The sequence below is a fragment of the Primulina tabacum genome, chromosome 16, assembly GCF_025594145.1.
Source record: "Primulina tabacum isolate GXHZ01 chromosome 16, ASM2559414v2, whole genome shotgun sequence".
NCBI lineage: Eukaryota > Viridiplantae > Streptophyta > Magnoliopsida > Lamiales > Gesneriaceae > Primulina > Primulina tabacum.
This window is the reverse complement of record NC_134565.1, coordinates 26,269,228-26,413,406: the sequence shown is the minus strand read 5'-3', so window position 1 is coordinate 26,413,406 and position 144,179 is coordinate 26,269,228. Positions and strand designations below refer to the sequence as shown.

The window sequence follows — 144,179 nt, the reverse complement described above, 5'->3', positions numbered from 1 at the left end:
ATCTGATAATCAAATGAATTAGTACCACAATCCAATAAACCTATTTCATTTCAGTTCCCTCCTCCGATCATCTTACTGCTGATCGAGAATCGGTTCAAATTCGTTCCCAATAATACATATTACACAATCAAATCAGATAAGTCAAGTAACATGTATTATATAAAGTAGTAAAGCATGCTAGCAATCACAAGCAAAGAAGGAAAACTCAATCCACCCCGCTCACTAGCTTCTATCTAAGTCTAAAGGATCCATCGCTCTGATACCACCTGTTGTGGGGACCCGAACTTAATTCAGTTCTTAATCACTTTCTGGGAATAATTAATCAATTAAAATAAACAGGGTCTAAATTTTTTTTTTTAAATACGAGAGTACGCAGCATATGAAATAAGTCCTATCTCATTTACAAGATCACTATTCAGATCTAAGTACAAGTCCTGTACAATCATAAATCATAATAACTACTGTTTCTTCACTACATCTCAGGTGATATAACAGATATACTCCTAAGTCCGGATCTCCACGCTAACTGTCTTCTCTCATCCTCTTCTTGACCCTGATCCAGCCCCACCTGTTGTCATGCACACATACAAAACAAGACAACAGCCGGATAACTCCGGTGAGAATAAATCTCAGTATAAACAATGTAAACATGTAATTATATAAAAACATATATAAACGCATAAATAATATATAATTAACATGTAGCAACTCAACAAACATGAATGATATAAAACTGTAAATCAACTAGTCATCACAGACTCGACTCAAACAATGCGTCGTCTCAGACTCGACTCAACTCTAACCTAGGGATCCCAATGTCTGGATATTGATAATTATATCGAATCTCAGTCGATAGGAATGAATCAACCCTAAACGGCATCGATATAATTCATATATCCAGTGTCTGGGCGAAACAGCCGCAGAATTGACGAATCAGTCAAGAATTAAGCGAATCAGCCAATAACTAGACGAATCAGCCAGTAATTAAGCGAATCAGCCAAAGTTTAGATGAATAAGTCGATAACTAGACGAATCAACCAATAACCAGACGAATCAGCCGGTGACTAGGCGAATCAGCCAATGACTAAACGAATCAGTAGTCAATGCATGCAGTGGCTATAAATCAATAGACTATAAACATCAATCTCATCAATTACAAATATCAATGTAATAAACTAAGTATGTGATTTAGGGAGACTCTAGTCAAACCTCACTCGAGTTGTGCAATCCCAACTCAACATTAATTTATACCTTTCTTTCTGATACTCTGACTCTGTCGAAGTCTCGAACTCAAAGCCTGTCAATACTCAATGTCCAGTTGAAGCCTGCGTCGATACGAACACAGTACCGAAGTCGGATTCAAAATCAGACGGACGGATCGAAATATAAAGGCGTAAGAATTTCTGGAGGCTTCTCGATTTCTCTCATCCTTTTCTACTGAATTCTGAAGGTTTGTATACATATATATATTCACACGTTGCATGTCCAAGCAACGTGTTAGCTTTTCCTCAATTCTGGTTGGCGCTCGGGCGGTTATAAATTCCCGCCCGGGCGCTTGCTCGGCGCTCGGGCGGTTAATCTTTACCGCTCGGGCGCGGAAGTTTCTGTCGAGATACTCGGCTGAACATCTCCTGGCGCTCGGGCGGTAATATTCTACTGCTCGGGCGCCAAACATTCTGTCCAAACTCATGGTGCATTGGCGCTCGGGCGGTTCTTTTCTACCGCTAGGGCGCAAGATGTTCGGTCCAACATCTTGGCTTATATGTAACGATGCCCTGCTTCTTCATTTGAGTTTCTATAACCTCAATTCTGTCAATTAATCAACGTCTGATTACAGCAATTAAATCTCGGGCGTTACATGGGTTTTGGTTGGTGGATTTGAGGTTGATGGTGTCATGTGTTGAATTGAGCTTTGAATACTTTTTCTGAATTTTGCTGGAAGACGATCAAAAACTAAAATGTGGGAGGCTAGATAAGCATAAAAAGTATTGTCATTTTGTAGTTTTTACGTCGTTTTGCGCTTATTTGGCGTATTTGCATCCTAGTTTTGCAGTTATTAATTGAATTACTTTTATATCATGTGGTGTTGAAAAAAATGCAAAAATACGGAGAGAACTGGTAGAAAAGCCAACAAAATGATGCCACACAGCCCTCGAGAAGTGCCCGAAAAGTTAGAGAAAGGATGAAAGAGAAACTCACATGGACATGCATTGACATTGGATTGAAGAAATTGCATGGTGCACTAGTGAAAGAATATTAAATTCATATTGTTCTTGTACTCTTCTTTTAGGTAGCATGACATGTTTTTCGTTGAATTTCATAACTTACCTTGATGGTCTAAAAATAAATGTAAATAAATTCTTATTTATTCGCAACTTGTGAGATTATCTTACCCTTATGTATTGCTTTCTTGCACTCAATAAGCAGCTGAAATTTAAAATTTAAAATGAAATTTAATTTGACAATCAAATATTTATTGGACTTCGTTTGATTCAAATCTATCCATAAGGTATTTAGAGTTTTTTTCTATAAGATATTTAGAGTTTAATTATCTTGGTATTCAAAAACAATTGCACCAAACTAGTCCGAGATTAACGGATATAGTTCTTTATGTAAATATTTTCGAACAATCAACTGGATTGTCCTACGTTCTTCAATATTCTGATATGGTCCACGATCAAAGTCTGCACTCCTCTTATAGATCACACTAGAGATCTTAAAGAAATTCTGCGTTGAGAACAGATCGCCAGAAAAAGGGGGGTTGCGGTGGCGGCGACTGGGCAGCAGCGATGCACCCGCGATGAAAAGGTGGCTCTGTCGAGACTCGGTTCTCCAAGAAAAAGGCAGCAGAAATTATGTTTGTTAGGGGAGAGAATTTTTTTTCTTGTATTGTATATTTATCAACTCATGATAAATAATATTTATTATATTTCAAACCTTGAATCGTATTTCTATTAGGATTCCACACAATCTAGTGTTTTATCTCTTTTCAAAGTCTCTACTTATATCTTTTCAATTTTTTTATTAAAATATTACACGATATGATATTAATTAATTATTAACTCGAGTATCTAGACTGTGTAGAATATTCCTTGACAATTTTGACTTAGTAGTCAAATACTAGTAATTATTATTTAATAAGAAAATTTTAAATTCACTAATTAATTAATTGTGGCTTCATCACAATCACGATCGACGACCAATCATCGACAATGTGACAAGGGTACAAGTCTCTCTGTTATGGTGAAAAGTGAAAATTACGAAAATCAAATTTTTCATTAATTCTGTTTTGAAAGCTGCCTATTTTGGAACTTCTTTCACTAAATTCGGGAGTTGCGCTTTCATCACTTAATTAGCAGCCATGCTAACTTATACAACTTTCAAATATAAAAATTACTTATAAACTTCTTTATAAGCAACTAGTTTGATCTTCATCAAACTAAAGTTATCAAATCCAACTTCTTGAATTTAACTATCTCAACAGAAACACATAATCTGATACTTGTGTGACCTTCAATAGTTCAGAGATACAGTTAGCCATGAATTCACAACTTCATATGATTCAGGACAACATTTGTCCTTATTCAGGATTACTCTAATTAGTTTCATTCTTTTCATCAATCCCTTTATGAAGGTATCAGAACTCAAGTGTGATTGCACCCATCGGATCATGGGGCGATCGGATCATGGTAAGAGTGTCTAGTAGCATCGTCCCATGATCCCTAAGGCCAAAATGCTTTAAATCCAACAATCCCCCACATGAATTGAAATTGAAAGATATTCGACGATTTTCGTGATAAATTCAACAGTTGAATCTTGCATAGGATAGGTAGGTATTACCCTTTGAATATTCCCTTGTGAAACCATAATAATTCACTGGTTGACAGTAGAAGTGATGTCTTTGAACTGTACAGCCGTTTGTGTGAATTAAGATATACTTTACATAGGACTCTTCCTGATACTATTCAGTTATCACTATCAGAAACCGTTGTCTTTTTCCTTTTAACAATGGTCTAACGAAAACTGTTATCTTTGTGAATTTTTTTATTGTCAAAGACAACAGTTATTTAAAAACCGTTGTCTTTTATGGGTCAACGACAACGGTTTTAGCAAAACGTTGTCTATGGGCGTGCTTTTTGGTTACTAAGACAACGGTTTTCAAAATCGTTGTCTTTGTGCTGGTTTTTTATTTAGCTAAGACAACGGTTTTTATTAAAATCGTTGTCTTTTATGGGTTACAACAATGGTTTTTATACCGCTGTCTATTAGCGGATTTTTTTAGTAGCTACGACAACGGTTATTAATACCGTTGTCTATGAGCGCGTTTTTATGTAGCTAAGACAACGGTTTTAAAAACCGTTTTCTATTAACGCCAGTGAAATACAACGGTTTTTTTAGTAGCTACGACAACGGTTTATATTCTTAGGGCATAAGACAACGGTTTTTTTTAAAACCGTTGTCGTATTACTAAAAAAAATAGCTTTCATAGCAACACTCTAAATCCTTTAACAACAATGTTTAAAAAACTGTTGTTAAAAAAACCAATATTCCAACTTATCCCCACACACTTCTCGCATAACACACACTTTACAACTAATAGAAGTCGCGACACACACACACACCAAACCGTCTCCCGTCGCCCTCCTTTTTCGCAGCCGAATCAAAGCCACAGCCCGTCCGTTTGCCGTCGCCGAGGACCGACGAAGGTAGCTCAGGTCCGGTCGACCTTGATTGCAATAGTAATCGGGAGTTTTGAGCAAAGCAAGGTCGTGAATTTTAGTCCTATTCTTCGTGCAATTTGTCATCTGTTTGGGTAACAATTTCACTCGATTATTTGGGTCATTTGAGGTTGTTTGAGATGTATTATAGTAGTTTTAAGTATTGTGGTTGTGTTGCTCGAATTTGCAGAAATAATCAGAAACGTTGGCATATTTTGATGGTGTTCATGAGTTGTTTGGAAATATATATCTATGCCTTTGAACTTTGCTTTTGGAGTATATTTGGATCTTTTTTTATTTCCCAAGGAAAGCTTTCACTTGCGAGCCCAAGTTGCTTTACTGTGAAATGATACGATTTTCTGTTTAGGTCCTTGTCTGACAACTTTTTTTTGTTTTTTCTTAAAATCTATATATGTTGTGCTGGAGATGAGATGACAAGGGTGATTTGGAAAATAATCAAGGAAAAGGTATGAAATCAGTTTTTCAGCTGAATCATATTACCAAGTGACCTTTCAATAACCCTTGTTCGATTAAGCTTCAATCCTTGAGGTATTGAGCTCGAAATTCCAGAATTTAAGTCAGATTATAGGCTGTCCGGTTTCGGATTTTCATCCGAGTCGATTTAAGTTGCTTTAGTTGTTTGAGATGCATTATATTGACGGTATATGGGGTCTTTATTGTAGTTTCGAGTGTTGGATCTTATTTGAGGAAATTTCAGGAAATTGTGTAGCTGTCTACATTTGGTAAGTCTTCGATTAACTTAAAGTTTGTTTGTTATTTTCTTTTATTAATATATAAGATGCATATAATTTGTTAGTTTAGTATGTAGTATACTTTTGATTTTATTTTACTTGAAATGAAATGCATCTTTATAAAAAGATGGTGAAAGAAAACAAGATTGACAAATTCAGCTTCGTAAATCCACACAACATCCCAAATTTGCAAAAATACACACACGACAAAACAGGTAAAACTAAAAGGTTGAACAAGAGGGCGAGTTCTTTAGCGGATAGGCTAAGTGGTGCATCAATGGATCAATTGGTTTTGGTTCCAAGTTGTTGTGGGTAAGTAAGATCCTAATATAATTTTCAATTGTTTTTTAGTGAATTGCATACACTTATTATGTTTGTATGTAGTTTTCATTAGACTCTCACTGTCATCGAGCCTTATAAGGAGATTGTTTATTTGGTGGATTCCCTAAGTCATCGCATTCTCGATGAGGATTGGAAATATGTTGTGGAATTGTGAGTTCATATTCCATTTTAATGATGCATTTCATTTAATGAAAAAACACTCATATGTCAACTATGTTCAATGTTAATGAAAGGAGTTGAGATTGTTTAACTCAACTAAGGGAAGGAAAGGAAGAAAGCGTGTACAATGGGAAGTCGTAAATGTAGGTGTATTTCTCATTCGAGCTAATTTTTTAATGTGTATATTTGTCATTAACAATTTGACATTTTTTAACATAGGCTCTTGGGCAACCAGATGATAAACAATGTGGTTATTACGTGATGGGATTCATGAGGCAGATTACTGAAGAAGTTGCGGCTCTTAAGGGGGATTCACTACGATCGATTGTAATATTATTTTGCTTATCTAAAATAATTACAAGTTATCTAGCTACTTATCATTTTGAAAATTCATTAAGTTGTGTTTTTTTACTAATATTTTTTTTTGTGTTCATAGTTCACAAAAACGGAGTATTCTATGGAAGAAATTGATGAGATACGCACCGAGCTGGCCGAATGCATATAGGATCATATTTATGAATATGTAGGACATGAGTTCATCTTATTTGAAAAAATACAGCTCATATTGAACGGATTTGGACATTATTGTTATACTTTTTAACATGTTTACGAGCTGTTTCAGAAATAGTCATTTTGCACATTATTTAGCTTCTAAGTTGGGTGAAATTCTTGTTTCTACTTTAAGATTTTTATAACATCTTTTCTGTGTATTTCAAAAGTGATATTATTTTGGTTTCTTGCATTTTTCTTTTTAGTTTCTGGATCAAGAATACAAATGATACTGGATTGATATGTGATTTTTTTTGTTGCACTTTGTTGGTTCATGACATGTGGATCTCTTCATTGCTTTCGGGATATGTTGAAAGAATGTGGTAATTATTTTGACTGCTACAAAGGTAATAGCTAACAGCTGCCATTTTTATTATTTTTTCTTTTCTTTTACTGGTTTTTGGGCTTCGAATGTATTGGAAAAAAAGATAAGTTGGAACTTGAGGTGGGATTGAAGATGTGGAGAAAAGGAATTACATTTGAAAATGATAATATTTATGTTGAAATGCTGCTAAAAATCTGAATTTTTTGTTGATTCATGGAATGGTTTGAGATTCATTGTATCAATGTTATATATGAACATATATTGTGTATTGTGTTGTTTGGGAGTGAACTTGGAGATGATTTTGGAGCGGTTTTGAGAATATTTTGGAGGCTCTTTTGTGGTGAATTTGGAGCAGTTGGGCTATTTTGGAGTGGTTTTGGGACGGTTTTGGGGTCTGTATTCTGAGCTGTCATGGGAGCTGTTTTCGGGCTTCTTTAAATGGTGTTAAGAGGTTTATGGGCTGTTTTGTGGTGTTGTTTTCATGTTGCTTTCAAGTGCTGTTTCGGTGTTGTTTTGAGGTGTTTATGGGATGTTTTGGGGATGGTCTTGGTTGTCAGTGTTGGAGTCCCCCGTTAATCTATTTATATGTGTAATAGAGTCTTGTCAGTCTTTTATCATAGTTTATTCTCCGGGGAGATGCCCCGAGTATTTGTTTGTGTTGTACATGATGGTTGTATAGGTGATAGGTGTGATTTATCGTCTGGCTGTGTAGGTGATAGGTGTGGTTTATGGTAGTATTTAAATTTATTTCGAATATATATTGTTGTTTTGTATTTTTTAATTTTTTGGTATGTCCTACTTGCGGGGAGGTTATGCCAAAAATTTTTTAAGCTCTGAGGTCCGTTTTAAAGTATTTTAAACCATTTTTTGTTGCAGATTTTAATCCAACAATTATTTTTTATAATTAATTGTCTTTAGGGACTGTTTTGGATCTTCATAACAGTTAAGTAGTTGTAGTGATTTTTTTACAAACTTATCGATTGCATATTGTTCTCAATTCATGGCTTAATATTGTCTTCTAACAAGACTTTTTGCTTTTTTAAACATGACTTGTTCTATATGTTAATTGTTTTAGTGCTAAGTTGTGCATGTGTTAAAAATGAACAATGATTAAAATTATGTGGTTTTTATTTTCACAGGCACTGTAATGATGTTTTGGAAGATGCACCAGCAGAGAAATTCATTTCAACAAGCTACAGAAGATATTTTGGAGTTGATATGTGCAAGTCTTGGTTGTAGGGTATTTTTATTTTTGTGAACTTGACTAAAAGTTTTTGGAATATGGTTACATACTTTTTTAAATTGTTGGTTTGGTAAATTGCAAGTCTATGAATGACATATTTCTGTTTTAATTCATGCATGTAGTTCTTGATCAAGTATGTTGATGTTTGAATTGATTTTATATAAGGGTTAATTGATATATATATATATATATATATATATATATATATATATATATTTTACATCCAATTTTTTTAATTAATTAAACAATTTATGGTTTAAATATAATATACAACGATTTGGTAAAATGATTATATATATAAGACAACAGTTTAAAATGATGTAAATCAAATCCAAAGACAACAGATTTAAAATGTTGTAAAACTGTTGTATATTGCAGCGAAAGACATCGGTTTAAAAACATTAACCAACTGTTGTCGAATGCGATAAAAGACAACGGTTAAAATAACGGTTTTTAAGAGCTACCGTTTTCGTAATACATCTACGACAACGGTTTTTCAATATTGTCTTTGAGCGAACCATTTAACCATAGGACCTTTAATAACGGTTTTTCAGTGCTACGACAACGGTTTTTCCCCATCGTCTTTAGACGTCTACGACAACGGTTTTTCACCGTTGTCTTCGAGCGCACTCTTTAACCACAGGGTCTTTAACAATGGTTTTACAAGACCTACGACAACGATTTTTCACCGTTGTCTTTGAGCGCACCCTTTAACCACAGGGCCTTTAACAATGATTTATAAGACCTACAACAACGGTTTTTTACCGTTGTCTTTAACCTTTTTTGTAGTGTATCATGATTGTGTACGTTTTGGCCATAAACACATTCCTGGTTCTGCAAGAGGATATAGAATTGAGCATTGAAATTCCTTTGAAGCTGCCCTACTTCTCTCTCACATAGGTGATTTTATATTGTTACTCATTACAATCATTAAAATCCGTATGCTTATCATCTACATTCACCGTTTCATAATAGGAATGGACTAGGGATAACTCCCATAGTGAATATCCAAATTAGTGTGATTAGTTTGTTCTATTGAACCTAGTTATTGGGATCTCCATTCAGTGTAGGTTGGGTTTTCCGTCGCACTAATTTATTCTATAGGCTTGAGCCCCATTCCCTTTGACAATTTCGCAATTAACTCTCTGTTTAATCTCTTGGTTAACGGATCCGCTATATTATCCTTTGACTTTACATAGTCAACAGAAATAACTCCAGTAAAGAGTAGTTGTGTTGGAACATTTCATATTCGCAATATTTATTTTGATATTAACAAATCTTACTATTTTGTTTCTAATGATTTACCGTAGTGCGCAAGAAGCTGGAACTGATCAGGCTTCGAACTTATCAGTTAAACGAGCCAAAACTGAAGCTATCGAGATGCTAATTGAAAACACCAACTGATCGACCAAACTGAATCAGTTCAACTGATATCTCAAAGAATGATTCAACTGATTATCCAGTTGATAGGTGGTTCAGCAGAAGATCTTCAGAAGCTCGGCCAGCTATGAAGAGTTCAACTGATGAAGAACCCAGCTGACCAGTTCAACTGAAAGAGTGAAATCAGTTCAACTGACGAGTCAACTGATTTCACCAGCTCAACTGAAGATCAGATGAACAGTTGGGAACATCAGTTTGGAATCAATCAGTTGCAGATCAAGACAAGTTATCTTAATGGATTCCAGCTACGCACAAGGGTACAAAAGCATCTGTACTATCAAAGGTACAATAATGGGCGTTGCAACAAATATTAAATCCGGGAGATTCCTGGAGGCATGTGAGTAAAGTCAAGACACATATACCAAGGAACACATTCAAGCTGCAACGACGCATGTGATGAGTCTTGAAGTACGGTCTCAATGCCTCTATAAATACGAGCGCAAGACCATCAGCAGAGATAGTGAACATAAGTGTGAAAAAAAAATAGGACACGCATATTGCATAAATAGCTTACAAGAAGCATTCAGCCCAGAGAGAACACTTAATCGTGTTATCAGCTTAGATTAGAAGCACAATTTCCTCAGTGTGTGAGAACACTTTCGGGTAGTTTTCAGAGATTAGTTCTCACACACACACACACCATCAATCAAATACAGTCTTGCACAAAGAGAATAAACTTGTGTATGTAGTCTTTGACACACAGACTTTAAACAAGTGTTGGCTGAAAGGTGCTGCCTTCAGTCTAGACTAGGAGTTCAGTTAGGCAGTGGGTAAGTCCTAAGCTGCGTGGGTTGTTACACTTGTTGTACTTAATCAAAGTCTTCTTGTGTATCCTACCCGAGGAGGTAGAAGGGGTGACTTAGGAGCAGTTGAAGTTTCCGAACATCCATAAACATATCTTGTGTTATTTCTGTTTAACTACTTGTTTTTTATCTTAACTGATTTGATCAATTCAGCTGATAACAGTTCAGTTCTATCTATAACCAAACTGATATAAGCCAGAACTGATCCCATGTATTTTTCAGTTATTCAGATGCACATGATATATAAGACATATCAGTGTTTCTTAATGAATGATTACTTCAAATGTTTTCCGTTTGGTTTAAAAACCAAACTTGATTTATTAATCGGTGTACACATTCTTAGAACACGAGCTATTGCAGCTCTTGGAAAATATTTTGTTTGAAGCACCTCACGGTGCCCAGCAAGCGATCCTTCAAGTTGTCTAATGATATTGTGTCTACGACGTATATGCCTAGACTTACCATTATTTATATTATTTTGTGCCCTTCCAATCGCAGATTGGATATCACAATGTATGTATATAGTCGGCACGGGTTTTTTCCATCCTGGAACATCTTTTAAGAATCGACGCAACCATTCAGCCTCTTCAGCACACTTGTCAAGAGCTATAAATTCAGATTCCTTTGTGGATCTGGATATTACAGTCAATTTAATATATTTCCATGCAATTGCTGCACCTCATAAAATGAATACAAATCCACTTGTAGATTTTGAGTCTTTCATATCAGATATCCAGTTTGCACTATTGTATCTTAAGTATGTTAGCAATCTGATAATTGCTTTCCAGTGTTCAACTCCCGGATTACTTGTGAATCTACTCAATTTTCTTACTGCATAGGCTATGTCTGGTCTTGTACAACTCATTAAGTACATCAGACTTCCAATGATTCGAGAGTATTCTAATTGAGACATACTCTCACCTCGATTCTTTGATAGATGTTGACTGGTATCTATCGGGGTTCTAGCCAATGCATAGTCATCCTTATTGAATTTCTCAAGGATTTTGTCCACATAATGTGGCTGACTTAGAACTAGTCCTTCTGATGTTCTATGAATTTTAATTTCAAGGATCACATCGGCTAAACTCAAATCTTTCATGTCAAATCTTGAGTTCAATAACTTCTTGGTGGATTTAATCATCATATCATTACTACCTATGATAATTATGTCATAACACATAAAATGACATATCCATTTTCCGTGTTCTTTATGTATACACATTTGTCTTATTCACTGAATTTAAATCAACTTTCTATAACGGCTTTATCAAATTTTTTGTGACATTGCTTTGGTGCCTATTTTAAGCCATATAGAGGCTTCACCAGTTTACAAACCTTATTTTCTTGCTCAGTCATAGAAAATCCCTCAGATTGTTCTATGTAAATTTTTTCTTCTAAATCTCCATTTAGATAAGCTATCTTTACGTCCATTTGGTGTACTTCGAGATTTCACAAGGCGACAATCGCAAGTATCACATGAATAGAGGTTATTCTTGATACAGGAGAATATGTGTCAAAGTAATCAAGCTTTTCACGTTGATGGTAACCTTTGATTACCGATCTGGCTTTATACTTATTTATGGTTCCGTCTGATTTCATTTTCCGTTTGAAAATCTATTTACAGCCTAGGGGTTTGCTTCCCAGAGGAAGAATCAATAATTCTCAAGTATGGTTATGTAAAATGAAATCCATTTCGAAATTGATAGCCTCTTTCCATAGAGGTCTCTCGGATGAACTCACTGCTTCCTTGAAGCTTTGAGGTTCACTTTCCATCATGAAAGTGATGAAATCCGGACCAAAGGATTTCTCATTCCTAGCTCTCTTGCAACGTCTATGTTCAATATCTTGGTTAAGCTCTTGTTGTTTTTCAATTGTCTCATATAATCTTTTGGATGAACTTGGTTCTTCCTTAGATTTGCATGGAAACATGTGTTCAAATAACGAAGCATTTCTTGATTTCATTATTGTATTCTTGTGAGTATCAGGTATTTGAAATTCGTGTACAAGAAAATGATAAGCGTCACTGTTTTGAGCATATCCAATGAAAATGCAATAAACAGTTTTCGGTCCTATCTTTACTTAGAGTGGGTACTGCTACCTTGTCAAGACACCCCCACACTCGCAAGTATTGGTAGGAAGAACTTCTACGTTTCCACAACTGGTATGGACTTTTACCTTAGTTCTTTCGGGGCACCTTATTTAAATAATTTGCTGTGAGAACAGCTTCCCCCCACATGTTCTGTGGTAAACTAGAACTTAATAATAATGCATTCATCATTTCTTTCAAAGTGTGATTCTTTCTATCTGCAATGCCATTTTGCTGAGGAGAATAAGGTGAAGTTCTTTCGTGTTTGACACCGTGTTGAGCACAAAACTCAGCAAATGATGATTCATATTCACTTCCACGATCACTTCTTAGACCTTAATTTTCTTGTTATATTGGTTTTCAATTTCACTTTTGTAGTAGAAACATTTTTCAATTGCTTCATCTTTACTTTTAATAAGATAGACATAATAAAATTTTGTGTTATCGTCAACAAAAGTAATAAAGTATTAATTTCCACCACGTGTTTGCACAGCTTTTATATCACATACATAACTGGAATTAGATCATGTGGTTCATTATTTCTGTCAATTGTTCGAAAAGATGATCTCGTTAGTTTTGTCTCAACACAAGTTTCACATTTGTGTCATCATCAATTTGGAATGCAGGAATGCTTTTCATGTTAATTAGTCTACGAATTATATCATAATTAACATGTCCAAGTCTACCAAGCCACAAACAAGAAGACTTAAGCAAGTAAGCAAAAGTATTAACTTTATTAATCACAGGCTTAATAGCCATTACATTTAGTTTAAACAAACCATTGCTAACATAGCCTTTGCCAATAAACATTCCACTTTTTGAAAAAACAATCTTATCTAACTCAAAGTCAGTAAGAAAACCATGCTTGTTAAGAAGCGACCCGGACACCATTGTTAAAAGTCAGCTCTTTTCCGGAAGTCATCTTTAAAACAATCTTTCCTGGACCCTTGATATCAGAAGTAGCGGAGTTTCCCATGAAATTTTTTTTCCATTCTCGGATTCCTCAAGATTTGCAAACATTTCTTTGTTAGAGAAAACATGGCGAGTGTCACCAGTGTCAATCCACCACTCCCTTGGGTTTGAACCCACTAGATTAACTTATGATATTACAGCACATAGATTCATGTTCTAAACCTCCTGAGAAATGTTCTCTACCACATCTGCCTCTCGGTTTCTCTTCGGCTTCTTGCTCTAAGAGGCCTTGTGACCCATACCATCACAGTTGTAGCATTTTCCAGATAACTTTCTCTTTGAAATGCCTCCTTTGGGTCCCAGGTTCAACCTTTCGTTGGAGGAGGAAAATGTTCTCCTTTTCGAGCTTTGATCATGCTCGAAAACATTTGCTTTGACAGCAACTGGAGAAAACAATCGTCTTTCAGAACTCTTGTTATCTTCCTCGATGCGAGGTCGAACAATGAGCTCTTCAACATTCATCTCCTTGCGCTTGGGTTTCAAATAATTTTTGAAATCCTTCCAAGCTGGTGGTAGCTTCTCAACAATAACCGTCACTTGGAAAAATTCGGTCAAAGTCATCCCCTCACCGTGAATCTCGAGAAAAATCACTTGGAGCTCTTGAACTTGGCTGATAACAGTCTTTAAATCCACCATTCTAAAATTCAGAAAGTGGCCTACAAGAAACTTCTTGGCCCAGGAATCCTCGGTTTTGTACTTTCTGTCAAGGGATTTTCATAGCTCTTTAGTCGTTTTATTTCGCAAAAGACATTGTAGAGTGAATCGGCCAATCCATTCATTACATAGTTTCGGCATAAGAAATCAGAATGATTCCACGCCTCCACAACACTGACATATTCAACATCTTCCTCACCCTCTTTGAGTTTAGGAGCATCCTCAGACAGGAATCTGGCCAGGTTAAGCATCGTCAAGTAGAACAACATCTTTTGCTGCCACTTTTTGTAGTCCACATCAGTTAACTTATCAGGTTTTTCGCCGTGACTAGCTGGCACAGCAACAACAGCAGCACATGGGGCAAGTTGAGGTGTCACAGTGGCATGAGGGACAATAAAACCAATTTCCTTCAACACGTTTTTTTCAGAAGCCATATCTGAAAGTAAGCACATAATGAGTATATGTTTTAAGATTGTTGCACAATATATCCAACGATAAAGTACATAAAACTTTCGTAAGAAACTAGTGAACAATATGTTGAAGAAAATACAGTAGACAAAAGCCTAAAATAAACCAAACGTCTGTACGAAGTACAGTTTCCTTAAAACAGGTATGTGCTTCGGGAATGAACTGGAACGTCTATTTCCCAAGCAACAATGGAACAACCAGCAGTAACCTAGCATGATGCACTACTACGGTGAACTGAAATGTACCTGAACTATATTACTAGGAAGAGCAGAGAAACAACAACATAAACAAAGAAGAGAGCTGAACGAAAATATAGGAGAGTGTGTTGTGTGTTCTTGAAAGACTTGAGGCTGCCTCTATATATAGGCACTCGGGTTCCATACAGTAAGGCTTGAGATTTATTAGTCTTCATTGACGTGATATTCGAAGACATGAGTATGCATGACATGTAATTAGAGGCATTAAGTGAGATGTGATTATGAAATGTGGCAAGAAATGAAGACCGCACCCGCGCCTAAAGAAGGATTGCACCCGCAGTGCATGGACAGAGAGTTGAATAGAATTACAGTAGCAACACCGCACCCGCGGTCCCAGAGGCAGCGCACCCGCTATGCTGCTACAGTAGGGTGAGCGCACCCGCGGTGTAAACCAGAGCGCCACCGCGGTCGATGGCTCTGCATTTTGGATAGGGCTGCCGAGAGCAGACCGCACCTGCAGTCAAGAAGCCACCGCACCCGCGGTGCAACGTGTTTATTGAAAAATAATAACACTTGTCCTGGCCATGCATATAAGGTGTATGTGTCTTCATTTCCTTCTTTGCTAGCCTAAGAACCGAGAGAAAGGGAGAGCAAGTTCAGCAAATTCCCTCAAGCTTCATTCCATCTTTGAATTGTGATTACTCAAGATTTAACCATCCCAACTTCAATCCAAACATAGATTATTGCTCATCTCATCAAGTGCTACAAGGGGATGTAAGTATTGTTCATTTCCAGCATGTTTTGAAATCTATATGTTGGAGGAATGATGATTTGATTAGAGATATATGTTCTTGAGATTTTGTACATCGTAGAATAAACGGATTGAAGAAATGATATCGTATATGATTGTTCTCAATTTCCAGCATATACATATTCTGATTTCTGCAGATTCTGAGATGCTAACGAGTATATTATGTTGGTTATGAATTGAGGATTATGGTTTGTTGATATATGTTGAGATTCTTATTGTTTGAGTTGATCGGTATCGAAAGATTACGCCGTTATACCGTCAAGATTGATCATTGATTCGTAGATATGTTGAATTGAATAGAGATTGATAGAATGCATCTCAACATTGCCATTTCAGATTTGATATTGACAGATTCGACATCGAGACTTCAATCACGATAAAGACTGAACGACAAGAAGGTATAATTCATGCTTTGTTAGGGGAAGACACAACTCAAATGAGATTCAATTTGAGTTTTCCAACAAAATCACATACTTGTTCGGTTTTTACTTTATATTGATTTATATATATGTACTGAGATAGGAGTGTCATTGGTAGATACGCCAATTTTCTAAACGTTCGGTGATATCGATGCTTCGGATCAGATTCACTCCGATTGTAGATTTCGATACAGACCAGACCGAAGTTTAGGAATAAGATGTAACGCCATCCCGATTGGGAGAGTAGGTGGGAGACCTGTTACATCTTATTCACACCGGGATCCCTAGACTTAGATACGAGTCAAGTTAAAGAGTAAAAATCAGATTGTTTTATCTGTATTCACTGATGTGTCATAATTACTGATTATGTGTTATGATTTGTATTTAACAGCATGACATGCATGTATACATGTTTTATACTGGGATTTATTCTCACAGGAGTATCCGGCTGTTGTCTTGTTTTGTATGTGTGCATGACAACAGGTGGGGCAGGATCGGGGTCAAGAAGATGATGAGAGAAGACGAGTTTAGAGTGGTGATTCCGGACTTATTGTAGACTAGTTTGAATAATCGTTGTACATTATTGTACTTTTATACTGAGATGTATATTAGTTAAATTTCATTACGATCCGCACTTACATTTTTAAAAAGAAAAATTTTTAGACCCTGTTTATCTTAATTGATAATTAAATCCCAAAGATGACTAAGAAGATGATTAGCGTCCGGGTCCCCACAACAGGTGGTATCAGAGCGATAGATCCTTTAGACTGAGATAGAAGAGAATGAGCGGGGTAGATTGAGTTTTCTTTCCTTGCATGTGATTGCTAGCATGAGATTTATTTTAATGTTGATTTACATTATGTATGCTAGCATGATATTATGATTTACTGCTTTGAAATACATGTTTACCTGATTATCCGATTTGAGTTGGTATTATGTATTATTGAGTATGAATCAGATCTGATTCATGATCAGCAGTAAGATGATCCGAGAAAGAATGGAACATGTTTGTAGTATTTGGGTTACTAATTGTTTTGGTAATCAGATATACCTCCTAGAAGAATTCTAGAACGGGACAGTACTTCGGTTGAACAAATAGATATATCAGAAATTCCGATGGAAATACAGTTGAAGAAATTTCAGTCGTTTCAACCGCCGATTTTGAGGGGTACTGAGATGTCTGAAGAGTGTCAGAATTGGTTAGATGACATAGAACTATTGTTTGATTTGCTTAAGTATTCAGATGAACAGAGAATTAAACTGGTATTCCACCAGTTACGATAGGTCGCCAGGAGTTGGTGGATTACAATAAAGGGAGTATTAGAACAACGTGGTACTGTGATCACGTGGGAAGTCTTTAAAGCCGAATTATATCGAAGATTTTTTTTCAGTTTCGTACCGGGAAGATAAAAGAGCAGAGTTTGAGAATTTGAGACAAGGCCAACTGAATATTGAAGAATATGTTGCTAAATTCTCTACTCTACTGCGTTTTGTTCCTCAGATAGCTGGAAATGATGAAGCTGTAGCTGAGTAGTTCATCAAAGGATTGAATTCAGAGATAGTTGCATTGATAAATATGAAGCGACCTTACCATTTTGCTGATACTGTGAGTAGGGCAAAGAGAGCTGAGGTGAGTCTGATTCGACAACGAGAAAGGTTAGATGTGATTCAACTCCCAACACAACAACTCCCTCTTAGATTTGATAAAGACAGTACGAGTGGAAAGCAAGATTTGCTGAAAGCTCGAAAGAAACAGTTTAAGAAGTTAGGGAGCGGACTGAGTGGTTCGTCTAGTTTCAGTGGTTCCAACCCAAGTTATACTGGAGTATATTGTAGAACTTGCGGAGGGAGAGATCCCACAGAGCAATGCCAGGGAGTGACTGGTAGTTGCCATATTTGTAGACAGCCGGGACACTTTGCTAGAGTTTGTCCCCGGAGAAGTTCCCGAAGATTTTAGGGAGCAGAAGACCGAGGAACAGACACAGGACACACCTGATGATATAGTGGCAGGTACTGTTCTTTTATGATTATATTGCAAAGGTATTGATATATACTAATGCATTCCCTACGATTATCTTTGACTGAGTTGCATTGAGATATGCTGTATCTGTTGAGTCTGTTTGTACTGTAGTATTGATTCCCTTACTTTTGGGAAAGAAAGATTGATATCAGAGATTTCTATGAAATATTGTATACTACAGTAAGATGAGAATGAGATTGAGTTAGATTATGATGTACTTGTGTTTCTGATTTGACCGCATTATTGATATTAATATGGTGAACAAGTACAGAACTATTGTAGATTCCTTCCAGAAAAATATAAGATTCAGACCAGATAGGGCTGATGAGTAGAAATTCCACGGTAAGGATTCTAGATCTAGAATTCCTTTGATATCTGTATTATTTATGACTCGATTGATACAGAAAGGAGTAGATGGTATCCTTATGTATTCAGTAGACATGCTGAAATCGAGCCTAGTATTGGCAGATTTGCCAAGTGATGTACGAGTTGGCTGACGTCTTCCTAGATAAGATTTTGGATTTGCTTTATATCAGGAAGATAGATTTCAGAATTGAATTGATATCAGGTACTGTTTGTGTTTTAGAATTCAGTACAGAATGTCACTGAAAGAATTGAAAGATCAGTAGAAGAGTACCGGCCAGGAGTTACATTTGATTTAGTGTTTCTCTGTGGCATATTTAAGTATGTTCAGAGATATTCTGATGATTTCATGCTCGTTGTATCTATGATATTTTGATATATTTGCAGTATCTGATTGATTGAATTGAATATCTGAAGATTGTATTGAATACTCTGAGAACTGTGATTATTGTATACAGAAATTATTTAGATAAGAATCTTGCTTGAAACAGATTGTATTCAGAATAAGCGATAATTAAAGTTAATATACCGATTGATTTTGACACAGTTGAGATTATGATCAGTGACTGAGAACGATACCGATATAAAAAAGATCAGAAATTTAAGAAGTTTCAGAAATTTAATTTTGGTCTGAGTTGACATATTATCTTATACGATTGTTGTTTTGGATCTGCTTGAGTATTGTTATTGTTCTAAAACAATATTTGAGACAGCTTATATTGTTTGAGGGCATATTATATTTGCAGATGGTATACAGCAGTCGATCAGAACGACATGAAGACGTGATTGATTAGTCAGAATTGACGATATTGCCAGAAATTTCCGTTTTATGAGTTTACTGAACTCACTAGATCAGTATAGATTAGTGATATTGTGAATCTGATTTGATAGTATTGTTATTCTGAGTCAGTGTTTGATACAGATTATTCAAACCGAATCAGAGCTGAATTCGAGAATTTCGGCAGTTCAGAGATTTAACCAGAATGTTCAAAACTTAAATTCGATAACCAGAGCAGAACATCGATCAGAGTGGCAGATATGTGATTTTTACTGTATGAGAATGATTATCGTATGATGTCAAATGTGTCAGATTTTCACAACAGAATTTGATATCGATAGTCAGAACCGAATATCAGATAAGTATTTTTTTAATTTATATTAATAACTGATTTGTTTGTACCAAATAGTTCGAATCTGAAATGACAGGTAGTGTCCGAAACGCACCGTAGTAGATTCGGTTTCATTTTGGTGAATGAGAATGTATGATATTCGAACAGATAGTTTTGACATAGACAGATTAAATCAGTTGTGACAGAATTTGTACTGAAATGTTGGCAGAATTTGTACTGAAATGTCTGAATCGCCAATAAATGAAGATAGAAAGATAGAAATCAGAAGAGTTATTACGGAATTTGTATAATTCTGACTAGACATGGGAAGTATATTTCGATGAATTTCGTAATGAGACCACTACAATACTTTCCAGATTGTGATATGATATAATTGTGATTGACAGATTGTTCAATCTATATCTAGTAGTGGTACAAGATGACGTACACACATGACCAGATGACAAAGATCGATGTCAAAGAAATAGTCAGATTGACCAGAATGTGAAATAGATTATATCAGATTGTGAATTTTGATTGAGTTTGTAATTGTGGCAGAACATACCATAAACTCATTCATATATTATCCACTGACTGATAGATAGCCAGAGCGTACTATCCAGATATTAAAAGATATTTATGGAGTTGTAGTGCTGGATGTTAGCACTGGTTGATATGACATATTGTCGCTGTGTGAATTATTGTACGATAATATTTATCAGATAACCAGATGGATAATGAAATAGTTACAGACGATATATTGTACAGTGAGTACTGCAGATTTCTTTGGTATAAGAATTATATCTCGGAGATACCTGAGATAGGATCTGATACGGTCAAAGATATGATAAAGAAAATGAAGCTGATTCAGGAAAGAATGAAAACCAGCTTCGAATGAACAGAATTAATATGCCGACGTCGGATGGTGACGATTGGTAATTGAAGCCGAAGATTTAATATATCCTTGACTGAGATAAACAGATTTGATAACAGCTGATGATATTGATTTGGTATGAGCTGTTGATTGGTATATACGGATGTTGTATAGCCAGTATTGTGAGATTGATTCTGTCAGAGTTATTTCGAAGGGTATTATGATATTATGCTCTTGAATTATTATTCCAATTTAGAATAACAGATCCGTACAAGAAAGATATTTCAGAATAAAGACTATTCTATTATTGAAAATACAGTAAGTTGACAGGGCATCAAAGAGACTATCTGAAAGACAGAATTTGTCATGAGATTTAGATTTCAGAATGGATTCATTGAGATGAGTTTCTGATTTAAACTCTGTATACATTCCTTCTGATATGTTTGAATTGATTACTTACGAGTTCGAGGACGAACTCAGATCTAAGAGGGGGAGAAAAGTAAGGCTTGAGATTTATTAGTCTTCATTGACGTGATATTCGAAGACATGAGTATGCATGACATGTAATTAGAGGCATTAAGTGAGATGAGATTATGAAATGTGGCAAGAAATGAAGACCGCACCCGCGCCTAAAGAAGGACTGCACTCGCAGTGAATGGACAGAGAGTTGAATAGAATTACAGTAGCAACACCGCACCCGCGGTCCCAGAGGCAGCGCACCCGCTGTGCTGCTACAGTAGGGTGAGCGCACTCGCGGTGTAAACCAGAGCGCCCCCGCGGTCGATGGCTCTGCATTTTGGATAGGGCTGCCGAGAGCAGACCGCACCTGCAGTCAAGAAGCCACCGCACCCGCGGTGCAACGTGTTTATTGAAAAATAATAACACTTGTCCTGGCCATGCATATAAGGTGTATGTGTCTTCATTTCCTTCTTTGCTAGCCTAAGAACCGAGAGAAAGGGAGAGCAAGTTCAGCAAATTCCCTCAAGCTTCATTCCATTTTTGAATTGTGATTACTCAAGATTTAACCATCCCAACTTCAATCCAAACATAGATTATTGCTCATCTCATCAAGTGCTACAAGGGGATGTAAGTATTGTTCATTTCCAGCATGTTTTGAAATCTATATGTTGGAGGAATGATGATTTGATTAGAGATATATGTTCTTGAGATTTTGTACATCGTAGAATAAACGGATTGAAGAAATGATATCGTATATGATTGTTCTCAATTTCCAGCATATACATATTCGGATTTCTGCAGATTCTGAGATGCTAACGAGTATATTATGTTGGTTATGAATTGAGGATTATGGTTTGTTGATATATGTTGAGATTCTTATTGTTTGAGTTGATCGGTATCGAAAGATTACGCCGTTATACCGTCAAGATTGATCATTGATTCGTAGATGTGTTGAATTGAATAGAGATTGATAGAATGCATCTCAACATTGCCATTTCAGATTTGATATTGACAGATTCGACATCGAGACTTCGATCACGATAAAGATTGAACGACAAGAAGGTATAATTCATGCTTTGTTTGGGGAAGACACAACTCAAATGAGATTCAATTTGAGTTTCCCAACAAAATCACATACTTGTTCTGTTTTTACTTTATATTGATTTATATATATGTACTGAGATAGGAGTGTCATTGGTAGATACGCCAATTTTCTAAACGTTCGGTGATATCGATGCTTCGGATCAGATTCACTCCGATTGTAGATTTCGATACAGACCAGACCGAAGTTTAGGAATAAGATGTAACGCCATCCCGATTGGGAGAGTAGGTGGGAGACCTGTTACATCTTATTCACACCGGGATCCCTAGACTTAGATACGAGTCAAGTTAAAGAGTAAGAATCAGATTGTTTTATCTGTATTCACTGATGTGTCATAATTACTGATTATGTGTTATGATTTGTATTTAACAGCATGACATGCATGGATACATGTTTTATACTGGGATTTATTCTCACCGGAATATCCGGCTGTTGTCTTGTTTTGTATGTGTGCATGACAACAGGTGGGGCAGGATCGGGGTCAAGAAGATGATGAGAGAAGACGAGTTTAGAGTGGTGATTCCGGACTTATTGTAGACTAGTTTGAATAATCGTTGTACATTATTGTACTTTTATACTGAGATGTATATTAGTTAAATTCCATTACGTTCCGCACTTACATTTTTAAAAAGAAAAATTTTTAGACCCTGTTTTATCTTAATTGATAATTAAATCTCAAAGATGACTAAGAAGAAGATTAGCGTCCGGGTCCCCACACATACGGACAGTCACAGATTGTCCATCCGAAAGGCCAAGAGCTTGTCAGCTGGAACACCAACAGTTGGCCATCCGAAAGGCCAAAGGTTGGTCAGCTAGAGCACCAACAGTCAATTTAGCAGGAGCACCAACAAGCAGGCCACATGGTGAGTCAGACAGATGGAAGGTCATCCAAAATTGAATTTTTGAAAATAAAAATTGCAAAAGCCAGGTGAACATTGGTGGGAAATTTTGCTTTGATCGATCTGACATTCGACGCATTCAGGTTGCGCTCGTATGCTTATACACAAGTCAAGTCGTTTTTAGTGCAAATCGAGCCCATGATTTGCACCCCCCGCGCCGACGTGCTCTAGAGAGAGCCTCTTGACCAATATTCTTACAGACGTGCTCCAGAGAGAGTCTCTTGACCAATAATTCTCACACCTTCACAAAGTATATATAACTCAATATAAGCTCATTCATGCTATTATTATTTTCCTATGTGGGACATTCCCATCAACTTATCAAAACCTTACTTGTCCAATATTCCGTTCAAATGAAGAAGCCCAATATGCCAAAATGCTTTAAGTCCAATAATAACCACTTGGAAAGTTCGAGGGAGAGTTATCCAGTATCTCATCAAATAAGCACTCATTTGTATGAATGAAAATCTTCATGCTCTTATCAATGAAACATAACGTTTACATCATAGATGTCAGTCTAGAGCTCGAGCTATCTTTATATTTATTTAGACGGCTGAATCGACTTGGAACTACTTTGGAATATACAGCACACTTCCTAATAAATTTCATGATCTACGTTGAGAGGCAGACCTCGTGGTACTTATTTTACATTAAGGGTTTTATATATCCTGCTTGAATGAGTATACAGATAAAGTAGATGTCATTAAAATAAAGACCGTTATTACATAAAAGTCAATAAAGCCCAAACTACAAATTGACTTGCTGTGCACTTATTCTAACCATTACGGTGAAGAGAAATTGGAAGCCCATTGACTGGGGTGGGAATTGGATCATATATGATCTTTTCACCAGGAATCACTAAATCCCACCTGTATATTTTTATCAAATTATGTAGAAATATCAATATCTCGAGTCGAGCAAACTCTTTCCCCAGACACATCCTAGGTCCTCCGCCAAATGCAACATAGGAATAAGGAATAGGACCACCACCATCATATCTTGATGGATTTAATCTCTCTTTCTCTGGAAACAAGCTAGGATCCATATGTGTCATCGGTGCATTCCAATAGAACTGTCAACAAAAGAGGCGTCGTTATGCACCAAACACTAGTGTCATATATCAAAATTTATGTTTTCCTGAATACCTTCCATCCTTTGGGTATGTCATAGCCACCATATTTCAAATCCTCATAACTTCTCTAAAAGCACCTACCACGGGAGACGATAATCGTAAAACTTCAGATGCTACATTCCAGGAGTACTTCATCTTCTGTATATCCTCCCACTGCAGAAACTCTCCTTCTTTCGATGCTGAAATTTCTTTTTGCTCTGCTTGCAAAAATAATCAAATCAATAAGTAAACTTGAAAAAAACAACAAAGCCATGTGTACATATGGATGATGATGCAGAGTACTTGACCTTGCAAGACTTGTTCATGTATTTCAGGAATCTCGGCAAGATACTTAATAAGCATCATTATAGCAGAACTTGAAGTATCATGACCGGCAAAGAGTAGGAGAAGCGTGTTATTTATGATAACTGATTCGGGCATAAAGTCGCCATTTTCATCAGGGTTTGCAAGCAAATGCGAGAGAAGATCTTGAGAAGGTAACACGGTTTTTTGTTCCAACTCCACTCTCCTCCTCCTGACTATCATCTGTAGTTCTCTCCTAATAGCATTGGTTGCTCTATTTGCCTTAAAGAATCTTGTTCCTGGAAAGTTGAGAGAGATAGAGATGACTCCTTTTATGAAAATACTAAAGAGGGAAGATAATTTTGCTATCTGTTCAGGCTCTTCAATGCTCATGAACAATCTACATGCCACCTCAAAAGTGTATGATCTGGTAGCTGGAAACACCTTCACCTCCTCTTTACCTAATGTGAAATAACGAGGCATGAGTAGAGTAATCGCTTAGTTCTTGCGAACCTTCAAAAATAAAGAGTTTGATAGTCAGTTTGTATAAAAAGGTAAAAGTTTGCGGTGATGCAACCAACTTTAGTATTGAAAAAGAATTCATTCTACCATATTTATCTGGAAAAGGGTCGATTGTCTTGTTCAAAATTAAGAGACAGGAAACCAGTAAAATAATTTTAGCCTCTCGGCCTTGATCTCATCTTGTTGTCACTAATCGACATAGCACCCACGTTAAATGAGTGCTGATAAATCAAAACTGATTATACAGAATGCTAAGACAAATCATAATACTTGCCTTGTTTGAAATACTATGCAAGTAAAAAATAATATTTAAAAAAAAATGCTTACATAGGAACATTTATTTCAGTCAAATTTAAAGCCGGACACCAAAAAAATCATTCATACAATATATAAAATATAAACTTAGATATGAAAAAGGACACACATAAAGTGTGGAAAATAGATATGTTTGTGGGAAAAAAACAAATCCACAATCACCACCGACGATATATACATAAAGCAACAGTATCAGTATCATGATGGATGACTCTTGTACCTTGCCAGCGAGTGTTTATGTGCTGTTGGGCAACCAAATCCATAGTTCTGATATAAAGCTTTGTGAAGGCGTGTGGGCTAAAAAATTGAGATACCATCTTCCTCATTTGCATTCCTTCAACTCCAGAAGTAGTAGACAGACACCTCCCGAGTAGCCTCCTCACCGAAGCGGGCCACCAAATCCTGACTAATTTATTCTCATTACTGAACAAAAACTTGTACCCACTTGGGCCATCGCATATCACAGCTACAGATTCCCCCATAAGGGAAGTCTTGAACACCTCAGACTTGTACTTCTCCTTTCTTTCTTCCACGAACCTCCCGGGAGTTCCGGCCCTGCTACGGCCAAGAAACTCCAGTGATTCCCCAAGAACTGGCCAGCCATAGCTTCCCGGAGGAAGATTTAAGTGATTCCTTTTTGCTGATTTGTTTCTGATCAAAATATTGAATATGATTAATGAAAACAAAGAGGCTACGAAAGCTTTCAAAACTAATGAGAGATCATATGAAAAATTTCCAGTCATCTTCACACCCTAAGAAGTTCATGGAAATGAGAAGAGAGACTGATTTTTTCGTTTTAATAGGGAATGTCGTTTTAATTGAACAGTCAATTAATTCTATAATGCGACTCAGGCACAAAAGTCAAACCTCTTTTTCCCAAGACTGAAATGTGAGGTGTGAAATGTATAATGCTACGAAGATAATATAAATAATTATATATAAGAAAATAGTTTTAGAATAAACCTAAATTTTCAAAAAAATAAGATTATTTTTATTTTAATTTATAAAATTGATATTCTTTGGAAAAAATTTAAAATAATATTTAATATCTAATGGCGGATAGCATGGCCGAGATTTATGAAAATACGTGATGATATTTTAGAGAGGTAAAATATTAAACTAAGATTTTTTAAAAAAGGTAAGATAACCGAATTAATGCCGAACGGATTTGAACAGCTTATAAGCTCCAAAACAATATATAAGCGGTTTTGAAGCTTATAAGCTTAGCCAAACATCGTCTTGAGATTGTGTTTGGATTGAAAGATTTGAATTTTAGAGAGTATTCGAACAAAGAATTTGAAATATTTTTCATATTGAGATGAATTTGAAATTTACCACAATGTGTCAAAAATAACCTAACAGGGAAAAAAACTTCTATGAGACCATATCAAATGTCAATTTTGTGAGACAGATCTCCAACTAACCTGACCCAAGCAAATATATTTTGACAGGTTATAAGTTGTTTGACCAAATTAAAGTCAAAAGAATTTGAAAAACTTATAAGCTGCAAAACAACTTATAAGATGTTTTGAAGATTATAAGCTTAATCAAACATCTTTTTAAAATTGTGTTTGGATTGAAAGATTTGGATTTAAGAGAGTATTTGAAAGATGATTCGAGATATTTTCATATTGAGATAAATTTGAAATTCACCACAATGGGTCAAAAAATAACATACTAGGGACAAAAACTTCTATGAAATCATATCACATGTTAATTTTATGAGATAGATTTCCATCCCGACCCGACCCATGAAAAAATATATTTTTTTGTAAGAAATATTACTTTTCATTATAGATAATGTAACACCTCTGACCGATTTTATAAAATAACACAGTGAAAAACTAAAAATTTACTTAGAGGTTGATAAGTGCAAGATTTGCACTTATTTTATATTAAATTCCATTTTTTGAATTATGCTTGTTTCGAACAGAATTATGCGTTTTGGTTTGTTTTGATTGTCTTTTCAGGAATGGAGAAAATAGCGACACGAAGTCAAGTGGACCAAGAAAACGACATACCGCGCAACCGAGAGCACACCAACGGACAGTGGTGCGCGCGCGATCGCGCCACATCACGCGCAGCCACGCGCGCAAAGATGAGTCACCCGAGCAGAACATCGCGCGCCATCGCGCCAACTCTCGCGCACCCACGCGCACCCATACAAGCGAATGACCAGACGCCTACGCGCCACTGCGCCATTTCCACCGCCACCGCGCGCGCGCCGCGTCTCAGAATAATATATAAGGTGCGAGTAGGTCAATCTGAGGTGACATGCCGTTTTGGACGAAAATACAGGGAGAAGACTCGGAGCGAAGGCGAGATGGAGGCAAGACACGCGAAGATCGATTACAAAGACGAAGAGCGACGAATCTGGGGATAGAGACGACACTTCGGATTTGTTATCTGTCTTTGCATTTCTATTTTCTCATATGTCAATGTCTAAAACTTTGAATATGCGTCGTTTTTATTTCGATTTCGTGATGAACTAATCTCCCATTCTAGAGAATGATGTAGCTTAGTGTACACGATGATTTGACGTGGTTATTTTTATAAGATTGAATTCCATTTCATGTTTACTTGTGTTTCTCTGTGTTTATTGCACTGCAATTTACTGGCCATAAATTGTTTGTTGTTTGATTAATTCTACAACTCGGGAGAGGGACTAGGATTATAGATCATTAGAACACATCGTTAAATGTTTATAGCGTTCGGAAGGCGTATAACTTTAGCGAGGCTTAGTAAGAACATTGTTTGCATTTATCTATGAAACTTGGATTCTAATTAGGAATAATTGAATCGAAGTTGATAGATACAGTTATTCGTCACTTGGGAAAGGGGGAATAACATAACCTAAGTGTTCTTGGCCATTAAATAATTAGAATTCAGGAATATAAATTCAACTGTGAATATTTATCGTGGAAACTTTGTGAAATAATTTCTCTAGATATTTTCTCTCATTATTATTTCTCAATTCGGTGATTTAATTAATTCATAGTTTTCAATTAATTCGTTCAAACAACCCAACATTTTATTTGATTTTTCTAAATAAAGGTGAGACTATTTTAATTACGAGAACTGATATACATTTTTTATACACACTCCTCGTGGGATCGATATCTGTACTCTAACCAGTACTAAAACTTGACACCGTACACTTGCGGTAGTGAAAATTCGCAACAAGTTTTTGGCGCCGTTGCCGGGGAGTGTCTAATTTGAATTTATATCAGTATTGTTACCAATTAGTCTAGATTTTAATTTAGAGCTTTTATTTTTTTTATTTTATTTTATATTGATTGAGTTTCTCATTTTTTTTGCTTGACAGTGTATGCTAAGATCGCAAAACTCTGACTTGCTTATTTTTGATCCGGAGATCGAAAGAACTGCGAGAAGATTAAGAAAAGCAAGAAGAGAAGAGATCCAATCAATGGCTGAGAACAGAGAGAATGACAGACACGTCCAGCCAGAGGCGATTCCTATAAGAGATCACTTCCGACCAGTGATCAACAATCATTACTCTGGTATTGCAAGAGGGACAATCAACGCCAATAATTTTGAACTGAAGCCTGCTCTAATCAATATGGTTCAGCAAAACCAGTTTGCTAGGACAACCACCTCTGATCCTCACGTTCACCTGAGAACCTTCTTGGAGATAACGGATACGGTAAAGATTAATAATGTGCCTGATGATACTATTAGACTGCGTTTGTTTCCGTTTTCTCTCAGGGATCAAGCACGAGAATGGCTTCAATCGCTTCCCTTTGGAAGTATCACTACTTGGCAAGAGCTGGCGACGAAATTTCTGGCAAAATACTTTCCCCCTGCAAAGTCTGCACAGTTGAAGATTGAGATCAGCACTTTTAGACTGACTGACTTCGAGCAATTGTATGAAGCTTGGGAAAGGTATAAGGAGTTGTTGAGGAGGTGCCCAAATCATGGTTTTGAAGACTGGGTACAAATCGAACTTTTCTATAATGGATTGAATGGTCAAACGCGTACAACTGTGGATGCAGCGGCAGGTGGCACGATCTTTGCCAAATCTCCTGCTCAAGCCTATGACTTGCTTGAGCAGATGACTATTAATAGCTACCAATGGCCGTCTGAGAGGTCAGGAATAAAGAGGACGTCTGGAGTTTATGCCGTGGATCCTATCACATCACTCACTGCGCAAGTATCAGCATTAACTACACAGTTAGCAACCATGAATAAAGTGAGTACATCAAACACTTAGGGACAATCGTTTGTTGTTGAAGAATTGCAAGTTCCTGAAGAGGTGCAGTACGTCACCAACAAGAACTTTGGAGGCTATGGAGGATATAGAGGTAACCCTCCCCCTAATACTTATCATCCTGGTTTGAGAAACCATGAAAATTTTTCTTACGCAAATAACAAGAATGTATTGAATCCTCCACCGGGGTTCAATACATCAAATGGGGAAGGGAAGCCATCATTTGAGGACTTGGTTGGGACATTCGTTTCTGAATCTGGTAAGAGGATGTCTAGGACTGAGTCTAGGCTTGACAACCTTGAGACACACATGGCGAGTATTGGTGCTACCTTGAAAATCCTTGAATCGCAAGTGGGGCAGATAACGAAGCAACTCACATCTCAACCATCAGGCGCAGTGCAAAAGACCGCAGAACCAAATCTGAGAGAGGTGAATGCCATTTTTATACAGCATGAAGAGATTGGAGTAGTAAGCAGAGAAGAGAAAGTTGATCAGCCGACTCCAAGCAAAGGGAGTCGAGGTAAGAAAGGTAAGAGTTATGATTTTGATCAATGCATTGATATTTCGTTACTTCCCTACCCACAAAGATTTTTACAATTGAAAGCTGAGTTTCAAAAGAAAAAAAGGTCTTGAAGATCTCAAGAACCTACAATCTAACATTCAGTCTGTAGAGCAGGAAGAGGTGGCTTTTACTGAAGAAGATGATAAGGGGAGGCAAGGAGGTTTTCCTCAGAAGCTACAAGACCCTGGGGAATTCGTCGTACCATGTGAAATAGGGGGTCAGTTAGTGGAAAAAGCCATCTGTGATTCAGGAGCAAGTGTGAACATAATGCCAAGTTTCCTTTACGAGAAACTTGGATTGAGTAGGATAAAGCCCACAGGACTAAGCTTGCAGATGGCGGATAAATCGGTTAGGACACCGCTGGGTATTGTGGAAGATGTTGAACTTAAGATTGATAAAATAAGGCTCTTAGCAGATTTTGTGGTGCTTGACATGGGGAAAAGTCAGAATGTTCGTGCTATTTTAGGACGACCATTTTTGGCTACTGCTGGAGCCGTCATTGATTTGAGACAAGGAAAACTGACCATGGCGGTTGATGGTCAAAACATAGAACTCAAGGCTTCCAAGATATCATACGATCCACCATGAACAAGATTGGTATAGTCGGGCTGATGACGTTAAACCAAGCGCTGTGTGGGAGGCAACCCACAATTTATTTTCTTTAGCATTCATTTTGTTTTTATTATTTTATTTTATTTTATTTTATGTCCTTAGTTGTTAATTTTACCCACCACCAGATCTATCACCGCCGCAGCCCATGGACATGGATGACACAGATGCTGCGGACAACAACTCGAGCGCCCGAGTTTTGACACTCGTGCGCGAGGTATGTGTTGTCGTGTTCTTTATTTCTATACATTGAGGACAATGCATACTTTAAGTTTGGGGGAGGGTAAAATTGCGTTGCTTGTTAGAATTTTTAGAATTTTTCTGCAAATTTTTTGTTTTATCACTCAGTAGTTAGTTTGATTTTTTTTATTTATTGCATGCTAGATTTGTTAGGTAGAGTCATGGATAAGAAAAATGTGTGGTCGATGATGAAAAGTGAATTGTGGTCCTGAAGTTTATATGTGTTCATGATAACTTAGAAGTCACAAATATTTTGCACTGTCGTGTTTATTGATACTATTGTTGCTCAGAGACAAGTTGTATGCCTATGATGCTAAATAGACGACGGATATCTGATTCTTGGTAATTCTTGCATGACATTGATTGACACTTTCACAAACATAGAAATGATCTAGGCAGTTTTTCACAATATCTTTGGGCATTTGTTCTTTGTTTACTGTCAATTGTAGCCCTTTGAGCCTCGAAGTTTTTGAGATGCTTAAGAGTTCTTTTGTAATGCCCTAGATGGTCATATTTAAAATGCAAAGATGAAATGTTGCTTGAAGGGAGACCGTCCCCGCGCCTAGAGAAGCACCGCACCCGCGGTGCATGGACAGAAAGATGGCCATTTTTACCATAGGGTCACCGCACCCGCGGTCCAGAGAGAGTGCACCCACGGTTGATGTCCAGTAGGGTAGGAAATTTTATTCGAAGCAAGACCGCACCCGCGGTCAAGGAGGGACCGCACCCGCGGTCGTCGAATTTCAGAAAATGAAAGGCATGTCGTGGGCACAGCGCACCCGCGGTGAAGAGTGACCGCACCCGCGGTGCTGCATGCGAGAAATCCACCTTTGTTCCTTGTTGTGACACATGGCATATATATATATATATATATATATATATATATATAGATATTGGACTGATTTAGTCTTTCTCATTTTCAGAACTCAGAACCGAGAGTTATTCCAAAGAGGTGAAAGGCTTCTTTCATTTTAGAATTGAGCTTGTGCAAGATTTAACCATCCCAACTTCAATCCAAACATAGATTATTGCTCCTCTCATCAAGTGCTACAAGGGGATGTAAGTATTGTTCATTTCTAGCATGTTTTGAAATCTATATGTTGGAGGAATGATGATTTGAGTAGAGATATATGTTCTTGAGATTTTGTATATCATAGAAACGTAAACAGATTGAAGAAATGATATCGTATATGATTGTTCTCAATTTCCAGCATATACATATTCCGATTTCTGCAGATTCTGAGATGCTAACGAGTATATTATGTTGGTTATAAATTGAGGATTATGGTTTGTTGATATATGTTGAAATTCTTATTGTTTGAGTTGATCGGTATATCGAGAATCCGCCGTTATGCCGTCGAAATGCATTGAAATGAAATATTGATTCCTATGTGTATTGAGGTGTACTAGAGCTTGATAGAATGTACATTGATGATGCCATTTCAGATTTGTATTGGCGACTTTGACATCGAGACTTCGACATCGACAGAGATTGTGCGATGAAAGGTATAATTCATGTGAATTCGGGAGATACGACTCGAATCAGACTTGGTTGGAGTTTCCCTAAATCAAATACTAGATTTATTATTTATAGTTGATCATGATTATGCCTGGTTTATAGATTTATATTCCAGCATTGAGATAGGAATCATTTGCAGACTTGCCAAACTAGACGTTCGGTGGTATCGACGCTTCGGATCAGATTCAATCCGATTGTAGACATTCGATGCAGACAGGGCCGAAGTCTAGGAATAATACGTACAATTACCCCGATTGGGAGGGTAGGTGACAGACAGTGACGTCTTATTCACACCGGGATCCCTAGAGTTAGAGTCGAGTCGAGTCGAGTCAAGATATGAATTGAATTGAGTTGCATGCTTATTTTATTTAGATTTCAGAGATTACGGAATCTATTGTTACTGCATGCTTATTTTGATTGGTTTCCTAGACTATGAAACCTATTGTTATGAATTTTATGCATGATAATATGCTTTATGATTTATATTGTGTATATGCATGTATACATGTTTTATACTGGGATTTATTCTCACCGGAGTATCCGGCTGTTATCTTGTTTTGTATGTGTGCATGACAACAGGTGGGACAAGATCGGGGTCAAGAAGATGATGAGAGATCGAGATTAGAGTGGTGATTCCGGACTTGGATGTAGACTTTGTTTAATACTTGAACTTTAGTAATTAAACCTTAGACTAGTTTGAATTAGAAGCATGTTGTATAAGATTTGTATTATTATACTGGTTTGTATAATAGATTGATTCCATTACCTTCCGCATTTTAAAAGAAAAATTTTTAGACCCTGTTTATCTTAATTGATAATTAAATCCCAAAGATGATTAAGAAGATGATTAGCGTCCGGGTCCCCACATCTTTTGTGCATGCCTTGTATATCAATTTTTGTCAAACAAATGCATGTGATTAGTTGGTATGAGATGATTAATGGATTGACGGTAATCTAGAACTTGTTTGAGCACTTTTCGAGGCGAAATACGGATAATATGTGACATAGGAATGATTTAGGCGATCTTTGAAACCGTTGAGCCTTCGAGCCTACCAAATGAACATGAAATATCCCTAGTGTCCCATTTTGAGCCTACTGAAAAATCAAGTGGTGTGTGTCAATGACATACAATTAGCCCCCACTTGTATCTATTCTATATCCCACAGCAACTACCAAATGAAGCTTATACACTTATTTTCCTACCTGATTTTTGAGAGAAATACATTCATTGGTGTTGTAGTGATTCAAATGCTCCTTGAAAAAAAAAAAAAGAAATAGTTAAAGTGTGCAAAAAGGAGTTCAAAAAGAAGAAAAACAATGAAAAGAATGAATCAAAAGTGGTGAGAAAGAAAGCATTTGGGAAATGAAAGATATGAATGAAAAGAAAACAATAAAGTGGGTGGTAGTTGAAAAGAAAATGAAAATGAGTGAAGTTGATGAAGTTCAAATATTTCTCTCAAATTTTCATTTCCATACCTTTATTGTAGTCGTGAGCCGTGGCCTAACGTTACAAGCCTACAAGCCCTATTAACCGTGTCACATTTATCCAATATACTAGTGGAGAAAAGTTGTTCAAGTCAAGCCTATGGATACCTGAAAAACATAATCATCAAGTATAAACTTTAATCACTTGCTTGCAAGCATCTCGTTGCGTGATTTCATCTTTGGTATAATTCCGTTGAATATTCATCGAGCCAATTAATCACCAATAAAGTCCTATGTGATCTATGAATGTGAATTTGTATTTTGATGAAGTGTGAGTTGAACTAAACTGAGGATTTCTTGATTCTGTAAGGCGAATGGGCATTATGACTCTATTTGAGCACTCGATGGGGTAATCGAACATTGACATATCACACACACACGTGACTCTTGGGAAATCATGAATTACATTAAAATAGATAAGTCTGAGGCCAATATCACTTTTTGCGAATCCATGACTGTTAAGAGTTTCATTACTTGTTAATTGACTTCCTGTTTTTATTCTATTTTGCTCGGGACTAGCAAAAGTTCAAGTTTGGGGGGTTTGATAAGTGCAAGATTTGCACTTATTTTATATTAAATTCCATTTTTTGAATTATGCTTGTTTCGAACAGAATTATGCGTTTTGGTTTGTTTTGATTGTCTTTTCAGGAATGGAGAAAATAGCGACACGAAGTCAAGTGGACCAAGAAAACGACATACCGCGCAACCGAGAACACACCAACGGATAGTGGTGCGCGCGATCGCGCCACATCACGCGCAGCCGCGCGCGCAAAGATGAGTCACCCGAGCAGAACATCGCGCGCCATCGCGCCAACTCTCGCGCACCCGCGCGCACCCATACAAGCGAATGACCAGACGCCTACACGCCATCGCGCCATTTCCACCGCCACCACGTGCGCGCTGCGTCTCAGAATAATATATAAGGTGCGAGTAGGTCAATCTGAGGTGACATGCCGTTTTGGACGAAAATACAGGGAGAAGACTCGGAGCGAAGGCGAGATGGAGGCAAGACACGCGAAGATCGATTACAAAGACGAAGAGCGACGAATCTGGGGATAGAGACGACACTTCGGATTTGTTATCTGTCTTTGCATTTCTATTTTCTCATATGTCAATGTCTAAAACTTTGAATATGCGTCGTTTTTATTTCGATTTCGTGATGAACTAATCTCCCATTCTAGAGAATGATGTAGCTTAGTGTACACGATGATTTGACGTGGTTATTTTTATAAGATTGAATTCCATTTCATGTTTACTTGTGTTTCTCTGTGTTTATTGCACTGCAATTTACTGGCCATAAATTGTTTGTTGTTTGATTAATTCTACAACTCGGGAGAGGGACTAGGATTATAGATCATTAGAACACATCGTTAAATGTTTATAGCGTTCGAAAGGCGTATAACTTTAGCGAGGCTTAGTAAGAACATTTTTTGCATTTATCTATGAAACTTAGATTCTAATTAGGAATAATTGAATCGAAGTTGATAGATACAATTATTCGTCACTTGGGAAAGGGGGAATAACATAACCTAAGTGTTCTTGGCCATTAAATAATTGGAATTCAGGAATATAAATTCAACTGTGAATATTTATCGTGGAAACTTTGTGAAATCATTTCTCTAGATATTTTCTCTCATTATTATTTCTCAATTAGGTGATTTAATTAATTCATTGTTTTCAATTAATTCGTTCAAACAACCCAACCTTTTATTTGATTTTTCTAAATAAAGTTGAGACTATTTTAATTACGAGCACTGATATACATTTTTTATACACACTCCTCGTGAGATCGATATCTGTACTCTAACCAGTACTAAAACTTGACACCGTACACTTGCGGTAGTGAAAATTCGCAACAGAGGTGTTACATTTAGTGGTATCTGAGCAACGTTATTCGGACCAATGCATATGACTTCGTCTACTTTCAACAGTCCGGGTATGTCTTCTTCTTCATCTATTTATTGTTATGGTTGATATGTATTATGTGAGCACATTGTGGGAGTTATGCCTCCTAAGAGAAAAGCTACAGAGGGTGAGGATAGCTCCTCATCGAGAGTTGTCGGCGAGTTCGGTATGTTACTGAAAAAGCAAGCCAAGGTTCACAGTGAACAGATTCAACAGTTGCTACGTATGCAAGCATCAGGACAAGGTAGAGGCCAAGTGAGAGGCCAAGTGGTTCAAGCAGTTGGAACCGATGGGATCTTTACTGCTTTCAAGTGGATGGATCCACCTGAGTTTGCAGGAAGCACTGATCCATTGATGGCTGTAGAGTGGATTAAAGCACTTGAGGCGATATTTGATCATCTCAAGTATGAAGACAATGATAGAATTGGTTGTGCAGTGTTCATGTTAGTCAAAGCTGCACGCATTTGGTGGAATGCTACCAAGGTTAGTGTGGATGTTCCGGCATTGAAGTGGCAAGAGTTCACTGATCTTTTCTATGACAAGTACTTCCCAGATGCACTTCGAGCTCGGAAGGTGACTGAGTTTTTAGAGCTTCTTCAAGGAGGTATGAATGTTGACGATTATATTTTAAAGTTCGAGTAGGGTTGTCTGTTTGCCTCATACATTGCCTCCAATGACAAAGACAAGGGTGCTCATTTTATTAGAGGACTTCGAGCAGAGATCAGGAGGGACATCAATATGTCTAAGGCGGTGACATTTAAAGAGATTGTGGCTAAAGCATTGTTAGCCGAGCAAGATGAGAAGGATATTGCTAGAGAGAGACAGGCGAGGCACCAGGCTATTGCTCAAAGAGGTCAAGGTTCGAGCCAAAGAGGACAAGGCAGTTACAAGGTGAAAGGCAAGATAGAGCTGAGTTCTAAAGTATTGACAGTCCCGTTTGATCCTGAGAAGCCGTTGTGTCCCAAGTGCAATAGGCATCATGGGGGAGAGTGCAGATTTGGTACTCACACATGCTACCGATGTGGTACTGCAGGCCATATCGCCAAGTATTGTCCGAGAGGATCGAGTAAAGAAAAGGTGCAAGGTCGCATCTTTACCATGACGAGGAAGACTGTGAAGTTTGAGTGGTCCAAAGAATGCCAAAGTGGATTCCAAGAGTTGAAAGATAGGTCGACGATAGCTCCGGTACTTGCATTGCCCAGTGGTTCAGAAGACTTTGTTTTTTATACCGATGCGTCGAAGAAGGGTCTTGGTGCAGTGCTGATGCAACGTGGAAAGGTTATAGCCTATGCTTCTCGTCAATTGAAAGACTACGAGAAAAATTATCCTACGCATGATCTGGAGCTGGCAGCTGTGGTTTTCGCTCTGAAAATCTGGAGACATTATTTATATGGCGAAAAGTGTGAAATTTTCACGGACCACAAGAGTTTGAAGTATTTTTTTTTTCTCAGAAAGAACTCAATATGCGTCAGAGACGGTGGTTAGAGCTTGTCAAAGATTATGATGTGACGATTAGTTATCACCCAGGGAAGGCGAATGTTGTAGCAGATGCATTGAGCCGTAAGTCAAGTTCCTCTTTGAGTTCTATGATTCAGAAACCATTGTTGTTAGATTTGCAACGAGAAGAGATAATTTTGGTAGTACTAGGAACTATTGCTTGCTTTTCAGCGTTGATCATTCGGCCTACATTGACGGACATGATCTGTAGAGATCAGGCCAATGATGCACAGTTGATAGAGATGAGAGCCAGAGCAGAAGAGAGAGGTAATTCAGAGTTTGGGATGAATAGAGATGGTTTAATGACATTCAGAGGCCGTATATGTATTCCTACTGGTGATGATATTCGGCGAGTCGTCTTGACAGAGACACATACCGCGCCATACTCGATACATCCAGGTAGTACCAAGATGTATCAGGATCTTCGTAGACTTTATTGGTGGCCAGGTATGAAGAAGGATATTGCCATGTTTATTTCTCAATGCCTAACTTGTCAGCAGGTGAAAATCGAGCACCAAAAACCTGATGGGACATTGCTATCATTGCCGATTCCTCAATGGAAATGGGAGCATATTACGATGGACTTCGTGACTGGTCTTTCTAGAACGCAGAAAGGCTATAACTCTATTTGGGTTATTGTTGATCGATTGACCAAGTCAGCGCATTTTCTCCCAGTCAAGACAACGTATTCCATGAACCAGTATGCCGAAGAGTACATGGCAGAGATTGTTAGACTTCATGGTGTTCCTGTGTCGATTGTGTCTGATCGTGACCCTAGATTTACTTCAGAGTTTTGGAAGAGTTTGCACAGAGCCTTGGGTACACGGTTAGCATTCAGTACAGCATATCACCCACAGAGTGACGGTCAATCAGAAAGAGTTATTCAGATTTTAGAGGATATGCTCAGAGCTTGTACTATAGACTATCCTGGTAGTTGGGATTCCAAATTGCCTCTTGTTGAGTTCACATACAATAATAGCTACCAGGCGACGATTGGCATGGCACCGTATGAAGCACTTTATGGCAGAAAGTGTAGATCTCCCTTGTATTGGGACGAGATTGGTGAGAGAAAGATGTTGGGTCCAGAATTGATCCAACAGACAGCTGATGTTGTTGCTGTTATTCGAGAGAGAATGAAGACTGCACAGTCAAGACAGAAGAGTTATGCTGATGTACAACGTAGGCCGTTGCAATTTGAGGTCGGCGACCACGTGTTCTTGAAGATAGCACCTCTTAAAGGTGTGATGCGGTTTGGCAAGAAGGAAAAGTTGAGTCCGAGATTTATTGGCCCATTTGAGATCTTGGACAGAGTCGGTGATCGAGCTTACAGGTTAGCCTTACCGCTAGATCTTAACAGAGTTCATAATGTTTTTCATGTCTCCATGCTCAGGAAGTATATTGCAAATCCTTCCCATGTTCTTCGTCACGAGCCATTGGACTTGACGCCGAATTTAACGTACCAAGAGATTCCGGTCCAGATTCTGGATCGCAAAGTTAAAGTATTGAGAAATGAAGAGATCGGCATTGTTAAAGTCCTTTGGAGGAATCATTTGATTGAAGAAGCCACGTGGGAACCAGAGGATGAGATGAAAGAGAAGTATCCTGAGTTGTTTGCGCAGTGACGTCAATTTCGAGGACGAAATTCCTTTAAGGGGGGGAGATTGTAATATACAAGCCTGGTGAACAGTACGGTTTAAGATTTCATACGTTTATTGACTACTTGGTCAAGTTTAAGTATAGTTTAGATGTTAAGAGTTTCGATTTATGATTTATAGTATCGTTGGTTATACTTGATATGTGGTTTTATGGTAACGTCGTTGCGATTTAATTCATGGTAATTTGTATGTTGAGCCAATTGGTATGAGGCCAATTGGGGTGGTTAGACTATATATAGAGGTGCAAATTTCTTGTTGGGAGTGTTGCCGAATTATGAGGAGAAGCGACGTTGCGATTCGATTTTTGTTGCAAAGAGTATATTGTTGGCTACAGAGGGGAGTGCACCCGCACTCCATTTTTCAGTGCACCCGCGGTGATTGGACAGAAGGGTCAATGCACCCGCACTGCAAAAGACACCGCACCCGCGGTCGGCTAGTGCACCCGCGGTACAAAAGTTAGTGCACCCGCGGTGTGTGAATAGTAAAAGCGTGTTTTCGGTTTTAAGTGATATAAGACATGAGTTGGTTCACTTTTTCCCCATTTCTACCCATTCTTCTCGGTTTCTTCAGAGCAAGGGAGCTAGGGTTCCATTTTCTTTCTTTCCTTTCTTTGATTCTAGCATCTTGTGGGATTATTGAAGTGAGAACAAGGTCATTGTTGGTTCAAGGAGCTAAGGTAAGCTTGTGGTATAGTTTATTCTTGGATTTTGATGTTGGGAGATTATGGGTTTGTTGATGGTGTTGGTTATATGGATTTATTGGTATGGGTTTGTGATTATTGAGATGTTGATGGTTCATTTCATGGTTTATTGTTGTAGGTTGTGTATCAAGAGATTAGTTTCAAGGTTTCAATTGGTTGTAAGTGGAATTAATTCACTTGTGCTCACATGATAATATATGTATTGTGTTTCAATGGTTTTACTATGTTATTCCCTTCCATTTGATTCATATTATGTATAGATATACCATGTTGTATATGAGAGGCTTTATATGTCTCAATTGTGTAAAAAAGGAATACAAAAGAAAAGAGTATTCAAAGTGTTTGGTTTAATGCCAAAGAGAGAGTTCAAATGATTTATTCGATTGATAGAGAGATAGTCAGATATTGCATGCAATGAGTTGATCAACGACCATAGGCTTATATCCCAACAGAGTAATCGATTTATATCGATGGATATAGGTACAGAGACAGAGATACTATTAAAATATCAATCCACCAGAGAAAAGAGAAATACCATCGTTATTGTTATTCATGCTATGATATTTATGTTTCAGAGTTGATGGTATTTAATGATTTCAAAGCCATGTTTTACAGATTATGATATGTACAGATTGTTATGTAAGAGTTCCACTTGCTGAGTTTTATACTCATTCCAGTTATTCATGTGATGCAGATAAGAGGGACGGGCCAGGACGTTGATTGGAGCCGAGGTCATATGTATAGAAGATGGAAGGAAGAAGATATTTTGCTAGCATTTTGACATGATCAAAAATAATATTTTGTATTTTGATAAAACACTTGATTGATCATGTATATGTTTTTTATTATAAATGTTGTATGTCAAGAGAATTTTAAATCCTCCTTCCCTCTAAGTAAATTTTTAATTTTCCGCTGTTATTTTACGAAATCGGTCAGAGGTGTTACATTTAGTGGTATCAGCCTTTTATTGTAACGACCCATTACAGGCCCAGTGGACCGCCCATACGGCCCACTGCCCCGATCGACCCAAGGCTATCCCGATCTTGGGCTCTGCTCTATGGGCCTTGGCCCATCTATGGAACTCTTCCCTCACGGGCTTTCCATAGGCGTCGTACGGGTTACTCATAGAACTCTTCCAGCCCATGAACTGGAGTCTGTGCCTTCCCAGGATCGAACCTAAGACCACATGGATATATAGATACTTAGCACAATCCTGGTACCAATAGCTCAATTGGTACCAGGATTGTGCTAAGTACCTATATATTCATGTGGTCTTAGGTTCGATCCTGGGAAGGCACAGACTCCAGTTCATGGGCTGGAGGAGTTCTATGAGTAACCCGTACGACGCCTATGGAAAGCCCGTGAGGGAAGAGTTCCATAGATGGGCCAAGGCCCATAGAGCAGAGCCCAAGATCGGGATAGCCTTGGGTCGATCGGGGCAGTGGGCCGTATGAGCAGTCCACTGGGCCTGTAATGGGTCGTTACAGATAAGGACCGCGTTGATCCGTCTCACATATAAAGATCCGTTAGACCGTCTCAAATGAGACATATTCTTAATTAAAATTTAAAATTCATTATCATGTGGATTTACCCAAAAAAAAAACTATTGAATTTTTTTTATTATGGATCTGAAATATATAACGTCAAATTCATTCATTCAAATACATAAATTTGATGAAGAGAACATATGAGAATTCCATCAACTCTGCCCATATTGAGAGTTGGAGTTTAGTTATCTTAGTTTTAACTGATGAGTATTTTTCCCGCCAATTTTAATTTTTTTCGATTTTGTGAGTAAAATATCTCAAATTCATTTGAATCTTCGATTCTAAAAATATTAACTTCTTATTAACCAAAATTAAAATTTTATATCTTAGAAATTCTAATTTGAGTGTTATTTGATATCAAAATGTAAAAAAGAGCGAATGAAATGCATTGAAAATAAAGATTTTTGAAAGAAATATGGAATGATTCAGAAAGATGCATCAACTCAATAACTAAATATCGGTGTGGTTGAGAGATAACACATGCCAAAAAATTTCGTGTCACCTTTACGATATCAAAAGATGACATTCATTGAATAAAAATAATAACATTTATCTTCACATACAAGGTCCATTTAAGAAAATATGGAACTCTCTCATCACCTTAATAAATAACATTTCGTTAATCCTCATTGTCAAGTAATTGGATAAAACTTAATAAAAATAATTATTTATCTATTTCTACTTATAAAAAGGATGATTGGGATTTGCATTATGAAATTTCATTATTGCCCAAATTTTGTTCTTTAGTGTAAAAGTGATGGGTATTTTGAGAAGTTACATAAAAAAAGAGAAGGGGAAGTAAAATTATTTGGATGTAATTGTGCTATCAAATGTCATTAATCAACCTAAATGCATTGTATGGAGAATCAATAATGCGAAGAAAATTATATATATAAAGCATTTCTACCATCTTTTTTCTTTTATAAATTACTGCTGAATCTTCTAAGCGGATATATAATTCTCATTTTTACTTATTATGAGCATTATTGGTGATAATTTTCGGTCTTGAAAAATTAAGAGGCATAAAAAACTCCTGTGATTACGATAATATAAAATTAAGATACTAATTAAGAAAAACAAAATAATTTAATTAAAAAATACAATTTTTTTTAGTATGAATTGATCATATTAAAATACATAATTAGTTTTATGTAAATAATTATAATAAATGTGGCCATGGAAAGAACTTTCGCACTATCACAACAAAAATAACTAATTGCGTAATTTTTTTTTATCTATATTTGGACTTCAATAAAGACGTGTTTGATAATATATTGTAAATTTGTGACTGATTTTTAAAAGTTGGGTCCCAAAATATTTATTGACATTCAAATTTTCAAATTCAATTTCAGCCACAGATTGTTGTGTTGTTTCTGATTGTGTAAATGAGTGATAAACTGGGAACGTAAATAGCAAGAAAATTCATAAGGTAAGAGTAGCTTTTCCATAAATGATAAACTTCATGTCTTGTCAAATGTGTCCTTAAAATGGTACTCATCCAAGAATAGTAGTTCAGTCAAGGCACATGATTGTCAGTCTAGGATCACATAATTCATGAACATTACTCTGTTCTTCGACGAAACCATGCAAGATTTAGAGGAGTTTAGTCCATAGTAACATCAGAATTCATTTCCACAGGCATATCTTGAGAACTTATGCTTTGCTGAGCAGAGGAAAATGGAGTGGTAAGCTCTCCATGCGATGCGCTTGCACAATTCTGATCAGTTCCACAACCCCATTGTTCTGTATGCCTCATGGTTGGTACACTCATCTTATCCTTTCCGTTAATTTGGTATCGACATTTAGAATCAGAGATCTAATATGTAAGGAAACAAAAAGTTTGTGGAATATAACTAACATGGCTATGCAACTATGAACATGATTACCAAAATTCATATGAGTAGCAAACTTTCAGAAAAACGCTGACTTTAAGACAATAAGAAGTGATTCCGACAAGTTTTTCCGTTACCACAGTAGTGATTCCGACAATAACTTTTTTTTTTCATGAAGCTGTATTTACTGCATAAAGAACTCGGCTACATATTGTTACATCCAACAAGGAGCTGAAATGTATTTTGAGATTATACATACTTGAAAATTACGAACCATTTATCACAAGTTTGAGAAAAAAAGCTATTTCACAGACTATATGTCATTATTAAATAATGATCTGATACATGCATATATAATCATATATCCGAAAATAACAATAATAAGTATATTTTGATAAAGTTGGTTTGATTGACAGAAAGGAAGTTAGAACCACCTAAAGGTCTCTAGGTTTGAAATGCATGTTACAATTTAACTTCGTCGATGTCTTGAAGAATTATTCAAATCAAGCATAGAAACTGATAAAGAGGACATCGGACAAAATAAAAGTAAACAAAAGATTTTAGAAGAACCTGCAAATAGCCAAGAATATCAGGCAGGGTTAACAGTTTCCCTTCTTCCAGCTTTGCTGCAATCCATTCATGCATTTTCACCTTAGAAATGATATGAAGATAATATTAGGCAACCATTTAAAGAATTTTTCAAAAACATTCACATACTCATGGCCAAGTTCTATGATATTATGCCAATCCCCGACGCTATTAAGAATTTTTCCGATGAAGAAGAGCGAAAGATCAACAAGTCAATGTACTAGGCCTGATGCAAAGGCTTGAACTCAGTAATCACTACAAAAGATTTTCATCAATTTGTAGATATATCTTTATGTTTCAATCTTATGCCTCAGGGAATCAACAAACATAAATCAAAACACTTTCAAACTGAGGAATTCCGACGCTCTAGATTACAGGAATCTCAATTATCTATGATCCTTACTGTAGGATCTGCACCAGTACAATATCCATGTTTAACCATTTTTCTTCAACGGCAAAACGGTATTTCGATCATAGATAGAGGATACCTTCAAAATCATTCAATCTCGATGGAATTATGCAAGAAAGTACATAGGTATCTCCGGTGAACAAACAATCTTAAGATGGATGAAAGACTCACCTCTGGAATTGTTTGATCTTAACAGAAATTGTACAAGAGAGTATACAGAAATATCTGGTCACAACCTCCAACAGAAAATTTGAACTACTTTTCGTGATTGGTGCAACACTACTGCTTTTAAATTTATAATTTCACTTTCTTTGAACCGCATATTAACGTTTTGAAAAAGCCGTAGCTTGTCGTGTTCGGAAAGTGACACTTGTAGTTAGTCATCTTCGCAAAATATTCACTTTAGCTTCTTGATAAGTTCTGCTGTCTTGATTGGTTTTTTAAAACGTTTAAGTAAATGCAAATCATTTAAAATCCAAACTTAATACAGGCGACAAAATAAAAAGCCGCCAAAAACAGAGATTTCATAACCGTCATCGAGCCCATAAGGTAAGTTAGACTAAGAAATAACAACCGCCTTTTCCAGTTTACCCGGATCACATGGTTTTAATAGCACAAACTTCTTAGCTAAAACAAGATACTGGTATAAATTCTACGTGGTTGTCAAAAAACAAACTCTGATAAGATAAAATATCTACACATAAATGTAATGTCAGCTTCAATCAATAGCTGAAACATGACTAAAACATCAATGACCAATTCAATTTCCTATAAAAAATCATATGATCACTCACAAATTCAGACATGCATTGAAAAAACATTATCTCGAATTGGATGTGAAGCATGCAAATACAGAAAATGAAGCCTTACATAAAAACCATAAAAGGAACTTCAAAATTTTCAAATAAGTGGCATGCATGTACCCATTTCTACAATCCAACAACCAACAAAAAAAACCGAGAAAAGCAAAAACTAGGAGTCTCAATATAAAAAACCCTTCAAGAATCTCAGATCACAATAAAAATCAATCAAGCTCAGGAAAAAAAATCATGATTAGAAACAAATCAAGAAAAATGATGGGGGGAAACCAAAATCTCACGCCACATCAAAACAATCAGCAAAATCAATTATTTTCTCACCTGTTCACATAGAATCAAAACTGAAATTCTGAAAAATTCAATCAGAATATTAACAAACATAAATTCCGTGAAAAGGGTCAATCTCTTACATAGGAATAGTGCTGTCCAGCCTCAAAAGCCTGCTTTTGGTTAGCAGAAGCCTGTGCATATAATTGGCAAAGATGGTTAGCAACATTCTGGAAAGTAGAGAATAAAACCCTTTCATTCTCATCCACAACAGTGATTTCCATCTTTCTCTTGGATGCCATGAAATTCTTGCCCTCTCTCGATTTTTTTTTTTCAATTTCCCAATATAAATTGCTTCTCCTTCTCCGATCCCACACTCAGGGTTTGCTTTTAAACTTGAATTGTATAGAAAAAGGCAGAGTAAAGAAAACCAACCTGGAATCTTTAGCACAAACGTAATCAGATGCAGATTAAAGGAACCCGCTGCTTTAATTACAGCCCAGCCAAGTGAGGAAGCAAACACACATACTCTAACAGCCCCGGTCTCACTCTCTCTCTCCATGTATATATATATAAATACAATTCTACGTATTATCAAATCTTAATTGCAAAGCTGAAATGGGTTTTAGAGACGAAGATGAGTTCTCTATTCCACTATTTGTAAATTAGCAATGACTGTATATCAGTGCAATGGCTGCATGCACACGCAAAATCTTGAGGAAATTTAAAATATGTAGTAATTTCTATTTGTTTGAGTGCATGTTTGATATATTGTTAATTTGCAAAACAAATATAAAAAGAAAAAAATGTATATATTCTACTGTATTTATATATAAAACTATCCTGAAATTTTTTATTACCATAAATTGTTTTAGAATCTCCACCAATAGTTTCGGGTGATTGTCCTCCACCGGCAAGCTTATTTATTGGCGATTTTGGTCGACGAGGAACGCATTCTTGGCAGTAATGTGTTTTTATTTTTGTGATTTAAGCTTATTTATGTGTATATTTAAGCTTCATTTTGTATATTCTGAAGGAGCACAGCGGAATAAAATTTTGAAGTAGCAATTCAAGTGATGCAATACACTTGATTATATTTTTGGATTAAAAAATATGAAGATTACATAAGTAATTTATAGACCTAGTCTCACATTTTTCAAGACTTATTTACTCCACACATTAACTAGCTATTTAAACTTCCTAGATGGCTTTCAAAGTACTAGTAAATATTCAAGAAAATGACTCTAGAAATTACAAATTATTTTAACACTCCCCTTAATTTGTAATTTTCAATTGCTGCTTGAACTTCTCGAATTTCTCCACGGTAACTGCTTTGGTTAGGAAATCTGCAACTTGATCATCTGTGTTAATGAACTCCATTTGAATATGCTCTTTGCTTACCAATTCTCGAACAAAGTGATGTCGAAGTTCAATATGCTTTGAACGAGCATGAAACACTGGATTCTTTGTCATTGCCACAGCTGCACATGTTATCACAATAAATTTTTGTTGGCTGACTTTCAACTTGCTGCAAGTCACCAAGAATTCTCCTTAACCAAGTTGCTTCACATGCTGCTTCTGTTGTTGCAATATATTCAGCTTCAGCTGAAGATAGAGCAACTGTCTTTTGCTTCTTTGAGCTCCAAGCAATCACTTTTGAGCCAAGACAGAATATGTATCCAGAAGTGCTCTTCCTGTCATCTTGACATCCTGCCCAGTCGGTCTCAGTAAACCCAACCAATTTGTTGTCTTGATCTTTGACATAATGCAATCCCAGCTTCTTTGTTCCTTGCAAATACCTCAGGATTCTTTTAGCTACAGTGAAATGAACTTTGGAAGGATCATGCACAAATCTTGAAACAATACCAACTGCAAATGAAATATCAGGTCTCGTATGAATAACATAAATAAGTGATCCAACCAAACTTCGATAGATTTTTGGATCCACTTTTCCAGACCCGTCATTGAGCTGCAACTTCTCACTCGGAGTCATTGGAGTGCTAACATGTTTGCAATTTGCCATGCGGAATTTTTTGAGCAAATCCTCTACGTACTTTTCTTGTGAAAGAAAAATTTCTCCATTAACTTGTCTTATTTGAATACCAAGGAAATACTTCATCATTCCAAGATCAGTCATTTCGAAATATGCCATCATTTTCTCCTTGAACTCCTTCAAAAAAATCGTATTATTTCCAAAGTAAATCAAATCATCAACATACCACCATGAAATCATTCCCATCCTTTTTCACATATAGAGCTGGTTCATTCTTACTTCTTTCAAAACCATTCTTGAGAAAATACCCATCAATTTTGCAATTCCAATCTCTAGGGGCTTGCTTCAAACCATACAAGACCTTTCGTAGTCTGTAAACCTTATCTTCTTTTCCTTCAATCATGAAACCCTGTGGCTGGATAACATAAACTTCCTCTTCAAGTTCTCCATTCAAAAAAGCTGATTTAACATCTAACTGAAACACATTGAGCTCTAATTGAGCTGCAATTGCAAGAGCTGATCTTATTGTCTCCATTCGAACCACAGGAGCAAAAGTTTCATTGAAATCCACTCCAGGCTGTTGAGCATAACCCTTGGCTACGAGACGAGCCTTGTGCTTTCTTATTGACCCATCTTCACCATATTTGGTCTTGTAAATCCACTTTAAACCAATCACATCTTTTCCTTTAGGCAAATCCACTAAATCCCACGTTCTATTTTTCTCAATAACTGCAATATCTTCTTTCATTGCTTGAATCCAAACATCATTATGTTTTCCTTCATCATAGAACTGCGGTTCACTAGAGAATAACGCAAGATTGCAAGAAGCATAAATTTTCTACAAGGATCGTACCTTCCTTACTGGAGAATCTGGATCCGAGATTTCAGAATCTAACTCCACCGTAGTAGGTTTTGGACTTTGCTGAGAAGTGCTTGGATGTGACTAACGATTGTGAAAAAATGGTGGTTCTACGAAATCGTGAATTGGTGGACTTTGACAAACATCTTCATTCCATTGCCATGCAGCCATCTCATCAAACACAACATCTCTTGACACAACAAGCTAATTCTTTATTGGATTCCACAATCGATAACCTTTTGATTCATCACTATAACCAATGAAAATCATTTTTTCACCTTTCTTATCAAACTTATCTTTGCTAGGGGACTGAATTTAATGCATAAGAAATGCACCCAAAAATTTTCAAGTGATCGACTTGTGGTTTTCTCTTACTCCATGCCTCAATTGGTGTTTTATTCAAAACCGCCTTCGTAGGTGAACGATTAAGAATATACACTGCTGTATTAACAGCTTCTGCCCAGAATTTTTTTGGCAAACCTTTTTGTTCAAGCATGCTTCGAGTCCATTTCAGCAATTGTTCGATTTTTCCTTTCTGCGACGCCGTTCTGCTGTGGAGTGTATTTCACTGTGAGCTGCCTTTGAATTCCATTCTCCTTACAGTGATTCATGAATGCATTGTATATAAATTCTCCACCACGATCTGTCCTTAGAGTCTTTATTAAATAACCACTCTTACGTTCAACAAGAGCCTTAAACTGAAGGAAAATTGAGAATGCCTCTGATTTTTCACACAAGAAATATATCCACATCATCCGAGTAAAATCATCGACAAACAATAAGAAATACCTCTTGTTGCTTACTGAACTAGTCCGAGTAGGACCAAAAATATCGGCTGTACCAATTCTAATGGAGCTTTTGCACACCATGCAGATTTGGGAAATGGAAACCTGTGCAATTTCCCATATATACACCCTTCATAGATTTTATTGTCTTTCTCAACACTCGGAATTCCAACAACCATATTTTTTGACTTTAGCAAATGTAGTCCCTTATAACTCAAGTGTCCATATCTCAAATGCCACAAATAAGAATCATGACATGTTTCATGCTTAAGTGCAAAACTCTTATCAAAAGGCATGATGAGACGAAAAACTTTGTTGCTAGCCATGTCAATCTTAGCAACAGTCAAATTTTGTTTCTTATCAATAATCATGCATGCATCGTCACCAAAATGAACCAAATAACCCTTTTGAATAAGTTGACCAACACTTAGCAGATTCTGAGCTAGATTTGGCACATAAAGAACATCTGAGATGTGTTTTTTGTTACCTTGCTTGGAGTAAACCTCGATGGTGCGTTTCCCTTCCACCTTTTGTATCTTGCCATCTCCAAGCTATACCTCAGAAGAAAAATTTCTGTCAAGTTCCACAAAGCTGTCAAGCTTACTCGTCATGTGGTTACTACAACCACTGTCAATATACCAAACATTTTGATCTTCAGTTTCAGCGCTCATGCAAGTGTAGAACATGAGATCTTCTTTTTCTTCCTTTGAAATGTTGGCATGCTCTTTTCCTTGTTTCTTTTGATGTCAACAATATCTTTGAGAATGATTACGAATCCGGCATCTTGTACACTTGAAACGACAATCTTTCGAATTGTGATTATCCTTCTTACATATGATGCAATAAGGACCATCATGATAATTTTTTCGCACCTCACTTCTTTGTTCATCTTTTCCTCGATCATTTCTCTCCCACTTTCCTTTGCCACTTGGATTTTTATTCTGCCATGAATTCTTTGAAGTTCCAAAATTACTTGGTTTCTTATCAGAAAATCCGACTTTGGATTGAAATGCCTGCTCCAAAGGTTGTTTTGATGACCGATTAATTCTTCCTTCATGTGCTTGAAGAGAGCTCATTAATTCAAACATAGACAAGTTGGAAAGATCTTTCGATTCTTCGATTGCTGCAACACAATGATCGAACTTTGGTGGTAAACTTCGCAAGATTTTCTCGACCACTCGTTTGTCTTGAATATTATCTCCAAGGCTTTGAATATTATTCACAATTTCTGCAACTCTGGAGAAAAAACTTATGATATTTTCTCTTTCCTTCATCAAGAGATTATCTAAATCTCTCCATAGAGATTGAAGCTTGATAGACACAACTTTATCATTTCCATGAAATTCTTGTTGCAAGACTTCCCATGCTTCCTTTGTTTTTCTTTTGTTGAATATTCTAGGGTAGATAGATTTACTAACCCCTTGCTTTAAATACCGAAGTGCAGTAGCATCTTTCTTCTGATCTTGTTTGTATTTATTTTGTTGATCTTGACTCCAATCTGCACCATCTTCGGTAGGTGGTTCTGGATAATCATTTTCAATGATATCCCATAAATATTCGGAGATTAAGAAATCCATCATTTCGGTGCTCCAATAATCATAATGCTCTCCTTCAAATATGGGTACCTCTGTTGAAGATTATTTAAACATTGTGATCTACAAATTTCCAGCCATTGCAATATGTATTGCTAGTGTAACAAATGAAAACAAAGTGGACTTAGTAATTTCTTCTTTGTGGGACCCGTGTAAGGAGGCAACCAATTGCAAGCAAATTGTTGGAATTTGCTTACGTGAGCAGAAACAAGTAGTTTGAAGAAATAGGTAACTTCTGAAAAATTGTTGCCACTTATTACGGCAAAAGAAATACTAACAAGGCTTACTTTCAAAAGCTCTGATACCAAATTTGAAGGAGCACAGCGGAATAAAATTTTGAAGTAGCAATTCAAGTGATGCAATACACTTGATTATATTTTTGGATTAAAAAATATGAAGATTACATAAGCAATTTATAGACCCAGTCTCACATTTTTCAAGACTTATTTACTCCACACATTAACTAGCTATTTAAACTTCCTAGATGGCTTTCAAAGTACTAGTAAATATTCAAGAAAGTGACTCTAGAAATTACAAATTATTTTAACATATTCGAGGTCGCTTGAGCTTATTTTTTCAAGATTATCTGTTTTCTTGGGCCAATTTATTGTAAGGCAAATATGATAAAAAAAATTCCTTTTAGAAGGTTGCACCCTAAACCCATTGATTTATTTCGAAAGTTTGGTTTTCAGGATTTGATAGTTGTTTGATTTTTGTGTGTGGTGTTGATGTATATTTTTCCAAAACTTTTTTTCCAGATTTTAACTCAATATTAATGTTTGTGCAAGGGTCGGTTTATCTTTCACATTAGTTCTATTTATATATTACTCGATGTTTGTAATTTTCTTTTCATCAAACCTTACATATTGATTAGCACATATTAGTTTACATTGAATGATTTTGCTTATTTAATTATATGATTTTGTGTTTAAAGTTGTATTGAACCAAAAAGATTAGTGAATGATAGGTGTTGTTTTTACGTGTTTTATTACATTAATTTTGTGTGTGTTTGCATTGTGTGTGCATGCATTTCATATATATTTTTTTCGTTTTAGAATTAACATATGCATATGATCGTGTCTAACTTGTACGTGATGAATTTGCAGGTGAAATGATCGGAGAACTGAAATCGGGACAGAAATATGCAAGCCACAAGAAATTGGCAGAAAAGCTGACGCCCGAGCGGTATAATCTTACCGCTCAAGCGCGAGGATGGATCTCTGGAAGTGCTGACAGAAGAGTTGGCGCCTGAGCTGTAGGATCTTACCGGTCGCTCCTACCGCTCAAGCGCGAGTGGTGCATGTGCCAAGTGAAGATTACAAAAGACTCGGCGCTCGGGCGGTAGAATCTTACCGCCCTAGCGGAACTAATTTTGGAAAAAATTCTTGAGGATGATTTCTTGCTTTTTGTGAGATGCTTACCAAGGGAGGCTGTACAAAAGACCTTAGGGCACAAAAATTCACATTATTCAGTAGCCACCAAGGTTTGGAAGAGAGAAAAGGCTTGGAGGAAGCTTGGAGTTGAAGATTTCATGATTTCGGGGCAACATTCTTCGCATTTTCATCGCGTCTAGTATTTCAAGTTTATTTTCTCTTATTTAAATATTGTTTTGCTTAGTTTGATCATGAATTCAAATAGTTAATTTTCATTATTTGTTGGGATTTAAGGGGATCCTACCCCGAAATCGAGTTTAGTTGATTCATCTATCGACTTTTGATTCATTTTTTTTTTGTGCTATTATTTTTATTGCGCTGTTGAAGCGTAGCTAACTTTAATAAAGATATCATATTGCGAGTGATTTCGAGAGAATAGCCCGTGATAGGAACGAGTTGCATAATCCGTGGATTTACAATTTACATAGAAATATGAAGTCGGCTACACGTTGATAGTCTTAGTGCAGTAGGTCGAAAGCTAGGAGATTTCATAGAACGACATGCAATTCACCTTTGATAAATAATTAAAGTGATTTAATTACTTCATTGAGTCGAATAGTTTGGCATAGCTCGAGATGACGTGTTCAATTGGATAGGAAATCTCGTCGAAAGAATATATCATTTGTCGAACAAATTAAGTAGATTAGCGAGGGATAGGTGAACCGAGATTCCCAACAAATTCATTTCTCATTGAACTTTAATCGATCATTTTAGCTTATTTACTTCATCATTTAATCCTTGAACCATTTCATTGAGTTTTTATTTAATCATTATAGTAGTAAACAATCATCCAAATTATCGTTGCTAAAGATTTTAATAACTGAGAATAACAACTGTGAAATATAGTCTCTAGAGGAACGATACTCGTACTCTCGTACACTATATTATTACTTGACATCGTGCACTTGCGATTATTTCGAGCTTGAATTTTATAAATTTTTACTAAGGATTTTACAGTGCAAGTTTTGCTCGATCAAGTTTTTTGCGTCGTTGCCGGGGACTGTTAATCCACAATTTTATTTTTAATTATTTACTTTAGCATTCTTTATTTTGGTTTGTTTGACACCTTCAATTTCTTTGCTTATATCTCTTTTGGTGCATGCAAAAGTCTTTTGAATCTAAACTTGAGGTATTCGATCCTGAGATTGAAAGAACCCTTCGCAGGCGAAGATAACAACAGGGGCTTAAAGACATGATGAACAGGTACGAGCGTGAAGAAGAGCATCATGAAGACCTACAGGTCGAGGAGCCAAGGCGTATACCCATGCTGGAGTACGCACAACCAAGCATAGTGCGACCAACCATTAGGGCAAACCAGTTTGAGATCAAGCCGGAAATTATTCAGATGATTCAGAATACTGTCCAATTTGGGGGAACTGCGCCAAATGTCCCAAATACTCACATCGCAGACTTTCTTGAGATTTGCGATACTTTTAAATTCAATTGAGTTTCTGATGATGCTGTTAGATTGTGTTTGTTTCCTTTCTCTTTACATGAAAAAGCTAAAGCAAGGTTAAACTGCTTGCCTGTAGGTTCCATCACTGCTTGGGAGGACATGGCAAGAAAATTTCTCATCAAATACTTCATTCCCTCTAAGACCATGAAGTTGCGGGCATATATAACTACCTTCGCCCAATTCGAGCCAGATTCCTTATATGAGGCATGAGAGCGCTACAAAGATTTACTGCGGAGATGCCCACATCACGAACTGCCTCTTGGGTTAGTAATTCAAACTTTTTATTATGACTTGCTCACTGCCAATCGTACTATGATGCTGCCTATGGGAATTTGTTGAGAAAAACCGCTGAAGAAGGATATGAATTGTTATAGGAGATGGCTGCCAACAGTTATCATCCTCAATCTGAGAAGAACAATCAGAGAAGGAGTACATGAGTTCACCAGGTAAGTGATTTTTCTGCGGTTGCTGCTCAATTAGAGGCTTTGAGTAGGAAAATAGATAATATGAATGTTGGTTGTACGGCCATGAGAGTGCAAGAGATCTTCTGTGATGGTTGTGGAGGTGAGCACTTCACAAAGGATTTCCAGACAAGAAATACTAATTATGTGCAAATGAGGCACCAGTGAACCATGTGGGGACTCAAAACCGTCCTATGAATGATCCATATTCGAATACGTACAATCCTGGATGGAGACATCACCCAAATTTCTCATGGGGTAGTCAAAACAATCAGGGCCGCCCACAAGGAGTCCAACAATATGGGGAGCGACCGATGTATAGATCTGAGCCTCGAGAGGAGAAATCTAATTTAGAGTAGATGATGACTCAATTTATGTCTGCAACGGAAACTAGACTACAAAATCAAGATGCAGCTCTCAAAAGCTTGAAAACTCAGATAGGACAGCTGGTCAAGATAATTTCACGCAGAGATCCGGGCACCTTGCCAAGCAACCCGAGACTAATCCTAAAGAGCAAGTGAATGCCATTGAGTTAAGGAGTGGGAAAAATTTAGAGTCAGAGGATGGCGCATAAAGCCACTCACAAGAGGAACTAGTCGAAACATCCAAGGGTAAGTCTTCTAACTCTACACCTGCACCCACTACACAATCTAAAATCTTTATTCCTCCGCCTTTTCCAGCAGCATTGAAAAAAGCTAAAATTGATGTGCAATTCTGTAAGTTCCTTGAAGTATTTAAGAAATTGCACATTAATATTCTTTTTGTTGATGCTTTGATGCAAACGCATAGTTATGCTAAATTTTTTTAAGGACATCTTAGCAAATAAGAGGAAGTTCAAAGACCATATGACGGTAAACTTAACTGCAAACTACTCTGAAATGGTGCAAAACAAGATCCCACCAAAACTAAAAGATCCAGGGAGTTTTTCTATTCCTTGCGTGATTGGTGATATTGTTTTTCATAAAACTTTGTGTGATCTTGGTGCAAGTCACTACAAGAAAAAAGACATACGACAACGGTGAAAAACCGTTGTCATATGCCCTGAAAAACCGTTGTTAAAATCCCTGTGGTTAAAGGGTTCACTCAAAGACAATAGTTTTTCACCGTTGTTGTAGCTACAATTTGCTACAGTTTTTCAACAGTCGCAAGGGAAAAAAACCTTCGGAAAAAAAATAGCGACGGATTTAGTGACGGTTTTTTCATGATTTCCGTCGCTAATATTTTCAGTAGAATAAAAAAAATTACTTTTAATAATTTAACAAATAAAAAAAAATTACAATTTGACTATGTTAACAATATTAATGAACTTAACTAACACTTAAAAATTTACTAAAAATTAAAGCGAATACCCTAAATCGAAACTAAAATTGTGTAAGAGAGAAAAATTTTAAGTGTTGTGAAGTGGTGTGGAGGAAAATGAGCCGAAAGTGCGGATACTTATAGATAATTTGCGACGATTTTTGCTTAAATTGTCGCTAATAGCAACGGTAATTGCAAAATCGTCTCAAATTTTAATTAGCGACGGTTTTGTCGCTAATTTAAAACATGCGACGGTTTTATTTAAAACTGTCGCTACATTTAGTAACGGTTTTATGCAAAATCGTCGCTATTTTTAAATTAGCGACGGATTTGCTGAAACCGTCGCTAATTTTAGCGATGGTTTCAGCAAAAACCGTTGTCTTTTTCTTAAAAAACGCACATACGACAATGGTTTTCACAAAAACCGTTGTTAAAAAGCATACGACAACAGTTTTAGCAAAAACCATTGTCGTATGTGCATTGTTATTTTGGTTTTTTCTTGTAGTGAGTGTTAACCTTATGTCTTTGTCTGTACGTAGGAAACTTGGATTGGGAGAGCCTAAGATAACAAGGATGTCTTTGCAGTTAGCACACAGATCTGTCAAATATCCATGAGGAGTCATAGATGATGTATTAGTGAAAGTGGGAAAGTTTATCTTTCCAACAGATTTTGTGGTGCTTTATATGGAAGATGATAGGGAGATGCCTTTGATTTTAGGAAGATCGTTCCTTGCAACTGACAAGGCCGTGATTGATGTACAAGAAGGGAAGTTGAGATTGAGAGTGGGAGAGGAGAAAATCAATTTTAATGTTTTTAACTCTATTAAGCACACACTGCACACTAATGATTGTTTTATAGTTGATTCTTTAGATCCATTTGTGTGTCATTTTGTGCAGGATGCTATGAAGGACCCATCGGAAGCCAGTCTCACGACTGAATTGAAGGAGAATGAACTTGATGAAGAAAAATCTGAAAGAGTGGCATACTATAATGTCAACTATCCATGGAAGAAGCCAATAAGGATGAAATTGGATGATTCGGGGGTTCGAAGAGACTTGACCCCTCAGAAGTTAAGCATTGAGGAACCGTCAACACGTGAGCTCAAACCATTGCCTCCACACCTGAAGTACGTGTAATTAGTGCATACAAAGCTAGCACCTGACAAGTGCATCACGCAGAGAGAATTCAAAGAAGGTGAAGTGGTGCTGCTGTACAACCCCAAGTTGCGCCTGTTTCCTGGAAAACTAAAATCAAGGTGGACTGGCCCCTACATGATTGCCAAGGTATTCCCATAGGGAGCCATAACTATGAGAGATGGGAAAAATGAGTCATTCACAGTCAATGCTCAAAGACTGAAGCAATATTTAGGTGGCACAGTGGAGCCACAAATTGGAGTCACTCGATTCCACAACAATCAAAGCTGAGAGAGACTTACAATCTAGCTCTAGACTATAAATTGAAAATTAATTTCTTTCCCTTCCCACTAATTTTTTATTTAGTTGCGTTTTTAAATTAGATCTTGATTGTTTTTATTTATTAATAAAAAAAAGAAAAAGTAAACAGCAGGGGGATGCACTAGAGTACCACTGTCGGAACATGACGAGGACGGGCATTGATCAGGAGAGTTCACTGTTTCCATTTCTTTTCGTTGTTATTTTCGGCTGCATTATGTTTTTTTAGTTATCATCATTGTTTCATTATGTCATTTACATTGCATTTGTTTCTGTGTTAGGCATCTGCGTGTCGTTTATATGTTTCAGTCTTTTGTGTAATGGGGACATTGCACACGCTTAGTATGAGGGGGTTGGCTGGGTTGTGCATTGCATGTGTTGTTAATTGATGGAGAAGCAAATACGTTGTTAGCCGATGATGATTTTGGGCTTGATGAATTACATGTTTCGCAGTCTTGTCACTTGTATTTTAATACCCATTCATCATGAACTATGAATTTTTATATGCATATATTGTGGGTTTTGGTAGTTGTGTGAATGATAGTCGAGTTTAAAAATTGGTGGGAGAAACTAAAGAGACATGAGATGCGAGTAGAATTTGAATGAATGTCTGTTGAAATGAGTGACTGACCAGTAGCATGAACTTGAGTAGAAAACTGAAATAAACCTGGAATAACCTTCTTCCCAATCGTGCATAGAACCTGAAAATTCATCCCTATGCCAAATAAATGAACATGCCTTATATTCAGAGCCTAGGGAGTACACATGAGAATACCTATTCCAAAAAAAGTGAAAAAAAGGGAATGCAAGGTGTGGGGGAGCCAAAAAGGGATGAAATCCTATCCCTAGGTTGAAAATATGGAGATTTAAGGCGCTGATGAATGTCGGATGAAAATTCTGGCAAGTGCATAATGAAAATGATCGATGTACTCCCAAATTTTTTGGACCATTTGAGCACATGTTGACGTTACCCACCTTAATATCGTTGTACAACCATGAAATTCTACTACATTGTGTTTATTGGTTGGTCACAAATAGAAACGGAACTAAGGAGAGTGAAAACTTGTGTTGAATTGTTGATTTGGTGACTCACGTGATTTACGAACAAAGCTATATGAAGTACGAGATAGTAGAACCCACGACACACACACGAACACATTTCTGTCCAAATAAAAACATGTGGTGCTTTAAAAGGGGTGGTAATGGGTGTTGTGATTTGACTAATGAGATGTAGTTCAAAAACCTACAGAGGCATGAGACGCCAGTTGCTGTTTTTCCATCGATTTAGTTGGTTTAGTACGTTTATTTGGTGTCTTACTTTGTGTCATAGTTGTGTTCTATGATCTATTTTGCTTGAGGGCAAGAAAAAGGTCAGTATGAGGGGATTGATAGGTGTTGTTTTTACGTGTTTTATTGCATTAGTTTTGTGTGTGTTTGCATTGTGTCTGCGTGCATTTCATATACATTTTGTTCGTTTTAAAATTAGCGATTTTAGTTTTTTTTTATCTATATCTATCAAAACTTGTTCACCGAACATACTCTAGATCGAAATTGTGGGGACACAAATTGGGAGAATTTGTACCTACTTTAAACATATGATCGTGTCTAACTTGTACATGATGAATTTGCAGGTGAAATGACCGGAGAACTGAAATTGGGACCGAAATATGCAAGCTTCAAGAAATTGGCAGAAAAGCTAGCGCCCGAGCGGTAAAATCTTACCGCTCGAGACCGCTCCAGCGCGAGGATGGATCTCCGGAAGTGCTGACAGAAGAGTTGGCGGCCGAGCGATAGGATCTTACCGCTTGAGCGGGAATGGTGCCTGTGCCAAGTGAAGATTACAGAAGACTCGGCGCTCGGGCGGTAGATTGTTACCGCTCGAGCGCTAGTACCGCAAATTGGGATCGAAGTTACAGAGGACTCGACGCTCGGGCGGTAGAATCTTACCGTCCGAGCGAAACTAATTTTGGAAAAAATTCTTGAGGATGATTTCTTGCCTTCCGTGAGATGCTTACCAAGGGAGGCTCCACAAAAGACCTTTGGGCACAAAAATTGTGGGAACCCGGACGCTAATTCATGTCTTAATCATTATTAATGTCAAATATAACAATTAAGAAAAGTGGGACTAATTTTTTTTTCCTTTTTAAATTATAAATGCGGAAACGTAACAGTAATCTATCTGATATACATGTCAAAGTCAAAGTACAATCATGTACTGCATGTCTCTATCTCAACTAGGTTCAACGACTATATATTCAGTGCTGAATCCTATTCTGCTTCTGGGCCCAGATCTCCACGCTAACTAAAATCTCTCATCTTTTTCCTGATTCTGATCCTGTCCCACCTGTTTTCATGCACACATACAAACAAGACAACAGCCGGATAACTCCGGTGAGAATTACATTCCCAGTATAAATCATGTATACATGCATTTCATATAAACAGATATAACAGCATGAAACAAATATTCATAACATGTATCAAAATCAGAAACATGAATCAATACAAACTCTTAATCACACTCTGTGACTCTTAGACTCTGACTCGACTCATCCTAATCTAGGGATCCCGATCTGAATAAGAACGCAACGTTCTCCCATCTACTTTACCCCAGCTAGATGGTGGTACGTTCTTAGTCCCAGACTTTGGCTGTCTATATTGAAGATCTGCAATAGGAGTCGGTCTTCTCCTCAGTCTATCGATATATATCCAAAAGTCCAGTGACTTGGCGGTTCTGCCATGGCGGTTCTGCCAAAGGCTAGGCGGATCTGTCCAACTCTAACTCATGCTTTGCTATAGACCAATAGACTAAGCATATCAATATTAAGCATTGCAAATATCAAATGCAATAATCATTCAGTATGTGATTTTGGAAAACTCAAGTCAAATCTAACTCGAGTTGTGCAATCCCGCATCAACATTTATACCTTTCGTTTCATTCTATCGATCTGGCTCTGTCGAAGTCTCGAACTCACTGCCTGTCAAATCAATCTGGCAATAACAATATCGAATACACTGTATCAATGTATAACTCAATTCAAGACCTGTTCTGATAAATACTCAAATCAAACATAATCTGATCCATATCAATGATATCATGATACAATCTCAATCAATACTGAATCTGATCAAAATCAATCTATTGATGTTTCGACGGCATAACAATACAGTCTCGGTAATCCCGTCAATCTCAACATCAAAGATATAATACCACAACTCATAATCGATATTAATACGAATCATAATCTTCAATAATCACAGATAACAATCGCAAATTTGTATAATCTTGATCATACCAACTCTAAAAATCATAATAATTATATAATCAGTCCGTTTTTCGATCTGACTTCAATTATATACTGATCAGTATACCCAGAACACAATATATCAGTCAAATCATAATTCCCCCAATATCATAATTTCAAACGATATCAGAATTCAATAAAACTTACGTCCTGTTGTAGCTGTCGTCGCTAGGAACTCGGTACTGTACTCGGATTCAAATTCGGACGGCCGGATCGTTCATAATTCAAAATCTAAAATCAAAAGCTTACGAATTCCTCAGATTTTCAATTCTTTCTCCTTTTCTGGTTGTTGAGAAAATGAACGATTGTATATATATATTGCATGAAATGGTACAAGTGGCTCGTTGCATGTTCTGCACGTCTCGCGCATATGCGCGAGACCTACTGGTCTCGACGCTTGGCTTATTTGCTATGCGCGACTTATCTCCGCGCATATGCGCCGAGCTTTCTGTCCTAGCCCTTGTGGTATCTACCACCTCGCGCATATGCGCGCCTTATCTCGCGCATAGGCGCGAGGTCTTCTGCCTCGGCATCAAGCTTCTTGCGCATATGCGCGCCTTTCTCCGCGCATGTGCGCGCAAATTTCTGTCCTCCACATCTAACCCAAGTCTTCTCACGTCATTTCAATTAATATCTCATCAATTGCACTTTAGTCCCTAAAATCTTCATTAATTGTAATTCTGTCTATTAATTCATATATAATTACAGTGCTCAAATCTCACAATTATGTCTCGGAATATTCCGTCATAATCATCTCAAATCAATATCAATAATCGCGGCTTAACAGAAATAAAATCTCGGGCCTTACAAAAATTCACATTATTCAGCAGCCACAAAGGTTTGTAAGAGAGAAGAGGCTTGGAGGAAGATTGGAGTTGAAGATTTCAAGATTTCCGGGCAACATTCTTCCCATTTTCGTCCCATCTAGTATTTCGAGTTTATTTTCTCTTATTTAAATATTGTTTTGCTTAGTGCAAATTGATCGCTTAGTGGACCACCCCACCATTTCAGGGAAGTGTTTTGTGTTTATGTTTTTCTCTTATTTAGTTATTTTGCATTACACTAAGGACAATGTAAATTTTAAAGTGTGGGAGGGGGTGTCTGTCTTTTGGCGAAAAAGCACTTTGCATTTCCAGTATCCTTCATCTTGCATCATGAATTTTTTTTAATACATGAGTGCAAGAAACCCCGAATTGTTGACTAAGATTTGGATTACAAGAAAGATTTAAATGTGTCTAGGATTTAAAGGAAATACCACAATTGCAAGTCGTAGAAACGAGGAATTAATAGTTTTGTATCAAGACTTTGAAACAAATTACATGCACTTATGTCAATGCATTTGAATCAAATGTGAATGAAGTAAAGGTATACACCATACACGAGAGATGTGAGCTTGTCTGAAATTATGAGAGATACATGAAACAATGTAGAACTTGCCTAATTACCCTTCAAGGTGAAAATACGGATGACGATGGCTTAGGAATGATTTAGGCGATCTTTTGACTATTTGAGCCTTTCGAGCTAACCAAATACATCATTTTTTCTCTAGAGTCCTCTTTGAGAGTAATTTGAAAATCGAGTGGAATGTGCCAAATGCGCACAAATTAACCACAATCGTAATTTCTTCGAAATTTCACATTAACTACACTAATTAACCAACTCATACACTATTCCTACTTAATTTTGAGAGAAATATTTTTTTTTTGCGCTTATAAATCTGAAAAACTCCAATGTTTGAAGATAAAGCTCTAATGACCATGGAGTTTGTGAAAAAAATAAGAAAAATAGTGTGATATGTACATAATTTTGAAAAAAAAGTATTGATCCAGAAGGGAGATAAGAAATTTCATGGGAAGTTAGAATATGGAAAAGACAATGAAATTCAATAAAGGAAGAGATTTGGATATGGAATGCGCTTTATCGAAGAATTATGTACTTCTCTTATTTTTGAGTCACTTAACTTTTATTGTATCCGTGAGCCATGAACTAAATTTATATGATTATAAAGACCTTTTAACCAAGCCAAAATTGTCAAACATTAAGTGGAGAAGAGTATGAATGGCAATCCTATGGAACGTTTCATGAGAGATTGAGTGAAAAAGAGATGAGTGATACAATTGAGAGCAACTTTTAATTGAACACAATTGAGAATTATTATGTTTGACCGACACAAAAATCACATTTCATTTTTTTATCCATCCTAGTTAACGTCTTGAGTCTTGAAGTTCTTGTGAAGGTAAAATTCTTTAATTTCTGAAGCACTTTTCTTTCAATCGAGTTTGATGGGTTGTGGGGACCCGAACTTAATTCAGTTCTTAATCACTTTCTGGGAATAATTAATCAATTAAAATAAACAGGATCTAAATTTTTTTTTTTAAATACGAGAGTACGCAGCATATGAAATAAGTCATATCTCATTTACAAGATCACTATTCAGATCTAAGTACAAGTCCTGTACAATCATAAATCATAATAACTACTGTTTCTTCACTACATCTCAGGTGATATAACAGATATACTCCTAAGTCCGGATCTCCACGCTAACTGTCTTCTCTCATCCTCTTCTTGACCCTGATCCAGCCCCACCTGTTGTCATGCACACATACAAAACAAGACAACAGCCGGATAACTCCGGTGAGAATAAATCTCAGTATAAACAATGTAAACATATAATTATATAAAAACATATATAAACGCATAAATAATATATCATTAACATGTAGCAACTCAACAAACATGAATGATATAAAACTGTAAATCAACTAGTCATCACAGACTCGACTCAAACAATGCGTCGTCTCAGACTCGACTCAACTCTAACCTAGGGATCCCAATGTCTGGATATTGATAATTATATCGAATCTCAGTCGATAGGAATGAATCAACCCTAAACGGCATCGATATAATTCATATATCCAGTGTCTGGGCGAAACAGCCGCAGAATTGACGAATCAGTCAAGAATTAAGCGAATCAGCCAATAACTAGACGAATCAGCCAGTAATTAAGCGAATCAGCCAAAGTTTAGATGAATAAGTCGATAACTAGACGAATCAACCAATAACCAGACGAATCAGCCGGTGACTAGGCGAATCAGCCAATGACTAAACGAATCAGTAGTCAATGCATGCAGTGGCTATAAATCAATAGACTATAAACATCAATCTCATCAATTACAAATATCAATGTAATAAACTAAGTATGTGATTTAGGGAGACTCGAGTCAAACCTCACTCGAGTTGTGCAATCCCAACTCAACATTAATTTATACCTTTCTTTCTGATACTCTGACTCTGTCGAAGTCTCGAACTCAAAGCCTGTCAATACTCAATGTCCAGTTGAAGCCTGCGTCGATACGAACACAGTACCGAAGTCGGATTCAAAATCAGACGGACGGATCGAAATATAAAGGCGTAATAATTTCTGGAGGCTTCTCGATTTCTCTCCTCCTTTTCTACTGAATTCTGAAGGTTTGTATACATATATATATTCACACGTTGCATGTCCAAGCAACGTGTTAGCTTTTCCTCAATTCTGGTTGGCGCTCGGGCGGTTATAAATTCCCGCCCGGGCGCTTGCTCGGCGCTCGGGCGGTTAATCTTTACCGCTCGGGCGCGGAAGTTTCTGTCGAGATACTCGGCTGAACATCTCCTGGCGCTCGGGCGGTAATATTCTACCGCTCGGGCGCCAAACATTCTGTCCAAACTCATGGTGCATTGGCGCTCGGGCGGTTCTTTTCTACCGCTAGGGCGCAAGATGTTCGGTCCAACATCTTGGCTTATATGTAACGATGCCCTGCTTCTTCATTTGAGTTTCTATAACCTCAATTATGTCAATTAATCAACGTCTGATTACAACAATTAAATCTCGGGCATTACATGGGTTTTGGTTGGTGGATTTGAGGTTGATGGTGTCATGTGTTGAATTGAGCTTTGAATACTTTTTCTGAATTTTGCTGGAAGACGATCAAAAACTAAAATGTGGGAGGCTAGATAAGCATAAAAAGTATTGTCATTTTGTAGTTTTTACGTCGTTTTGCGCTTATTTGGCGTATTTGCATCCTAGTTTTGTAGTTATTAATTGAATTACTTTTATATCATGTGGTGTTGAAAAAAATGCAAAAATACGGAGAGAACTGGTAGAAAAGCCAACAAAATGATGCCACACAGCCCTCGAGAAGTGCCCGAAAAGTTAGAGAAAGGATGAAAGAGAAACCCACATGGACATGCATTGACATTGGATTAAAGAAATTGCATGGTGCACTAGTGAAAGAATATTAAATTCATATTGTTCTTGTACTCTTCTTTTAGGTAGCATGACATGTTTTTCGTTGAATTTCATAACTTACCTTGATGGTCTAAAAATAAATGTAAATAAATTCTTATTTATTGCAACTTGTGAGATTATCTTACCCTTATGTATTGCTTTCTTGCACTTAATAAGCAGCTGAAATTTAAAATTTAAAATGAAATTTAATTTGACAATCAAATATTTATTGGACTTCGTTTGATTCAAATCTATCCATAAGGTGTTTAGAGTTTTTTTCTATAAGATATTTTGAGTTTAATTATCTTGGTATTCAAAAACAATTGCACCAAACTAGTACGAGATTAACGGATATAGTTCTTTATGTAAATATTTTCGAACAATCAACTGGATTGTCCTACGTTCTTCAATATTCTGATATGGTCCACGATCAAAGTCTGCACTCCTCTTATAGATCACACTAGAGATCTTAAAGAAATTCTGCGTTGAGAACAGATCGCCAGAAAAAGGGGGGTTGCGGTGGCGGCGACTGGGCAGCAGCGATGCACCCGCGATGGAAGGGTGGCTCTGTCGAGACTCGGTTCTCCAAGAAAAAGGCAGCAGAAATTATGTTTGTTAGGGGAGAGAATTTTTTTTCTTGTATTGTATATTTATCGACTCATGATAAATAATATTTATTATATTTCAAACCTTGAATCGTATTTCTATTAGGATTCCACACAATCTAGTGTTTTATCTCTTTTCAAAGTCTCTACTTATATCTTTTCAATTTTTTTATTAAAATATTACACGATATGATATTAATTAATTATTAACTCGAGTATCTAGACAGTGTAGAATATTCCTTGACAATTTTGACTTAGTAGTCAAATACTAGTAATTATTATTTAATAAGAAAATTTTAAATTCACTAATTAATTAATTGTGGCTTCATCACAATCACGATCGACGACCAATCATCGACAATGTGACAAGGGTACAAGTCTCTCTGTTATGGTGAAAAGTGAAAATTACGAAAATCAAATTTTTCATTAATTCTGTTTTGAAAGCTGCCTATTTTGGAACTTCTTTCACTAAATTCGGGAGTTGCGCTTTCATCACTTAATTAGCAGCCATGCTAACTTATACAACTTTCAAATATAAAAATTACTTATAAACTTCTTTATAAGCAACTAGTTTGATCTTCATCAAACTAAAGTTATCAAATCCAACTTCTTGAATTTAACTATCTCAACAGAAACACATAATCTGATACTTGTGTGACCTTCAATAGTTCAGAGATACAGTTAGCCATGAATTCACAACTTCATATGATTCAGGACAACATTTGTCCTTATTCAGGATTACTCTAATTAGTTTCATTCTTTTCATCAATCCCTTTATGAAGATATCAGAACTCAAGTGTGATTGCACCCATCGGATCATGGGGCGATCGGATCATGGTAAGAGTGTCTAGTAGCATCGCCCCATGATCCCTAAGGCCAAAATGCTTTAAATCCAACAATCCCCCACATGAATTGAAATTGAAAGATATTCGACGATTTTCGTGATAAATTCAACAGTTGAATCTTGCATAGGATAGGTAGGTATTACCCTTTGAATATTCCCTTGTGAAACCATAATAATTCACTGGTTGACAGTAGACGTGATGTCTTTGAACTGTACAGCCGTTTGTGTGAATTAAGATATACTTTACATAGGACTCTTCCTGATACTATTCAGTTATTACTATCAGAAACCGTTGTCTTTTTCCTTTTAACAATGGTCTAACGAAAACTGTTATCTTTGTGAATTTTTTTATTGTCAAAGACAACAGTTATTTAAAAACCGTTGTCTTTTATGGGTCAACGACAACGGTTTTAGCAAAACGTTGTCTATGGGCGTGCTTTTTGGTTACTAAGACAACGGTTTTCAAAATCGTTGTCTTTGTGCTGGTTTTTTATTTAGCTAAGACAACGGTTTTTATTAAAATCGTTGTCTTTTATGGGTTACAACAATGGTTTTTATACCGCTGTCTATTAGCGGATTTTTTTAGTAGCTACGACAACGGTTATTAATACCGTTGTCTATGAGCGCGTTTTTATGTAGCTAAGACAACGGTTTTAAAAACCGTTGTCTATTAACGCCAGTGAAATACAACGGTTTTTTAGTAGCTACGACAACGGTTTATATTCTTAGGGCATAAGACAACGGTTTTAAAAAAACCGTTGTCGTATTACTAAAAAAAATAGCTTTCATAGCAACACTCTAAATCCTTTAACAACAATGTTTAAAAAACTGTTGTTAAAAAAACCAATATTCCAACTTATCCCCACACACTTCTCGCATAACACACACTTTACAACTAATAGAAGTCGCGACACACACACACACCAAACCCTCTCCCGTCGCCCTCCTTTTTCGCAGCCGAATCAAAGCCACAGCCCGTTCGTTTGCCGTCGCCGAGGACCGACGAAGGTAGCTCAGGTCCGGTCGACCTTGATTGCAATAGTAATCGGGAGTTTTGAGCAAAGCAAGGTCGTGAATTTTAGTCCTATTCTTCGTGCAATTTGTCATCTGTTTGGGTAACAATTTCACTCGATTATTTGGGTCATTTGAGGTTGTTTGAGATGTATTATAGTAGTTTTAAGTATTGTGGTTGTGTTGCTCGAATTTGCAGAAATAATCAGAAACGTTGGCATATTTTGATGGTGTTCATGAGTTGTTTGGAAATATATATCTATGCCTTTGAACTTTGCTTTTGGAGTATATTTGGATCTTTTTTAATTTCCCAAGGAAAGCTTTCACTTGCGAGCCCAAGTTGCTTTACTGTGAAATGATACGATTTTCTTTTTAGGTCCTTGTCTGACAACTTTTTTTTGTTTTTTCTTAAAATCTATATATGTCGTGCAGGAGATGAGATGACAAGGGTGATTTGGAAAATAATCAAGGAAAAGGTATGAAATCAGTTTTTCAGCTGAATCATATTACCAAGTGACCTTTCAATAACCCTTGTTCGATTAAGCTTCAATCCTTGAGGTATTGAGCTCGAAATTCCAGAATTTAAGTCAGATTATAGGCTGTCCGGTTTCGGATTTTCATCCGAGTCGATTTAAGTTGCTTTAGTTGTTTGAGATGCATTATATTGACGGTATATGGGGTCTTTATTGTAGTTTCGAGTGTTGGATCTTATTTGAGGAAATTTCAGGAAATTGTGTAGCTGTCTACATTTGGTAAGTCTTCGATTAACTTAAAGTTTGTTTGTTATTTTCTTTTATTAATATATAAGATGCATATAATTTGTTAGTTTAGTATGTAGTATACTTTTGATTTTATTTTACTTGAAATGAAATGCATCTTTATAAAAAGATGGTGAAAGAAAACAAGATTGACAAATTCAGCTTCGTAAATCCACACAACATCCCAAATTTGCAAAAATACACACACGACAAAACAGGTAAAACTAAAAGGTTGAACAAGAGGGCGAGTTCTTTAGCGGATAGGCTAAGTGGTGCATCAATGGATCAATTGGTTTTGGTTCCAAGTTGTTGTGGGTAAGTAAGATCCTAATATAATTTTCAATTGTTTTTTAGTGAATTGCATACACTTATTATGTTTGTATGTAGTTTTCATTAGACTCTCACTGTCATCGAGCCTTATAAGGAGATTGTTTATTTGGTGGATTCCCTAAGTCATCGCATTCTCGATGAGGATTGGAAATATGTTGTGGAATTGTGAGTTCATATTCCATTTTAATGATGCATTTCATTTAATGAAAAAACACTCATATATCAACTATGTTCAATGTTAATGAAAGGAGTTGAGATTGTTTAACTCAACTAAGGGAAGGAAAGGAAGAAAGCGTGTACAATGGGAAGTCGTAAATGTAAGTGTATTTCTCATTCGAGCTAATTTTTTAATGTGTATATTTGTCATTAACAATTTGACATTTTTTAACATAGGCTCTTGGGCAACCAGATGAGAAACAATGTGGTTATTACGTGATGGGATTCATGAGGCAGATTACTGAAGAAGTTGCGGCTCTTAAGGGGGATTCACTACGATCGATTGTAATATTATTTTGCTTATCTAAAATAATTACAAGTTATCTAGCTACTTATCATTTTGAAAATTCATTAAGTTGTGTTTTTTTACTAATATTTTTTTTTGTGTTCATAGTTCACAAAAACGGAGTATTCTATGGAAGAAATTGATGAGATACGCACCGAGCTGGCCGAATGCATATAGGATCATATTTATGAATATGTAGGACATGAGTTCATCTTATTTGAAAAAATACAGCTCATATTGAACGGATTTGGACATTATTGTTATACTTTTTAACATGTTTACGAGCTGTTTCAGAAATAGTCATTTTGCACATTATTTAGCTTCTAAGTTGGGTGAAATTCTTGTTTCTACTTTAAGATTTTTATAACATCTTTTCTGTGTATTTCAAAAGTGATATTATTTTGGTTTCTTGCATTTTTCTTTTTAGTTTCTGGATCAAGAATACAAATGATACTGGATTGATATGTGATTTTTTTTGTTGCACTTTGTTGGTTCATGACATGTGGATCTCTTCATTGCTTTCGGGATATGTTGAAAGGATGTGGTAATTATTTTGACTGCTACAAAGGTAATAGCTAACAGCTGCCATTTTTATTATTTTTTCTTTTCTTTTACTGGTTTTTGGGCTTCGAATGTATTGGAAAAAAAGATAAGTTGGAACTTGAGGTGGGATTGAAGATGTGGAGAAAAGGAATTACATTTGAAAATGATAATATTTATGTTGAAATGCTGCTAAAAATCTGAATTTTTTGTTGATTCACGGAATGGTTTGAGATTCATTGTATCAATGTTATATATGAACATATATTGTGTATTGTGTTGTTTGGGAGTGAACTTGGAGATGATTTTGGAGCGGTTTTGAGAATATTTTGGAGGCTCTTTTGTGGTGAATTTGGAGCAGTTGGGCTATTTTGGAGGCTGTTTTGGAGTGGTTTTGGGACGGTTTTGGGGTCTGTATTCTAAGCTGTCATGGGAGCTGTTTTCGGGCTTCTTTAAATGGTGTTAAGAGGTTTATGGGCTGTTTTGTGGTGTTGTTTTCATGTTGCTTTCAAGTGATGTTTCGGTGTTGTTTTGAGGTGTTTATGGGATGTTTTGGGGATGGTCTTGGTTGTCAGTGTTGGAGTCCCCCGTTAATCTATTTATATGTGTAATAGAGTCTTGTCAGTCTTTTATCATAGTTTATTCTCCGGGGAGATGCCCCGAGTATTTGTTTGTGTTGTACATGATGGTTGTATAGGTGATAGGTGTGATTTATCGTCTGGCTGTGTAGGTGATAGGTGTGGTTTATGGTAGTATTTAAATTTATTTCGAATATATATTGTTGTTTTGTGTTTTTTAATTTTTTGGTATGTCCTACTTGCGGGGAGGTTATGCCAAAATTTTTTTAAGCTCTGAGGTCCGTTTTAAAGTATTTTAAACCATTTTTTGTTGCATATTTTAATCCAACAATTATTTTTTATAATTAATTGTCATTAGGGACTGTTTTGGATCTTCATAACAGTTAAGTAGTTGTAGTGATTTTTTTACAAACTTATCGATTGCATATTGTTCTCAATTCATGGCTTAATATTGTCTTCTAACAAGACTTTTTGCTTTTTTAAACATGACTTGTTCTATATGTTAATTGTTTTAGTGCTAAGTTGTGCATGTGTTAAAAATGAACAATGATTAAAATTATGTGGTTTTTATTTTCACAGGCACTGTAATGATGTTTTGGAAGATGCACCAGCAGAGAAATTCATTTCAACAAGCTACAGAAGATATTTTGGAGTTGATATGTGCAAGTCTTGGTTGTAGGGTATTTTTATTTTTGTGAACTTGACTAAAAGTTTTTGGAATATGGTTACATACTTTTTTAAATTGTTGGTTTGGTAAATTGCAAGTCTATGAATGACATATTTCTGTTTTAATTCATGCATGTAGTTCTTGATCAAGTATGTTGATGTTTGAATTGATTTTATATAAGGGTTAATTGATATATATATATATATATATATATATATATATATATATATATATTTCACATCCAATTTTTTTAATTAATTAAACAATTTATGGTTTAAATATAATATACAACGATTTGGTAAAATGATTATATATATAAGACAACAGTTTTAAAATGATGTAAATCAAATCCAAAGACAACAGATTTAAAATGTTGTAAAACTGTTGTATATTGCAGCGAAAGACATCGGTTTAAAAACATTAACCAACTGTTGTCGAATGCGATAAAAGACAACGGTTAAAATAACGGTTTTTAAGAGCTACCGTTTTCGTAATACATCTACGACAACGGTTTTTCAATATTGTCTTTGAGCGAACCATTTAACCATAGGACCTTTAATAACGGTTTTTCAGTGCTACGACAACGGTTTTTCCCCATCGTCTTTAGACGTCTACGACAACGGTTTTTCACCGTTGTCTTCGAGCGCACTCTTTAACCATAGGGCCTTTAAAAATGGTTTTACAAGACCTACGACAACGATTTTTCACCGTTGTCTTTGAGCGCACCCTTTAACCACAGGGCCTTTAACAATGATTTTACAAGACCTACAACAACGGTTTTTTACCGTTGTCTTTAACCTTTTTTGTAGTGTATCATGATTGTGTACGTTTTGGCCATAAACACATTCCTGGTTCTGCAAGAGGATATAGAATTGAGCATTGAAATTCCTTTGAAGCTGCCCTACTTCTCTCTCACATAGGTGATTTTATATTGTTACTCATTACAATCATTAAAATCCGTATGCTTATCATCTACATTCACCGTTTCATAATAGGAATGGACTAGGGATAACTCCCATAGTGAATATCCAAATTAGTGTGATTAGTTTGTTCTATTGAACCTAGTTATTGGGATCCCCATTCAGTGTAGGTTGGGTTTTCCGTCGCACTAATTTATTCTATAGGCTTGAGCCCCATTCCCTTTGACAATTTCGCAATTGACTATCTGTTTAATCTCTTGGTTAACGGATCCGCTATATTATCCTTTGACTTTACATAGTCAACAGAAATAACTCCAGTAAAGAGTAGTTGTGTTGGAACATTTCATATTCGCAATATTTATTTTGATATTAACAAATCTTACTATTTTGTTTCTAATGATTTACCGTAGTGCGCAAGAAGCTGGAACTGATCAGGCTTCGAACTTATCAGTTAAACGAGCCAAAACTGAAGCTATCGAGATGCTAATTGAAAACACCAACTGATCGACCAAACTGAATCAGTTCAACTGATATCTCAAAGAATGGTTCAACTGATTATCCAGTTGATAGGTGGTTCAGCAGAAGATCTTCAGAAGCTCGGCCAGCTATGAAGAGTTCAACTGATGAAGAACCCAGCTGACCAGTTCAACTGAAAGAGTGAAATCAGTTCAACTGACGAGTCAACTGATTTCACCAGCTCAACTGAAGATCAGATGAACAGTTGGGAACATCAGTTTGGAATCAATCAGTTGCAGATCAAGACAAGTTATTTTAATGGATTCCAGCTACGCACAAGGGTACAAAAGCATCTGTACTATCAAAGGTACAATAATGGGCGTTGCAACAAATATTAAATCCGGGAGATTCCTGGAGGCATGTGAGTAAAGTCAAGACACATATACCAAGGAACACATTCAAGCTGCAACGACGCATGTGATGAGTCTTGAAGTACGGTCTCAATGCCTCTATAAATACGAGCGCAAGACCATCAGCAGAGATAGTGAACATAAGTGTGAAAAACAAATAGGACACGCATATTGCATAAACAGCTTACAAGAAGCATTCAGCCCAGAGAGAACACTTAATCGTGTTATCAGCTTAGATTAGAAGCACAATTTCCTCAGTGTGTGAGAACACTTTCGGGTAGTTTTCAGAGATTAGTTCTCACACACACACACACCATCAATCAAATACAGTCTTGCACAAAGAGAATAAACATGTGTATGTAGTCTTTGACACACAGACTTTAAACAAGTGTTGGCTGAAAGGTGCTGCCTTCAGTCTAGACTAGGAGTTCAGTTAGGCAGTGGGTAAGTCCTAAGCTGCGTGGGTTGTTACACTTGTTGTACTTAATCAAAGTCTTCTTGTGTATCCTACCCGAGGAGGTAGAAGGGGTGACGTAGGAGCAGTTGAAGTTTTCGAACATCCATAAACATATCTTGTGTTATTTCTGTTTAACTACTTGTTTTTTATCTTAACAGATTTGATCAATTCAGCTGATAACAGTTCAGTTCTATCTATAACCAAACTGATATAAGCCAGAACTGATCCCATATATTTTTCAGTTATTCAGATGCACATGATATATAAGACATATCACTGTTTCTTAATGAATGATTACTTCAAATGTTTTCCGTTTGGTTTGAAAACCAAACTTGATTTATTCATCGGTGTACACATTCTTAGAACACGAGCTATTGCAGCTCTTGGAAAATATTTTGTTTGAAGCACCTCACGGTGCCCAGCAAGCGATCCTTCAAGTTGTCTAATGATATTGTGTCTACGATGTATATGCCTAGACTTACCATTATACATATTATTTTGTGCCCTTCCAATCGCAGATTGGATATCACAATGTATGTATATAGCCGGCACGGGTTTTTTCCATCCTGGAACATCTTCTAAGAATCGACGCAACCATTCAGCCTCTTCAGCACACTTGTCAAGAGCTATAAATTCATATTCCTTTGTGGATCTGGATATTACAGTCAGTTTAATATATTTCCATGCAATTGCTGCACCTCATAAAATGAATACAAATCCACTTGTAGATTTTGAGTCTTTCATATCAGATATCCAGTTTGCACTATTGTATCTTAAGTATGTTAGCAATCTGATAATTGCTTTCCAGTGTTCAACTCCCGGATTACTTGTGAATCTACTCAATTTTCTTACTGCGTAGGCTATGTCTGGTCTTGTACAACTCATTAAGTACATCAGACTTCCAATGATTCGAGAGTATTCTAATTGAGACATACTCTCACCTCGATTCTTTGATAGATGTTGACTGGTATCTATCGGGGTTCTAGCCAATGCATAGTCATCCTTATTGAATTTCTCAAGGATTTTGTCCACATAATGTGGCTGACTTAGAACTAGTCCTTCTGATGTTCTATGAATTTTAATTTCAAGGATCACATCGGCTAAACTCAAATCTTTCATGTCAAATCTTGAGTTCAATAACTTCTTGGTGGATTTAATCATCATATCATTACTACCTATGATAATTATGTCATAACACATAAAATGACATATCCATTTTCCGTGTTCTTTATGTATACACATTTGTCTTATTCACTGAATTTAAATCAACTTTCTATAACGGCTTTATCAAATTTTTTGTGACATTGCTTTGGTGCCTATTTTAAGCCATATAGAGGCTTCACCAGTTTACAAACCTTATTTTCTTGCTCAGTCATAGAAAATCCCTCAGATTGTTCTATGTAAATTTTTTCTTCTAAATCTCCATTTAGATAAGCTATCTTTACGTCCATTTGGTGTACTTCGAGATTTCACAAGGCGACAATCGCAAGTATCACATGAATAGAGGTTATTCTTGATACAGGAGAATATGTGTTAAAGTAATCAAGCCTTTCACGTTGATGGTAACCTTTGATTACCGATCTGGCTTTATACTTATTTATGGTTCCGTCTGATTTCATTTTCCGTTTGAAAATCTATTTACAGCCTAGGGGTTTGCTTCCCAGAGGAAGAATCAATAATTCTCAAGTATGGTTATGTAAAATGAAATCCATTTCGAAATTGATAGCCTCTTTCCATAGAGGTCTCTCGGATGAACTCACTGCTTCCTTGAAGCTTTGAGGTTCACTTTCCATCATGAAAGTGATGAAATCCGGACCAAAGGATTTCTCATTCCTAGCTCTCTTGCAACGTCTATGTTCAATATCTTGGTTAAGCTCTTGTTGTTTTTCAATTGTCTCATATAATCTTTTGGATGAACTTGGTTCTTCCTTAGATTTGCATGGAAACATGTGTTCAAATAACGAAGCATTTCTTGATTTCATTATTGTATTCTTGTGAGTATCAGGTATTTGAAATTCGTGTACAAGAAAATGATAAGCGTCACTGTTTTGAGCATATCCAATGAAAATGCAATAAACAGTTTTTGGTCCTATCTTTACTTAGAGTGGGTACTGCTACCTTGTCAAGACACCCCCACACTCGCAAGTATTGGTAGGAAGAACTTCTACGTTTCCACAACTGGTATGGACTTTTACCTTAGTTCTTTCGGGGCACCTTATTTAAATAATTTGCTGTGAGAACAGCTTCCCCCCACATGTTCTGTGGTAAACTAGAACTTAATAATAATGCATTCATCATTTCTTTCAAAGTGTGATTCTTTCTATCTGCAATGCCATTTTGCTGAGGAGAATAAGGTGAAGTTCTTTCATGTTTGACACCGTGTTGAGCACAAAACTCATCAAATGGTGATTCATATTCACTTCCACGATCACTTCTTAGACCTTAATTTTCTTGTTATATTGGTTTTCAATTTCACTTTTGTAGTAGAAACATTTTTCAATTGCTTCATCTTTACTTTTAATAAGATAGACATAATAAAATTTTGTGTTATCGTCAACAAAAGTAATAAAGTATTAATTTCCACCACGTGTTTGCACACCTTTTATATCACATACATAACTGGAATTAGATCATGTGGTTCATTATTTCTGTCAATTGTTCGAAAAGATGATCTCGTTAGTTTTGTCTCAACACAAGTTTCACATTTGTGTCATTATCAATTTGGAATGCAGGAATGCTTTTCATGTTAATTAGTCTACGAATTATATCATAATTAACATGTCCAAGTCTACCAAGCCACAAACAAGAAGACTTAAGCAAGTAAGCAAAAGTATTAACTTTATTAATCACAGGCTTAATAGCCATTACATTTAGTTTAAACAAACAATTGCTAACATAGCCTTTGCCAATAAACATTCCACTTTTTGAAAAAACAACCTTATCTAACTCAAAGTCAGTAAGAAAACCATGCTTGTTAAGAAGCGACCCGGACACCATTGTTAAAAGTCAGCTCTTTTCCGGAAGTCATCTTTAAAACAATCTTTCCTGGACCCTTGATATCAGAAGTAGCGGAGTTTCCCATGAAATTTTTTTTCCATTCTCGGATTCCTCAAGATTTGCAAACATTTCTTTGTTAGAGAAAACATGGCGAGTGTCACCAATGTCAATCCACCACTCCCTTGGGTTTGAACCCACTAGATTAACTTATGATATTACAACACATAGATTCATGTTCTAAACCTCCTGAGAAATGTTCTCTACCACATCTGCCTCTCGGTTTCTCTTCGGCTTCTTGCACTAAGAGGCCTTGTGACCCATACCATCACAGTTGTAGCATTTTCCAAATAACTTTCTCTTTGAAATGCCTCCTTTGGGTCCCAGGTTCAACCTTTCGTTGGAGGAGGAAAATGTTCTCCTTTTCGAGCTTTGATCATGCTCGAAAACATTTGCTTTGACAGCAACTGGAGAAAACAATCGTCTTTCAGAACTCTTGTTATCTTCCTCGATGCGAGGTCGAACAATGAGCTCTTCAACATTCATCTCCTTGCGCTTGGGTTTCAAATAATTTTTGAAATCCTTCCAAGCTGGTGGTAGCTTCTCAACAATAACCGCCACTTGGAAAAATTCGGTCAAAGTCATCCCCTCACCGTGAATCTCGAGAAAAATCACTTGGAGCTCTTGAACTTGGCTGATAACAGTCTTTAAATCCACCATTCTAAAATTCAGAAAGTGGCCTATAAGAAACTTCTTGGCCCAGGAATCCTCGGTTTTGTACTTTCTGTCAAGGGATTTTCATTGCTCTTTAGTCGTTTTATTTCGCAAAAGACATTGTAGAGTGAATCGGCCAATCCATTCATTACATAGTTTGGCATAAGAAATCAGAATGATTCCACGCCTCCACAACACTGACATATTCAACATCTTCCTCACCCTCTTTGAGTTTAGGAGCATCCTCAGACAGGAATCTGGCCAGGTTAAGCATCGTCAAGTAGAACAAAATCTTTTGCTGCCACCTTTTGTAGTCCACATCAGTTAACTTATCAGCTTTTTTGCCGTGACTAGCTGGCACAGCAACGACAGCAGCACATGGGGCAAGTTGAGGTGTCACAGTGGCATGAGGGACAATAAAACCAATTTCCTTCAACACGTTTTTTTCAGAAGCCATATCTGAAAGTAAGCACATAATGAGTATATGTTTTAAGATTGTTGCACAATATATCCTACGATAAAGTACATAAAACTTTCGTAAGAAACTAGTGAACAATATGTTGAAGAAAATACAGTAGAGAAAAGCCTAAAATAAACCAAACGTCTGTACGAAGTACAGTTTCCTTAAAACAGGTATGTGCTTCGGGAATGAACTGGAACGTCTATTTCCCAAGCAACAATGGAACAACCAGCAGTAAACTAGCATGATGCACTACTACGGTGAACTGAAATGTACCTGAACTATATTACTAGGAAGAGCAGAGAAACAACAACATAAACAAAGATGAGAGCTGAACGAAAATATAGGAGAGTGTGTTGTGTGTTCTTGAAAGACTTGAGGCTGCCTCTATATATAGGCACTCGGGTTCCATACAGTAAGGCTTGAGATTTATTAGTCTTCATTGACGTGATATTCGAAGACATGAGTATGCATGACATGTAATTAGAGGCATTAAGTGAGATGTGATTATGAAATGTGGCAAGAAATGAAGACCACACCCGCGCCTAAAGAAGGATTGCACCCGCATTGCATGGACAGAGAGTTGAATAGAATTACAGTAGCAACACCGCACCCGCGGTCCCAGAGGCAGCGCACCCGCTGTGCTGCTACAGTAGGGTGAGCGCACCCGCGGTGTAAACCAGAGTGCCCCCGCGGTCGATGGCTCTGCATTTTGGATAGGGCTGCCGAGAGCAGACCGCACCTGCGGTCAAGAAGCCACCACACCCGCGGTGCAACGTGTTTATTGAAAAATAATAACACTTGTCCTGGCCATGCATATAAGGTGTATGTGTCTTCATTTCCTTCTTTGCTAGCCTAAGAACCGAGAGAAAGGGAGAGCAAGTTCAGCAAATTCCCTCAAGCTTCATTCCATCTTTGAATTGCGATTACTCAAGATTTAACCATCCCAACTTCAATCCAAACATAGATTATTGCTCATCTCTTCAAGTGCTACAAGGGGATGTAAGTATTGTTCATTTCCAGCATGTTTTGAAATCTATATGTTGGAGGAATGATGATTTGATTAGAGATATATGTTCTTGAGATTTTGTACATCGTAGAATAAACGGATTGAAGAAATGATATCGTATATGATTGTTCTCAATTTCCAGCATATACATATTCTGATTTCTGCAGATTCTGAGATGCTAACGAGTATATTATGTTGGTTATGAATTGAGGATTATGGTTTGTTGATATATGTTGAGATTCTTATTGTTTGAGTTGATCGGTATCGAAAGATTACGCCGTTATACCGTCAAGATTGATCATTGATTCGTAGATGTGTTGAATTGAATAGAGATTGATAGAATGCATCTCAACATTGCCATTTCAGATTTGATATTGACAGATTCGACATCGAGACTTCTTCACGATAAAGACTGAACGACAAGAAGGTATAATTCATGCTTTGTTAGGGGAAGACACAACTCAAATGAGATTCAATTTGAGTTTTCCAACAAAATCACATACTTGTTCTGTTTTTACTTTATATTGATTTATATATATGTACTGAGATAGGAGTGTCATTGGTAGATACTGCCAATTTTCTAAACGTTCGGTGATATCGATGCTTCGGATCAGATTCACTCCGATTGTAGATTTCGATACAGACCAGACCGAAGTTTAGGAATAAGATGTAACGCCATCCCGATTGGGAGAGTAGGTGGGAGACCTGTTACATCTTATTCACACCGGGATCCCTAGACTTAGATACGAGTCAAGTTAAAGAGTAAGAATCAGATTGTTTTATCTGTATTCACTGATGTGTCATAATTACTGATTATGTGTTATGATTTGTATTAAACAGCATGACATGCATGTATACATGTTTTATACTGGGATTTATTCTCACCGGAGTATCCGGCTATTGTCTTGTTTTGTATGTGTGCATGACAACAGGTGGGGCAGGATCGGGGTCAAGAAGATGATGATAGAAGACGAGTTTAGAGTGGTGATTCCGGACTTATTGTAGACTAGTTTGAATAATCGTTGTACATTATTGTACTTTTATACTGAGATGTATATTAGTTAAATTTCATTACGATCCGCACTTACATTTTTAAAAAGAAAAATTTTTAGACCCTGTTTATCTTAATTGATAATTAAATCCCAAAGATGACTAAGAAGATGATTAGCGTCCGGGTCCCCAAAACAGGTGGTATCAGAGCGATAGATCCTTTAGACTGAGATAGAAGAGAATGAGCGGGGTAGATTGAGTTTTCTCTCCTTGCATGTGATTGCTAGCATGAGATTTATTTTAATGTTGATTTACATTATGTATGCTAGCATGATATTATGATTTACTGCTTTGAAATACATGTTTACCTGATTATCCGATTTGAGTTGGTATTATGTATTATTGAGTATGAATCAGATCTGATTCATGATCAGCAGTAAGATGATCCGAGAAAGAATGGAACATGTTTGTAGTATTTGGGTTACTAATTGTTTTGGTAATCAAATATACCTCCTAGAAGAATTCTAGAACGGGACAGTACTTCGGTTGAACAGATAGATATATCAGAAATTCCGATGGAAATACAGTTGAAGAAATTTCAGTCGTTTCAACCGCCGATTTTGAGGGGTACTGAGATGTCTGAAGAGTGTCAGAATTGGTTAAATGACATAGAACTATTGTTTGATTTGCTCAAGTATTCAGATGAACAGAGAATTAAACTGGTATTCCACCAGTTACGAGAGGTCGCCAGGAGTTGGTGGATTACAATAAAGGGAGTATTAGAACAACGTAGTACTGTGATCACGTGGAAAGTCTTTAAAGCCGAATTATATCGAAGATTTTTTTTCAGTTTCGTACCGGGAAGATAAAAGAGCAGAGTTTGAGAATTTGAGACAAGGCCAACTGAATATTGAAGAATATGTTGCTAAATTCTCTACTCTACTGCGTTTTGTTCCTCAGATAGCTGGAAATGATGAAGCTGTAGCTGAGCAGTTCATCAAAGGATTGAATTCAGAGATAGTTGCATTGATAAATATGAAGCGACCTTACCATTTTGCTGATACTGTGAGTAGGGCAAAGAGAGCTGAGGTGAGTCTGATTCGACAACGAGAAAGGTTAGATGTGATTCAACTCCCAACACAGCAACTCCCTCTTAGATTTGATAAAGACAGTACGAGTGGAAAGCAAGATTTGCTGAAAGCTCGAAAGAAACAGTTTTAGAAGTTAGGGAGCGGACTGAGTGGTTCGTCTAGCTTCAATGGTTCCAGCCCAAGTTATACTGGAGTATATTGTAGAACTTGCGGAGGGAGAGATCCCACAGAGCAATGCCAGGGAGTGACTGGTAGTTGCCATATTTGTAGACAGCCGGGACACTTTGCTAGAGTTTGTCCCCGGAGAAGTTCCCGAAGATTTTAGGGAGCAGAAGACCGAGGAACAGACACAGGACACACCTGATGATATAGTGGCAGGTACTGTTCTTTTATGATTATATTGCAAAGGTATTGATATATACTAATGCATTCCCTACGATTATCTTTGATTGAGTTGCATTGAGATATGCTGTATCTGTTGAGTCTGTTTGTACTGTAGTATTGATTCCCTTACTTTTTGGGAAAGAAAGATTGATATCAGAGATTTCTATGAAATATTGTATACTACAGTAAGATGAGAATGAGATTGAGTTAGATTATGATGTACTTGTGTTTCTGATTTGACCGCATTATTGATATTAATATGCTGAACAAGTACAGAACTATTGTAGATTCCTTCCAGAAAAATATAAGATTCAGACCAGATAGGGCTGATGAGTAGAAATTCCACGGTAAGGATTCTAGATCTAGAATTCCTTTGATATCTGTATTATTTATGACTCGATTGATACAGAAAGGAGCAGATGGTATCCTTATGTATTCAGTAGACATGCTGAAATCGAGCCTAGTATTGGCAGATTTGCCAAGTGATGTACGAGTTGGTTGACGTCTTCCTAGATAAGATTTTGGATTTGCTTTATATCAGGAAGATAGATTTCAGAATTGAATTGATATCAGGTACTGTTTGTGTTTTAGAATTCAGTACAGAATGTCACTGAAAGAATTGAAAGATCAGTAGAAGAGTACCGGCCAGGAGTTACATTTGATTTAGTGTTTCTCTGTGGCATATTTCAGTATGTTCAGAGATATTCTGATGATTTCATGCTCGTTGTATCTATGATATTTTGATATATTTGCAGTATCTGATTGATTGAATTGAATATCTGAAGATTGTATTGAATACTCTGAGAACTGTGATTATTGTATACAGAAATTATTTAGATAAGAATCTTGCTTGAAACAGATTGTATTCAGAATAAGCGATAATTAAAGTTAATATACCGATTGATTTTGACACAGTTGAGATTATGATCAGTGACTGAGAACGATACCGATATAAAAAAGATCAGAAATTTCAGAAATGTCAGAAATTTAATTTTGGTCTGAGTTGACAGATTATCTTATACGATTGTTGTTTTGGATCTGCTTGAGTATTGTTATTGTTCTAAAACAATATTTGAGACAGCTTATATTGTTTGAGGGCATATTATATTTGCAGATGGTATACAGCAGTCGATCAGAACGACATGAAAACGTGATTGATTAGTCAGAATTGACGATATTGCCAGAAATTGCCGTTTTATGAGTTTACTGAACTCACTAGATCAGTATAGATTAGTGATATTGTGAATCTGATTTGATAGTATTGTTATTCTGAGTCAGTGTTTGATACAGATTATTCAAACCGAATCAGAGCTGAATTCGAGAATTTCGGCAGTTCAGAGATTTAACCAGAATGTTCAAAACTTAAATTCGATAACCAGAGCAGAACATCGATCAGAGTGGCAGATATGTGATTTTTACTGTATGAGAATGATTATCGTATGATGTCAAATGTGTCAGATTTTCACAACAGAATTTGATATCGATAGTCAGAACCGAATATCATATAAGTATTTTTTTTAATTTATATTAATAACTGATTTGTTTGTACCAAATAGTTCGAATCTGAAATGACAGGTAGTGTCCGAAACGCACCGTAGTAGATTCGGTTTCATTTTGGTGAATGAGAATGTATGATATTCGAACAGATAGTTTTGACATAGACAGATTAAATCAGTTGTGACAGAATTTGTACTGAAATGTTGGCAGAATTTGTACTGAAATGTCTGAATCGCCAATAAATGAAGATAGAAAGATAGAAATCAGAAGAGTTATTACGGAATTTGTATAATTCTGACTAGACATGGGGAGTATATTTCGATGAATTTCGTAATGAGACCACTACAATACTTTCCAGATTGTGATATGATATAATTGTGATTGACAGATTGTTCAATCTATATCTAGTAGTGGTACAAGATGACGTACACACATGACCAGATGACAAAGATCGATGTCAAAGAAATAGTCAGATTGACCAGAATGTGAAATAGATTATATCAGATTGTGAATTTTGATTGAGTTTGTAATTGTGGCAGAACATACCATAAACTCATTCATATATTATCCACTGACTGATAGATAGCCAGAGCGTACTATCCAGATATTAAAAGATATTTATGGAGTTGTAGTGCTGGATGTTAGCACTAGTTGATATGACATATTGTCGCTGTGTGAATTATTGTACGATAATATTTATCAGATAACCAGATGGATAATGAAATAGTTACAGACGATATATTGTACAGTGAGTACTGCAGATTTCTTTGGTATAAGAATAATATTTTGGAGATACCTGAGATAGGATCTGATACGGTCAAAGATATGATAAAGAAAATGAAGCTGATTCAGGAAAGAATGAAAACCAGCTTCGAATGAACAGATTAATATGCCGACATCGGATGGTGACGATTGGTAATTGAAGCCGAAGATTTAATATATCCTTGACTGAGATAAACAGATTTGATAACAGCTGATGATATTGATTTGGTATGAGCTGTTGATTGGTATATACAGATGTTGTATAGCCAGTATTGTGAGATTGATTCTGTCAGAGTTATTTCGAAGGGTATTATGATATTATGCTCTTGAATTATTATTCCAATTTAGAATAACAGATCCCTACAAGAAAGATATTTCAGAATAAAGACTATTCTATTATTGAAAATGCAGTAAGTTGACAGGGCATCAAAGAGACTATCTGAAAGACAGAATTTGTCATGAGATTTAGATTTCAGAATGGATTCATTGAGATGAGTTTCTGATTTAAACTCTGTATACATTCCTTCTGATATGTTTGAATTGATTACTTACGAGTTCGAGGACGAACTCAGATCTAAGAGGGGGAGAAAAGTAAGGCTTGAGATTTATTAGTCTTCATTGACGTGATATTCGAAGACATGAGTATGCATGACATGTAATTAGAGGCATTAAGTGAGATGAGATTATGAAATGTGGCAAGAAATGAAGACCGCACCCGCGCCTAAAGAAGGACTGCACCCGCAGTGCATGGACAGAGAGTTGAATAGAATTACAGTAGCAACACCGCACCCCCGATCCCAGAGGCAGCGCACCCGCTGTGCTGCTACAGTAGGGTGAGCGCACCCGCGGTGTAAACCAGAGCGCCCCCGCGGTCGATGGCTCTGCATTTTGGATAGGGCTGCCGAGAGCAGACCGCACCTGCGGTCAAGAAGCCACCGCACCCGCGGTGCAACATGTTTATTGAAAAATAATAACACTTGTCCTGGCCATGCATATAAGGTGTATGTGTCTTCATTTCCTTCTTTGCTAGCCTAAGAACCGAGAGAAAGGGAGAGCAAGTTCAGCAAATTCCCTCAAGCTTCATTCCATCTTTGAATTGTGATTACTCAAGATTTAACCATCCCAACTTCAATCTAAACATAGATTATTGCTCATCTCGTCAAGTGCTACAAGGGGATGTAAGTATTGTTCATTTCCAGCATGTTTTGAAATCTATATGTTGGAGGAATGATGATTTGATTAGAGATATATGTTCTTGAGATTTTGTACATCGTAGAATAAACGGATTGAAGAAATGATATCGTATATGATTGTTCTCAATTTCCAGCATATACATATACGGATTTCTGCAGATTCTGAGATGCTAACGAGTATATTATGTTGGTTATGAATTGAGGATTATGGTTTGTTGATATATGTTGAGATTCTTATTGTTTGAGTTGAATCGGTATCGAAAGATTACGCCGTTATACCGTCAAGATTGATCATTGATTCGTAGATGTGTTGAATTGAATAGAGATTGATAGAATGCATCTCAACATTGCCATTTCAGATTTGATATTGACAGATTCGACATCGAGACTTCTTCACGATTAAGACTGAACGACAAGAAGGTATAATTCATGCTTTGTTTGGGGAAGACACAACTCAAATGAGATTCAATTTGAGTTTCCCAACAAAATCACATACTTGTTCTGTTTTTACTTTATATTGATTTATATATATGTACTGAGATAGGAGTGTCATTGGTAGATACGCCAATTTTCTAAACGTTCGGTGATATCGATGCTTCGGATCAGATTCACTCTGATTGTAGATTTCGATACAGACCAGACCGAAGTTTAGGAATAAGATGTAACGCCATCCCGATTGGGAGAGTAGGTGGGAGACCTGTTACATCTTATTCACACCGGGATCCCTAGACTTAGATACGAGTCAAGTTAAAGAGTAAGAATCAGATTGTTTTATCTGTATTCACTGATGTGTCATAATTACTGATTATGTGTTATGATTTGTATTTAACAGCATGACATGCATGTATACATGTTTTATACTAGGATTTATTCTCACCGGAATATCCGGCTGTTGTCTTGTTTTGTATGTGTGCATGACAACAGGTGGGGCAGGATCGGGGTCAAGAAGATGATGAGAGAAGACGAGTTTAGAGTGGTGATTCCGGACTTATTGTAGACTAGTTTGAATAATCGTTGTACATTATTGTACTTTTATACTGAGATGTATATTAGTTAAATTCCATTACGTTCCGCACTTACATTTTTAAAAAGAAAAATTTTTAGACCCTGTTTATCTTAATTGATAATTAAATCCCAAAGATGACTAAGAAGAAGATTAGCGTCCGGGTCCCCACACATACGGACAGTCACAGATTGTCCATCCGAAAGGCCAAGAGCTTGTCAGCTGGAACACCAACAGTTGGCCATCCAAAAGGCCAAAGGTTGGTCAGCTAGAGCACCAACAGTCAATTTAGCAGGAGCACCAACAAGCAGGCCACATGGTGAGTCAGACAGATGGAAGGTCATCCAAAATTGAATTTTTGAAAATAAAAATAGCAAAAGCCATGTGAACCTTGGTGGGAAATTTTGCTTTGATCGATCTGACATTCGACGCATTCAGGTTGCGCTCATATGCTTATACACAAGTCAAGTCGTTTTTAGTGCAAATCGGGCCCATGATTTGCACCCCCCGCGCCGACGTGCTCTAGAGAGAGCCTCTTGACCAATATTCTTACAGACGTGCTCCAGAGAGAGTCTCTTGACCAATAATTCTCACACCTTCACAAAGTATATATAACTCAATATAAGCTCATTCATGCTATTATTATTTCCTATGTGGGACATTCCCATCAACTTATCAAAACCTTACTTGTCCAATATTCCGTTCAAATGAAGAAGCCCAATATGCCAAAATGCTTTAAGTCCAATAATAACCACTTGGAAAGTTCGAGGGAGAGTTATCCAGTATCTCATCAAATAAGCACTCATTTGTATGAATGAAAATCTTCATGCTCTTACCAATGAAACATAACGTTTACATCATAGATGTCAGTCTAGAGCTCGAGCTATCTTTATATTTATTTAGACGGCTGAATCGACTTGGAACTACTTTGGAATATACAGCACACTTCCTAATAAATTTCATGATCTACGTTGAGAGGCAGACCTCGTGGTACTTATTTTACATTAAGGGTTTTATATATCCTGCTTGAATGAGTATACAGATAAAGTAGATGTCATTAAAATAAAGACCGTTATTACATAAAAGTCAATAAAGCCCAAACTACAAATTGACTTGTTGTGCACTTATTCTAACCATTACGGTGAAGAGAAATTGGAAGCCCATTGACTGGGGTGGGAATTGGATCATATATGATCTTTTCACCAGGAATCACTAAATCCCACCTGTATATTTTTATCAAATTATGTAGAAATATCAATATCTCGAGTCGAGCAAACTCTTTCCCTAGACACATCCTAGGTCCTCCGCCAAATGCAACATAGGAATAAGGAATAGGACCACCACCATCATATCTTGATGGATTTAATCTCTCTTTCTCTGGAAACAAGCTAGGATCCATATGTGTCATCGGTGCATTCCAATAGAACTGTCAACAAAAGAGGCGTCGTTATGCACCAAACACTAGTGTCATATATCAAAATTTATGTTTTCCTGAATACCTTCCATCCTTTGGGTATGTCATAGCCACCATATTTCAAATCCTCCATAACTTCTCTAAAAGCACCTACCACGGGAGACGATAATCGTAAAACTTCAGATGCTACATTCCAGGAGTACTTCATCTTCTGTATATCCTCCCACTGCAGAAACTCTCCTTCTTTCGATGCTGAAATTTCTTTCTGCTCTGCTTCGCGGAAATAATCAAATCAATAATTAAACTTGAAAAAAAATAACAAATCCATGTGTACATATGGATGATAATGCAGAGTGCCTGACCTTGCAAGACTTGTTCATGTACTTCAGGAATCTCGGCTAGATACTTAATAAGCATCATTATAGCAGAACTTGAAGTATCATGACCGGCAAAGAGTAGGAGAATTGTGTTATTTATGATAACTGATTCGGGCATAAAGTCGCCATTTTCATCAGGATTTGCAAGCAAATGCGAGAGAAGATCTTGAGAAGGTAACACGGTTTTTTGTTCCAACTCCACTCTCCTCCTTCTGACTATCTTCTGTAGTTCAATCCTAATAGCGTTGGTAGCTCTATTTGCCTTAAAGAATCTTGTTCCTGGAAAGTTGAGAGGGATAGAGATGACTCCTTTTATAAAAATATCAAAGAGGGAAGATAATTTTGCTATCTGTTCAGGCTCTTCAATGCTCATGAACAATCTGCATGCCACCTCAAATGTGTATGATCTGATAGCTGGAAACACCTTCACCTCCTCTTTACCTAATGTGAAATAACGAGGCATGAGTAGAGTAATCGCTTAGGTCTTGTGAACATTCACTGGTTTATTTAAAAAGGTAAAAGTTTGCCCGGATGCAACCAACGTTTGATAGAATATTATATAACCAATATTGAAAAGATATTCATTCTACATCTGGAAAAGGGTTGATTGTCTTGTTCAAAATTAAGAGCATTTATTTCAATCAAATATATATGTTTGTGGGAGAAAAACAAAATCCACATTCACCACCAACGATATATACATAAAGCAACAGTATCAGTATCATCATGGATGACTCTTGTACCTTGCCAGCGAGTGTTTATGTGCTGTTGGGCAACCAAATCCATGGTTCTGATATAAAGCTTTGTGAAGGCGTGTGGGCTAAAAAATTGAGATACCATCTTCCTCATTTGCATTCCTTCAACTCCAGAAGTAGTAGACAGACACCTCCCGAGTAGCCTCCTCACCGAAGCGGGCCACCAAATCCTGACCAATTTATTCTCATTACTGAACAAAAACTTGTACCCACTTGGGCCATCGCATATCACAGCTACAGATTCCCCCATAAGGGAAGTCTTGAACACCTCAGACTTGTACTTCTCCTTTCTTTCTTCCACGAATTTCCCGGGAGTTCCGGCCCTGCTGCCGCCAAGAAAATCCAATGATTCCCCAAGAACTGGCCAGCCATAGCTTCCCGGAGGAAGATTTAAGTGTTTCTTTTTTGCTGATTTGTTTCTTATCAAAATATTGAATATGATTAATGAAAACAAAGAGGCTGCAAAAGCTTTCAAAACTAAGGAGAGATCATACGAAAAATTTCCAGTCATCTTCACAGCTTAACAAGTTCCCGGAAATGAGAAGAGAGACTGATTTATTCGAATGACTTTTTAATATGGAATAGTCATTTTTGATAGGCACAAAAGTCAAACCTCTTTTTTTCCAATAGTGGAATGTGATATGTGATGTTTCCAACTGCGAACAAAGTGGACTTGAATTACATTATTATCATCTTAAATTCATCATAATTATTTTTGTTATTATATTTTAAAAAACAAAGAGATTTAAAATAAATTTATAAATGCATCCAAGTAATTAAGTGAATTTAAAATTCACAACTTCAAATTTCTCTTTCAAAGTATAAATTAAAAAGTGTTTGACTAAATTTTTTAATAACAACTTATACATTCTTAGCCATAATTTGGTACACATGATAGAATAAACATATAATATATAATATAAGGATAAGTTGAGGTTAAATAATATGTAGAATATTATATTTAATGTTTGGTATGATTTTAATAAGAGTGATTAAATTTATATATTAGATTGTAATGACAAAATTAAAGATATCATAATAAATTTTATAATTTCAAATTTGTTACTTGAGTTCATATTTCTTATATGTTCATGCGCCGACAGTGCTTGCATGATTTATTTATTTTTACCTAATTTTTTATATTATATAATATGATAATTGAGCCTTTGATTTTGTGAGTCAATTCAAATATCAATTTTTAAGGTTAATCGCATGATATTAATAATTTATCGAGATTTATAGAAATCATTTATATAATTATCTCGAGTTCATTATATAATTATCATATTATATAATATATAAAAATATTTATTTGATTTTAATTTCTACCTACAACTGAAACGAGAGAACGATAGGGTTTAGGATTTTTATATATTGAAGGAAATTAAGTCATTTGTGGTGTTTTTATCATTAGATTAAAATTATCACATTTCATAAAAAGGAATATTTTATCCTTATATAAAATTATTTATCACGGACCCATAATATTATCATGGGCTTTCTCTAAAAAGGTACCAAACGTGGGATAAGGAGGATTATTTATCAATCCCTCTCTTATCCGGTGTACCAAACTATAATAAATTGTTTTAAGAGCTTAAAAGTTGTTAGAACTTATTTTATAAATAATCTGTTAAAGTATTTGGATAAAATTATTTTAAAAAACTTAAAAATATTGATATATTTGGTATTATAAGATATTTTTATTATCAAAATTATAAAAAAATATAATGATATGAAGGTAATGTAAATAATTATATATACAAAAATAGTTTTAGAAAAACTAAATTTAGAAAAAATAAAATTATTTTTTATTTTAATTTAGCAAAATTGATATTATTTGGAAACAAAATTAAAATAATATTTAATATCTAATGGGTGGAGGGCATGGTGGATGTCACGTCCCGAGCCCGAGTTTGCGTCTGCGTGATTGCACAATAGGCCCCTATAGCAACTACTTCATATTCATTCTCGCTTTACAAAAATGATTAAACCAAGTTGCTATAGAAGTTCATTGTAGTCCATTATAAATTCATTTTAAATATTTAATTTTTACAATGTGGAACAAGAGATATCACAATCATCCGTTTTCCAGAACGCGACGTCCTCGTCGCGGCCTGACTTCTTGATCCACCAGCACCGAGAATTTAGAGGTGACTCCTATAGGTTTAAGAGGTGGCTCCCGTCATGTAACACTTTACCCTGCAGGTTCAAGAAATGGCTCTCATGCACGTAGCACTCTGCCCTGCATAGTACTTATTTCTCGTTGTTCCCTGCCAGTGACCGTCTCTGATACCATTATGTCACGTCCCAATCCCGAGCTCGCACCTGCGTTACTGCACAATGGGCCCTTATAGCAACTACTTCGTATTTTTCATCGCTTTACGAAAATTATTAACCTAAGTTGCTATAAAAGTCAATTGTAGCTCATTATAAACTCATTTTAAACATTTAATTTTTACCATGTAAGACAAAAGGTATCACAGTAGACATTTATGAAAATAGAAATGATATTTTGGAGAAGTAAAATATTAAAATAAGATATTTTTTTTAAACAGTTAGGTAACCCCAAACTTTTTTTTTTTTTGAAAAAAACAGCTTATTTTGACACGTTATAAGTTGTTTGACCAAATTAATGTCAAACGGATTTGAACAACTTATAAGCTGTATTGAAGCTTAGCCAAACATCTTTTTAAAATTGTGTTTGGATTGAAAGATTTGGATTTAAGAGAGTATTTGAACAGATGATTTGAGATATTTTCATATTGAGTAAAATTTGAAATTCACCACAATGGGTCAAAAAATAACATACTTGGGACAAAAACTTCTATGAAACCATATCACATGTCAATTTTATGAGATTGATTTCCATCCCGTCTCACAGATATGGACCATATTGAACCGTCTCACAGATAAAGATCCATCAGACCGTCTCAAATCAGACATATTCTTAATTAAAATTTAAAATTCATTCTCATGTGGATTTACCCTAAAAAAACTAATGAGTTTTTTTATTATGGATTTGAAATCTTTTACGTCAAATTCATTCATCCAAATACATAAATTTGATGGAGAGAACATATGAGAATTCCATCAACTTTGCCCATATTGAGAGTTTAGGAGTTAGTTATCTTAGTTTTAGCTGATGGGTATTTTTCTCGCTAATTTTAATTCTTTTCGATTTTGTGAGTAAAATATCTCAAATTCATTTGAATCTTTATTCTAAAATATTAACTTCTTATTATCCAAAATTAAAATTTTATATCTTAGAAATTCTAATTTAAGTGTTATTTGATATCAAAATGTAAAAAGGAGCGAATGAAATGCCATTGAAAATAAAGATTTTTGAAAGAAATATGGAATGATTCAGAAAGCCGCATCAATTCAATAACTAAATACCGGTGTGGTCGAGAAATGACACAGGCCAAAAAATTTTGTGTCACTTTTACGATATATCAAAAGATGACATTTATTGAATAAAAATAATAACTTTTATCTTCACATAGAAGGTCTACTGAGTAGTTGGATAAAACTTAGAAAAAATAATTATTTATCTATTTCTACTTATAAAAAGGATGATTAGGCTTTGCATTATGAAATTTCATTATTGCCCAAATTTTATTCATAACTGTTGTCACATCCCGAGACTCGGGATTGACACCGACGTTGTTTAACAATTACGCAATCGAAAGAGCAAGCATTTGTAGCACAGTGTAAACCGAAACCAGTTTATATATCATAATCTCAACGAAATAACAGATGTCTTACAACACCGAATTTTAAAAAAAGCGACAGAGTTAATGCGGAAACGGTAAACTGAATAATAATAACATAAACTTCATCTAAATCTTGAAGTCTCGCAATTCACCAGCCCCAGAACTGGTTCGATTCCTCCTCCTCGATTTCCTCCTCGGATTTCTCTGGACAGGTTGTAAGAGGGGGTGAGTATATTGGGAAATACTCAGCAGTGTAAACCGAAACCAGTTTATATACCATAAAACGGTTCTATCCCACCGTGAAGGGCCATATGTTGGAATTCCACCCATTTTCAGGGAAGCCTCACAGTGTCAACACGTAAACGTACCAAAATTTTGTAAAAACTTATAGACGGGAGACGGAGCTCGACCGAATCTTGAAACAAAAAAAAAACCGAAAATTTCATATGCATAAAACGGAAACTTTAAGTTTAAAAACAAGCCCACTTGTAGTATTTTTAAATGCTAAAAACGTGGAGTGCGCGATGCTAGACTTGGATCACTTTTTGTTCTTCGATCGGGCAGCACTTCGACTTGAATTCTTGGACGACTTTGGGACGATTTGGAGCAGAATTTCGGCTAGGGGAGTTGCTGAAATTTTCGAGATTATGCAGCAAGGGGATTCGAAATTGGGGTGTAGGGAATGATTAAGGTTGGTGGCTTATTTATAGGTGGAGGGGAGTGGGTTTAATGTGGCAGCCAAATCTCACGCATAAGGCATCGAAATCACCCGATTTTCTTACCATTTCGTCATCAAATCTCTCCTATAAGTGACTCCAATTGATCCTAATCCTACAGCCTTGATTGGCTCGATTTTTCTTGGTGGCTAAGTCAAGGATTTGCTTCCAATTTGTGAGATTTAAATCCTTGATTTTTTTTTTAATATCCATGAATTTTTTATCTTATTTCCTTGTATCTTGCATGATATACAAATTGGTAATATTCCTACCCCAAAATTCGAAATTTTCTTGCAAGGTGTAGATTTAATTGTCTTGGCAATAAAGATTTCCATATGTACATCTTATTCTACAAATCTTATGCTATTAAAATTCCCCTACAATTATTAATTGTATTTGAGGAAGATTTCGGTTCTCATATCCCTCCCTCCTTATGAGAAGTTTCGTCCTCGAAACTTAAGTTGGCTTGGTCACCAAATAGGTAAGGATATTCTTTTCGCATTTTCTCTTGAACTTCCCAAGTTGTTTCTCGCTCTGTGTGGTTGGACCACTGCACTTTGACGTATGGAATGATGCGTCGTTTGAGGACTTGTTCCTTGGTGTCCACGATTCTGATCGGGACTTCTTCGTATTTCAGTCCTTCTCCCAAGTTCCCTTCAACCAAGAGCGGTTTTACTTCCAAAACGTGACTCAGGTCTGGAATGTACCTCCTCAGTTGAGACACGTGGAACACGTTTTGGATTCTTGACATGTTTGGTGGCAGTGCCAGCCTGCATGCTAGTGTGCCCAATTTTTCCAAGATTTCGAATGGTCCCACATATCGAGACTTTCACATAAGCTTTCTCACCCACATTGAACTCTACAGGTCTTCTTTTCAGATCTGCCCCGCTCTTCTGTCGGTCCTGAGCTGCTTTGAGTTTTTCCCTGACAATTGTCACTTTGTCCATGGTCATCTGTACAAGCTCGGGTCCCACCACGGCTTTCTCTCCCACTTCATCCCAATAAAGTGGTGATCGACACTTCCTTCCATAAAGAGCTTCGTATGGAGCCATTTAAATGCTGCTGTGGTAGCTGTTGTTGTATGCAAACTCAATTAAGGGTAGATGAGTGCTCCAGTTGCTACTGAATTCAAGGGCGCATGCTCTCAGCATATCCTCTAAGGTTTGTATGGTTCTCTCAGTTTGCCCATCGGTTTGCGGATGATAGGCCGTACTTAGGGTCACTTTCATTCCCATGGCCTCTCGAAAGCTCTTCCAAAAGCGCGAGACGAACCTCGGATCTCTATCAGATAAGATGCTCACTGGCACTCCATGCAGTCTGACAATGTTGTCCATGTACAGTGAAGCCAACTTGTCGAGATTGTAATTCATGCGGACGGGTAGGAAGTGTGCAGTCTTTGTGAGTCTGTCCACGATCACCCATATACCGTCGTGTCTTTGCCTAGACTTTGGCAATCCTACCACAAAGTCCATGGAAATATGCTCCCATTTCCACTCGGGAATTTCCAGAGGTTGCAGTAATCCTCCAGGTCGCTGGTGTTCTGCCTTGACCTGCTGGCATACCTGACATCTGGAGACAAATTCAGCTACATCTCTTTTCATGCCATTCCACCAGAAACTATTCTTGAGGTCCCTGTACATTTTTGTACTGCCTGGATGGACTGAGAATTTTGACTTGTATGCCTCTGCCATTATCTCTTGGCGAAGGTTATCATTCTCGGGCACACACAGTCTTCCTTTCATCCATAAGATTCTCTTGTCATCAATTTGATGCTTCTGAGACTTCCCTTCTCTGACTTGCTCCTTAAGTTTGGCCAGTACCGGGTCTCGATCTTGGTTTAACTTGACGGTCTCCTGCAGACATGGCTGCGCCGAGAGGGAAGCTAGAGTCATCTTTCCTGGGCCCTTCCGACTTAGCGCATCAGCCACTTTGTTTGCTTTACCCGGTGGTAGCTTATGGTCAAGTCATAGTCCTTCAGAAGTTCGATCCATCGCCTTTGCCTCATATTAAGTTCTTTTTGGGTGAACAGGTACTTGAGGCTCTGATGGTCTGTGAAGATTTCACATTTGGCACTATAGAGGTAGTGCCTCCAAATCTTTAAGGCGAAGACAACCGCTGCTAGTTCCAGATCATGAGTAGGGTAGTTCTGCTCGTGTGGTTTCAACTGCCTTGATGCGTAGGTGATCACTCTTCCTTCTTGCATTAGTACGCATCCTAGACCGTTCTAATAGGCGTCACTGTAAATATCGAAATCTTTATTCTCTGCGGGCAGGATCAACACTGGCGTGGATGCGAGTTTCTCTTTCAGTGTCTGGAAACTCTTCTCACAATCCTCATTCCAGATGAATTTAGAATTTTTCTGAGTGAGTTTCGTCAGTGGCACGGCTATCGAGGAGAACCCTTCGACAAACTTTCGGTAGTAACCTGCCAATCCAAGAAAGCTTCCGATTTCGGTGGCGTTCTTAGGTTTCGGCCACTCTATAATTGCCTCTACTTTCCTTGGATCCACTGACACTCCTTCTTTTGAGATCACGTGTCCTAGAAATGACACACTCCTTAGCCAGAATTCACACTTGCTAAACTTGGCATAGAGCTTATTATCTCTTAAGGTTTGTAGAGCAAGGTGAAGGTGTTCTTCATGGCTCGTCTCGTCAGGAGAATAGACGAGGATATCGTCGATAAATACCACTATGAACTGATCCAAGAATGGCTTGAATACTCTGTTCATCAGATCCATGAATGCCGCCGGTGCGTTTGTCAAACCAAAAGACACCACTGTGAACTCATAATGCCCATACCTGGTTCGAAAGGCTATCTTGGGGATATCTTCAGCCCTGACCTTCAACTGGTAGTAACCTGTCCTCAGATCCAGTTTATAAAAGACGGTGGCTCCTTTGAGCTGATCAAACAAATCGTCTATCCGAGGTAGAGGGTATCTGTTCTTGATTGTGATCTTTTTTAGTTCTCTGTAGTCGATGCACAATCTGATACTCCCGTCTTTCTTCTTCACAAAGAGTACTGGATCTCCCCACGGGGACACACTCGGTCGAATTTGCCTTTTATCTAGCAATTCTTGGAGTTTTTTTTTTTAGCTCCTTGAGTTTGGCTGGTGCCATTCTGTAAGGTGCTTTGGAGATCGGTGCAGCACCGGGAACCAGATTGATCTCGAACTCCACTTCGCGATTCGGGACCGTCCCCGAGAGTTCTTCTGGAAAAACATCTGGGAACTCTCTCACTATCGGGATGTCCTCCAGTTTCAGCTCGACTCCTTCTTTTATTTCACTGACCATTGCTAGGTAGATGTCTTCTCCGGATTTCATGGCTCTCCAAGCTTGAGATGCGGAAAGTAGTGCTTTCCGTTCCTTGGATTTACCTTGGTACACGAATTCCTCCTGATTCGGAGTTATGAGTTTGACTTTCTTCCCTTTACAATCTACTATTGAATTGTTCTTGGCTAACCAATCCATCCCTAAGATGATGTCGAAATCGACCATGATCAACTGTATCAAGTCGGGGCTAAAAGTTTGATTACTGATACTAATCTTACAATCTCTGTAAATTTCGTGAGTTTCAATGGCCTTACTTGTAGGTGTGGTTATTCGAAAGGGCTCATTTAGTTTCTCAGGCTTACATCCTAACTTCTTAGCAAATCTCTTAGACATAAAAGAATGTGTAGCACCGCAGTCAAATAACACATAAGCAGGCACTTGCTGAATAAATATGGTACCTGACACGACATCGTTCGTGTTGTCTGCCTCCTCTTGCGTTATTGCAAACACCCTGGCATTTGGTTTGTTCTCCTGTGGCTTATTGGCGTTCACCCCTGAGTTTGACACGTCTCCTTTAGTCGGTCAAGTTGTTCTGTTGGTGGCGTCTGGACATTCAGCCATACGGTGTCTTGGTTTCCCGCATCCAAAGCAGACACTGCTCGCTCTACGACACTCTCCCAGGTGTCGTAAGTGGCACGTTGGACAAGGCTTAATAGCTTGGTAGTTTGTGGCAGGCGAAGGCCCTTTTGATGGTCCACCAGACTGGTTAGGCCTCTTGAAAGTCTGACCGTTACGTGGGGATTGACTCCTCATAGGCCTTTTGTTCTTAAATTCCTTCTCCCTGCGCTGGATATCAGTTTCAGCTCGGATAGTTGAGCACATCAGATCGGAAAAATTCGCCGGTTGGTAGACGGCTAGGGCGGATTGGGTCCTGCTGTTCAACCCTTTCTTAAAGCGATGCAATTTCAAAAATTCTTCCGCCATGATTGCTGGAGCATATGATCCAAGGGCATTGAACTGGGAGGTGTACTCCACAACGGACATGTCTGGAGCTTGGCTGAAATTTTCAAATTCACTCAGCTTCTGCAGTCTGACCTCGCCTGGATAATATTGTTTCAGAAAGGCTTCTCTAAATCGCTGCCACGTGATTGGTCCTGCAGCTGTCATGGCTGGCGAGATTGTTTCCCACCACTTGCCTGCTTTATCCTCCAGGAAAGGCACTATCACATCCACTTTCAGTGCCTCGGGGACTTCCAACAGTCGTAGCTGAGTCTCCACACTTTTCATCTAACTCTGGCTAACTTCAGGGTCTGCAGCGCCACCGAAATTCGGACACCTGTTCTTGCGCAGTGATTCATAATGGAACTTGATTCTGTGCTGAGGTGGAGGTGGTGGTGGTTGATTGGAGTTTGGATTCACTAACCCTTGCAGTGTTGTCTCCACGATCGTGGCTATAGCCATTAGGTCTGCTTGGTTAAGACTGAACCCAGGTGGCGGTCCATTATCGCCTTCGTTGGCATTGTTGTTGTTAGCGTAGCGAGGGTTGCGATTTTTTCTTGGAGGTCTACCGGCCATTTCTTACAATTTTTAAACGTTTCTAAGAATTTGCGGAGCATAACGACATAATTGAGTAAATAAGTTATTCTGAAACAACTTAGATAAGTAAATAAATATAACTTTATTAAATTTGAATATCGAGGAACAATTGAATGGAAACAAACAGTACTGAAAGAAACAAATCGTGCTGAATAACATAGCAATAAGGATAAAATTACTCTTAGTAATAAAGCAAGGTCACTAAGACAGCCTAGTCATCTATCTCTCCGTCGCCAACTGCTGGTATGGGCTCATTTAACTCTATCGGTTCCTCCTCTTCCGGTTCCTCCTTTGGCTCTTCCTCTTGCAGTATCTCCACCATATGGGTGAGCTGAGTGTTCTCTTCCATGAGCTGCGCCACCTGTGCCTTAAGTCACTGTATCTCCGCTTCAGCCACGTCCGTCTCATCATTCCAATGCTGCTGATACTGCAGATGGTACTGTTTCTTCTACTTGATTTGGTCCTTCAGTGCTTCAACTTGCTGAGTCAGACGTTGGTTCATATACGCAAGGCTGTTCATGGCCTAACCTAAATTTTCCAGTCTCCTCTTACCTTTGGCATTCTGCTGTTTCTCTTCCTCTAGCTCCTTGTGATAACGCTCCGTATCTTCTCGTAAATTTCCATGTTGAAACTTGTACTGTTCTATGACATCTCTTAGGTCCATGTTATCACCTCTAACTAGCTCACCCTGATAGATAGACTGGTTAAGGCGAACACGAATCTCCTCTTTCTCAGCGGCTAAAGTCTCGACTTCTCTCTTCCTCTCACTCAGTCTGGCTCTAAGTCGCTGAATCTGACGGGACTGATAGTGAAGGGCAAGCTCCTTCAAACGAATGGCAGCTTGGGCACGAGTGTGGGGTCGCATAGGAGTAGATGGAGCCATTTCCTGAAATCAAAAATGGAAATGCTCAGAATCAGAAAGAGACAATATATAACAAGGGACAATATGCAATATATATGAAAAGTACTTAAATATATTTTTTTCCAAAAATGGAAAGTTTGGAATTAGACATATGGGTTCGAAGCATATGTCGAAAGGATTCCAGAACAATCGACGGAATCGAATTCGGAATTTCCTATGGGAAGTTATAGGGTCTACGAATATTTCCTAAAACGGCAAAAACGACGTTTCGGAGGCCTAAACGAAGGAATTTCGCGATTTTGACCCCTACCTCACCACGAAGTGGTGAAAACGCTCGTTGGGCCGTTTTGGAGGGGAAAGCATCGGCCTTAATAAAAAATCCCACCGAAATTTTTTTTCTTTTTTTTGTAAAATTTTTTTTCTCGTTTTTCCCAACCGGATTATGAACCTGGTGGCTCTGATACCACTTAAATGTCACGCCTCGAGACTCGGGATTGACACCGGCGTTGTTTAACAATCACACAATCGAAACAACAAGCTTTTGTAGCACAGTGTAAACCGAAATCAGTTTATATATCATAATCTCAAAGAAATAACAGCTGTCTTACAATACCGAATTTTCAAAAAAACGACAGAGTTAATGCGGAAACGTAAACTGAATAATAATAACATAAACTTAATCTAAATCTTGAAGTCTCGCAATTCACCAGCCCCAGAACTGGTTCGATTCCTCCTCCTCGATTTCCTCCTCGGATTTCTCTGGGACAGGTTGTAAGGGGGGTGAGTATTTTGGAAAATACTCAGCAAGTGGGGGATATCAATCACAATATAAAAATTTTATAACATTTTCGAAAACAACATATAAATAAAACATGCTTTTCATAATCGTAACATCATACTCATGTCATAACAACACTGTGATTTTTCACCTTTAACGGTTTACTGACGTCAGTCCCTAAGTTTTAATCCTCTAAGGGGATGAGGCCATAAAACGGTTCTATCCCACCGTGAAGGGCCATATGTTGGAATTCCACCCATTTTCAGGGAAGCCTCACAGTGTCAACACGTAAACGTACCAAAATTTTGTAAAAACTTATAGACGGGAGACGGAGCTCGACCGAATCTTGAAACAAAAAAAAAACCGAAAATTTCATATGCATAAAACGGAAACTTTAAGTTTAAAAACAAGCCCACTTGTAGTATTTTTAATTGCTAAAAACGTGGAGTGCGCGATGCTAGACTTGGATCACTTTTTGTTCTTCGATCGGGCAGCACTTCGACTTGAATTCTTGGACGACTTTGGGACGATTTGGAGCAGAATTTCGGCTAGGGGAGTTGCTGGAATTTTCGAGATTATGCAGCAAGGGGATTCGAAATTGGGGTGTAGGGAATGATTAAGGGTGGTGGCTTATTTATAGGTGGAGGGGAGAGGGTTTAATGTGGCAGCCAAATCTCACGCATAGGTGGAGGGGAAGTAAAATTATTTGGATGTAATTGTGCTATCAAATGTCATTAATCAACCTAAATGCATTGTATGGAGAATCAATAATGTGAAGAAAATTCTATATATAAAGCATTTCTACCATCTTTTTTTCTCTTATAAATTATTGTTGAATCTTCTAAGCGGATATATAATTCTCATTTTTACTTATTATGAGCATTATTTGTGATAATTTTTGGTCTTGAAAATTTTAGAGGCATGAGATAAATTAAGAGGCATAAGATGAAACGTCTACTAATTTTAAAAGTGCGGAAATAATTTTTTTTTTCATACGTAAACATAAACGTTAAAAATCTTAAAATCATCAACGTATTAAAATATTCATCTCCTCTCAATCTCATAAATCGTAATGCGAAAAACATGTGGTCCTCGGGTCGTGTCACTGCACCAGGTCTGCCTACTCAGAGTTCGGCACCTCCAGTCTCCTCACCATTAATCTCACCTGCATCACACACGCCTAGTGAGTCTAAAGACTCAACACACCTGCACCGTTAATAACAAGTACATATACCTAGCACACAACAGTGAAAAATATCATACTCAACATATCTTTCATGAACTTTAAAAGCATAACGTAAACATCTCGTGTAAAATCATGTCGTGTCAAATCGTAACGTGTCAAAACATGTCTCATCATGTTATCATATCGTATGCGTAACTGTGACCTGTCAAAACATGGTAATAGCATATATCATCGTATCAGCATATACGTGTTAAAATCTTAATTTGAATTTCGTTCATTACCTGTGACTTTCGTATCATCATGTCATCATGTCAGTCGATGGATCCATCTACGTGTAACCGCGGTACCCGGCGGCGAGGGTCATCAGCGACGGCATTACCCGCCCACTGAGCCTGGGCCTATCATATCATGTCAATGGAAATACGATCGTCGGGCTCCCTCTGGGGCCTTCTCCCGTAAACGGGCTCCCTCTAGGGCCTTTTCCCTCACGATATCTCCAATCATATCATCGTGTTAGTCACAACTAAATCACTTTCTTCAAAACGTGCAATCATATTCATCATCACTTAATAAAAGCATGCATATACATAATTTTTCATTTAAACCAAGCATGCACCGTATTTATCATAATTGCGTAAAAATCGTAAACATGATGCATGAACATTTAAAATATCATGAATTTGTGCTCAGGGCGCTGCCAGGACAAAAATCTCACCCGGGGTGCAAAATGACCATTTTGCCCCTGAAAAACCCAAAATGACCGTTTTGCCCTTAGACGTAAAATTTCACGTTTTTGACATTTTCTTAATTCCATTGACTCTAACATGTCCCAAATAATTATTTAAGCCTATATGAACTTTCTCATATTTTTATTTGGCTTAAATCTATGACTTTTAAATTAATCTTTAAATATAACCTATTAATGAGTTTTAATCCCGAATTAAATCAAACCTTAGCATAAAATTCCCAATTTAAAAACTTAGACTTCTAATAATTATTTGAGCTTAAATATAATTTCCCATCATTTTATTAAGTTTAAATCTAGGCGTTTCAATTAATCCTTTAATTAACGTCGGTGACTAAATCCCGGATAATTCCAAAACTCATTATTTTGATCAGAAGCTTACCAAACTCCTAAAAATATCCCAAAACATATTTAAAAACATCTCTAGACATAAACTCGAGTCCAAAACAAGACGTGATCTATTCGTTTTAAAACTTAGACCTGGGGTCCCGGTTTTAACCCGAATCGACCCGAAACACACTCGATTTTGCTCCAACTTGCACCATAATTTAAACCACTCATCCTAGGCCATTTGGTACCTAATTTAAGCCCTCAATTATCGGCCAGCACCTACCCCACTACATCAACTCCCGGCCTCCCCCATTAACTTCAAAACCAAACACATGTCCTGCACCACTACAACTCCTCTCCAACATCTCGGTCCACTCCTTCATAACCACTTGTCCTATCTTTAATTACCCATTCTTAAAGCCGTAAGGAATCACTTAAACTAGGCGAAACGAAGCTGTTGTGCGAATCATGCACAAGGAAGAAGAGAACCGAGCAAGCTATCGCACCTCTCCTCTAATCGAGCTACATCTCCAAGATCCGATCTTGTCCCTCGTCCAAGCGCCTAAGGTACACACTTAGCATCCTTCCAGACATAACAAAGGCTGAGACATGGCTAGGTTCGAGCCCATGCACTGCCGCAGCCCTTGCTCGACAGCCTTCGAACCAACCCCACCCCTCACTCTCGGCCACCAAGGACACCACCTAAACCTCAAAGCCGCCGACCCTTCTCATCAACAAGGATAGATCGCGGCCTCAGCAACCATGACAGCACTTAAACCCCTTTCGCACAGCCCCTTTAACACTTGAATGTAGCAGCCCTTGGCACATCACACAAGGAAAACGTGAGTAATGATTAAAAGATGCAAGAATGTAGTAAAATTGAAAAGCTTTCTTGTGCATAGTGATAGGACTCGTTTTTACGTGTTTTTAGTGTTGGTTTTGAGTCGAGTTCATGCATCATATTAGTTTGTTTTAGTTGAATTTTGCATTTTTTTTAGCATTATTGAGCATTTGACTAATCTCGTGTATTCTGTGGTTATTTTGTAGGAATTGAACCAAAAAGTGGGAGAAACTTTGGCATAATATCGAAGAGGTCTCGCTAGGGCGGTCAAAAGTGACCGCCCCAGCGAGCATTGTGGTCTGGCCGAGGATTATTTTGCGCAAGTGTCTCGCTAGGACGGTCAAAAGTGACCGCCCCAGCGAAACCAGGGACATGCTCGAGGAAGCTTATTCGAGGACCTCTCGCTAGGGCGGTCAAAATATACCGCCCTAGCGAGAAGCGAGATTGAGAAAGATTTGTTTCCAAATTTTGAGGGACTCTATCCTACACCAAGACCTAACACACGAGATCAGCCGTTTTTTGGACACACTTTATCAGACTTTTCATTTTTTTTCTTGGAGAGGAGGCTAGGAGCAAAGGAGATTTCGAAGACCTCGAAATTTCCACGCGTCGTGGCCGTCATCCATCGTCATCTTTAGTATTTTCATTATTCAGTATTTTATTTCTTACATTGATTGTTGGTTTTTATCATGAATTTCAGTAGCTAAACTCTAGATTTGTTGGGATTTGAGGGGATCCTACCCCGTACTCAGTGTTTAACATTATTTCTCGACGTTTTCATTAGTGATTTGTTTATGCTATTGTTATTTCTTGTTTCAATCGAAGCCTAGCTAACTTCCTTTGATTATTTCATGTTGTTGATGAGTTCGATAGAATAGTTAACAATACGATCAAATAGTATAAACCACGGATTTACAATTTTAGTAGATATACGGAATTGGGTACGTGTCGATAGTGATAGTTCACCCGAATGAAAGCTAGTGGATTCCATAGAATGTAATGCAATCTTGAACTGTTAAATATTTGAGGACACTTGAGTACTGCATGTTTTTGATTAGTATTAATATAGCTCGACAGAGTATATTAATTAGTCTAGGGAATTCGTCGAACGCACGAGTAAAAGTCGAGTGTGATTATTTAAACACGAGTGGTAGGTGAACTGCTAATTCCCAACAAATTCATTTCTCATTTGATTTAATCCAAATTAATCATTGCGGTCTTGAGTACGTTTTCTTTGCATTTTAATTATTTTAGTTGTTTAATTTACATTAGTTTAATCATCAACTCATTTTATCGTTGCTAAAGAAATTTTACTTGAAAATAAAAATAGTGTAACGCAGTCCTTGTGGAACGATACTCGTATTCACTTACGTTTATTATAACTTGACTATCGTGCACTTGCGATATTTAAATCGAGCTTTCATTTATAAAATAAATTTTGGGATTATTCACTGTGCAAGTTTTGCTCGATCAAGTTTTTGGCGCCGTTGCCGGGGACTGTTGATTCACAATTTTTTATTTTTCATTTAAATTCTTTAGTATTATTTATTTTATTGTTATTTGATACTCTCATTGTGTTGCAGATTTTTCTTGTGGTGCATGCGAAGATCACTCGAGTTTAAGCTTGAGCCTTTTGACCCCGAGATCGAACGCACAGCTAGACGTCGACTACAGCAGCAAAGAGCGAAGGAAAGAATGGAAGGCGATCAACAAAGAGAGGAGCCAAGGCGTATACCGATGTTGGATTATGCACAGCCGTCTCTAGATGGAGCACGTCCAAGCATCGTAAGATCAGTCATCCGAGCTAATCAGTTTGAGATCAAGCCAGCTATCATTCAGATGATTCAGAACACTGTCCAATTTGGGGGAAGTGCACTTGACGACCCTAATTCTCATATAGCTGACTTTCTTGAAATTTGTGATACTTTTAAGTTTAATGGCGTGTCTGATGACGCTGTTCGTTTGCGTTTATTTCCATTTTCACTGAGAGATAAAGCTAAGTCGTGGTTAAACTGTTTGCCTGTAGGGTCTATTACTACATGGGAAGATATGGCAAAGGCGTTCCTGATCAAGTACTTTCCTCCGTCGAAGACTATGAAGCTCAGAGCCGACATTACTACTTTTGCTCAATATGAGCAAGAGTCACTTTACGAGGCATGGGAGCGCTACAAGGACTTGTTGAGGAGATGTCCACACCATGAGCTGCCTCTTGGGTTAGTTGTTCAAACTTTCTACTACGGTCTGCTTACTCCTAACCGTACTATGATAGATGCTGCTGCCTGTGGTAACTTACTGAGAAAGACGGCGGAGGAAGGATATGAGTTATTGGAGGAGATGGCTGCTAGTAGCTATCATCCTCAGTCTTATAGGCAGAGACGAGGTGCTGGAGTTAATCAAGTTAATGATTTGTCGGCGGTTTCAGCACAGTTAGAGGCTTTGAATAGAAAGATTGATGGGATGAGCATGAGTGGGTCGGCTATGCGTCTGCAAGAAATTTTCTGTGATAAGTGTGGGGGTGAGCATGATGTGCAGGATTGCCAAGATGGAAATCCATTCTATGTGCCTGAGGGAGCACCGGAAAACAAGTGGGATTCCAGAACCGTCCTAGAAATGACCCTTACTCGAACACATATAATCCGAGATGGAGGAATCACCCAAACTTTTCATGGGGAGGTCAAAACAACCAACATCGCCAACAAAGAGGTCCACCATATGTGATGCACCAAGGATTCAAGCCAGAACCGTCTCGGGAGGAGAAGTCCAATTTAGAGCAAATGATGACTAAATTTATTTCTGCAACAGAGAACGTGATTTCAGAACCAAGATGCATCCATAAAAGGGTTAGAGAATCAAATTGGACAATTGGCTAAGCTGATTGCTAATAGGGAGCAAGGAACTTTACCAAGCAACACGGAAACTAACCCAAGAGAACATGTGAAGGCGGTGGAATTGCGTAGTGGAAAAACGCTCGGGTCTAATGAGGAGAAGACCAAGCACGGTGAGGATGAGGTGAAAAATCGAGGAGGTAAGTCTTCTAACTCTACATCTACACCTATTGCACAGAATAAAATTGTTATCCCTCCACCTTTTCCTGCAACAATGAAGAAAGCTAAATTAGATGCACAATTTGGTAAATTTCTTGAGATATTTAAAAAATTGCATATTAACATTCCTTTTGCTGATGCTTTATTGAATATGCCAAGTTATGCAAAATTCTTGAAAGATATCTTAGCAAATAAGCGGAAGCTAGAAGATCATATGACGGTGAATTTGACCGAAAATTGCTCCGCTTTAGTTCAAAACAAGATGCCTCCGAAGCAAAAAGATCCAGGGAGTTTCTCGATACCTTGCATTATTGGTGACATTAATTTCATAAAGCTCTATGTGATCTTGGTGCGAGTATTAATCTGATGCGTTTTTCTGTGTTTAGGAGACTGGGATTAGGTGAACCCAAGCCAACTAGGATGTCGTTGCAGCTGGCTGACAGATCTGTCAAGTATCCACGTGGGACTATCGAAGATGTTCTGGTGAAAGTGGATAAGTTTATTTTTCCTGCAGACTTTGTGGTACTTGACATGGAGGAAGATTTAGAGATGCCTTTAATCCTAGGGAGACCGTTTCTGGCTACAGGGAAAGCACTGATTGATGTTGAGGAGGGGAAATTGAGACTGAGAGTTGGAGAAGAAGAAATTATTTTTGATGTTTTCAATACTCTCAAGCACACAATGCACAATGATAGTTGCTTTCGTATTGATGTCTTGGATTCGCTTGTTTGTGATTTTGTGCAGGATGGATTGAAAGAACCATTGGAGGCCACTCTCACTACTGAAAAGCAGGAGGACGAGCTAGACGAGGAAAAGATGGAGATGGTAGCTCATTTGAATGCCATTCCACCTTGGAGAAAGCAAGTGAGGCTTAGACTAGAGGAATTGGGAGACAGAAAAGATTTAATGCCTCAAAAGTCAAGCCTAGAGGAGCCACCTACTTTGGAGCTCAAACCATTACCTCCACATCTCAAGTACGTATATCTAGGAGAAAATAATAAATTGCCTGTTATTATTTCCTCTTCTTTGACAGATGATATGGAGAGTAAGCTCTTGGGAGTCCTCAAGGAGCATAAAGGAGCGTTCGCTTGGAAGGTTTCGGACATAAAAGGGATAAGTCCTTCGATCTGCATGCACAAAATTCTGATGGAAGATAAATACTCACCTCTAGCACAACCACAAAGGAGACTCAATCCAAAGATGCAAGAGGTAGTAAAAGCTGAAACAATTAAACTTCTGGATGCAGGTATTATCTATCCTATCTCTGATAGTGCGTGGGTAAGTCCTGTACAATGTGTGCCTAAAAAGGGTGGGATTACTGTTATTACTAATGAAAAAAATGAGTTGATTCCCACTAGAACTGTTACGGGTTGGCGTGTATGCATAGATTATAGGAAATTGAATGATGCAACCCGTAAAGATCACTTTCCCTTGCCATTTATCGATCAAATGATTGAACGATTAGCAGGTCATGAATTTTATTGCTTTTTAGATGGATACTCGGGATACAATCAAATCACAATTGCACCTGAGGACCAAGAGAAAACTACTTTCACTTGCCCTTATGGTACTTTTGCGTTTAGGCGTATGCCCTTTGGTTTATGCAATGCACCTGCAACATTTCAAAGATGCATGACCGCTATCTTTCATGACATGACTGAAAATTTCCTTGAAATCTTTATGGATGACTTCTCTATTTTTGGCTCCTCATTTAATGAATGTTTAGAGAATTTGAACTTGGTGTTAGTTAGATGTGAGGAGAGCAATTTGGTGTTGAATTGGGAGAAGTGTCATTTTATGGTTCAAGAGGGGATTGTGTTAGGACACAAGGTATCGGAGAATGGAATTGAGGTTGACAAAGCCAAGGTGGAAGTAATCAAAAACTTACCCCCACCTTCATCAATAAAAGGAGTTAGAAGTTTCCTAGGGCATGCTGGTTTTTACAAGCGTTTCATTAAAGATTTTTCCAAAATTGCTAAACCTTTATCCTCTTTGTTGATGAAAGATGATGAATTTAATTTTGATTTTACGTGTCTGCATGCATTCGAGATACTCAAGGAAAGCTTGGTGACAGCACCTGTTTTGACTGTCCCTGATTGGGAGCTACCGTTTGAGGTGATGTGCGATGCTAGTGATACAGCTGTTGGTACGGTGCTGGGTCAAAGGAAGAACAAGGTATTTCATACCATTTACTATGCAAGTAAGACTTTAAATGATGCTCAATTGAATTACGCTACTACTGAAAAGGAATTGCTTGCTATAGTATTTGCTTTCGACAAATTTCATTCATACCTTGTTCTGTCTAAAGCAACTGTGTATACAGATCATTCTGCCCTAAAATACTTGCTTGCTAAGAAAGATGCGAAACCTAGGTTAATTAGGTGGATTTTATTATTGCAAGAATTTGATCTCGAAATTCGAGATAAAAAAGGTGTGGAAAATGTAGTTGCTGACCACCTGTCTAGGCTTGAGCATGTTAGAATTAAGGGCAGTGACGATGATATAGATGACTGGTTTCCTGATGAACAATTGCTTGAGGTAAATGCGTACCCTTGGTATGCCGATTTTGCAAATTTTCTTGTCACTGGCACACCTCCACCTAATTTATTGTTTCACCAAAGAAAGAAATTCTTTTCAGACGTGAAATATTATTTTTGGGAGGAACCGTTCTTGTTTAAGATTTGTGCAGACTCCATGATAAGAAGATGTGTGGCAGAGGAGGAAACCAATCAAATTCTGAACCATTGTCATGACCGTGAGGTAGGTGGTCACTTTGGACCCATACGGACGGCATCTAAGGTACTTGAATGTGGCTTCTATTGGCCAACTCTTTTTAAGGATGCTCGTTTGTATGTTCTCAATTGTGATAGATGCCAACGCACAGGTAATATTTCCAACCGTCATGAGATGCCTTTAAATAACATTATTGAGTGTGAAATATTTGATGTGTGGGGGATTGATTTTATGGGTCCTTTTCCTGCGTCTTTTGCAAAGAAATTTATTCTGGTGGCAGTGGAGTATGTATCTAAATGGGTGGAGGCAGAGGCTTGTGCCACTAATGATGCACAAGTGGTGTTAAAATTTTTGAAGAAACATATTTTTAATCGATTTGGTGCACCACGTGCAATCATAAGTGATGGTGGCACCCACTTTTGCAACAAAATTTTTGATAAACTGTTGGGCAAATATGGTGTCACCCACAAGGTTTCCACTCCATACCATCCCCAAACTAGTGGACAAGTTGAAGTATCCAATCGAGAAATTAAGAGGATTTTAGAGAAGATGGTTAATGTGAATAGGAAGGACTGGTCCATTCGATTAGATGATGCTTTGTGGGCGTATCGTACTGCTTTTAAAACACCTATAGGCACTACACCATACAGGTTGCTTTTTGGTAAAGCATGTCATCTACCAGTCGAATTAGAGCATAGAGCATATTGGGCGACCAAAGCACTAAACTTTGATTTAGCTCTTGCAGGTGAAAAACGATTGCTGCAGTTGAATCAGTTAGATGAGTTTTGGGGAAGAGCTTATGATCTTGCACTATCTTACAAGGAACGCACCAAACGAGCCCATGACAAACACATTATAAGAAGGAAATTCAAAGTGGGTGAAGCGGTGTTGGTATACAACTCTCGATTACGACTCTTTCCGGGCAAGCTAAAGTCAAGGTGGTCAGGACCATTCACTATAGCCAAGGTGTTCACATCGGGTGCAGTGGTGTTGCATGATGGCAAGGAAGGGACATTTACTGTGAACGCTCAAAGGTTGAAGCACTATATCGGTGGCACAATTGAGCCACAAATTGGAGTCACTCGGCTCCATGACAGTCATTGAGGACATGGGTGAAGAGTCGAGCTCTAGACTATAAATTGAGAACTACTTCTACTCCTTATTTCGATTTTGATTATATTTTTTTTTTTTAGTTATTAATCGCATCATTTGCATTTAGGTAGTTGCATGGCATTGCATTCAAATTTTTCTCCCGAACACTTCTTTTGCGAAAACGTCTCGCCATGGCGGGAAAAATATACCGCCCTAGCGAGTCGCGCAGATTAAAAATTTTTCTCCCCGAAAACTTCTCGCTCGGGCGGTCAACTTTGACCGTCCTAGCGAGTCGCACAGATTAACAAAAATTTTTTTTCCGAAAACTTCTCGCTCGGGCGGTCAGTTTTGACCGCCCTAGCGAGTCGCGCGGATTATAAATACTTTCCTCTTCTCTTTTCCTCCCCACTTCGAACCCTACTCCTCCCCTCCGATTTTCGGCGCCCCCTCCATCTTTTGTGCTCAATCCTTATTATTTGGTGATTTTTCAGGGCAAATACTCAATCTTGGTCCATACACTCCAAGAGGAAGCATTTAGGCTACAAGATTTTCTTCTCCGGCGGTCTTTCAAGCAACTCCGGTCATCTTCCACATATTCCGGTGAGCTTCTCCGGCGACCCTCAACAATTTTCCGGCGGTTGGATACTTTGTGCACTCCAATCTCTACATGGCACCCAAAAGATCTAAGGTAACTCACGGTGCTTCTAGTTCTCGTTCCACTCCGTCTATGTTTGTGAATGAAAAAGCTAGGGAGAGATTTGAGCATGCTAGACTACATAGGAAATCAATCCCTGAGCGTGGATTTAGCTCGTTTCTTATCGGTCAATTTTCGGAGTCCCAAATAGAAAGAAGAGGGTGGAATACCTTTGTAGCACAACCGAATGCAGCAGTAGTTCCGGTTGTGCGTGAATTTTATGCCAATGCTCCGGAGGGAAATGAGTCGAAGGCATTTGTGAGGGGACATCTAGTCCCGTATGATCCCAAGACGATCAATGATATGTTGGGTTTACCGTCGGTGGACGATTCGGTGTTTCAGGCGTGGGTGCTTAACCCGGATTATGATTTGATCATTCGCACACTCTGTTATCCGGGCACCACGTGGAAACAACCGGGGACTTACACGGTCTTTCTTGAAAAGTTTTTGAAAGTGGATGGGGCATTGTGGTATGCATTCTTGTCTAAGAGATTGATGCCGGTCGTTCATAAGAGTGATGTGCAGCGTGAGCGGGCGGTTGTTCTTTATGCCATCTGTACTGGGATGGTGATTGATGTGGGCAGGCTCATTTTCGGACAGCTTAACATGTGCATTAATAGCAGCAATTTGGCTTTTTACTTCCCGACGATAGTGACTGAGCTGTGTGCCCGAGCGGGGGTGATATTCGAAGATGATGATGAGTGGTAACCGCCGATGAGAGCCATTGATGAGGGTCTCTATAAATCCAAGAGGGAGAAGAGACAGGCTGAGCTGCCCGAGGAGATATTTTTCGATTATGGGATAGCAGCTCAACCACCTCCGGCCTTAGGACATGCACCACCACCCCCGCAGCCACGCCGCCATGCCATGCGAGATCGCGTCGCCGAATTGGGCGCTTGGGCCCATTATCAGACGCAAGTACCAGGCCGTTAATCAGGCACATATTCAGAACATCGAACACCTGGTGCAGGGGATCTCAACTCATTTGGGCATCGACACTTCCGGACGGCCACCTACACCCGCATTCCTGCCACCCTTCCAGTTTCAGTACAATTATCATATGCCCCCAGCAGCTGAAGAGGGAGTTCCACCGCCGGAGAATGAGGAGGAGGATGATTTCTGATCAGGGGAGTTTACTGTTTCCCCTTTCTTTTTATTTTGCATATTCTGTCTTTGCCTTCACATTCATGAGTTTTTATGTTTTTAGTGTTTGTTTCGTTTTGTGCAATGAGGGCATTGCACAACTATAGTATGAGGGGGTAGATTGTTATGTTTTCTTAGTTAATTAGTTTTAAATTCGTAGCATTTCTTTTGTTTGGTGGAGTTTATATTACTTTGGTGGTGTCAATTTTCAGTTATGGGAGTTTATTTGGTGTTGTTAGTATTGTTTGTGTTGAGTTGGTTGTTTTTAGTCCGTTATAGTATTGCATGTTTGGTGTCGTTTATAGTGAGAAGACATAGTGTATGAGCCAATGATGATGTTGAATTGATAGTATACAAAAGTATTGATTGGGTCACCTCATGAATGGTACTCTTGATTGTTAAAGCATGAATTTTGGCACAAAGTTGAACTTTTTGAGCACATATGTGTGGGGACTAGAATTTGTAGGAATAATGGTGAAATTTGAAGGTTTTGTGTGGATTAACTTGAAAGGCATCATTTATGAGTTGATTTAGCATGTAAACCCGTGAAAATAAGTCACTAATTGGGACCTTGAATGAGAACATGTGATTTGCCTTGAACTTTACATTTACCCCCTTTTTCAATGCACTGAATTAAAATATCATACTCCTAACCAGCTGTAATCCAAAGTATATATTCTTAGCCTAGGGAGTACACGTGTGAAAATTGTGCATCAAAAAAAAAAAAATTATATCGAAAAAGAAAAAATTGGTGGAGATGTAAGGTGAGGGGGAGCCGAAATAAAAGGAATGAAATTCTATTCCTGGGCTAAAAGGTGGAGATGTAAGGAGACGAGGAAAGACGAAAAGTCTTGACGATTGCACATTGAAAATGATCGGTGTACTCCCGACTGTTAGCCACTTGAGCATATTTTTCTTCTTTTCGACACCCTTCTCTGCACTTAAGAATCGAATAAAGTTCAAATTATGGTTAGTGATAAATGGACACGGGAGTGCATGCTAGTGAGACTTGTATTGAAGTGCTAATTGAGTGACTCGCATGATCGGATGATTGATCTATTTGAAGTACGAATGACTAGACCCATCATGACACACACACATGTTCAAATTAGTGTCGAGATTTATGTGTAGATGAGAATGAGTATTCGTTTGTGATTTGACTTGATTATGATTTGTACGTGGGAAAGTTCACTGAGGCACGAGCATAAAAGTGTTAACTCACCATTGACATTTACTTGTGTTGGTTATTTCTTGTTTGAGTATTTTGTGTTTGTTGTGTTTGTTTAGAATCTCGTGCTTTAACCTATTTTGCTCGAGGGCGAGCAAAAGGTTAGTATGAGGGGGTTGATAGGACTCGTTTTTACGTGTTTTTAGTGTTGGTTTTGAGTCGCGTTCATGCATCATATTAGTTTGTTTTAGTTGAATTTTGCATTTTTTTTAGCATTATTGAGCATTTGACTAATCTCGTGTATTCTGTGGTTATTTTGTAGGAATTGAACCAAAAAGTGGGAGAAACTTTGGCATAATATCGAAGAGGTCTCGCTAGGGCGGTCAAAAGTGACCGCCCCAGCGAGCATTGTGGTCTGGCCGAGGATTATTTTGCGCAAGTGTCTCGCTAGGGCGGTCAAAAGTGACCGCCCCAGCGAAACCAGGGACATGCTCGAGGAAGCTTATTCGAGGACCTCTCGCTAGGGCGGTCAAACTATACCGCCCTAGCGAGAAGCGAGATTGAGAAAGATTTGTTTCCAAATTTTGAGGGACTCTATCCTACACCAAGACCTAACACACGAGATCAGCCATTTTTTGGACACACTTTATCAGACTTTTCATATTTTTTCTTGGAGAGGAGGCTAGGAGCAAAGGAGATTTCGAAGACCTCGAAATTTCCACGCGTCGTGGCCGTCATCCATCGTCATCTTTAGTATTTTCATTATTCAGTATTTTATTTCTTACATTGATTGTTGGTTTTTATCATGAATTTCAGTAGCTAAACTCTAGATTTGTTGGGATTTGAGGGGATCCTACCCCGTACTCGGTGTTTAACATTATTTCTCGACGTTTTCATTAGTGATTTGTTTATGCTATTGTTATTTCTTGTTTCAATCGAAGCATAGCTAACTTCCTTTGATTATTTCATGTTGTTGATGAGTTCGATAGAATAGTTAACAATACGATCAAATAGTATAAACCACGGATTTACAATTTTAGTAGATATACGGAATTAGGTACGTGTCGATAGTGATAGTTCACCCGAATGAAAGCTAGTGGATTCCATAGAATGTAATGCAATCTTGAACTGTTAAATATTTGAGGACACTTGAGTACTGCATGTTTTTGATTAGTATTAATATAGCTCGACAGAGTATATTAATTAGTCTAGGGAATTCCGTCGAACGCACGAGTAAAAGTCGAGTGTGATTATTTAAACACGAGTGGTAGGTGAACTGCTAATTCCCAACAAATTCATTTCTCATTTGATTTAATCCAAATTAATCATTGCGGTCTTGAGTACGTTTTCTTTGCATTTTAATTATTTTAGTTGTTTAATTTACATTAGTTTAATCATCAACTCATTTTATCGTTGCTAAAGAAATTTTACTTGAAAATAAAAATAGTGTAACGCAGTCCTTGTGGAACGATACTCGTATTCACTTACGTTTATTATAACTTGACTATCGTGCACTTGCGATATTTAAATCGAGCTTTCATTTATAAAATAAATTTTGGGATTATTCACTGTGCAAGTTTTACTCGATCACATAGCTGGATCGATACTTCTATGCAAACAAACACCCAAATCCGAAAATAACTAGCATGTATGATGCAGAAATAATGGTACATGCGTGCCTTGATGATTAAAGAGCAAGAACGATGCGATGAAGACCCGGAAGAATTTTCCCTTGCCTGAAAAGAAGTGGCCGAAGCCTTCTTGAATTTCTTGCTATCAAACCGAACATAGAATGCAGCTGGAAATGATGAAGCCGAGAATGTAAGGTGGTGGGAGAGGAAAGTGTCGGTTGTTGTATATAATATATGTAGGGTAGCTCTAGTACAATAATTAAATGATTAATTAGTAGATAATGGACCCTAATTGTTTAATTAGAAGCTTAAAAAATATTTAAGCACAATAAGCTTAAAAATAAGTCCATTAAATCCAAACATATTGCGAAAAATATTTCGTAAAATAAATTCTATCATGCATGAATTATGTATAAAATGCATAAAAATAATTAAACACATAATTTATGAATAAAAATACATTTAATGCTTTAATAAAATACCAAAGAAATTTAATAATTTGCATGCATGTGATTCACGTGGACTTTCCGCTTTTCGGGACGTTACATAAGATATTCCTGTGATTACGATAATATAAAAATAAGATACTAATTAAGAAAAACAAAATAATTTAGTTAAAAAATATAATTTTTTTAGTATGAATTGATCGTATTAAAATACATAATGAGTTATATGTAAATTATAGTAAATGTGGCAATGGAAAGAAATTTCGCACTATCATAACAAAAATAACTAATTGCATAAATTTTTTTAACTATATTTTGTGAGCCCATTTATTATAATTACAATTAATTATCAAAAAAATTGATTTAATTAAATCTATAGTAGAAAAATAGTTTAAAATACTTTAAAATGGACCTTAAGGTCTGGAAATATTTTGGCATGACCTCCCCGTAAATACGAGATACTAAAATTTAAAATATCTTTAAAAAAAATGACTTAATAACGATGTTGTGGTACGCATAAATATTCACACCCAAGTGCCGATTAGGACACAAAACAACAATTCACAGACATAAATTAATATATAGCCGGCAAGACTCACAAAAACATAAAATAAGTCCCAATGCATCATAACAAGTGCAATTCACCATACAAACACATGAGGCATCTCTCAGTCAATAGACTTTGACATAAAAAGGATTGATTTACAAAATAATAAAAGTGGATTAACTGAGAGACTTTAACTCTGACAACTGAGTAATCTTATCTCAGTCGCGTGCTTCACGAGCAGAACCTCCACCTGATGCTGCAAAGCTACTCGATTGACCTACCATGGTACTTAACAGCAGCCACAATAGCTCCCACATTATAAACACTGAGGTTAGGATTCTGGTATGACACAGTTCAACAATAACAATAATAAACATAAATCATTCATAAACATATAAAAGAATGAAATATGTAATGCATGAACATGGCTCAATCACAACATAAGAATATGAGACACGGAGGGGAGCTACATCGTCATGCAGCTAAACCACCCTGCCAAATACGCGAGATATGTCATGCTGTGTCCAATAAACACCCACGACTCGACCTCCATACAGCTGATAACGATACAACAGGAAGACACAATAACAAACAACGTATGATATCAATATTTCAAGTGCATATCACACATAAAATGCATCAACAAATAGACAACTATAATTTTGGTATCAGGGATAACTCAACTCAAAAGCCGCTAGCTGATTCCGAAATAACCACTGTGTGTCAGGATGTCAGAAATACAATATAAGAAACGAAAAAGATAACAAGAATTATAGGGCTCAATATGAATACCATAATATCATGTCTTATACTAAATGTCATAAAATATGTTAAATAATTGAACATATAATTAAACAAGGAATTTAATTAACATAATTCGAATAAATCAGATGAATACGAGTAAACATAATTTATAATTTACAGTCGTATGTCAACGAACTGTAACATACCTAAACTGACTTTGAACCACAACAAGCTCAACTTTGATCTCCTCGGCCTAACAAATAAGTTAATATAACACGTCAAGTAAATTTCAAATTCATCAACAATAATTCTAAAAATCCTAACTCAACGAATTTTTATCCAAAATCCTCAACTTTCCACTTACGATTTTTTTCTCTCTCAAAAATTGTATTTAAAGTCTAAGAAATTATGTATAATCAACTTTTCGTCAAAAATTTATATTTTACCATTTTCAGCTTATATCTAGGCTTAGTTTTAAGATCATAACTCATCATATATTTATCCAAAATATATTACAGTACATGGTTGGAATCCTGACTTAATTTCCTTTCGATGTTTTCATCTGGAGACATCGAAATGAGATTCTATCATTTAGTTAGAGCAACACTGACCGCAATAGAAATCATGAGCTGCAGGTTCTGATACAGATTTTGGGTTTGACACTTGATAGAATAAAATTCATATCTCATTCATTGCTTACTCAAAACGGGTTCTGTCAATTGGAAATGAAACCAAATTCCAAATCTCGTTCGTTTACTCCCAGAATTCAATTGAATACATTGGATTCATTTGGTTCGTGGACAGATTTCTAGCAGCAGAGTAGCTTCAGGAAACTACCCATAACTATCTCGAGTTTTGATGGATTCAAACGATTCTTGTCTCATTTCAAAGATAACTTATAGTTCTACAACTTTTATTTGAACCACAACTCTAGAAACCTAGTGCACACAGCTCAAAACTGTTAAGATTTGAACTTGGAACTAACTCAAACCCAAAAGCTAGCTCAAGAGGTGAGGATTGTCCAATACCATATATATAACTCTTTAGATATTTATCCAACGGACTGTGGGACAACTAGCAGTAACACCGAAATACAGTAAGTTTGCTTCTCATCTAAACCACATAATACAGATTTGACACCTTTTGCTAGAAAATTCATATAAAATACGTTACTAACTGAAATTCGATTATTTTAGTGACCAAAGAAAGAAAACACGGAGCACTACAAGTTCTATTTGTATCATACCTAAAATTAACAGTGTACATATCGCAGCAACAAGAAGAACATGTCACCTAACTGAATCTCGGAAATGACTTGAATCTAGTTGTTCTGAAGGGAAAAGAGCTGAACACAGCTTGGTATAACAAGTTTTGATACAGAACTACAAACTAGAGTTTAATTGCCAGCTAAACAAGGTCTGAAAATGAAGAAAACTCACCCAAAAGCTGATGGAGTTCATGGCAAGGCATCACCAGAAATCGCAGAAACATGGCCACTTGTTCAGCAGCTTCGATGTGGTTGAATATTTACTCTAAAATTATGATTTATAGCTAGAATCAAAGCTTGGGATGTGAGGAACAAAACTCTCAACAATATTTGATTTTCGACGTTGGACGGAGAAGTTATAGCGATTCTTCGACGGCTGCTACAGTGGTGAGGTGACGGGAAGAGAAGTTGGGGATGGGTTGTCTTCTTCTTCTTCCTTTCCCTTTTCTATAAATGGTAAGGTTGAATGGTGTATGTACATGTATATATTTTAATATAAACTGGTTACTAAAAATAGTAGCTCATTTTCATTATTCTCGGTTTTGTATTTATTTTGATTTACTGTGTTATTTAAATCTCCGAATGTATTGTAAATCGTATTAACTCCGATATTTTAAAATACAAATTTTTAACAGCACTTTCAAAAATTATTTGACATAAATAATTATTTTAATTTAAAAACACAATAATTATTTTTAATTATGTCAAAATATCGGATAATTAGTTACTCGGATTTTACATATTTAGACTTCAATAAAATGTGTTTAACATAATATATGGATAGAGAAATAGCAAGAAAATTCATAAGGTAAGAGTAGCTTTTCCATAAATGATAAACTTCATCTCGTCAAATGTGTCCTTGAAATGGTATTCATCCAAGAATAATAGTTCAGGTCAAAGCACATGATTGTCAGTCTAGGATCACATAATTCATGAACATGATCAGCAACATAGCACCATGATATAGTTATTCTGTTCTTCAACGAAACCATGCAAGATTTAGAGGAGTTTAGTCCATAGTAACATCAGAGTTCATTTCCATAGGCATATCTTGAGAACTTATGGTTTGCTGAGCAGAGGAAAATGGAGTGGTAAGCTCTCCATGCGATGCGCTTGCACAATTCTGATCAGTTCCACAACCCCATTGTTCTGTATGCCTCATGGTTGGTACATTCATCTTATCCTTTCAATTTATTCGGTTTCGACATTTAGAATCAGAGATCTAATATGTAAGGAAACAAAAAATTTGTGGAATATAACTAACATGGCTATGCAGCTATGAACATGATTACCAAAATTCAGATGAGCAGCAAACTTTCAGAAAAACGCTGCCTTTAAGACAATAAGAAGTGATTCCGACAAGTGTTTCCGTTACCAGAGTAGTGATTTTGATTCACGCTCAGATATCATCTTATATGCCTATTTAGATTTTCTTTTCTTTTTTCTGAAAAAATTCAAATGGTGACTCAAAAGGGAATTTATTACCATACAAATATTCTTTGCCTTCCAATTTAAAAGGACTTCTAAAGTAACAAAATGAATCATGATGGTGATGTTTCATGAGGTAAATAATCACTCCTTGGCCAAATTAATGATTAAAAAATTATCTGAATTCAGCATCTGTTAAAAACAACATGCCATGTATCAGTACCATCGGTTCTGTATGAGATAATCATTTAAAATGGCCAAGTTTCACTTCTTCCGCAAAGTAAGAGCGAACTTTTTTTTCATAAAGCTGTATGAACTGCATAAAGAACTCGGCTACATATTGTAACATCCAACAAGGAGCTGAATGTACTTTGGGATTATACATACCTGAAAATTACGATCCATTTATCATAAGTTTGAGAACCACCTAAAGGTCTCTAGGTTCGAAATACGTGTTGCAATTTAACTTCATCGATGACTTGAAGAATTATTCAAATCGAGCACAGAAACTGATAAAGAGGAGATCTTACAAAATAAAAGTAAAAAAAAGATTTTAGAAGAACCTGCAAATAGCCAATAATATCAGGCACGGTTAAAAGTTTCCCTTCTTCCAGCTTTGCTGCAATCCATTCATGCATTTTCACCTTAGAAATGATATGAAGATATTAGTAGGCAACCATTTAAAGCATTTCTAAAAAACATTCACATAATCATGGCCAAGTTCTATGATGTTATGCCAACCCCCAATGTTATTAAGAATTTTTCCGATGAAGAAGAGTGAAAAATTAACAAGTCAATGTACTAAGCCTGACGCAAAGGATTGAACTCAGTAATCACTACAAAAGATTTTCATCAATTTGTAAATATATCTTTCTGTTTCAATCTTATGCCTCAGGGAATCAACAAACAAAAATTAAAACACTTTCAAACTTAGTAATTCCGAAGCTCTAGATTACAGGAATCTCAATAATCTATGATCCTTTCTGTAGGATCTGCACCAGTACAATATCCATGTTTAAGCATTTTTCTTCAGCGGCAAAACGGTCTTTAGACCATAGATAGAAGGACACCTTCAAAATCATTCCATCTCGATGGAATTATGCAAGAAAGTACATAGGTATCCCTGGTGAACGAACAGTCTTAAAAAGGATGAAAGATTCACCTCTGGAATTGTTTGATCTTAACAGAAATTGTACAAGAGAGTAGAAAGAAATCTCAAGTCACAACCTCCAACAGAAAATTTGAACTTTTCGTGATTGGTGCAACAATACTTACTTTTGTATTTATAATCTCAGTTTCTTTGAACCGCATGTTAATGTTTTGAAAAAGGCCGTAGCTTGTCATGTTCCGAAAAGACACACTTGTAGTTTGTCATCTTCGTAAAATATTAACTTTAGCTTCTTGACAAGTTCTGTTGTCTTGATTGCTTTTTTTAAACGTTTAAGTAAATGCAAATCATTTTAAATCCATTCTTAATATACGCGACAAAATAAAAAGCCTCCAAAAACAGAGATTTCATAACCGTCATCGAGGCCATAAGGTAAGTTAGACTAAGAAATAACAACCGCCTTTTCCTGTTTACCCGAATCACATGGTTTTAATAGCACAAACTTCTTAGCTAAAACAAGATACCGGTATAAATTCTATGTGGTTGTCAAAAAACAAACTCTGATAAGATAAAATATCTACACATAAATGTAATGTCAGCTTCAATCAATAGCTGAAACATGACTAAAAACATCAATGACCAATTCAATTTCCTATAAAAAAAATCATATGATCACTCACCAATTCAGACATGCTTTGAAAAAACATTGTCTCAAATTGGATGTGAAGCATGCAAATACAGAAAATGAAGCCTTGCAGAAAAACCACAAAAGGAACTTCAAAATTTTCAAAGAAGTGGCATGTATGTATCCATTTCCACAATCCAACAACCAACAAAAAAAAAAACTGAGAAAAGCAAAAGACTAGGAGTCTCAATATCAAAAACCCTTCAAGAATCTCAGATCACAATAAAAATCAATCAAGCATAATCTGAAAAAATCAAGATTAGAAACAAATCAAGAAAAATGATGGGGGGGAACGAAAATCTCACGCCACATCAAAACAATCAGCAAAATCAATTATTTTCTGATCTGTTCACATAGAAATCAAAACTGAAATTCTGAAAAATTCAGTCAGAATATTAACAAACATAAATTCCGTGAAAAGGGTCAATCTCTTACATAGGAATAGTGCTGCCCAGCCTCAAAAGCATGCTTTTGGTTAGCAGAAGCCTGCGCATATAATCGGCAAAGATGGTTAGCAACATTCTGGAAAGTAGAGAATAAAACCCTTTCATTCTCATCCACAACAGTGATTTCCATCTTTCTCTTGGATGCCATGAAATTCTTGCCCTCTATCGATTTTTTTTTTTCAATTTCCCAATATAAATCGCTTCTCCTTCTCCGATCCCACCCACAGGGTTTGCTTTTAATCTTGGATTGTATAGAAAAAGACAGTAAAGAAAACCAACCTGGAATCTTTAGCACACACGTAATCAGATGCAGATTAAAGGAACCCGCTGCTTTAATTACAGCCCAGCCAAGCGAGAAAGCAAACATACACACTCTTAACGGCCTGCACTCAAATTTTTGGAAAACCAATCGCCCCCCCGTCTCTCTCTCTCTCTCTCTCTCTCTCTCCATGTATATACATAAATACAATTCTACATATTATCAAATCCCAATTGCAAAGCTGAAATGGGTTTTAGAGACGAAGTTCTCTATTCCACTATTTGTACATTAGCAATGACTGTTTATCGGTACAATGGCTGCATGCACACGCAAAATCTTGAGGAAATTTAAAATATGTAGTAATTTCTATTTGTTTGAGTGCATGTTTGATATATTGTTAATTTGCAAAACAAATATAAAAAGAAAAACTGTATGTATAATGTATTTTACTGTATTTATATATTAACTATCTCCAAATTTTTTAATACGATAAATTAGCTTAAAATCTCCACCAATAGTTTCAGTTTATGAATAAGTCCTCATGTGAATGTTACTATTTTTTTTATTAGAGGTTCTCTACTGTTAAACAGTATAATCATCATATTTCTCCTTCAACCCTACCGACTTCGATGTGTCATTACTACTTCGGCGATTTTTCTCCTTCGGCTATTGCTGAATTCCGACGATTGTCCTCCACCGGCAAGCTTATTTCCCGGAAATTTTGGTCGACAAGGAACACATCTATATGCATATTTAAGCTTCATTTTATATATTTGATGTCATTTGAGCTTATTTTTTCAAGATTATATATTTTCTTGGGCCAATTTATTATAATCCAAATATGATAAAAATTTCATTTTCGAAGGTTGCACCTTAAACCCATCGAACTATTTCGAAAGCTTTGTTTTGAGGTTTTGACAGTGGTTTGCATTTTTTGTGATTTTGATGTATATTTTTCCAAAAAGTTTAGAATTTTTTTCCAGATTATAGCTCAATATTAATGTGCCTGCAAGTGTTGATTTCTCTTTCTATTTGTATACTACTCGATTTTTATAATTTTCTTTTCATCACACCTCACATCATGGTTAGCACAAACTAGTTAACGAAAACAACACATTTTCAAGTAAAAGATCAATTTGAGCTACATTATATGATTTGCTTATTTAATTATATGATTTTGCATTTAAAGTTGTATTGAATCAAAAGGATCGGTGAAGCACAATATAGATGGAATCTGCACATAGTTTGTCGAGTGAAAAAATATTTGGTAGTTTTCACTATTATGAAGAGTTGTACATGATATCGTTAAATTATACCATGGGTTTAATGGACATATTTTTGTGTCTGTCAACAAAGTGTAATGAGATAAATGAGAGACAATGTGTTTGCATTATGTAGCTCAGATATATGTGAGTTTGAATGATGACGATATTGTCTCGAACATGATTAAATTGTATATATATATATTTGAAATTGACAATGATTGAAATGCGAGCTTTGAGAAGAAGTTATCAAATGTGAAGTAACAATGAAAGGTAGTTCTCTTTTGTTTTCATTATGGTTTTTATTTTTCCATAATACTACAGATTTTAATATCGATTTCATAGAAATATTGTACTGCATTGGTTAACTGTATAAGTCTTCCGCTGAAGATAAATGTATTGTGCCAATTACAACAATATGAAACTGATTCTAGTGTGTTTTGGCGCTAACTGAGAGGCAACCCAGTGTGTTTTTCCTTTTAATTTATTTTTTATTTTTAGAATCTAATTATTTTAGGTTTTTAGGCTTCCGGATCTCAGTGTTGATTTGAACGTCATAGTTGGAAAAGATTCAAGTTCAAATTTATCGATTAGTGGACCACCTCACCATTTCAGGGAAGTGTAAATTCTAAAGCGTGAGAGGAGATGTCTGTCTTTTGAAAAAAAATTACACTTAGCATTTCGAGTATCCTTCGTCTTGCAGCATGAATTTTTTTAATACATGAATGCAAGAAATCCCGATTGGTTAACTGAGATTTGGATTATATGAAAGATTTAAATTTGTCCATGATTTTAAGGGAGTACCGTAATTGCAAGTCATAGAAACGAGGCACTAATTGTTTTGTATCTAGACTTTGAAACAAATTACTGGCACCTACGTCAGTGGCCGGCATTCGAATTGAATGTGAATTAGGGAAAAGTATACACCATATGAGACATATGTGAGCTTGTCTGAAATTATGAGAGAGGTGAAACAATCTAGAACTTGCATAATTATCCTTTAAGGCAAAAATACAGATGGTGATTAAGAATGATTTAGGCGATCTTTGGACCATTTGAGTTTTTCGAGCCAACCAATACAACATTTTTATCCCTAGAGTCCTCTTTGAACCTAATTTGAAAATCGAATGGAGTGTGCCAAACGCACACAAACTAACCTTCACTCGTCATTTCGTTGAAATTCCACATTAACTAGGGGTGTCAATCAGGTGGGTTGGGTCGGGTTTCGGGTCAACCCGCAAAATTTTTTTTATTTTTTTTCAACCCGAACCCGAAGCAACCCGAAAACCCCCAACCCGAACACGAACCCGTATAACCCGACTCAACCCGCCTAACCCGAATTTTATTTATTTTTTTTAAATTTTTTTAAAAAAATTAATGAAAAAATTCAAAAAAATAAAAAATAATAATATTATTTTAATTTAAATACATAATAACAAAATTTCTGATTTAAATTTGAAAGTTTAACCGTAGAAAATTAAAAGTATATTTACTAAATCAAATAAAAAATTTTTAAAAAAATAAAAATATGCAAAATAATATTAGATGATGAAAATTTATCATATAAATATACAATAAATTTTGTTCAAACATATAATATATAAAAATAAAGGTAAAATTTTTTTTAAAAAAAATTTGCGGGTCAACCCGCGACCCAACTCGAAACCCACCTAACATGGCACTAACCCGAATCAACCCAACCCGAACCCAAAAAACCCCAACCCGAAACTGATTTTTTTCGTGTTGGGTCGTGTCGGGTTGACGGGTCGTGTCGCATTTTGACACCCCTAACATTAACTACCCTTAATTGACCAACTCATACAATTTCATTCCTAAGCTCTAGTAAGGATGGAATTTGTGAAAAAGAATAAAATGGTGGGATATGTACATAGTATTGGAAAAAAAAAAGGTATTGATTGAGAAGAGAGATAAGAAATTTCAGGAAAGTTAAAATATGAAAATGACGATGAAATTTAATTAAGAAAGAGATTTGGAAAGGGGAATGAGATTCATCGAAGAATCATATACTTCTCTCATTTTTTAGTCATTTATCTTTTATTGTATTCGTGAGTCGTGACATAATGTTATAAACTTATAAATACCTTTTTACCAAGCCAAAATTGTCAAACATTAAGTTGAGAAGGATATGAATGCCAAGCCTATAGAACGTTTCATGAGAGATTGAGTGAAAAAAAATGAGAGATACACTTGAGAGCAACCTTGAACTCGGGGCCGTGCCTATTAAGAGGCAAATGAGTCCAATGACTCAGACCCATCTCTTTTCTGGGGCCCAAAAATTTTAAAAAAAATTATTATATATAATACTAGTTACTAGATAGCCCAAAACCAAGTATTTATTAAATAGAACTTACTTAGCCTGTTATCGATTTATCCCCCAATCTTTCTCAATATTCATCTGCAGACAAGCCTTAATCGACTCCAGTCGTTGCGTCGTCTCTAGGTTTGATTGAAAGACCCGTGAGGAGCTATAAGTCTATTTTTTTGTATTTGCTTTGTTCGGACTTCTAATTTTTTATTGTAGTTTTTTGCTTTCTTCGAGCCTTTATGTGGTATCTATAATCTCAGCTTTTTGACTGAAATTTTGGTGGATGTAATGCTTATCCGGCTTTCAAATGTTCATATTACTTATAAAATCATGTTGACTGTCCTAGTTACAGTAGCAAGTGCAGAGCGAAGTTTCTCAAAGATAAAGCTCATCAAAACTTTTCTCCAATCAACCATGTTACGAGAAAGATTGAATGGATTGACTATGTTATCGATTGACAAAAAAATTACTGAAGAGCTTGATTATACAGACTTGATTAATATTTTTAGCTCTAAAACTGTTAGGCGGGTTGTTTTTTAGTAATCATTTTGAACATGTTTGATATTTTTATTCCTTTAGTTTTTTATATTGTCTTTGATGTATTGATTTAATTTGAAAAATTGCCATGAAACTAAAAAAAATATGAACACACATTATGATTCAGATGCCTCTTTTTAAAAGTTAGACTCAGACCCAAATATTGTTAGGATCGATCCTGCTTGAACTGAAACACAATTGGGAATTATGATGTCTGACTGACACAAAACACGTTTCATTGTTTTGATCAATCCTAGTTAAAGCCTAGAGTCTTGAATTTGCAATGAAGTTAAAATTCTTTAATTTCTGAAGCACTTGCTTTCAATCGAGTATGATGGGTTTTGGTTGGTGGATTTGGGGTGGATGGTGTCATGTGTTAAATTTAGTTTTAAATAAATTTTTTTGAAATTTTTCTCGAGGACGATCAAAAGCTAAAGTGTGAGAGGCTTGATAATCACAAAAAGTATCGTCGTTTTGTAGTCTATTTTACGTCGTTTTGTAGTCTATTTTACGTCGTTTTGTGCTTATTTGACGTGTTTGCATCTTAGTTTTGCGGTTATTCATTGAATTAATTTTTTGTCATGTAGTGTTAACAAAAATGCGAAACAATGAAGAGAATCGGTAGAAAAGACAACAAATGGATGCCGCACAATCGAAACCCCCAAGAAGTGCCCAAAAAGTTAGATAACAGATCAAAGAGAAACCCACGTGGACATGCATTAACATTGGATTGAAGAAATTTCATGGAGAACTCACTGCCCAACCCATGCAGGTAACCCACGCACGCCTGGAGGGTAGCGTGGGTTGGTCATCACCTGTGGAATATAAAGAAAATATCAGATTTTAATATTCTATCTTTTTTAAACTCGATTTTCTTCCTTCCAAAGAGATTAAGACTCCATCTATGCATGTTTTGAAGTGCTTTTGTGGGAAATATAAATAGAAAATCCCAAGAACACAGGGGGGATTTGGTTATTTTTGGACGATCAAACATTGTCGTCTAGGGTTCGAGAGGAGGGAGAACACTTCAAGAGAGATACAAGCCATTCACCCTGAGATCTTTCAATATTTCTCTTCTTGAATATTATTTTCATTGATTTAAATATAGCTCTACTTCTTCGTTTTGAATTTACGGAGTAACTTATTTTTTTATGGAGGCCACGGTAGTGCCGAGATGATACTATGTTTGATATTTGGTTTTGACTCAACGAACTTATTTTCTTTTTGCATCTAATTATCGATTGACATTTGTTTATCGTTGCATGTGAATAATCTGGCCAATTGTTTGCATGTTTGTTGTTTGGTCTCGAACCGAAAGGCTAGAGATCGAAGATTAGCTTCAGGATATCAATCGACACATGATTAATAGTATTCGATTTCAATATGCGGTTTTAGGTGACAATTGCGATTCCATAAATCTTAATGTGTTTTTGTTTGATTTAATTCAAATAAAAATATTTGGACTTTTGAATAAAAATAGATTTATAAAGTCTAGAAAGAAATTAATAAACAATTTAGAGAATTTCATCATAATTACACAAGACTTTGAATAAGTGTTTGTATAAGAACATGTGTCACTTAGTTGAGTTTGAAACCGTTGTGTGGTTTGGTCATTTAGCTTAAATTTGATTCATTCCTAAATTAATCTCTATCATCTAAGTTGATTATTAGATTTATTTAGTAGTTCGTTCAACTAAAAAAATTATTTTAATAATCCCAAACACCCACTTTAATTGTTTTGTCTAGATTAAGTTTAATAATAAATATCCTAGACTCAGGACTCTGGTCAGACTATATTATAACTTGACTTAATACGTTTATTATTTTTTCCCCATTGAAATTGTCGGTCAACCACCAACTATATTTATGTGTTTAGGGTTTGTAACTTCTATGGTTAACACGCACATGTTCATGCATCCAATTTCTAATTTTTAACATCAATACTGATTAACCCATATTTATGCATCAAATGTTTAATTTTGTAACACTTATGGTCATTAACACACACATGTTAACGCATCTAATGTCCTATGTTTGTAATATCTGTGGTGATTAACACATGTTTATGCACGCAATGTCTATGTTTGTGCCTTCTTGGTCAGAGCCGTACCTGTGGTTCACAGGGCCTGAGGCAATATGTTAAAAAAAGCTTATTGTGATAAATAATCGTAAAGCTCATTTTGCAAATTAAAAATAACCAAAAAATAGATATAAAGAAAATATAATTTACGAGTTATATATTTATCTCTTTGCGATTTTTTTTTTCGTGCGCCACAACATCAACATAGCTCTAACGTAATGCAGTATCATATGAACAATTATATTGAGAAAAGATTGAAATTGACAAAAAATGTAAGATATGTTGCCAAAATTGAAATTTATCAATATAAACTATCAAAATAACAAAATGATAAATATAATGAACCAATATTGTAAAAATATATGATTTGTTTTTAAATAATAAATATAATATCTTATTCAAGAAAATAGAAAATAAAGATATGTAAAATATGTAAGTATCACAATTTTTTGTGTTTTATTTTTTTGAAATGGGTCCAACTACGTAAATTCAAGAAAAGATGCCAAATAATTTGATTAAATCCACAATAATACAATCATCATATTTAATCATATTTTCAATGGATCAATGTCCAAATTTTTTTAAATGTCCATTACACATACTATTTAGGTGCATACCTAAATAACATGAGACTTATGATTTTTTTGGGCCCCTGTGAGGGCCGGGCCCTGAGGCGATGGCCTCTCTCACCTCATAGGAGGTGCGGCCATGTTCTTGGTGATTAACACATGTGACTTTACTCAGTATCATTTTTTGTTAACTTCGCAGGAAATGTAGTATAATAATGGCTTTAATTTGTATCATTTCTTTTTAAATTTAGAACCTCTTCCATACATGTCTACCATGATGATGTTGGTGCGTAATCAGAAACTTAGTACCAGTTGTATTGAGTCGCAGTAAATTATCGAGAATATGTAGTATAATAATGGATTTACTCGATATCATTTATTCTTAACTTTAATACATCTTACGTAGATGTTTACCATGATGGTGTTGGTTCGTGGTCAGAAACATAATACCACTTGTATTGAGTCGTTAACATTAGCAGGAAAATGTAGTATAATAATGTTTTTACTCGGTATCATTTCTTATTAACTTTGATTCCTATTTCATACATGTTTACTATGACGGTATCGGTGAATGGTCAAAAGCTTAGTACCAGTTGTAATAAGTCGTAGTACATTATCGGTAACATGCAGTATAATAATGTCTTTACTCGATATCATTTCTTGTTAACTTTTTTACCTCTTCCATATATGTTTACCATGATTGTGGTGCATGGTCAGAAACTTAGTACCAATTGTATTAATTCGTAGCACATTGTCGGTAACATCTATTATAATGATGATTTTACAATGTATTATTGTTTATTAACTTTGATACCTCTTCCATACATGTTACCATGATAATGTTGGTGCATGGTCAGAAACTTTGTACTATTTCTATTGTGTAGTAGTACATTAACGGGAAAATTTAGTATAATAATTGCTTTACTTGGTATTATTTCTTATTCACTTTGACACATCTTCCATACATGTGTACCATGATGGTGTTGGTGCGTGGTCATAGATTTATTACCAGTTGTATTGAGTCGTGGTACATTATCGAGAACATTTAGTATAATAATTACTTTACTCGGTATCATTTATTCTTAACGTTTGGTATCTCTTCCAAACACGTTTACTATGATAATGTTGGTGCTTTGTCAGAAACGTAATACCAGTTGTGTTGAGTAGTAGTATATTAGCAGAAAAATGTAGTATAATAATGGTTTTACTCGGTATCATTTCTTGTTGACTTTGATACTTCTTTCATACATGATAGTGTTTGTGCGCAGTCAAAAAATTAGTACCATTTTTATTGAATTAAGTACATTAACATAGTACCCATATTTGTCATTTAGAATGCTTGCAACATTGTGTGATCTTACAGTGTCAATGTTGTAATCAGTCTGATAGTTCCATGTAAAGGGGTTGTCACGAGCATAACACTCTTCCCACTGGCAAGTAAACACACCACAATCCAAAGTTTTCCATGGTCTCTCCACCTTGAGAATTCCACATCTTAATTTCCAAGGTCAACTTCATTCACATTCCTCAAGTATCATAACAAAAATTTAACCTGAACACAAATGAAATAATTGTAATTGTAAAATAATTGTATCACGTAACGAGGCAGATACAATAATGCAATACTTACAAACTTTCTTGCACATGTGTGGTAAGCGGATTGCGTATTGAGTTCGTCACCACAAAATCTTTATTTTTGCTCCTCCATACGTAGAACATCACACAACGAAAAAATATTTAAATTGTCAACAATATATTTTTATAGTGCTTAAATAAAATAAAAATAGATGAATAACAATCAAATAAAATATCTCATACACACCTTGACCTAAGGTTGAACGCAGTAAATGGATAAACCACTATTAATATTTAAGCGACGCAGAATTTTTAGTTAGCTTTATATTATCTCGTCACTGACATCATTGCAAAATAACATAGATTTGAGTCTTTCCACTGTCAGGTATGAGTCATCCTACACCACACAGCTATCCAAAAATAACTCAGCACACTAATAAAATATACAATATAATAAATATGATGAATTACTCCAATTTTTATAGGGAAATGAACAAATGATATCTCTCAGCATGTCAATACATAACGAGTGCTCACATGATCGGTCACTGAATAACCCTCCATTTGATTTTTCAAGTGGTTATCGTTTATCGAGTAAATAAATATGTGGTTATAGTTGTACATCATTGGTCTTTAAGACCCGAGACACATAGAGGCTTTATGTACTAATGTTGCACTTTGAATCATTTATCGGATATGCCAAAGTAATCAGGTGACGGAGTTGAGTGTATTATTTACGTACATAAGAGCCAATTCATTGTAGTTGAGGAATCACCACTCATCTACGGGTTTCGATGTCATATGTGATCTGCTGAGTTAATAGTGCAAGAAATATTTGACCAGAGTATGATATGTGATTTAGGATAAAGTGGTTCCGCAGTTGCACATGTGATGCCACTATGTTCATTCAAAGATATATAGCATCTTTCATACGCAACCATCGATATATAAATGGTTGCAGATTCGATTGTGATATATTAGATGAAAATACCATAATATACGCTAATCATAACCTAATGGTTCTTGTAAGTACTAGGAGTACCTAGGCAAGAGTGTCACGAGACGATGCTATTAGGCACTCTTGCCTTGGTTCAATGGGTTCAATCAGAAATGAGTTATGAAATTCTTATAATCAATGGACTCATACATAGAATGATGATAATTAGGCTAAGCTCGTTTAAGGGACATGTGTTGTCTCGAATCATACGTGTTGTGCATACATAAATAGTTGTATTATTGAACCATTGAGGGTCACACAAGCATTAATTTTTGTGTTCTCATTGATATAGTCAAAGTCAAAGAGTTGATTTGGTGATTGTAGCTTGAAGAAGATCAAACATTTAGTTTATAAAAGTGTTTATAAGGGGATCTCATATTTAAAAGTTTTGAGAGTTAACGTGACTGATAAATTTGTGAGAAAAGTGTGCTTGCCTAAATTTTGTAAAGATGTTCCAAAATTCGCAGCTGTCAAAATCTGAGTTAGTGTATAGTTGACTTTGACTTAGTGGCTTTTCGAAAATTTTGACTCTATATCATTATAACTAGTTGTTTACCCTCGTCACATCAGTGGCATCTGATCGCTGATCTGGATTATGATGAACCTTGATCATGGATTGTTTGATGGAATTATGCTTGGAGTATCCTGGTGAAACTATAACTAGTAGGAGTTCTAGTTAGACAAAACATCATTAGGAGTTTTGACTAATTAGACTTAAGTATCCTAATCAAAAATATCTAGGAGTTTTGACATGTTGATTCGGAGTACCCTAATAAAAAATTATCTAAATAATATTGCATTATCTAGATAAGATTATATTATCTAGACATGATTACATTATTTAGATAAGACTAGATATCCTAGTTGTTCAAAACCACTAGTAAGAATTATAATATGATTTTATTAGAATCGTGATATCATTACATATGATATAACACATCAAAGTTTGATGTTGGATTCTACTAGATCCATGATATAATTAAATATGGGATAACACATCAAAGATTGATGCTAGAAAATTTCTATGTCCTCAAAGAAGCACAATTTGGCAACCACCTTTGTTATTTAAACAAAATAATTTGGCTACCACTATATTTACCTAGACGCTGCATCGCACTGCCTTGCCACCCCTGCTAAACACATTTTCAATCCTAACAAGTGATATTAGAGCAGTTTTCCTTCCAATCTCTGAATATCTATAACTTATGGCCTCCTTCAACAAGATCTCTATGTTCTCTAAGGAAGAATATGATGACTGAAAATTTGAATGCATGAATATTTGTCAGATCAAGACAATGATATGTGGTGTCTCATCATAGACGGACCAATGCAGATCTTAAAAGCTAACAAATTTACAGCCATTTCAGAAGAGGCTTCACAAATGGTTCAAAGGCCTAGAATGGAGTGGACTTCTGATGATAAAAAGAAAGGTAATATGAACGACATTTCCAAAGATATCATTTATATAACATTAGATAAAAATATGTTTAGCAAAAGCAAAACATGTTCAACTAATAATATTGAAAGGAATTATCAGATTAAGGAGAACAGACTGATGGTAGATATTCAAAGTTCTAATAAAGCCTGTTTTAGATGTGGTAGAACATGCCATTTCATTGTTGATTGTACTAGACTGAAGAAAGATGGAAATAAGTCATCTGAAAATATAATGACAACAGATGAGAAAAAATCCTACAAGAAGAAAAGAGAACACAAGGTGTTTTTAGCTGAAAAGAGCTAAAGCAAGTGGGCTGAGTCAGACTCAGAGAACACCAGCTCAGAACATGCATACAATGAGAGTGATGTGGAGTAAGTCAAGTGCCTGATGAACAACGATGATCTGGAATCCAACTATTATGAGATATATGGCTTTACCTCAGATGAGTTTACACGAGATGACTTAATCACTACACTAAATGAAATGGTCATGGAGTACAAAACACTTTCGCAATCATTTGATGAATTCATAGCATAAAACAAGTGTCCGACTTATAAGTTTGGCAACTCAAGTTGTAAACAACTTGATGTGCTAAATAGTCTTAAGACCAACTTATGCTAATGACTGGAAATTAGAACAAGCGTTCTGAAGTCCAAGTTATAATTATTGAAAATCAAAGGTTTAACAATTGGTCAAAACATGGACAAGGTTTTTTGTTTCACTTGAAAAATTTTATGAAGGTCAAAAGCAAATTGGCGATAGATCATGCTTAGATTTTGATCACAATGAATGAAGTTCTTCTGAAACAAGTATTTAGTTGTTCTTGGAAAAAAGACAAATCTAAATTCATAGATTTTGTTAGATCCAATACAATAAATGAACAAATAGAGCCAGAACCTCAGAAAAGTCAACATGTTTATCAGAAGAATAGAGGAATGCATCATGGACTTGGATTTGAAGAACATGAAAGTCAAACCAGACATAATTTTATGAAGGTCAGACATAACCACTAATACAAACAAGTTCAGAAGAGAAACATATTTTCTGATCTGAAGGGAAGACTTAAATATAGAATTTTTAAGCATTCACCACACAAAACGAATAATATTTCAGCATAATCACACCCTATTGGAGACACGCAATGGAAATCTGTTCATGCAATTCAAGTGTGGTCCCAAGAGGAATAATCCAATTCGGACCCAATTGAGATATGACTAACAAAAGTTAATCTGATATGTGATTTCAAGCAAGTCAGACTGAGCTGTTAAAGAAATCCACATGGTACTTAGACAATGGATGCTCAAGGCACATAATAGAAAATGCAAAAATTCAATAGTGAAATCATTAATTATCAAGGTTCCAAAATTACTTTTAAAGATAATTGTTTCGTGTTTTCTTGAATGCTCGCAAGCGCACGATGTCAAGTTATAGTAAAATGTAATTCTGAGCACAAGTGTCGATCCCACGAGGAGTGTGTATAAAAATGTATATCAGTTCTTGTAATTAAAATAGTCTCAATTTTATATAGAATAATCAATTAAAAGGTTGGTTTGCTTAATCGAATTAATTGAAAATAAAGGATTAATCTAATCACCGAATTGAGAAATAACAATGAGAGAAAATAGTTAGAGAAATGATTTCACCAAGTTTTCACGACAATTCTTCCCAGTTAAATTTATATTCGTGAATTCTGATTATTTAATGGCCAAGAACACTTAATTATTTTATTCCCCCTTTCCCAAGTGACGAATAACTGTATCAATCAAACTTCGATTCAATTATTCCTAATAAAATCTAAGTTTAATTGATAAATGCAAACGATGTTCTTACCTAAGCCTCGCTAAAGTTATACGCCTTCCGAACGATATAAACATTCAACGATGTGTTTCTAATGATCTATAATCCTAGTCCTCTCCCGAGTTATAGAATTAATCAAACAACACACAATTTATGGCCAGTAAATTGCAGTGAAATAAATACAGAGAAACACAATTAAACAAGAGCGAAATTCAATCAAATAAACTACTGCGTCAAATCATCGTATCTACAAAGTTACGTCATTCTCTAGACGAGAAAATTAGTTCATGACGAATTCTAAATAAAAGCAAAACATGTTTGAATATTTAGACATCGACACAATAGAAAATAAAGACGAAAGGATCAGATAACAAATCGGAAGTGGCGTCTCTGTCCCCAGATTTGTCGTTCTTCGTCTTGGATCTTGTTCCCTCGCGTCTTTCCTCTCGAGAACAGCTGCGTCGTATGTTTCTTCGCCTAGCACGGATGAATTTCTCGCATCGTTCTTTCCCAAGGAGGCTCTCCTTTTTCTGACCTAGGATGCGCAATTTTATAAGTTTTCTGAACGCCGCGCACGCGGTTGCGCGTGAAGTTGCGCGGCCGCGCGCATCATTCTGGTCGCTGGTTCCTTTCTGTGCGCGCCCGGGTGCGCGCGATGTGACGCGGCCGCGCGCATCATTCTGGTCGCTGGTTCCTTTCTGTGCGCGCCCGGGTGCGCGCGATGTGACGCGGCCGCGCGCGCGCCTCTGGTCTTCGTTCTTCATCTGTGCGCAGCGCACCTCTGCCCATCATGCTGTTTCTAGGCGCGCGCGGCTGCACGTGAAGTGGCGCGGCTGCGCGCACCTCTGTCGAATAGAGTGCTCGCGGCTGTGCAACTTATCCGCTTTTGCGCACCTCTCTGTTTTCTTGGTCCAATTGGCTTTGTTTCCACTATTTTCTTCATTCCTGTAATGACAACAAAAACAAACCAAAAACGCATAATTCTGTTCGAAACAAGCATAATTCAAAAATGGATTCTAATATAAATTAAGTGCAAATCTTGCACTTATCAAACCCCCCAAACTTGAACTTTTGCTAGTCCCGAGCAAAATAAAATAAAAGCAAATAATCAAGGAAAAATTAACGCTAACGACTATAGTCATGGATATGCAAAAAGTTGTATTGGCCTCCGACGTGTCTAATTTCATGTAATTCACGATTTCCTAAGAGTCACGTGCGTGTGTTATATGTCAATGTTCATTTACCCAATCGAATGCTCAAATAGAGTTGTAATACTCATTCGCGTTACAGAATCAAGAAATCCTCAGTTCAGTTCAACCCACACTTCATCAACATATAAATTTGCATTCACAGATCACTTAGAACTTTATCGGTGATTATTTCGCTCTGAAGATAGTTAACATAAGTACGCCACAGATGAAATCACACAATGAGATGCTTGCAAGCAAGTGATTAAAGTCTATACTTGATAAAAATATTTTTCAGGTATCCATAGGCTTGACTTGAACAACTTTTCTCCACTAGTATATTGGATAACTGTGACAAGGTTAATAGGTCTTGTAGCCTTGTAACGTTAGGCTACGGCTCATGGCTACAATAAATGTATGGAGATCAAGATTTGAGAGAAATGATTGAATTTTCATAATTCTCATCCTCATTTCATTCACCACCACTTTATTATTTTCTTCTCAATCATATCCTTCATCTCCCATGTTTTCCTTTCTTTTTCACCACTTTTGATTCATTTTCTTTTTTTTTTTCTTTTTGTCTCTTTTCAACTCCTTTTAGCACATTTAACTTTTTCTTTTCTTTTCAAGGAGTATTTGAATCATTACAACACCCATGAACTTATTTCTCTCAAAATTAGGTAGGACAATAAGTGTATAAGCTTCATTAGGTAGTCGTTGTGGGATGTAGAATAGATACAAGTGGGGGCTAATTTTATGTCATTGACATACACCAGTTGATTTTTTAGTAGGATCAAAATGGGACACTAGGGATATTTCATGTTCATTTGGTAGGCTCGAAGGCTCAAAACGGCTCCAAAGATCGCCTAAATCATTCTTATGCCACATTTTATCCGTATTTTACCTCGAAAAGTGTTCAAGCAAGTTCTAGATTTCCGTCAATCCATTAGTCAACTCATATAAACTAATCACATGCATGTGTTCAACCAAAAATGATATACGAGGTAGGTACAAAAGAAATTTTAAGCATCTCAATTAACTCGAAGCTCAAAGGGCTACAATTGAAAGTAAACAAAGAATATAGGCCAAAGATATCGTGAAAAAAATTGCCTAGATCATTTCTATGTTTGCAAAAGTGTCCATCAATGTCATGCAAGAATTACCAAGAATCAGATCTCCCTCATCTATTTAGCATCACATGCATGCAATTTGTCTCTAAGCAACGATAGTATCAACAAACACGACAGTGCAAAATAATTGTGACTCCTAAGTTATCATGAACACATATATATTTCAGGACCGTAATTCCATTTTCATCATCGGTCACACATTTTACTTATCCATGACTCTTCCTAACAAATCTAGCATGCAAAATAAATAAAAGAACTAAGGAAGAAAAAAAGAAATCTCAATTTAACTACTGAGCAATAAAAATAATAATAATAATTTAAAAAAAAACAAGCAAATTCACCCCCCAAAACTTAAAGTATGCATTGTCCTCAATGTATAGAAATAAAGAACACGACAACGCATACCTCGCGCACGAGTGTCAGAACTCGGGGCTCGAATCATCGTTCGCAGCCTCTTCATCATCATCGTCCATGGGCTGCGGCGGTGATAGATCTGGTGGTGGTTACTGTGGTGGCAAGGCTGGATGTGGTGGAAAAGGGGCATTCTCGTTCCAATATCGGTGCGAATCAAAACTTGCGGAAGAAGAGGCGCCCTTCTTTGATTTCTTCTTCGATGCCATCTCAATTAAAAATGCTTACACCACACTTTAAACTCAACCAACAGAAAAGCCAAAATCAAAGCTAATCGGACCCCAATGTGTATAGCAGATATAATTCACCACCAACTAATCCGGTTAGCAATAGATGTGCGAACCCATTGATCACAAACTACTTTAGAACCATGAGAGGTAACAAATTGACGATATCAAACACTCCCCAAATAGATCGAACACAATATTCCAAGTACGCCGAAAAATTGAACAAGATTTGGTTAAAACCCTTACTTGTACCAGAAAATGATCGGAATTAGGAGACGTGGTCGGAGTCACGGCAGTAATTGAAGGCGGCGGTTGTTTCTACTGAGCGGTGGCGTCGGTGTTTCGGAAGAGGTAGGTCGTGAGGGTTTTTTGAAAGGGGAGGCTGCTGGTGTTATTTCTGAAGAGAGTTTCGGCTTTTTTTTTTAAACTGGGTCGCGCGCATATGCGCGTCCTGAAGCGACGCATATGCGCCGAGGCTACTGTCAATTTTTGTTGTCATACGGCACATATGCGCATCATTTGTGGCGCATATGCGCAATGGTCACTGCCTCGCATACGGTCTTTCGCGCATATGCACGCCCTTTGTGGCGCATATGCGCGGACTCCTCTGCCTGTGTCGCGCATGTGCGCGCCTTGAGTGGTGCATGTGCGCCGAGTCCTCTGCCTGTGTCACGCATGTGCGCGAAAATAAAGAGCGCATATACGCGACGCACACTATCCATAATTTTTCGAAAATTTTTTTTTAAAATACCTGCAAAAATAAAAAAATTCAAATTAATACTTGAACAAAGAAAATTAAAATTAACAACTAAGGAATTAAAATAAAATAATAAAACAGATACGAAAAATAAATGTGGGTTGCCTCCCACACAGCGCTTGGTTTATTGTCATCAGCCCGACTGTCACTAATCCTGTTCATGGTGGGTCGTATGATTTCTTGGATGCCCTTATTGCCACCAGTTGACCTTCAACTTCCATGGTCATCTTTCCTCGTTTCACGTCAATGATGGCTCCAACAGCAGCCAATAATGGTCGTCCTAGAATGACATGAACGTTCTGTCTATTCTCCATATCGAGTACCACGAATTCTACTAGAACTTTCAATTTGTCAATCTTAAGTTCAACATCTTCCACAATGCTCAATGGCACCTTCACTGATTTATCTGCAAGCTGCAAGCTTAATTCGGTGGGTTTTATCCTGCTCAATCCAAGTTTCTCGTAGATAGAACTTGGCATTATATTTATGCTCGTTCCTGAGCCACAGATAGCTTTTTCCACTAAATGACCCCCTATTTCACATGGTACAATTAATTCACCGGGATCTAGCAACTTCTGAGGAAGATTTCTTCGTCTTCCTTCGGTAAATTCACCTTCCACCTTATCTGCAAACTTATTATTAGTGTGTAGGTTCTTGAGATCTTCAAGACTTCTTTTCTTTTGAAATTCAGCTAGTAATTGTAAAAATCTCTGGGGGTAGGGAAGTAAAAAAATATCAATGCATTGATTTAAATCATACCTCTCAAATTTCTTACCTCGAGCTCTTTTGGTTGCAATTAGCTTTTCATCCCGAACAAGTGTGAATTCAACCTCCTTCTCTTCTCTGCCTACCACACCAATCCCTTCATGATGCATAAAAATGGCATTCACTTCTCTTAGGTTTGGGTCTGCAGTCTTTTGAACTGCGCCTGACGGTTGAGACGTGAGTTGCTTCGTTATCTTCCCCACTTGCGATTCAAGGATTTTAAGGTAGCACCAATACTTGCCATATGGGTTTCTAGGTTGTCAAGCCTAGACTCAGTCCTAGCCATTCTCTTGCTAGATTCAGCAACAAAAGTCCCAACTAAATCCTTAAATGATGGCTTCCCTTCCCATTTGATGTATTGAACCCCGGTGGAGGATTCAATACTTTCTTATTATTTGCATATGAAAAATTCTCATGATTTTTCAATCCAGGGTGATAAGTATTAGGGGGAGGGTTACCTCGATATCCTCCATAACCTCCAAAGTTCCTGTTGTTGATGTATTAGACTTCTTCAGGAAATGTGATTCTTCAACAACAACCGATGGTCCCTCAGTGTTTGATGTACCCACTTTATTCATAGTCGCTATCTGTGTAGTCAATGCTGATACTTGCGCAGTGAGTGATGTGATAGAATCCATAGCATAAACTCCAGTAGTCCTCTCTACTCCTGACCTCTCAGACGGCCATTGGTAGCTATTATAGTCATCTGCTCAAGCAAGTCGTAGGCTTGAGCAGGAGATTTGGCAAAGATCGTGCCACCTGCCGCTGCATCCACTGTTGTCCGTGTCTGACCATTCAACTCATTATAGAAAAGCTCAATCTGTACCCAGTCTTCAAAACCATGATTCGGGCACCTCCGCAACAACTCTTTGTACCTTTCCCAAGCCTCATAAAGCTGCTCAAAGTCAGTTTGCCTGAAAGTACTGATCTCAATCTTCAATTGCGCAGACTTTGCTGGGGGAAAATATTTAGAAAGAAATTTCGTCGCTAGCTCCTGCCATGTAGTGATACTTCCCGAAGGAAGTGATTGGAGCCATCCTCTCGCCTGGTCCCTGAGAGAAAATGGAAACAAGTGCAATCTAATAATATCATCAGAAACATTATTAATATTATCCGTATCCGTGATCTCCAGGAATGTCCTTAAATGAACATGAGGATCAGAAGTGGCAGTTCCAGCAAACTGATTTTGCTGAACCATATTGATCAGAGCAGGCTTCAACTCGAAATTATTTGCGTTGATGGTCCCTCGTGCAATACCAGAGTAATGACTGTTGATCACTGGTCTGAAGTGGTCTCTGATAGGTATGGCGTTTGGCGGGTTATATCTCGCGTCCTCTCTGTTTTCAGCCATTGTTTGGACTTCTTCCCTTATCGCAATTCTTTCGATCTCCGGATCAAAGATAAGCAAATCAGGGCTGTGCGATCTTAGCATGCACTGCAAAACAGAAAAGATTATAACGTAACAAAATAAATAAATAAAATAAAATATAAATTAAAGTCAAGACTACTTAGAAACGATATTAATAAGCAATTAAACAGTTTACTCCCCGGCAACGGCACCAAAAACTTGTTGCGTGTTTTCTTGAATGCTCGCAAGCGCACGATGTCAAGTTATAGTAAAATGTAATTCTGAGCACAAGTGTCGATCCCATGAGGAGTGTGTATAAAAATGTATAGCAGTTCTTGTAATTAAAATAGTCTCAATTTTATTTAGAATAATCAATTAAAAGGTTGGTTTGCTTAATCAAATTAATTGAAAACAAAGGATTAGTCTAATCACCGAATTGAGAAATAAGAATGAGAGAAAATAGCTAGAGAAATGATTTACCAAGTTTCCACGACAATCCTTCCCAGTTAAATGTATATTCTTGAATTCCGATTATTTAATGGCCAAGAACACTTATTATTTTATTCCCTCTTTCCCAAGTGACGAATAACTGTATCAATCAAATTTCGATTCAATTATTCCAAATAAAATCTAAGTTTAATTGATAAATGCAAACAATGTTCTTACCTAAGCCATCGCTAAAGTTATACGCCTTCCGAACAATATAAACATTCAACGATGTGTTTCTAATGATCTATAATCCTAGTCCTCTCCCGAGTTATAGAATTAATCAAACAACACACAATTTATGATCAGTAAATTGAAGTGAAATAAATACAGAGAAACACAATTAAACAAGAGCGGAATTCAATCAAATAAACTACCTGTGTCAAATCATCGTATCTACAAAGTTACATCATTCTCTAGACGAGAAAATTAGTTCATGACGAATTCTAAATAAAAGCAAAATATGTTTGAATATTTAGACATCGACACAATAGAAAATAAAGACGAAAGAATCAGATAACAAATCGGAAGTGGCGTCTCTGTCCCCAGATTCGTCGTTCTTCGTCTTTGATCTTGTTCCCTCGCGTCTTTCCTCTCGAGAACAGCTGCGTCGTATGTTTCTTCGCCTAGCACGGATGAATTTCTCGCATCGTTCTTTCCCAAGGAGGCTCTCCTTTTTCTGACCTAGGATGCGCAATTTTATAAGTTTTCTGAACGTCGCGCGCGTGGTTGCGCGTGAAGTTGCGCGGCCACGCACATCATTCTGGTCGCTGGTTCCTTTCTGCGCGCGTGGGGGTGCACGCGATGTGGCACGGCTGCGCGCGCGCCTTTGGTCTTCGTGCTTCATCTGCGCCCGCGCGGGTGCGCGTGAAGTGGCGCGGCCGCGCGCGCACCTCTGCCCATCATGCTGTTTCTAGGCGCGCGCGGCTGCGCGTGAAATGGCGTGGCCGCGCGCGCACCTCTGTCGGATGGAGTGCTCGCGGCTGTGCAAGTTATCCGCTTTTGCGCACCGCTCTGTTTTCTTGGTCCAATTGGCTTCATTTCCACTATTTTCTTCATTCCTGGAATGACAACAAAAACAAACCAAAAACGCTTAATTCTGTTCGAAACAAGCATAATTCAAAAATGAATTCTAATATAAATTAAGTGCAAATCTTGCACTTATCAATAATTGAAAAAGGTAAAATCTTGGGTAATAGTAAGATTATCCATGATAATATTATTACAAAAGACATACTTTTGGTTGAGAACTTGTGTTACAATTTGATAAGTATAAGTCAATATTTGAAACTTAATTTCGGAATTTGAAAAATTGAGCTTGAAAAGGTTGAACAACTGAAGGTAACTGAATTGAAAGATTAATAAAATGATAGTTGCCCGAACTGAAGATTAGTGCGCAAATAATCAAAGACAACTGAACTGAGCTAACTGAACTATGTACTCAACTGGATGATCAGTCGGAATTGATCAACTACACTACAATCAGTTGAGAGCAATCAGTTAATCCTATCGGCTTTGTCAACTGATAAATCAGCTTAACACGTCATCAGTTAAGGAACGTAGCTATCAACCGACAACTGTACAAGAAGCAGACTGCAACATGTAGTGGGAACGCCGCATTTTCAGAAAAGCTATAGTGTACGATTGTCAGAAGAATGTTGACGTGGCTATACAACGGATATAAAGATTCAAATGCATTCATTGTTACCGTTGGAAGCAAAGCCTATAAATAGCCGAGAATATCAACTGAAGATGAGTAATTTTTGTGTAATTTTGTGTAATCGTACAATCGAATAATCAAATTATCAAACAGAACTCTGTGCATACTCTGTTGTGCTAAGAAAGTTACATATCAGTTGAGTACTGTTATATTGTATTGAACTAAGAGTTTCAGTTTTGACAGTGTTAAGTCCAAACTGAAGTGGGTTTGTACAAATCTTTGTATAGATCAAAGTCTTTTAGTAAATATCATATCTTCGAGATAGAAGGGGTGACGTAGGAGTGTTTGAAATCTCCGAATATCCACAAATCTTGTGTCCCTTAACTTCGGTTTTATTATATATGTCATTCAATTTATTTCCGCACTTTTATTAGTTAACTGATTGACATTGACAACAAGATTCACGAATTTAGTTTATCACCGAACTGATTCATAAATCGAAGAAATTGTGAAAATTGTCAAGTGTTTATTCAAACCCTCCCCCCCCCCCCCCCCCCCCCCCCCCCCCTCTAAACACTTTTTCACTCCCAATCAATCCTAACAATTGGTATCAGAGCAGTTGAATTGTGTTCCTGAATATTTCTATCTACAAAAATGATCACCGTGTCTTCCTTCAACAAAATATCTCAATGTTTTCTAGATAAGAATTTGACTATTGGAAGATTAGAATTCGAGCTCATCTAGCTGCACAAGATGATGATATGTGGTACGTTATCACTGACGGACCCATGAAAATACTGAAAGCAAACACTGTTGTTGCTATAACTGATGTTGCACCACATTGCATTGAAAAGCCCAGAGAAGAATGGACAGAAGAAGACAAAATAAAAGCCAATTTGGACAATGTGGCTAAATACATCTTGTACAAAACGCTGGATAAAATTACTTTCAGCAAGAAAAAGATGTGCAAGACTGCAAAATAAATCTGGGAGAAGTTAATTCAGCTCTGCGAAGGCAATGAGCAAACTAAAGAAAACAAACTCTCAGTTGCTGTTCAGAAATTCGATAATATTTAAATGAAGACTGGAGAATCTACGTGTAACGTCCGAAAAATCAGTCCACGTAAACCATATGCATGCAAAATTATTGTAATTTCTTAATTGTTTTATTTAATTGATTTTAAATGTTAGCATGATGTTTATTATATGATTAAATGTATAATTGCATGATTAAATGATTATATGACATGTTTACATGAAATTAAGGATTTTACACGAATATTCGATAATAGGCAGGGAAAAAGAGACCGGGGATGACCAAGACAAGAATATTTATTTTTTGTTAAATAATGGCAAGGCTTCGTAATACGATTAAAAATGATTTAATTTTTCTAAAAATGTTGGAGTTCGAATTATTTTACGAGTCGAGCTCGATTTTTACAGGGAAGCCGGTTTTGGGCAAACAAGGAGTTTTAAAAGATCAAAAATATTATTTTTGGAAAAATTATTTTATAAACTTTTATTATTTAATTAATTAAGTGTTATTGGGCCCAATTTTATTATTTAAGTAGGCCCAATTACCCTTAAGTGTGCAAGCCCAAAACCAAAGCCCTATTAGCATATTAATTATTTATAAATAAGGGTATTAGACCTTCAAACTCTCACCAATCACACCCACCAGCCGTGAACACACATCACACAATTCAGAATTTTCGAAATTTAGGAGAGGATAAAAGCTTGTGTTCTTCGTCGTCCGGTCGTCCAACGTCGCACTCTCGCCGAAGATCGTATATTCGAGCGTTATAAACGCAAAGGCACGTTCCCTAAACTCTTTTAACATCATACAAATCATAATATGCTTGATTTAATTGTTTATGCATGAAAAATATGTGGGTTCGATTATTTTACGGTAAGTTGCGTATTTTCAAAGTTTAACGATTTTACGCTTGTTTTGAAATCGTTTTTGAATGCAACGGACATGCTGCCAAAACATGATAAAATATGAATAATTTATAGCCAAACATGACAAAATAATTGAGAAATCAGAAGCTGGAACCGTAGGATTTTATCATGTAAGGGCCGTGAGTTTTGTTTGAGTTTATGTGCATGTGCGGTTCAAGTGGTTCGTTCCTTTTGCATGGGGCTTGGGGGCTGGCCAGGGCTGGTTGGGGGATTGGCCAGGGTCAGGATCGAAGTCTAGGTAGGGTTCTAGGGCGGCTAGGGTTCGAGCTAGGGGCTGGGGAAGAGTCCACGTGAAGTGGGACTCTCCCCCATGCGCTGCGCACAGCTGGGCTTCGGGTGAGGGATGCAGCGGGGCTAAGGGTGAGCTGGGTAGGTCCATCACGGTCCAAGGGAGATGGGCAGGGGTCGGGCCAGGGGATGGAGCGGCTGGGCTGGTGGCTGGCTCGAGCGAAGCATCTGATTGTGGAAGCTAGCGTGCGCAGGCTGCTGTCTGGTTTCAGGTGGCTTGTGTGCGCGGTCAGTGGCTGGGATAGGTCTGGGTAGGGGCTGGCCATGGTCTAGGGATGGTTATGGTCATGTGGGCTCAGTGGTGTCTCGGCTGGAAGGGGCCTAGGCTAGATAGGAGTCCTATTGCACCAAGGAACTCACGCTCACACATATGCAGGTTTGGGGTGCTTCTGTCCAGGAGAGTTTGAGCGACTTAGGGGCTTGTTCTTTGGGCCGAGCTTGGTCAGGAGGATTCCTAGGAGGATTAGCTAGGGTTTGGCTCAAGGTGGCTCGGGCGCAGGCTCGAGTAAATTTAGAGATGGCTCGGTGGTTTTGATTATGTGCCAATATTTCGAATTAAGGAACTAAAATTGAATCCATGGGTCCACGGGTGTGGCTCATGACTTGGAAGGGTGGAATAAATATTAAAAATGCTATGCTTAAAATTTGGGATCAAAATAATGAGTTTTGGAATTTTCTGGGATTTAATCGTCGCACGAAACACTAATTAAAGAATTTAATTGAAAAGCCTAGTTTTAAGCTTCATAAAATTATGAAAAATTATATTTAAACTTAAATAATTATTTAGAATAATCTCAAGTCATTAAAAGTGAGAAAAAGATAAATTCGAGAAATTTTACGTCCAGGGGCAAAACGGTTTTTTTACACTTAGGAAAATTCATAAACGCTTAGCAGGGTCCCGAAGGATCATAATGCATGTAAAATGATATTTTATGATTTATTATGATGATTTTGATCATAATATGTATTTTTATGATTTATGGTAATGCTGTGCAATTTATACTGTATAAAATGCTATTTTTAGAAAGCTGTCTTATTTTATGATTTTTAAAGAAAAGGAAAAATATTTTGAGGGATGTAAATTGACTGTGACAAAAGATATGATATAAGATTTGTGGGGATCCGTTTATGTGGAGGACGGTGAATTTACAATTTTATGGGGATGTCGTGAGGGGAAAAGGCCCCAGAGGGAGCCCATTTATGGGAAAAAGGCCCCAGAAGGGAGCCCGTCTATGGGAGAAGGCCCACGAGGGAGCCCCGGCGATCGTATTTCCATGGTGGAGTCTAGTGCACATCCCCATGGGCCATGTGGAGCTAAAACTGCAGTCGACCAAAGGATAAAACCTAGTCACTTTCAAGGATCAAACTTCACCCAAAACGATATATGATTAAAAGCTTATGATAAAAATAATTTTTATGATATATGATTTATGATGATGATTAAAGTTATTTTTAAATGATTTTTAAATATTTATTTATGCATAAAGTTATTTTAAAATGATTTTACTATTTATGATTTAATTATGCTTAAATGATTTTTAATGGTTTATTTATGTTCAAAAGATTATTTTAAATAAAAATATGATTTTTAAATGTATGTGAATGTATATGTATTATTTGTGATATGATCGATTAACGTATCGAGAATGTTTAGAAGGGGGGTTGAATAAACACTCACAATTAAAACTGATCTTTTCGAATTTTGAGTTCAGTTTGGTGACAAACTGATTCTCCGAATCTTGCTGGTCAATGACAATCAGTTAAACTAAAGTAGTTGCGGAAAGTAACTGACTGAAAGATAGAATACAAAACTGAAATAAAATACACAAGGATTGTTTCTGGATGTTCGGATATTTCAATTACTCCTACGTCACCCCTTCTATCTCAAGGATAGGATTTCCACTAAAAGACTTTGATCGAATACAAGATTTGTACTGACCCACTTCAGTTTGGACTTATCACTGCCAAAAGCTGAAACTCTTAGTATTACAAAATGTTCTCAGTGCGTAACTGATCTTAGCACTATCGAATTTAACGATTATTACAAAGTGCTAGTGAGCTCAAATTGTAGCCTTGACTGCTACGAATAAATCAAATAAGAGTGAGCTAAGATTTTGGCAGAGTAACAGCAAGCTTTGAATAGAGTGATCTTCTTTTTTCTTTAGATGTTCTTCTGTCATATTTATAAGCTTCCCTTCCATCGGTAACTTGAGATATATTTGAATCTTTGTATCCGTTGATTGCCACTTCATTATTTCTTAGGCATTGTTTGCTTCATTTATTGTAATGCGGCGTCTTAACTGCTTTAGCTGAAATGAGTTGTTCTAAGCTGTATTGATTGAAGTGCGGCGTTTCATATTCAGTTGCAGTCTTCTATGTCTCTTTGTCGGTTGAATGTTCTTTCCCGAGAC

General features: G+C 36.9%; 3 protein-coding genes, 3 long non-coding RNA genes, 2 other non-coding genes and 1 pseudogene across 14 annotated transcripts; 3 read left to right on the top strand and 6 right to left on the bottom strand.

The window, feature by feature from the left end:
* Positions 1–5,440: 5,440 nt before the first annotated feature.
* Positions 5,441–8,249, top strand: LOC142529482 (uncharacterized). 2 transcript variants are annotated; one of them, XR_012815906.1, is made up of 7 exons: positions 5,442–5,782; positions 5,855–5,962; positions 6,046–6,114; positions 6,191–6,298; positions 6,408–6,494; positions 6,838–6,867; positions 7,985–8,249. It is a non-coding gene; the product is annotated as an uncharacterized LOC142529482 (long non-coding RNA). The 2 variants fall into 2 exon arrangements; XR_012815905.1 differs by lacking the exon at positions 6,838–6,867 and having other exon boundaries at positions 5,441–5,782; positions 6,191–6,494.
* A 15,198-nt stretch (positions 8,250–23,447) lies between these two features.
* Positions 23,448–25,843, bottom strand: LOC142530007 (beta-amyrin 28-monooxygenase-like; annotated as a pseudogene).
* A 2,599-nt stretch (positions 25,844–28,442) lies between these two features.
* Positions 28,443–30,393, top strand: LOC142528445 (uncharacterized). Its single transcript, XM_075633498.1, has 4 exons — positions 28,443–28,918; positions 29,247–29,337; positions 29,409–29,772; positions 29,870–30,393. The coding sequence occupies exons 1-4, from the start codon at positions 28,443–28,445 to the stop codon at positions 30,391–30,393; spliced, it is 1,455 nt and encodes a 484-aa protein (XP_075489613.1).
* A 12,007-nt stretch (positions 30,394–42,400) lies between these two features.
* On the bottom strand, positions 42,401–119,292 carry LOC142530054 (uncharacterized). 2 transcript variants are annotated; one of them, XR_012816021.1, is made up of 5 exons: positions 118,988–119,291; positions 118,698–118,748; positions 117,033–117,113; positions 115,980–116,224; positions 42,401–42,528 (listed from the first exon to the last, which is right to left on the bottom strand). It is a non-coding gene; the product is annotated as an uncharacterized LOC142530054 (long non-coding RNA). The 2 variants fall into 2 exon arrangements; XR_012816020.1 differs by lacking the exon at positions 42,401–42,528 and having other exon boundaries at positions 115,834–116,224; positions 118,988–119,292.
* LOC142530053 (uncharacterized) lies at positions 42,521–45,595 on the bottom strand. Of its 3 annotated transcripts, none has more exons than XM_075635806.1 (3): positions 45,020–45,275; positions 43,365–43,445; positions 42,521–42,778 (listed from the first exon to the last, which is right to left on the bottom strand). In XM_075635806.1, the coding sequence occupies exons 1-3, from the start codon at positions 45,176–45,178 to the stop codon at positions 42,566–42,568; spliced, it is 453 nt and encodes a 150-aa protein (XP_075491921.1). In that variant the 5' UTR covers positions 45,179–45,275; the 3' UTR covers positions 42,521–42,565. The 3 variants fall into 3 exon arrangements, 2 of the variants coding, with proteins under 2 accessions (XP_075491921.1, XP_075491922.1); XM_075635807.1 differs by having other exon boundaries at positions 42,521–42,739; positions 45,020–45,243; XR_012816019.1 differs by lacking the exon at positions 42,521–42,778 and adding an exon at positions 45,312–45,595 and having other exon boundaries at positions 42,794–43,445; positions 45,020–45,070.
* LOC142530260 (small nucleolar RNA R71) lies at positions 53,143–53,248 on the bottom strand. Its single transcript, XR_012816100.1, has one exon. It is a non-coding gene; the product is annotated as a small nucleolar RNA R71 (small nucleolar RNA).
* On the top strand, positions 66,967–69,787 carry LOC142529366 (uncharacterized). Of its 3 annotated transcripts, XR_012815891.1 has the most exons (6): positions 66,970–67,308; positions 67,381–67,488; positions 67,572–67,640; positions 67,717–67,824; positions 67,934–68,020; positions 69,523–69,787. It is a non-coding gene; the product is annotated as an uncharacterized LOC142529366 (long non-coding RNA). The 3 variants fall into 3 exon arrangements; XR_012815890.1 differs by having other exon boundaries at positions 66,967–67,308; positions 67,717–68,020; XR_012815889.1 differs by lacking the exon at positions 69,523–69,787 and having other exon boundaries at positions 66,990–67,308; positions 67,717–68,296.
* On the bottom strand, positions 84,988–87,050 carry LOC142529951 (beta-amyrin 28-monooxygenase-like). Its single transcript, XM_075635682.1, has 4 exons — positions 86,485–87,050; positions 85,727–86,182; positions 85,450–85,634; positions 84,988–85,376 (listed from the first exon to the last, which is right to left on the bottom strand). Exons 1-4 carry the CDS (start codon positions 87,005–87,007, stop codon positions 85,080–85,082), a joined length of 1,461 nt encoding a protein of 486 aa, XP_075491797.1. The 5' UTR covers positions 87,008–87,050; the 3' UTR covers positions 84,988–85,079.
* LOC142530250 (small nucleolar RNA R71) lies at positions 102,630–102,736 on the bottom strand. The gene has a single exon (XR_012816090.1). It is a non-coding gene; the product is annotated as a small nucleolar RNA R71 (small nucleolar RNA).
* Positions 119,293–144,179: the final 24,887 nt, after the last annotated feature.

What these genes read in the sequence shown, in the direction of transcription:
- LOC142528445 (XM_075633498.1), top strand. Translation starts at nt 28,443, where the DNA reads ATGGCTGAGAACAGAGAGAATGACAGACACGTCCAGCCAGAGGCGATT. An exon ending in AGGCTATGGAGGATATAGAG is followed by an intron (nt 29,338 to 29,408) that starts GTAACCCTCCCC and finishes GCAAATAACAAG; the next exon opens with AATGTATTGAATCCTCCACC. An exon ending in AGGGAGTCGAGGTAAGAAAG is followed by an intron (nt 29,773 to 29,869) that starts GTAAGAGTTATG and finishes AAAGAAAAAAAG; the next exon opens with GTCTTGAAGATCTCAAGAAC.
- LOC142530053 (XM_075635806.1), bottom strand. Translation starts at nt 45,178, where the DNA reads ATGGCATCCAAGAGAAAGATGGAAATCACTGTTGTGGATGAGAATGAA. An exon ending in CTGGACAGCACTATTCCTAT is followed by an intron (nt 43,446 to 45,019) that starts GTAAGAGATTGA and finishes ATCATTTCTAAG; the next exon opens with GTGAAAATGCATGAATGGAT. An exon ending in ATATTCTTGGCTATTTGCAG is followed by an intron (nt 42,779 to 43,364) that starts GTTCTTCTAAAA and finishes CTTACATATTAG; the next exon opens with ATCTCTGATTCTAAATGTCG.
- LOC142529951 (XM_075635682.1), bottom strand. Translation starts at nt 87,007, where the DNA reads ATGACTGGAAATTTTTCGTATGATCTCTCCTTAGTTTTGAAAGCTTTT. An exon ending in CATAAACACTCGCTGGCAAG is followed by an intron (nt 86,183 to 86,484) that starts GTACAAGAGTCA and finishes ATTTCACATTAG; the next exon opens with GTAAAGAGGAGGTGAAGGTG. An exon ending in ACATGAACAAGTCTTGCAAG is followed by an intron (nt 85,635 to 85,726) that starts GTCAGGCACTCT and finishes TCCGCGAAGCAG; the next exon opens with AGCAGAAAGAAATTTCAGCA.